This window comes from Phyllobates terribilis, unplaced genomic scaffold (assembly GCF_046119375.1).
Source record: "Phyllobates terribilis strain yellow unplaced genomic scaffold, ASM4611937v1 Scaffold_3__8_contigs__length_932513732, whole genome shotgun sequence".
In the NCBI taxonomy this organism is placed as follows: domain Eukaryota; kingdom Metazoa; phylum Chordata; class Amphibia; order Anura; family Dendrobatidae; genus Phyllobates; species Phyllobates terribilis.
In genome coordinates, this window is record NW_027362763.1 from 736,714,816 (window position 1) to 736,858,994 (window position 144,179).

Here is a 144,179-nt window from a genome sequence, read left to right on the forward strand (position 1 = left end):
ACGCAAGTCTTTTGTAACCTAAAACAGGTTTTCCTCCATGATTGTCCAATACTTAACACCATCTGTCTTTCTATCAACTATAACCAGCTTCCCTGTCCCTGCTTAAAAAAACCCATCTCCACAGCATGATGCTTCCACCACTATGTTTGATGGAGTGGATGGTGTTTTCAGGGTGCTGTTCAGTGTCAGTTTTCTGCCACAAAAAGCATTTTGTATTTAACCCAAAAAGTTCTACTTTCTTCTCATCTGACCAAAGCCCCTTCTGCCACATGCTAGCTTTGACTCTACATGGCTTTCTGCAAATTGAAAATGGGACTTTTTATGGCTTGCTTTTAAAAACAGCGTTCTTCTTGCCACTCTTCCATAAAGGCCTAATTTGTGGAGTAGACAACCAATAGTTGTCATGTGGACAGATTCGCTCACCTGAGCTGTGGATCTCTGCAGCTCCTCCAGAGTGTCCATAGGCCACATAGCTGCTTGTCTAATTAGTGCTCACCTTGCTTGGGATGTCAGTTTAGGTGGACAACCATGTCTTGGTATGTTTGTAGTTGTGTCATACTTCTTCTATTTTTGGATAATGGATTGAAAAGTGCTCTGCGAGATGTTCAGAGCTTGAGCTATTTTTTTATAATTCAACCCAGCTTTACTCTTCTCTCCAGCTTTATCCCTGACTTGTCTGGTGTGTTCTTTTGTTTTTATAATGCTGTTTGAACCCTAATATTCTCAAACAAACCCCTGAGGCCTTCACAAAACAGCTGTAGTTATACTGAAAATTAATTACACACAGGTGGACTCGATTTACTAATTATGTGACTTCTGGAGACAATTGGTCACTCAGGATTTTATTTAGGGCTATAAGACTGCAAGGGGTACAAATGCACATTCAATTTTCAGATTTATATTTTTAAAATACCTAAAAAAAATTTATAATTTCCTTTACACTCTTTATACTTCACAAAAACTAGATACTTTGTATTAGTATGCCACATAAAATCCCAATAAAATACATTTAAGTTTGTGGGTGTAACATGAAAAAATTTAGAAAAGTTCAAGAGATATGAATACTTTTTCAAGGTACTGTAAATACCAAAAATGCAGATATAAATTTTGGAACACTTATACAATTTGAGAAGCCAGGATCCTAAAAAGTTGTTAAATATGCTGTTGGGTTCCACCGGATACCTTCTGCTTTCTCCTAGCTAAATATGTTGAGGTCACTTGGACACTATTTAGTATTATGCATTTGTTTACATTAAACAGCTCAAAAAGAGTTCAGTACAGTCCTCAGGTGTGTTATATGCATATTTTGTTGGAAATTAGAGGCTTTTCAATCAATCTTTTTTTTCTATTGAATTTCTAATGATTCGCTCATCTCTAGTTGCTATTTGTTATCATTTACCCTGTTGCTGTGGAGATACCACCTGGGAACCTAAGATATTGTATTGCTATGCAAAAGTCAATGTCTTGCAATTATACTATTTGCCGTATATTATATTATGTATGTACATAATAAACATTGCATATACCTCCTGCATAATGCTAGCAATACGCAGTTGCTAGGTAGTGTTATGACTTTTCAATTATGTATGCATTATGTATACATATGTTTGTTAATTCCATTTATGTGGGTACTACAACTGAGCTGAGACAGATATGCTTCATATATGCACAAAATTGCCCAGAGAATACAAAAATTCCTGTTTTCTGCAAGCAGAGGCCATGCATACAAGTAGCCCGGTAGAGGAGAAGAAGCAGTGCAGCACTAAAGGAACACTTGCGTTATAGTTAACTAGTACGTTGGAGTGAGTAGCAATAGCTATTAGGTGTTCAAAGAGGGCCACAGAGATGCATATCAGAAGCCCCAGTTTCAGCTGAAGTTGAAGCAGTTTGTCCCAGGTGAAGGAGACCAGACCACGTTCTGGTATGTGGTGACAGTTTCCACACATAGTGGAGACACTGACACACGTAGACCAATTCAAATGAATGGGTCTGAGCACATGTCAGCATGTTTCCATGGACCATGTGTCCGTGGGCAAAACACGCTGACATGTCCGTTTTTACCCCCTGCACAGTCCTCAAAATATCCCACACTGAAGACATACGGATGACATCCGTGTGACACGTACTGACGCCAGGGAATCAGCGGTACAGTTAGCGCTGTTCCCAAGCGCCGGGTCTTGAACACTTCCCTCATCATTGTCCCCTCTCAGTGCTGCAAACAGCTACAGCAGGGAACAGTGTTGAGAGTAGTAGTCTGGTCCCTCTGTCTACAGCTGTAAAAATAAAACTAATTTAAAAAAATCCTAATACTCACCTGTCCTAAGTGTCCCCCGCTGTAATCCATGTAACCGCTCACCCCAAGGAACCGGGGAGAATGATGCACTGAAGCGAGATGGCCCTGAAGCTGCTCACTGAGTGACAGGATACTGCTTGCTGAGCACAGCGCCGGGGCCCTCTTGCTGGAGCGAGTCATTCTACCCAGCTCCTCGGCATGAGTGGTCAGATGGGTTACAGTGGAAGACACTTAGGACAGGTGAGTATAAGGATTTTTTTATTTTATTCTTATTTTTACAGTTGGAGATAGCGGGAGCAGACTACTACTCTCAACATTGTCCCCTGCTGGTGCTGATCGCAGTTGCGGCAGGGGACAATGCTGAGGGCAGCGTTCAGCACCCGGCGCTTGGGAACAGCGCTAACTGTACAGCTGATCCCCAAGCGCCGTTACGTGTGATCCTGATGCGGCACACGGGTGCCACACAGGTGCACACGGACACATAGACATGGATATCTCCGGTACTGGTTTTTCCCGTACTGGATATATCCAGACATGTGAAACCGATCTAATTGTGAGTATCACTATTACTAAGAGAGATGGTGAAGATTATTAAAGCAAAGGTGAGCAGAAAAGGCTTATTCCCTTTAGGACAGAGATGTTGATACCAAATAGAATAAATATTAGCCACCATTGAAGAGAGAAGATAATTTAGGAGAGACGGAAATCTCATTGTATCATACTTTACGTAGAGTGCACAACATTTCTATGAAAGAGACTGGCAGTTCTGAAACACAAAGAAAATAATTTTACACAAACTAAGGTCAAGTTCATTTGCAATGTCCATCTGTTGCTTTACAAAGGTCCTCTTGGAATCTGCAATAACTAAATGTATTGACTAACTTTTTTTTACTGTATACCTTTTTTGCTATTTACTGATTAGCTTTAGAAATTTTCGTAACTTCCCTTAGAAATGAATGTAGAGAGCTGTGCATTAATGGCCCCCTCTTCTCTGACAGCATCTATATTCTGTGAATGTGCCATAAATGTAGAACATAGGAATACCCTTTTAAACACAAAAGGAGTAATATATTAAGACTGAAATACAATCTGTCAGTCTTTTATCGAAACCCACTGGAGTTATAGGCACCAAATTAAAATTTATGTAATCTAGGAGCAGTTTTAGATTTCCAATATAATTTCTGTTATAGATTATGTTTAAACTTTTGTGCCATAGTAAAGTACGACTCTCAATTTAAGCTCTTAGAAAAGTGATGAGAAAAGGTTTTTCAATCCAGCAAAGCAAATTAAAAGCAAAAATTCTTTATTGTGACTTCACTAAAATTGTAGCATGGGTATAAAAACTTACTGACACATTTCGAGTATGGCTTAATCCAAAAGGTTTTTCAATCCAAAAGATTTTTCAATCCAGCAAAACAAATTAAAAGCAAAAATTCTTTATTATGACTTCATTAAAATAGTAGCATGGGCATAAAAAATATCTGACGTGTTTTGAGTCTGCCTTACTCTACGAGTAAGAGTCAGCCAGAGTTGAAACATGTCAGATATTTTTTATGCCCATGCTACTATTTTAATAAAGTCCCAATAAAGAATTTTTTACTTTTAATTTGCTTTGCTGGATTGAAAACCCATTTTTCATCACTAACCATCACTAACAAAGCTGCTAAATACCTTACAAGCTTAATCCATGCACAGTGGAGTGGTTTGCCCAGGAACCAGATTGAACAACATTAGTGATTAGTGTGCACTAAAATGCTTGGGTACTTTGTTGCTCAAGTCGAGCAAATTGGAATGCTTGAGTGCTTCATCCGAGCAACGAGCCCAATGTAAGTCTATGGGAAACTAGAGCAATTTTCCAGTGCCCCCTCCTGCCCCCGGCGGTCTGCAGAGGACCTAAAAATTGCCCAAATCGATGGGAACAGTGCTCAAATGACATGGGAACAGCATGTGGAAGATTCCTGGAAGCATCTCTGACTCCCACCCACGTCACTGCTGTCAACAATGTTGTCAGAGTATTACGCCACTTTTACGGACTTACAATAATACATACAAAAACTAAACCAAAATGGATTTTCCTGGGAAAAATGTTAAGGAACATCCTTTCCAGTGTAATGACTTGTATATAAGGCAAAACAAATAGCCAAAAACAAAAATGCTACTCCACACCTTGGACTATGTTCACACGTAGCATTTTTGATGCATTTTTGCACTTTTGCATTGCTTTCAACGGTGAAAAATACATTCACCGGTAAATGTCATTTTAACATTTTACTGCTTTATCTGGCCATGTGGTGTGTGAGACTTGATCAGACACATCTTGTTTCATTTATGATGGAGGGACTCTGAAAGTCACAAAGCCTATTTTTATAGGGCCATCAGGCGGCCCTTGCTATTCTTAAAGGGCCAGCAGCCGGCCCTCACTATTGTTAGAGAGCCACCAGCCGGCTATGCTTTGTTGTTCCCATTATTAACGAGTGGGTCTTCTATACTGTTATTGCGTTTGCAGTGACTGCAAGGGCTGACAAAAATTTGGACGCACCCCAATACCCCTTTGAAGAGACATAGAGGAGGGCCTCAGTAAATCAATGTTCCCATTATAAAGGAGTGGGACTCCTATAGAGGCTATAGAGGTTAATGCCCATCTGTGACTGCAAGGGCTGCCAAAATTTGGGAACAACCCCAATAACAATTTAAAGACACATAGAGGAGGGCCTCAGTAATGACATGTTCCCATTAGAAAGAAGCGGGTCTGCTATACAGTTATAGGGTATGCAGTGAGTCCAACGGCTGCCAAAATTTGGGAAAAAATCCAATAACAATTTAAATTTAGAAAGGAGCGGGTCTCCCATACTGTTCTTGCGTATGCAGTGATTGCAATGGTTTCCAAAAATTTGAAGGCACTCCAATGCCCTTTGCAGGAGATGTAGAGGAGGGCCTCCTGAAAACAATGTTCCCATTATTACGAAATGGGCTTCCCATACTGTTTACCTATGCAGTGAATGCAATGGCTGCCAAAAATTTGGAGGCACTCTAATGCTCCTTGCAAGAGACGTAGAGGAGGGCCTCCTGAAAAAAATGTTCCCATTATTAGGAAGTGGATTTCCCATACTGTTTACCTATGCATTGAATGCAACGGCTTCCAAAAATTTGTTGGCACTCCAATGCCCCTTGCAAGAGACTTAGAGGAGCTGATATGGTAGATATGGTGGTGAATGATATGGTGGTGGAGGATGAGGAGAAGGAGGAGGACACGAGCAAATAGACAAAATCAGGACACATATACCCATGTCTGGGTGTGAAAAGGTGCATGGGAATACACATCCCAAAAAAAGACACTGGATTTGATTTTATGTTACACTGCTATCAGTGGTGTTGAGAAGTCTGGCCCAATCCAGCCCTTGTTCATTTTTATAAGAGTCAGCCTGTCAGCATTTTCAGTTGACAGGTGGATGCAACTATCAGTTATAATTTCCATGGCGGCAATAAAAACCCGCTCTGACAAAATGCTAGCGGCAGGGCAGGCCAAGACCTCCAAGGCATAGAGAGCCAGTTCATGCCACGTGTCCAGCTTGGATACCCCATAATTATAAGGCACAGAGGAATTTCAGAGGACGTTGGTACGGTTGGAAAGATTCTTCTTCAGCATTTTCTCAAACTTTTCCCTCCTTGGGAGAGTACCCCAAGCATCATAGCCTGTGCAATGGGAGGGTCTCAGAAAACTGTCCCAGAACTTTGACAGTGTTCCCCTGCCTCTGCTGGATTGGATTTGTGTCTTTCTTGCCTGTACTCCTTGGTTGTCCAACGAACTGTGACCTCTGCCGCCAGCATTTTCAGAAGGGAATTTTTTAAATAATTCTGCAAAAAGGGACTTCTGGTACTGCCCCATTTTATAAGGCCTGTCCACCACGGGAATAAGAGATAGAAAGTTCTCCTTGTAGCGTGGGTCTAGAAGTGTCACCAATCAGTAATGACTGTCAATCAAAAATTGGACAACGCAAGGGTCACAGGAAAGGCAGCATAACATAAACTCAGCCATGTGTGCCAGACTGCTAATAGGCAAGACTTCCGTGTCCTCACCAAGAGGACGACTGACCTTTCTCTCCTCCTCCTCTTCCTCCTCCTCTCATTCCTCGGGCCATCCACGTTGAACAGACCATCTATAGCACAGGAAACTAGCTCCTGTTCTTCCTCATCCTCTTTCTTATTATCACTCAATCCATGTTGGGACGAGATGAGGCTGGGATGTGTTCTCATCGTGCTCCGCCTGCAATGCATACTATTTAATTGTGAGCAGAGAGAGTTTCAGAAGACAGAGAAGCGGGATGTTGACGCTAATTATGGCGTCATCGCCGCTCACCACCTTCTGGAGTCCTCAAAGTTTTGGAGGATGGTACAAACGTCTGACATCCATGTCCACTCCTGAGGTCTTTATGTGTAGAGTCTGACCTGAATACCGATGGCCGTGTTGATGCTGGTAGTCAATAACTGCCCTCTTCTGCTCACAAATCCTTCCCAACATATGCAATGTAGAGTTCCATTGTGTGGGGACATCGCACACCAGTCAGTGAGCTGGAAGCTGCAAATGCTGCTGAAGCATGGCAAAGGCGGCAGAAGCTGTAGCTGACTTTCTAAAATGGACACACAGGTGATGTACTTTGACAAGCAGATCAGGCAGATTTAGGTAGGTTTTGAGAAACTGCTGAACCACAAGGTTAGGCACATGGGCCAGGCATGATACGTGTGTGAGATTGCCTTGCTTCAGAGCTGCCACCAGGTTCTGGCCATTGTCACACACGAGCATGCCTTGCTGTAGGTTCAGCTGTGTAAGCCACAGATCTGCTTGCTCTTTCAGGGCTGTCCACAACTCTCCAGCATTATGCAGTTTGTCATCTAAGCATATTAGCTTCAGCACAGCCTGTTGCCGCTTAGAGGAGGCAGTGCTGCAGTGCTTCCAGCTTGTGACTGATGTGGTCATTTCGGAGATGGAAGCTGAAGAGGAGTAGGAGGTGCAGGAACTGTGGAATGTGGGGGCAACCCTGATCGACCAAGGGCCCGCAATCCTCGGTGTCGGGAATACGTGTTCCGTCCCAAGGTCCGACTGGGTCCCAGCTTCCACTATGTTAACCCAGTGTGCCATCAGCGAGATGTACCGTCCCTGCCCACAATCACTTGTCCACATGTCCGTGGTTAGGTGGATCTTCCAAGTAACTGCATTGTTGAGGACATGGCTAATGTTCTGGGACACGTGCTTGTGTAATGTGGGGCTGTCACACTGGGAGAAATAGTAGTGGCTGGGGACCGAGAATCAAGGGACGGCAGCTGCCATCAGGTTGAGGAAAGCTTCCATCTCCATGAGCCTAAAAGGCAATATTTTGAGTGCATGCATTATCAAAATGTGAGAATTTAGTGTGGTCTGTGGGGCGTTGGCTGCATATTTGCGCTTGCATTCCAAGGACTCGGGTAGGGACAACTGAACGCTGCGCTGGGACTAGGACATGGATGTGGTTGCTGATGGTGCTGATTGAGAGTGTGCAATGACAGGTGCAGGGCGGGAGGCATCTTCACATGCGCCATGAACAGGAGATTGGCGTGCACATAGAACAGCGGAACAAGCAGTGGTGTCACCCGCAGTTGTACTGGCAACTTCTGTCGTGTTGATGTTCCCGGGGAATGATTGCCTGTTTCAGGGAATGGTTGCCCGCCTTGTGTCTGCAGCCACCACTGAATATATTCAGCTGGATTAGTCCTCAGAAGGACTGCTAGTTCAGATGTATATATATATATATATATATATATATATATATATATATATATATATATATATATATATATGTTGTGGAATACCTATACTAACTATAAACAAGCAAATCTCTCCCTAACTCAGCAGCAGCTCTCCCTACTCTGCCTGTTTCCAGAGTAGACTGTGTCGAGCATAGCGCCACCAGGTCTTATATAGACCCTATGATGCTATGCTGCCAGCCAATCACTGTAATGCCACAACCAACATGGCTACGGCAATACAGTGAGTGGCAAGCAATCCCTGCATGTTCATTGGCTCTCTAAAGAGCGCCAAACATGAGGGCGGGGACTCAAGCTTCCGCTCGAGCAAACCAGAAATACTGATACCGAGCTTGTCGAGCACAGTGATTTTCGGGCGAGTACCGAGTAGTGGTGAGCACGTTCGCTCATCACTAAACAACATACATATATTTGATGAGTGAGTTGTATCCACAAACGTTCTTATATTACTGGTCTTAGAAAAGTGGCAAAGCTGATGCAATATTTAAAAAAAGTTTCCAAAAATATTATGTAAATATGACTTGTGCAAGAAATTGAAACTTTTTACATTGGTTGGTGCATAAGCTTTGATAGATAGATACTATAGGTTCTGCTCACAGATATTTCTGTTAGTATTGGAAAAATCAGCAATTTTTCTTTGAATTGCCTTTGAACAATAATAACATTTCTTTCAAATTAAAAAAAAAAAATTTAAACTTCAGGCTATTATGTTTTTGTAATTTACAAGATGCAACATGTTGCTTCATACATCAATATTCTTAATTAAATGGCTGCTGTTTTTTTTAGAAACTCACACAGCTGTTTATAGTTATACTTGAGTGGAAAAACTTCTTATTTGAATCACTATTATGTTCATGGAGCCATAACAAGTCCAGCTAGAAATGTGCTTAAATTAAAAGCTAACTTTATAGTGTAATCTGCTGTAATTAAAATTAAATGGCTCAGTGTACAACAGGCAAAATCGTCAAGTCTCCTTCGTTTAACAGAAATCAGGCTTTTAAATCTGGGAGATGATGACATGTGATTAATTTACATGGTGAAAAGTACGAATGAATGTAGCGACATTCTTCACTCCATAAACATAATGCACATTACATGCTGCTGACATGATAACATAGAAAAGAACAAGGTCAATTAGCGGCAAATGATTCCAAACAATTTAATCTGAATAGTTTCATTGAGTCTTTTACCTTGTGATTACACAAAGCTGTTAATAGTCTCAAAATAAAGCCAGGCATTTACCATTAAATACATGTACAGGTGGCAATGCATGAATAACACCCGCTGATTATTAATTTCCTGTTTAAATAAGACTCGTCAGCTCTTTTGACATGACTGTTTTACTGAATACTCACTTATAAAATAACAACGCTGGAGTACCTTTTCTTAGAATTATTCATTGCGTTCCTCCATTAACCCTCGTGGAAATGTAATAATGAATTGACAACAGAGCTTTACTATTCACCTTGTCAGTATGGAGTGTCCTTATACACAATGTCCAGTGAGTGATGATTAATAGTGATGAGCGAGCACTAAAATGGTCGGGTACTCGTTGTTCGAGTCAAGCAAATTGGAATACTCGGGTGCTCGACCCGAGCAACGAGCCCAATGTAAGTCTATGGGAAACTCGAGCATTTTTCTGGTGGCTCCCCCGGCGGTCTGCAGAGGGCCTAAAAATTGCCCAAATCGTTGGGAACAGTGCTCAAATGACATGGGAACAGCATGGGAAAGACCCCTGGAAGCATTTCTGACTCCCAGGTCAACGCTGTCAACAATATTGTTAGAGGTATTACACCACTTTTACGGACTCACAATAAAACATACAAAAACAAAACCAAAATGGATTTTTCTGGGAAATATGTTAAGGAACATCCTTTCCAGGGTAGTAACTTGTATGTAAGGCAAAATAAATATACAAAAACAAAAATGCTCCTCCACACCATGGGCTATGTTCACAAGTAGCGTTTTTGATGCGTTTTTGCACTTTTGCATTGCTTTCAACCAAGACAAATGCATTCACCAGGAAATGTCATTTTAACATTTTACAACCTTATCTGGCCATGGGGTGTGTGACACATCATCAGACACATCCTGTTTCATTTATGATGGAGGGACTCTGAAAGTCACAAAGCCTATTTTTATATGGCCATCAGGCGGCCCATACTATTCTTCAAGGGCCAGCAGTCGACACTCGCTATTGTTAGAGAGCCATCAGCCAGTTATGCTTTTTTGTTCCCATTATTAGCGAGTGGGTCTCCTATATTGTTATTGCATATGCAGCGACTGCAAGGTCTGCCAAAAATTTGGACGCAACTCAATACCCCTTTGAAGAGACACATAGAGCTGGGCCACAGTAACGCGTACGACATGTTCCCATTAGAAAAGAGAGGGTCTGCTATTTAGTTATAGGGTATGCAGTGAGTCCAACAACTGCCAAAATTTAGGAAAAACCCCACTAAAAATTTAAAGACACATAGAGTTGGGCCTCAGTAACGACACATTCCCATTAGAAAGGAGAGGGTCTCCCATACTGTTTGCCTATGCAGTGACTGCAATGGCTGCCAAAAATTTGGAGGCACTCCAATGCCCATTGCAAGAGACATACAGGTCGGAGGGCCTCCTGAAAACAAAGTTCCCATTATTAGGAAGTGTGTCTCCCATACTGTTAGCCTATGCAGTGAAGCAACGGCTGCCAAAAATTTAGAGAAACTCCAATGCCACTTGCAAGAGACGTAGAGGTCAGAGAGCCTCCTAAAAACAATTTTCCCATTATTACGAAGTGGGTCTCCCATACTGTTTGCCTATGCATTGAGGCAACGGCTGCCAAAAATTTTGAGGAACTCCAATGCCCCTTGAAAGAGACATAGAGGTTGGAGGGCCTCCTAAAAACAATTTTCCCATTATTATGAAGTGGGTCTCCCATACTGTTTGCCTATGCATTGAGGCAACGGCTGCCAAAAATTTGGAGGAACTCCAATGCCCCTTGCAAGAGACATAGAGGTTGGAGGGCCTCCTGAAAACAATGTTCCCATTATTAGGAAGTGGGTCTCCCATACTGCTAGCCTATGCAGTGAAGCAACGGCTGCCAAAAATTTGGAGGAACTCCAATGTCCCTTGCAAGAGACGTAGATATTTTGCTTTGGTACATATGGTGGTGATATGGTGGTGGAGGATTAGGATGCAGAGAAGGTGGAGGACAAGAGCAAATAGACAAAATCAGGAAGCATATACCCATGTCTGGGTGTGAAGACAGAGGTGCATGGGAATAGAGTTAGACCTTCCCAAAAAAAAGACACTGTATTTGAGTTTATGTTACGCTGCTATCATTCGGTGGTGTTGAGAAGTCTGGCCCAATTCAGCCCTCGTTCATTTTTATAAGAGTTAGCCTGCCAGCATTTTCAGTTGACAATCGGATGTGCCTATAGGTTATAATTGCACAGACGGCACTAAAAACCCGCTCTGACAAAACGCTAGTGGCAGGGCAGGCCAGGACCTCCAAGGCATAGAGAGCCAGTTCATGCCAAGTGTCCAACTTGGATACCCAATAATTATAAGGCACAGAGGAATCACGGAGGACGTTGGTACAGTCGGCAAGGTACTCCCTCAGCATCTTCCGCAACTTTTCCCTCCTTGGGAGAGTACCCCGAGCATCAGGGCTTTTGGGATAGGAAGGTCTGAGAAAACTGTCCCAGAACTTTGACAGTGTTCCTCGACCTCTGCTCGATTGCATTTGTGTCTCTCTCGCCAGTACTCCTTGGTTGTTCAATGAACTGTGACCTCTGCTGCCAGCATTTTCAGATGGGAATTTTTTAATAATTGGGCAACAAGGGCCTTCTCGTAATGCCCCATTTTGTTAGGCCTGTCATGTGCGGGAATAAGAAACAGAACGTTCTCCTTGTAGCGTGGGTCTAGAAGTGTCACCAATCAATAAAGACTGTCACCCAAAATTTGGACAACGCGAGGGTCACGGGAAAGGCAGCGTAACATAAACTCAGCCATGTGTGCCAGACTGCAAAAAGGCAAGACTTCACAAAGAGGACGACTGACCATGCTCTCCTCCTCATCCTCCTCCTCTTCCTCCTCCTCCTCCATGTTCTCAGGCCATCCATTTTAAACATGACAGTTGAGTATGACAGTTGTGCAGGTAGTAACGTCTATAGCGCAGAAAAATAGCTCCTGTTCTTCCTCCTCCTCCTTTTCCTCATTGTCACCCAATCCACGTTGGGATGAGATGAGGCTGGGCTGTGTGGAATCACCCTGTATTGTTCCTTGCTCCATCTCATCTTGCTCCGCCTGCAATGCATCCTCCTTATTTGTGAGCAGAGAGCGTTTCAGAAGATAGAGAAGCGGGATAGTGATGCAAAGTATGGCGTCATAGCTGCTCACTATCTTGGTGAAGTCCTCAAAGTTTTGGAGGATGGTACATATGTCTGACATCCATGTCCATTCCTGAGGTTTTATGTGTGGAGTCTGACCTGAATACCGATGACCTTGTTGATGCTGGTAGTCAACAACTGCCCTCTTCAGCTCACAAATCCCACCCAACATCTGCAATGTAGAGTTCCAATGCATGGGGACATCGCAGATCAGTTGGTGAGCTTGAAGCTGCAAATGCTGCTGAAGCACGGCAAGGGCAGTGGAAGCTGTAGCTGACTTTCTAAAATGGGCACACAGGCGGAGTACTTTGACAAGCAGATCCGACAGATCCGGGTATGTTTTGAGAAACCGCTGAACCATGAGGTTAAATACATGGGCCAGGTACGTGTGTGAGCTCGCCTCTAGTGATGAGCGAGCATGCTCGATACTGCTCGGTGCTCACCCGAGCATCTCACTGCTCGAGATGCTCGGTGCTCGCTGAGTATTTCCAGGGTTGCTAGGCGGGAGCTCGGGTCCCCTCCCTGCATGTTTGTCGCTCTTTAGAGTGGCAATCAACATGCAGGGATTGCCTGCCACTCACTTTAATACTGTAGCCATGTTGGTTGTGGAATTACAGTGATTGTCTGGCCTCACAGCGTCATCAGGTCTATATCAGACCAAGCGCCGCCATGTTCGTCACAGTCACTCCGGAATCAGACAGTGTAGGGAGAGGTGCTGCTGCATCAGGGAGAGATTTGCTTGTGTATTAGGTAGTGTAGGGAGAAAAACCGTACATTACACATATCCATCTTAACAAATAGTCCTTTGAGGACTAACTAATCCATCTGCAGAGATATCAGGCAGGCAGTGTATATAGGCAGGCAGGTAGGGTATATAGCAGACTGCAGTGCATATAGCACAAGAAGCTCCATTCCAATTCTGCCTTCTGCTGCTGTTAGATATTTCTATACAAAGGCCCAGGTCTCAGGGGCCAGGAATACTTTTCTTTGGATCTTAATCCTCATTATTTGCTTAAAAAGCAATCCAGAGAACACGGTTTTTCTGCGCCATTTGCTTGTTGGCACTGCAGAATACAGCCAGGTAAGTTTCCATATTACAGCGCTAGAAATCCAGCTATTTAAAACTGTGTTTTCTCCGTCAAACGGATCACATATACGTTGTCAGAAAATACTGCCATTTCTGGCCTCCATTAAAAATTTCCTTTAGTGTGTCAGTGAAGCAATTAACAGCAGTTTGCTTTTCAAACTACTTACCTACAGGCCAGGTATTAAAAATTCTGTTTTCTCCATCACTCGGATCACATATACGTTGTCAGAAAATACTGCCATTTCTAGCCTCCATTAAAAATTTCTTTCAGTGTGTCAGTGAAGCAATTCACAGCAGTTTGCTGTTCAAACTACTTACCTAGAGGCCAGGTATTTAAAACTCTGTTTTCTCCGTCACACGGATCACATTTAAGTTCGCTCCAAACTCAGTCATTTGTAGTGAGCATGGAAGATACTGTCCTCCATTTAAAATGGGCAAGGCACTTGGCAAGTTACGGGGAACTGGACGAGATGGTAATGGTGCATGCAGAGGCCGAGGACAAGGCCGTGGACAAGCTGAAATTGTGCCACAACAAACACCCACATCTTCTCGTCTGACCTTCCTGTCCCAATTTCTAGGGGACCGCAGCACACCACCATAGAACCCAGAGCAGTGTCAAAAGGTTGTTGGTTGGATAGCGGATAATGCTTCCAGTCACTTAACCACCACCCTGTCTTCCACACGGTCAAGTCTCAGTAGCCATGAGTCTGGACCGCATATTCCTCAACCTGATCCTCCTTCCTCCCACCATGCCCAGTACCCAGAGACAACTGATCCCACACTTGGACACTCTGAAGAGCTGTTCACTTTTACATTTAGAGATTCGGGCCTCTCGCCTGGTCCACTTGAAGCTGGGACACAGGAGATCGCGTGTAGCGATGCCCAAATATTTGAGCAGCCACGGTCATACAAAGGCAACGGTGGGAAAGTGTCACAAAAGATGGGCAATGATGAGATACAATTGCCAGAAAGTCAGGAGGAGAACCAGGGTGCAGAAATGAAAGACGAGGTGGTGGATGATATAGTAACTGACCCAACCTGGCAGGAGGACATGCAGAGCGAGGACAGCAGAACACAGGGGGAGGGAGGCAGTGGCTGCAGACAGAAGGCAGGCAACCGTTCCCCGTAACACCAACACGAAGGAAGTTGCCAGTACAACTGTTAGGTCTTCCCGAGTCTGGTTGTTTTTTAAAGACTCTTCCGGTAACCCCAAAAAGGCCATTTGCACCACCTACCAGGCCAGCATCAGTAGGGGTGGCAAAATGACCAGCCTGACCACCACCAGCATGATCAGGCACATGGCAGCAAAGCACCTGACTTTGTGGGCCGAACCCCAGGGTCCAGGAACAGTGTCTGCAGGTGGCACCATTGCTTCTTCCCCTGTTGTGCATGCAAGCCAATTCCCTGTCCATGGTGCATGCGAAGATGCCTACTGCCCTGCACCTGTCGTTGCGCACTCTCAAGTAGCTGCATCAGGAAGCACGTCCATGTACTTGTCCCAGTGCAGCGTTCAGTTGTCCATACCCCAGTCCTTGGAACACAAGCGCAAATATGCAGCCAACACCCCACAGGCCACACTACTAAATTCTCACATTTCACGACTGCTTGCGCTCGAAATGTTGCCTTTTAGGCTCGTGGAGATGGAAGCATTCCGCAACCTGATGGCCGCGGCCGTCCCTCGGTACTCAGTCCCCAGCTGCCACTATTTCTCCCGGTGTGCCGTCCCCGCATTACACAGGCTCGTGTCCCAAAGCATTAGCCTGCCCTCAACAATGCAGTTACCGGGAAAGTACACCTATCCACAGACAGATGGACAAGTGCTTTTGGGCAGGGACGGTACATCTCGCTGACGGCACACTGGGTTAACATAGCGGAAGCCGGGACCCAGGGACGGAACACGTCCTCCCGATGCCAAGGATTGCAAACCCTAGGTCAATCAGGGTTGCCCCCACAGTCTACAGTTCCTGCACCTCATCCTCCTCAGCCTCCTCCTCCTCTTCAGCCTCTATCTCCGAAATGACCACATCAGTCACAAGCTGGAAGCAGTGCAGCACTGCCTCGGCCAAGCGGCAACAGGCTGTGCTGAAGCTAATATGCTTAGGTGACAAATCGCACAATGCTGAAGAGTTGTGGACAGCTCTGAAAGAGCAGGCAGATCTGTGGCTCACACCGCTGAACCTAAAGCCAGGCATGGTCGTTTCATGCCTGGCCCATGTGCTTAACCTCGTGGTTCAGCGGTTTCTCAAATCATACCCGGAGCTGCTGGATCCGCTTGTTAAAGTACGCCGCCTGTTACCCTTTTAGAAAGTCAGCTACAGCTTCCGCCGCCCTTGCAGTGTTTCAGAAGTGTTTGCAGCTTCCGGTTCACAGACTGGTGTGTGATGTCCCCACGTATTGGAACTCTACACTGCATATGTTGGGAAGGATTTGTGAGCAGAAGAGGGCAGTTGTTGAGTACCAGTATCAACGAGGCCGTCGATATTCAGTTCAGACTCCACACATAAGACCTCAGGAGTGGACATGGATGTCAGACATATGTACCATCCTCTAAAACTTTGAGGACTCAACCAAGATGGTGAGCAGCGATGACGCCATAATTAGAATCAACACCCCCCTTCTCTGTCTTCTGAAATGCTCTCTGCTCACAATCAAAGAGGATGCATTGCAGGTGGAGCACGACGAGATGGAGCAAGGAACCTTACAGGGTGATTACACACAGCCCAGCCTCATCTCATCCCAACGTGGATTGGGTGACAATGAGGAAGAGGAGGAGGAGGAGGAAGGACAGGTGCTAGTTTCATGCACTATAAACGGTACTACCTGCACAGCTGTCATATCGTCTGTTCAGCGTGGATGGCCAGAGGACAGAGAGGAGGAGGAGGAGAGCATGGTCAGTCATCCTCTTGGTGAGGACATGGAAGTCTTGCCTGTTAGTAGTCTGGCACGCATGGCTCAGTTGATGTTACGCGGCCTTTCCCATTAGAGATGAGCGGTGTTCGACTCGAACTGTTCGCCAATCTCAAATTCGAGCTGTTTTGGGCGGTGTTCGAGCCGTTCGACGAACACGAACGATTTGAAAAAAGTACAGCTGTTCGAGGTTATGTTCGATAACTGTTCGTGCATCAAAATCGTAACAGGATTTTTTCACAGTAATGCTGAAAATCAATGTTAATACACAGTTTGAGTGTACAGTGGGCGGGCGGAGGGGCAGGGGATGGATCTCTGCAGAAATAATGAAGATCTACATTTTTTTTTCCCGCATTTACAGTGGGGAGGTGCAGTCTGTCAGCCTATCAGCAGCGCACACACGCAGCAAAGTGCTTTTTTCACACAAGCATGGGCATGTGTCATTGGCTGTGTATGTCACATGTCCTTGAACTTTAAGACCCAGCCATTTTCCACGTCGCCAGCATTTTCTCACTGCTGCAGCTGAGTGTTAGATGGCACCGCTGCTGCTGTGGGTGCTATACTTTCTAACTTTGTGAATTGCAAGCAAATTTGCTCTTAAATAGACAGATAGGTTGGGAGTAGGCACTAGCTGTAATTGCAGCTATTTTGAGGGCTAGGTTACAGCATTTCCTAGGACATTTTGCCAGGCAGGTCTGTTTTAGTGCTGTGCAAGTGTTTTCACAGCATTTGGCTAAATCTAGCTAAGCAAATCCTTTTGGGCTTCGGGCAGTGTGTGTTAGTCAGTGGAGTAGCCTATCTGTGTTGCAAGCTACACCAGCTGTGTATGTAATACAAATTTTTTTCTGCACCTAGCCAAGTAAAACCTTTTGGTCATAGTAGCAGTGTGTGGTACTCATTGTATTAGGCCATCTATACCAAGCTCCACCAGCTTTGAAATTAATAATAATTTTAGCTGCATCTAGCCCGGAAAATAATTTTGGGCATAGCAGCAGTGTGTGGTACTCATTGTATTAGGCCATCTATACCAAGCTCCACCAGCTTTGAAATTAATAATATTTTTTAGCTACATCTAGCCCAGAAAATTATTTTGGGCATAGTAGCAGTGTGTGTTACTCACTGTATTAGGCCATCTATACCAAGCTCCACCAGCTTGAAATTAATAATAATTTTTAGCTGCATCTAGCCCGGAAAATAATTTTGGGCATAGTAGCAGTGTGTGGTACTCATTGTATTAGGCCATCTATACCAAGCTCCACCAGCTTTGAAATTAATAATAATTTTTAGCTGCATCTAGCCCAGAAAATAATTTTGAGCATAGTAGCAGTGTGTGGTACTCATTGTATTAGGCCATCTATACCAAGCTCCGCCAGCTTTGAAATTAATAATAATTTTTAGCTGCATCAAGCCCGGAAAATAAATTTGGGCCTGTAGCAGTGTGTGGTACTCATTCTATTAGGCCATCTATACTAAGCTCCACCAGCTTTGAAATTAATAATAATTTTTATCTGCATCTAGCCAGGAAAATAATTTTGGGCATAGTAGCAGTGTGTGGTACTCATTGTATTAGGCCATCTATACCAAGCTCCACCAGCTTTGAAATTAATAATAATTTTTAGCTGCATCTAGCCCGGAAAATAATTTTGGGCATAGTTGCAGTGTGTGGTACTTATTGTATTAGGCCATCTATACCAAGCTCCACCAGCTTTGAAATTAATATTAATTTTTAGCTGCATCTAGCCCGGTAAATAATTTTGGGCCTGTAGCAGTGTGTGGTACTCATTCTATTAGGCCATCTATGCTAAGCTCCGCCAGCTTTGAAATTAATAATAATTTTTATCTGCATCTAGCCCAGAAAATAATTTTGGGCATAGTAGCAGTGTGTGGTACTCATTGTATTTGGCCATCTACACCAAGCTCCACCAGCATTGAAATTAATAATAATTTTTAGCTGCATCTAGCCCGGAAAATAATTTTGGGCATGGTAGCAGTGTGTGGTACTCTTTGTATTAGGCCATCTAAACCAAGCTCCACCAGCTTTGAAATTAATAATAATTTTTAGCTGCATCTAGCCCGGAAAATAGTTTTGGGCCTGTAGCAGTGTGTGGTTCTCATTCTGTTAGGTCATCTATACTAAGCTCCGCCAGCTTTGAAATTAATAATAATTTTTAGCTGCATCTAGCCCAGAAAATAATTTTGGGCATAGTAGCAGTGTGTGGTACTCATTGTATTAGGCCATCTATACCAAGCTCCACCAGCTTAGAAATTAATAATAATTTTTAGCTGCATCTAGCCCGGAAAATAATTTTTGGCCTGTAGCAGTGTGTGGTACTCATTCTGTTAGGTCATCTATACTAAGCTCCACCAGCTTTGAAATTAATAACAATTTTTATCTGCATCTAGCCCGGAAAATAATTTTGGGCGTAGTAGCAGTGTGTGGTACTCATTGTATTAGGCCATCTATACCAAGCTCCACCAACTTTAAAATTAATAATAATTTTTAGCTGCATCTAGCCCAGAAAATAATTTTGGGCATAGTAGCAGTGTGTGGTACTCATTGTATTAGGCCATCTATACCAAGCTCCACCAGCTTTGAAATTAATAATAATTTTTAGCTGCATCTAGCTCGGAAAATAATTTTGGACATAGTAGCAGTGTGTGGTACCCATTGTATTAGGCCATCTATACCAAGCTCCACCAGCTCTGAAATTAATAATTATTTTTAGCTGAATTTAGCCTGGAAAATTATTTTGGGCCTGTAGCAGTGTGTGGTACTTATTGTATTAGGCCATCTATACCAAGCTCCACCACCTGTGTATGTAATAAAACTGTTTTACTGCTTCTAAGCCAGCCAATCCTTTTGGGCTAGTACCACAGTTTGGCCACTCAGCTCTGCTCGGTTTCAATCCATTGTTTTTTGTGCAAACAAATACAGAGTTGTCAATTAGTTAACCACCAAAATGAGTGGCAAAAGGCGTGCTGCTGGTGGAAAGGGGAATAGGCGTGTTGGAAAGGGAAAAAAAGGTTGTGTCCGTGGGGTAGGTGTTAAAGCAACAGTAACATCTGCAGAAGAAAGACGATCTTCCAGCCAAACTAAGATGTCTACTTCTTTTCGTGGACAATGTGATCCGATCCCTTTCTTATGGCCACGCCCATCGCTATAAATTCCAGATGAAGCACAAACACAGCAGGTGCTTCAACGGATATCAAGTGCTCCTTTAAGTGGGCTCTCCTCCACCTCAACTTCAACATCACAAATACTCCAGTCCTCCGAGGTGTCACCCCAATCGCACTTGCTTCCTCACAGCTCCCAAGTCTCCAGCTGCCCGTCTGAGTATGGGGAAGCACAGATGGTTGAGTCGGCAGAGCTGTTTATTCATACTATAGCCTGGGAATCAGAGGTCGGCTCCAGAGCTTCTGTGAATCCAGAAGAGGAAATGATCTGCACCGATGCCCAGAATCTTTATGAGTCGGATCCAGGACCAGATGAAGAAGGTTGTGAGCATAATGTAGACCCTCGTTCCCAAACTGTAACTCCTGTTGGTGGAGACAATGATGAAGATGATGATGAGACTCAAATACCTGATTGGAGCGACAACTTGAGTTTTTTGTCGGGGCAGGAAGAGGTTGGCTCTGAGTACGACGGGTGTGTGAACACACAGGGTGATGATGATGAGGTTGGAGATCCCACTTACTGTCAACCCACAGTCAGCCAGTCGATGAGGTCAGCAGAGGAGGTGGAGGAGGATGCTAGTGACGACGAGGTTAGGTTGCGCCTTCCTGGACAGAGATGTAGTACTGGAAGCACGTCAACAACTGCATCCTCAAACACAACTCTGCCTCTGACCACAAGTCGTGGTGGCTCTTCAGGTCGGATGGGCTCTAAGCCTTGCATAGCCTGGGCATTTTTTCAGATCGATAAGGATGACCCAACTCGTGTTATCTGTAACATTTGTCACCAAAAGCTAAGTAGAGGCCAAAAAATCCATAGTTTCAGTTCTTCATGCATGAACGCTCACATGGATATGAAGCATAAGTTGCAGTGGGAAGCTCACTGTGCTACAATGAGGCCTAGCGGGCCAGGCCAACCACCGTCTGCCCCATCTTGTGCATCCGTGGCCTCTTCATCCTCTGTGACTGGGGGGACAGCAGTCACACATGTTTTTGGACGCAGACCTGCCACCTCTTTACCCGCAACAGCCAGTGTGATTGGCAGGTCATCATTTCATTTGGAAGTGGAAACACCAGCTGGTGTTGAGCACTCTCCGACATTGAGAGCACCACCTTTGGATCAAGGCAACCTAACTTTTCCGCCTGCATCTTCCTCACAGACCGGCAGTTTGCCGGGGACACCCTTATCAACCCCGTCTAAGCACAACAGCCAGCCCTCGGTCCCTCAGATGTGAACAAGTAAAAGACCATTTCCTCCTAGCCATGGGAAAGCTAAGAGGTTGAATTTCACCATCTGTAAGCTCTTGGCTACAGAAATGCTGCCTTTCCGCCTGTTGGACACAGAGGATTTTCGAGACCTTATGTTCGTCACAGTGCCCCAGTACCAGATGCCCAGTCGGCACTACTTCTCAAAGAAAGGTGTGCCTGCGATCCACCAGCATGTCGCACACAACATCACCTCTTCTTTGAGAAACTCTGTGTGTGACAAGGTGCATTTCACCACAGACACTTGGACGAGTAGGCATGGACAGGGGCGTTACATGTCGCTGACTGGACACTGGGTAACTATGGTGACAGCAGGACAAGGGGCTGCTGTCCAAGTCTTGCCGTCCCCACTAGTTGTGCGTCAATCTTCTTTATCTCGAAGTTCCTCCACTGCTTCTGCCTCCTCAACCTCCTCTCGGTCCTCCACCTGCACCCAAAGCCTTTCTGGTATTGCCACCCGCTTTCTAACTGCGCTGAAGGAATCCTGCACACCTACTTACTATGCTGGCAGCAGGGCTCAACATCATCAGGCGGTTTTTACTTTGAAATGCCTGGGAAATGTGAGTCACACAGCTGCGGAGTTGTGGTTAGCTCTGGAGAACCAGTTTCATGAATGTTTATCCCCACTGGACCTGCAACCAAGGAAGGCCGAGTGCGACAATGCTGCAAACCTGGGTGCGGCCCTTTGCCGGGGCAATGTCACACACGTGCCTTGTATGGCTCACGTGTTGAACCTGGTTGTCCAGCAATTTTTAGCCCACTATCCCGGACTAGATGGCCTTCTGCAGAGGGCACGGTCGCTGTGTGCTCACTTCCGCCGTTCGCATCCCGCAGCTCAGCGACTTACATCTCTACAGAAGTCATTGGGCTTGCCATTTCACCGGCTGAAATGCGATGTGCCGACACGGTGGAATTCAACTCTGCACATGTTGCAGCGACTGTGGCAGCACCGACAAGCCCTTGTGCAATGACGTATAGCCTGGGCCAGCGAGAGCCAGAGGTGGGTCAAATCACGCTGGAGGAGTGGTCTCAGATCCGGGACCTATGCACCCTTCTGCACAGTTTTGAAATGGCGACGAAGATGTTTAGTGCTGACGATGCCATTATCAGCATGACTATTCCGGTGATTTACATGCTGGAGCACATGTTAAACAGAATTCAGAGTCAGGTGGTGGGACAAGAGGAGGTGGAGGAAGTAGAGGAGGAGGAGTTGTATGCTGAAGGGCAAACATCTGCAAGGTCCAGACGGTCGGCAGCACCAAGGCGGCAGGCATGGGAGGGTGGGGGAGAGGAATTAACCAGGGCGCATGGTAGCAGCCAAACTGTTGAGGAAGGTGCAGGAGCCAAGGAAGAAGAGGAGAACGAACTGGCGATGGGCATGGAAGACTCATCAGATGAGGAGACCTTGATCACATTTCTATTGTGCGAGGTTGGAGGGAGAGGGCAGAGGAAGGAAGCATGATTCTTACCTCGCCACCAACACAACAGGGACTTGGTGCTCCTGGATGCGCAAGACACATAAGTGCCTTCTTGCTGCACTACCTGCAACATGACCCTCGGATTGTCAGAATTCGAAATAATCCTGACTTCTGGGTTGCCATACTCTTAGATCCCTGGTACAAAAGTAAATTTGCAGAAATAATTCCTCCCATCGAAAGGGATTCACGCATGCAGGAGTATCAGCAGAGACTGTTGCAGAATCTTACATGTGCTTTTCCACAAAATACCAGTGGTGCACGTAGTGAATCTCACAGTTCTAACTTGCCAACCGTGGGACTGTCGAGTCTTCAGCACTCAAACTGTAACAGAAACACAGTATCTGATGGTAACAGCAATTTTGTGCAATCATTTCACCACTTTTTTAGCCCATCCTTTGCAAGGCCACAGGAGACAAGAAGTCTGACACATAGTCAACGCCTAGAGACGATGGTACAGGAGTATCTCCAAGTGAACATCGAAGCCATGACTGTGTCACTGGACCCTTGCTCATTTTGGGCTTCCAATCTGGAAAAATGGCCTGAGCTCGCCACTCATGCCTTGGAGATCTTGTCATGCCCCGCAGCCAGCGTTCTCTCTGAACGTGTGTTCAGCGCTGCTGGTGGTGTGCTGACAGATAAGCGCACGCGACTGTCCACTGAGAATGTAGACAGACACGTTCATAAAGATGAACAAATCATGGATCCGCAAGGACTTTTCTACCCCTGTGTCATCCAGGGGAGAGTAACAGCTTGAGGATTTGGTAAAATCACCTCACCAACCGTTTTAAGCAACTCTGGGGCAATTGATGCCACTTAAGTGGTGTCTGTGCCACAAATTTTTGGAAAAAATGGAGACTCTTTTTGGAGTCCCCTTGCTGTGTTTTACGTGACGTTGGCATCGTCAATTACAGGTGGGTTGGGTCTTCCCCCCCTCCCCTTTTAACCGTAAGAAACTACATGCACTATGGCTTGGGGTAACACGGATGGTTGAGTCTGAAGAGCTGTTTACTCAGAGGTCTGCTCCAAAGCTTCAGTGTCCGCTAGTCAGCGTAGTAGCCCAGCTGTGAAGCAAGCTGCACCACCAGTGTATCTAATAATAATTTTTAACTGCATCTAGCCTAGGCAGACTGTGGGGACCCCCAACCAAACCCAGACGCTCAGCCCCCCTACCGCCCCCCTTTCATTGACAATACAATCATGTAACTCTTACAACTGGATGGGTGAGGATCAGTCACAGCTTTATTAACTGTTTATACTCATGACATTAGAAAGGTATTTTATTTCTAAAATAATTCAGCTTGTTGCAGCATGCCCTATGTCTCCACACCGGCAAGTTGGCCAACAAGTGTAACTCTCCAATATGCCCTTTCTATTTTCAGGCCACGGAGGATCCTGCGTACTCGTATGCTGGACTCTGACCCCCATCCATCACTCTTAACGCTTGTTCCACTCCGTCCTGGAGTCCTGACAGGAATATGTCCAGTCCAATATCCATTAAGTGAACACCGTCGGGCCGTATGAGGCCAGCTTTATCTCCTTCCAGTTGTCGGTGTCGTATCACTACACCGCCTCTGTCTCTTATAAATTTTGCCATCCAAATATTTATTAGCCGCCTTGTCCGTTCAATGGCCGTGATGTCTCGGGCACCTTGCCATACTGCTCTCGGCACAATCTCTGACCATACTATAGTTATTATTTTTGTGATAAATTCTCTGAAGCGCTCACTGTCTAGTTTCATTATTGCCATTAGTTATGCGCTCATGTGATAACTTATGTCGTTTCCCCCGGCCTGTATAACTAAGATGACCGGGCCTCTTGCCTCTCTCCCTACCTTGATTACCTCCATTAGTACCTGTGGCCATTGCAGGCCTCTAATACCTCTCCAGTTGAAATATGTGTTATGAAACTCAAATTTTCTCCTGCCTGGGCGGACTTTCGCCCTTTTTTCTGCACAATATATATACCAGTGGCCTATCTCCCACACTGTTGACTTAGCGTCACCTGTAAAAGAAACAAACCACGTTAGGATAACAAGTCCGGTCTTATGTATCTCGCCAAACACGTGGATCGCCATCTCCCTATCCTCTGAACTTCCGTTTCTGACAGTCCTGCTCTTGCTGCTTCCGTGTCCGCGCCTATGCGGAATGAGTGTGTCCCATAATCTTTGGGGTGGTTCCCTGCCGATGTTAGGCATTTATTAAATATAGCTTGGAACTGGTATCTTGATAATGACGTTCCATCAATGTGTGATAGGAAGAAATTACTTTGTGATCTGATGGTTAGATATGTTTTTACTACTGTTACCCGACTCAGCATACCGTTTGTGGGTTGTAGAAGTACCCAAGTGCCCCTGCCCGCTGGAACCGTTTTCGATTTGCGTATGCGTAGACGTATTGCATTATTGGCTATGACTACGTCCTGGTGTTTTAAGCCTCCACTGGTGGTAATTTTGGATTGAGGGACTAATTCGCTTATGCATAGCGCCCCGAAGAAGGCGATCGCAAATGCAGTAGACAGTAGTGTTGCTTCGAATTGCGAGTGTCATGTTAATGGTGTTAGGGATATGATGTGAGAAATCAGTTTTAGTGACACGTGACGGGACGTCTACACTCCTGACTTGGCTGACCCCTTTTCCACCCTTTTATGGATTGTCTGATGATGAATCTCTTTGTCACATCTCCCCAATTCAGTAGTTGGAAGTGAAATCCTACTCCGGTCAGCCACTGCTGCGCTGACGCCCCTGATATGCCCCTCATCATTAGCTGGTGGAGAAATTCTATGGTGACTTGTAATCTGGCTTGTTCACATTGGTCAACCCATCTGCCTGCTACTAGTCATGTCCACTCTTCCCATGCCTTACCGTATGCTTGCCACATCGACAGGGCAACTGACGCTCTAATTAATGGCATCAATTATTCACCACTAGATACCATAAGGAGGCTGGGCAACTGTTGCCCGATGGGTGGTCGTTGGAGAGGAGCTCAGTGAAAATCTGCCAATTGAATTGTGATAAAGCGTTAGCAGCAGCGTTAGACCCCTCAGCATCGTGGCTAGCGCGGACCCATGCATTGTGTTTTAGGCACAGGAATGCTAGCCGGCGTAGTAGGCCTAGCACTGGGAGAGACGATGATGCCATATTATTAATGAAGTGCGCTAGGCTGGTGTTTTTTGTTATGAAGCGTATATTTTTGATAGCCAGGCACGCGCCCCATATTTCTATTGCTACGACTATTGGAAACAGTTCCAGGACTGTCTGTTTTTTTGTCAGCACTTGTTCTGCCCAATATGGAGGCCTTAAGCTTGTGCAACATTGGTTATTTAGTATCGCTGCATATCCGCCTGATTCTGCCACCGCGGTGAATAATCTTAGTTGAATGTTGGACTGTTCTGCTGTCATAAATAACGTGTGACCGTTGAATGATTATAAGAAGGTTTTCCACACCTCTAAGTCCGCCTGTAGCTGCCTGCTGATTCTGATTGTATGACTCGGTTTAGATGCCCCTTTTGTTGCGGGCGATAAATGAAGAGAAAAAACCCTTCCGACTGGCATCACCCAGCTCGCAAACACGTGGAGACCTAGTAATACTTGCATCTGATATAGTGTTACTTTCCATACTGCGCAAAAAACCTAGATCAGGTGTAATGTTTTGGTATTTTTTCCCATGGGAGGCGGAACAACCTTGCTGTGGTGTCGTTTTCGATTCCTAAGAACGATATCTTTGTTGTGGGGCCTATTTCTTTGGTTGGGCATAATGGGACTCCAAACCGACGGGAGATGTTTGTGAATTCGTTGAGTAAGGGGCAGCGAAAGTGGATGACCAATCTCCACGGCCCGCGGAGGGGCCAACACAGTCATTGAATCCTTCCTTATTTAGTATAGAGTCTACCAATACTTTGGGCGTAGTAGCCCAGCTGCGAAGCAAGCTGCACCGCCTGTATATCTAATAAGAACTTTTTACTGCATCTAACCCAGCCAATCATTTGATAGTATTGCTAGTAGCAGAGTCGCATGGGCTCTAAACCTTGCATAGCCTGGGCATTTTTTGAGATGTCTAAGGATGACCCAACTCATGTTATCTGTAACATTTGTCACCAAAAGCTAAGTAGAGGCCAAAAAAACAATAGTTTGAGTACTTTATGCTTGAACCGTCACATGGATATGAAGCATAAGTTGCAGTGCGAAGCTCAGTGTGCTACAATGCGGCCTAGCGGGCCGGTCCAACCACCATCTGCCCCACCTGTGTCATCCTGGGGAGACTAAAAGCTTTAGGATTTTGGAAAATCACCTCACCAACCATTTTGGCATCGTCAATTCCAGGTTGGTCGGGTCTCTACCCCCCCCTTTTAACCGTAAGAAAATACATACACTATGGCTTGGGGTAACACAGATGGTTGAATCTGAAGAGCTGTTTACTCATACTATTGCCTGGGAATCAGAGGTCTGCTGAAAGCTTCAGTGTCTGCTAGTCAGCGGAGTAGCCACAGCCTGTAGATCTAATTACAATTTTTTAACTGCATCTAGCCCAGGCAATACTTTGGGCCTAGTAGCAGTGTCTGCTAGTCAGCGGATTATCCCAGCTGTTAAGCAAGCTACACCACCTGTAGTTTGGACACTTAATTTTTTCAAAGGAAATGCTTCGGGCCCCCGGAACACTCAGCGAAGAGCATCGGGGGAGGCATCCCAAGGCACAGGGGCTGGGACTAGCGGTAGGACGACTTGCGGTGGACCGCCAAGCTCGATCCTTATAAAAGCTTTGTAACTGCAGCAGCTTTAGTGGATGCTACTGGAGCTGGAACTCTATTTTTATTATAAAATTATAAAACAATACAAGAAAACACAACTCATGAGTCTTACAAGGACCAGAAACTCAAGCCCACCTGCCCTGCGCTACATTCACAGATACAATACTAGCCCTAACAACCGGCTCCACTGCCACTTCCATACCACAACCATACCCACTGATACTTCTAAAGAAACCTTATTATTATATACACCAAAATTTACTTTTCATAGTATATACATACACAACATGATACCATTAATACCATATATACATATTATTATAATTTTTTTTTTTTTTTAACCCCACTAACCTAACTAAAACACTACACCCACCACCCCTGATCCAACAAGCCACCAAGTTCAAGAAAGTTTTCTCAGCTTGGATCAGACCCCAATGTTTTCCCCAGATGGGGCCTGGGCTTAGTCCGACCAGTACTTATGACACCAAAAGAAAAAGAAAACCAAAAAATAACCCCCCATCCCATCCCTCCCCACCTAACTGGAACCCCTAGTTTCCCCACCTGAAAATTACACATATATAGGCACATAACCATAATGCTCAAGATCAGTGCTTGTAAACCTTATCGTCTATCCCATTTCTCAAAACAAAAAGCTAGGGTGAGAAAAGTTAGCCCACCACCAGGGGAGGCTGGAGTAATACAGGACTAGGGCACCCTAAAGGAGAAACCTCTCCAAAGACGAGAGGCCCTCAGTGCACCCAACCGTTCATACTCTAGGGAGCGTACCTTTACCAGGTGTAATGCAGCAGCTTGCTAGCATTACTGTAACTGGTCCAGGATGTGTTTACCGGACCATGTACCTTCCCCTTTAACTGACTGGTCACATGACTGTGACATCACACAGGTCCTGTGTGCACAGTAAAGCTCTGCACACATGACTGGGACAGCACACAGGACCTATACACACAGCTGACTGATCACATGACTGTGACATCAGCAAGGTCCTGTCAGTATGTGGCTGTCTGTGCACAGCATATATAAACCCTGCTTAATTTGAGACAGGTGTGTTCGGTGTGAGAGGCGTGAGGCCTGTTCCCCATGTGTGTGGGATACCATGATACCGTGATACCGTGAAGCCTGGCAGCCTGAAGGCAAAGACTGGATCCTGTGCGGATGCTAGTGGCCTTGAAAGGCAGCGGCTTTGGAGTGAAGCCTGGTACCTGAAGGGTCGAGCCTGGATCCTGTGTGGATGTCAGTGGCCTTTGAGGGAGAGCCGGCTTGAGTAAGAGTCCTGAAAGGCAGAGCCTGGATCCTGTGTGGATGTCAGTGGCCTTTGAGGGAACAACGGCTGGAGACCCCCACCTGGGAAGCCGCAGAGCCACAGTGGTGGCAGAGTAACGGACTGAGACAGCTAAACCCGGCAAAGGTAATACCCTGTGCTATATGGACATTGTGATATGAACATTGCTATTATTACCTTGCCGCAAGCTGTAACCTGGAGCAAGTGGGCCGGTGTGCCACTTTGCTCATGAATAATGTAGATATGTGTGTCGGCGTGCCACGGAGTTGGACCCGATGAACTGTGTGGACTTGTGGTTTATGCCGAAGTAATAAACTGCATTGTGGTGAAAAACGTAAAGACATTGCACGTGTGCATTGATTGACGCAGCGAAGCGAGTTACCCCCAGTATGATGACTAGCGCTGCCTTACATATGGTGGAGAATGCGGGCAACGGCAGCCCGGTTGCTAGTGGCAACGACAACCCCGGTTGCTAGGGGCAACGGCACAGGACGACGAGTGTGGATAAAGCATCTTGCGGCAACTCGACGGGGTTGCGAAGATTGGCGTCGCACTCAAACCTGGTTTGCTGTGGCTCGGCGGGGCTCACGAAGTATAAAGCATCTTGCGGCAACTCGGCGGGGTTGCGAAGATTCTCATCGCACTCAAATCCGGTTTTGCGGTGGCTTGGTGGGGCCACGAAAATTTTTCCGGGAGAGCGATGAAGTGCTAGTGTGAACAGTGTACCGCGATGGCTGTGAGCAAAGCAGCAGATCTGTCTGGAGCTATTAAGCGGTTGAAGGGCCGGTTGGGACCGGAGCAGGTATTTGGGAAATTGTTACTGGACATGGTGCAGGAACCGCAGGAGCTGTGGGCACCATATGGAATGGCGGCAGTGGACCATTCTATGGACTCTCCGGGGGCGCCAGTGTTGTCCCAGAGTGCCCGGGGAGGTGGTAAGAGATGTTGTGAACTGAGTCCTAAGACTACTGCTGATTTTTTGTGTAAAAATTACCCTGCCGGTGTGGTTGTTAAAAAGGGGGCGGGGTCTAAAAAAGGGGCGGATTTTCACAAGAGTGTGGAGAGTAGAAAACTGAAAATTGTTACTGGTGGTGGGTTGGTGCCTCCTTAAAATGACAATGAGACCGTTGATAACGGGGTAACTCCAGTAGAAGGGGGTGACGTCAAAGTGGGAGGTGACCTGTTAGTCCACAACACCATGGGTAGTGACACAGACCCCGTAGCTGACTGTGACACTATGAAAGTAAAAAGTGAGTTCAGTCAGGAGGGGCTAGACGAGGTGAGAGAGTCCCCATCTCGTAGACGGCGCAAGGGCCACAAAAAGGTTGCTCCTGTAGACTTGGCTGAAAATAAAAATAAAGAGAGGGTAGTACTGTGTGCCTTTGCTTCAAGTGTGGATCCTCCATTAGAGGTAGAAGAGGAGGTGACGTTGCCAGTAGCAACCTCCGGTACGGTACCGAGTCAGAAGGATCTGACAGCCCTGGAAGGGGAAGCGGCCAGTCGTGACCAAGAGCTGGAACCTATCGGCCAGCAGGGTCAGAGTGACGGGCAGCAATTATGTGGAAACCTGGGGAACGTGTCCTCAGTCCAGTTGATCCTGGAGTCTGAACAGCAGAAAATACACCAGCTTGTGAAGGACTTACAGCGAGATCTAAAGGGAAGCAACGAGGAAATTAACCAGTGGAAGGAAATGTTCTACGCAATTAAGGAGGACCGCCGCAAAATCCAGGAAGAGGTTTTGCAGTTGAAGCTTGAGAAGGAGGCGCGGCAGAATGGTGTTTCTGGACGCGAACAAATCCTAGAACGACTGCGCAAACAGCTCAACCAGGAGCTGTGTGACTCCAAGAAGGAGTGTGGTGAACGCAGTAGGGAACTGCAACAGAGTAAGAGAGATTATGAGGATCTCCTCAAGGTGAAGGAAAAACTAGAGGAGGATAAGGCGGGTGCAGAGCAAGTGCGCCAAGCGGTTGAGACCACTCTGCAAGACACCCGTGAGGAGAATGATGGTCTCCGGGGAAAGACCCTAGATCTGGAAGCTCAGGTGAAGGAGCTACAGATGTCCTGTGATGCTCTCCAGAAGGCAGAGACGTACCTTAAAGAAACAGTCAGCAAGATGGAAGCTGAGCGGAAAAAGATGGAGGAGTCCGTCGGAGAAGCCACAGACCAGGGCCAGGAGTTGGCCGCTGGTGAGGGGAGGTGTGAAATAGATACCTCCTCGAGTGATGCGAGCTTGGATGATTCGGTGGAAGTAAGAGCCGAGATCAGGGAGCTCAAGGAGTTGCTACAAACCCAGTGGACGCAAGAGAAGCGTGAGAGACTGGCTATTGAGAGCCGAGTGGGCACATTGGAGACGGAGAGGTCTGAGAGAGCTCTGCTGCTGGAAGAGCAGTTGAAGCAGGAAGAGCTTCAGAGACGGGCCGCTGAGAGGCGAGTAACTGAGCTGGAAGGAGAAGTTTTAGAGCTCAAAGGTCGCCTAGCAAAGTGTCACGTGGTGAACGAGGTCTCCTTGGAGAAGGGAAAAGGCAAACAAGTTGCACTTACTCCCTTAGACCCTGAGAAGGTGGACCTGAGGAGAGCTAAAAGTATGGTGTTGGAAGATAAAGGTGAAGTGGAGGTGGTCAAGACGAAAAGTTGTGAAGTGGTAGCTGTGAGTCAGCTCAGGGGAAGCATCCAGGGTGAAGAAGCTGGAAGTCAGTTGTCCCTGAAACCTGAGCTGGTTGATCGTCTGGAAACCACTGGTGAGACCGAAACGTCTCGGTACAAGTGCCTCGTAGATGTACCCGAGGACTTGAGGGAAGAATGCACCCGTGAATTCGTGCATGAGGAGTTTAAGAAAGCCGTGGGAGCCTGTAAGGTGTATCTGACCTCAGAAGCTAAACAGCTGGTGGTCCTGTCCACGACCGAAGTCACAGTGAAGAGGGTGGCTATCCTAAGTGACATGCACTGGCGATGTGTTCGCACGAAGCGGTTTCTCCGGTTGAAGACGGAACAAATTGTTAGACAACTGGAGCTTAGGAGAAAAGCTCACAGTATGCGTGAAGAGGTCATCCTGGCGCCTCATGTTCTGGTGAGAAAGCTCATTGGGAGAAGCGGTCGAGCCATGCAGATGATGGTCAAGAAGTCTGGTGTGGTGAAAGTAAGCAGTCCACGTGATCAACAGGACTGGATACCAGACGAAGACGGCATGGTGTCCTTCTCCACTGTAGGAACAGAAGAAAGCCTAGAATATATACGCATGCTGATTGAGTACCGAGTGACCTACCTGCAGGAGGTAGAACAATTGAATCTCGCTAGACTGCGAGTAGATAGACAGCATCATCTGAGCAGCAGAAGATGGAAGCTGTCTAGAAATAGTGAGACCCGACAGAGAAAGGGCCCCCTAAATAACAGAACAGCTACAGCTGAAGTTAGGGACCTTTTAGGATGTCCTGAGAGTAGTGGGCGTGGGTTTAGAGGTAGTGAGACCTCCAGTAACTCCGGTTTGAGCAGCCCATACAAACGACACAATAGAGGACGGGACAGTACGGAGTCGAACCGGACCTTAGATATCGGGGCATGTGAGTCGCGCTGCTGTATTGACCGCTGGGAGCGGGGAAGACCTGACAGGGTTTCGATTGACCGCTGGGAGCGGGGGAGACCTGACAAGGTTACAGCTGACCGCTGGGAGCGGTGGAGACCTGACAAAGTTACGACCCGGAAAGGTGACCTGGCGAAGTCAGTGACAGTGACAAATGGTAGGTCCCTAAGGAATGGGCTAGTGTCATTGACTAAGGTCCCAGGGGCTGAGTAGCACAATTGTAAAGTTCATGGTCTCTATGTGAGCTGGGGGTTATAATTAGTGTTGAGCCACCCCCGTAGTGTTCGGGTTCGGTTCGGTTCGTCGAACACCGGGATGTTCGAGGAACTGTTCGTCGAACTGTTCGTCGAACACCTTAGAACACCGTCGAACACCGTTAAAACCAATGGCAGGCAAACAAAAACACATAGAAACACATAGAAAACACCTTCAAAGGTGTCCAAAAGCTGACAAACTGCTCAGAAGACGCTTTCTTTAAAAAAGCCGGCCGGCAATTCAGCAGCGGCATACACCGGTACCCGACAATTTAGACAAGAAGGAATAGAGCCTCACACATAGATTAGATAGATAGAAACATGTCAGTCACATATATATGAAGTACAGTGACAGTGCTGCTTACTGTACTTGTCATTTAGTGTAAAGGATTTATTAAAAAATATAATAGTGTTTTCATGCACTGTCTCTTTAAAAAAGCCGGCCGGCAATTCAGCATCTGTACCCGACAATTTATAACAGACAGAATAGAGCTTCACACATAGATTAGATAGATAGAAACATGTCAGTCACATATATATGAAGTACAGTGATAGTGTTGGTTACTGTACTTGTCATTTAGTATTAAAATAAAGGATTTATTATTAAAAAAAATTGGCGTGGGGTTCCCCTTAATTTTAGTCTCTAGCGGAGGTTAAGCAGACAGCTGGGGCAGATGTTTGAAGCCTGGGAACGGGGTAATACCCACGGAGCTTCCCAGGCTACTAATATCAGCCCCCAGCTGAATACATTGCCTTTACTAGCTATTAAAATGGGGGACCCCCCCCAAAAAAATGACGTGGGGTCCCCCCTAATTTAATAGCTAGCAAAGGCTAGGCAGACAGCTGGGGGCTGATATTAATAGCCCAGGAAGGGAGCCATGAATATTGGCCCCCTCCCAGGCTAGAAACACCAGCCGTCAGCCGCCCCAGAAATGGCGCATTCATAGGATGCGCCAATTCTGGCACTTAGCCTCGCTCTTCCACGCTGCCCTGTAGCGGTGGCAGGGGGTAATAGGGCTGGGGTTGATGTCAGCTTATAATGCCAGCTGACATCAAGCCCAGGTTAGTAATGGAGAGGCGTCTATAAGACACCCCCATTACTAACCCCATAGTCAAAGTTAAAAGAAAACACAAACACCCAGAATAAAGTCCTTTAATTTAAATAAAGACACAATCCTTTATTGTTCTAAATTAAACCATACTTACCATCACGCCCATTCCAGCTGAAGCCAACGATCTCCTGCAATAAAAGAAAAATAATAAAGCAACATCATCCTTACCTTTCCATGGTTCCCACGACAGCTTCAGCTCTGCTACATCGAGATGACAGGCTGGACCGCAGCAGAACGCTGCCATCCAGCCTCTCATCCCGCAGACACTGAGAAGCGCAGGCATGCTTGCGCTCTGCAGTGTCTGGCTGTGACGGCATAAAGATGAGACGAGTTCATGTCCAATGAACTTGGCGCACCTCATGCACGTCACTGACAGCGTGGGAAAATTCTCACGCTGAAGTGCTGAGTGCAGGAGAATTCTCCCACGCTGTCAGTGACGTGCATAAGGTGAGCTCATGTCCAATGAACTCAGCTAACCTCCTGCACGTCACTGACAGCGTGGGAGAATTCTCCTGCACTCAGCGCTTCAGCGTGAGAATTCTCTCACGCTGAAGCGCTGAGTGCAGGAGAATTTTCCCACGCTGTCAGTGACGTGCATAAGGTGAGCTCATGTCCAATGAACTCAGCTCACCTCCTGCACGTCACTGACAGCGTGGGAGAATTCTCCTGCACTCAGCGCTTCAGTGTGAGAATTCTCCCACGCTGAAGCGCTGAGTGCAGGAGAATTTTCCCACGCTGTCAGTGACGTGCATGAGGTGAGCCGAGTTCATTGGACATTAACTCGGCTCATCTGGATGCCCTCACAGAGAGACACTGTGGAGCGCAAGCAAGCCTGCGCTTCTCAGTGTCTGCGGGATGACAGGCTGGATGGCAGCGTTCTGCTGCGGTCCAGCCTGTCATCTCGATGTAGCAGAGCTGAAGCTGTCATGGGAACCATGGAAAGGTAAGGATGATGTTGCTTTATTATTTTTCTTTTATTTCAGGAGATCGTTGGCTTCAGCTGGAATGGGCGTGACGGTAAGTATGGTTTAATTTAGAACAATAAAGAATTGTGTGTTTATTTCAATTAAAGGACTTTTTTCTGGGTGTTGTGTTTTTTTTAAATACTTTACTAGAAATTCATGGTGGTCATGTCTAATATTGGCGTGACCCCATGAATTTTGGGCTTAGGGCCAGCTGATAATGCCAAGCTGGCCCTAACCCCTTTATTACCCAGTGAGCCACCGCATCAGGGCCCTGGATGAGTTGGGTACAGCGCCAGAAGATGGCGCTTCTATGAACGCGCCATTTTCCGGGGTGGCTGCGGACTGCAATTTGCAGCGGGGGTGGCCCAGAAAGCTTGGGCCTCCCTGCACTGCGGATTCCAGCCCCCAGCTGCCTAGTTGTACCTGGCTGGACACAAAAACAGGGCGAAGCCCCACGTCAATTTTCTTTAAATTATTTCATGAAATAATTAAGAAAAAAAGGGCTTCCCTATATTGTTGTGTCCGGCCAGGTACAAATAGGCAGCTGGTGGTTGGGGGCAGCCCGTTCCTGCCTGCTGCACCTGACTGGACACAAATATAGTGTGAAGCCCCTCGTCAATTTTTTTTTTAATTATTTCATCCAGGAGCCTGGATCCTGTGTGGATGTCAGTGGCCTTTGAGGTAACGACGGCTGGAGACCCCCACCTGGGAAGCCGCAGAGCCACAGTGGTGGCAGAGTAACGGACTGAGACAGCTAAACCCGGCAAAGGTAATACCCTGTGCTATATGGACATTGTGATATGAACATTGCTATTATTACCTTGGAGCAAGTGGGCCGGTGTAACCTGGAGCAAGTGGGCCGGTGTGCCACTTGGCTCATGAATAATGTAGATATGTGTGTCGGCGTGCCACGGAGTTGGACCCGATGAACTGTGTGGACTTGTGGTTTATGCCGAAGTAATAAACTGCATTGTGGTGAAAAACGTAAAGACATTGCACGTGTGCATTGATTGACGCAGCGAAGCGAGTTACCCCCAGTATGATGACTAGCGCTGCCTTACACAGGTCACCCAAGATGTTACTACAGACTTCGTCTACTGGGATGATTTTACTGCCCGTCGAAACTAAACATTGTGCATTCCACGTGAAATACCTCACCACTATACTAACTAAAAATGGTGTAGTCTGGTCCCGTCCACCAAGGTGTCTGAATGCCCGATAGGCCCACTCCGCATAGGAGAAACCCGCCAGCCTAGGCAAACTCCTGGAAGCGCCCACCCGGTTGTACACCTCTGTATTAAAGGGGCAATGAAGCAGGAAGTGCTCCATGCTTTCCAGCGTGCTAGCACAACTCTCACGAGGACAGTCCCTGTCATCAGAGTTCCTGTACTTCAGGTTGCCCCTCACGTACAGCTTACCCTGAAAGCAGCGCCAAGTCAAGTCCCAAAACTTCTCGGGGATCCGTTTGGAATTCAATAAATGTAACCCAACCTCCAGATCCCAACTTGGGCAATCTTTGAGGGCCAATGGTTTCCGGAAATGAGTTGACAGAATCCTCTCATCAAGGAGCCTCCTCGTGAGAGTCCTTATCTCCCACATCCCCAGGCCCCACCGGCGTATCACTTTCAAGACCGGGGTAACATAAGCCGGGAGATACCCGTGTGGCGTACGAAGGTCCTTCACACGCCCCCCTGTCTCCCATTCCTGGAAAAAAGGCCGAAACCAACCCCTACAGGAGGATACCCACGGAGGAGCCCTCTCTTTCCAGAGGTTTGCCATGTTTACCTTCAAGAAGGTGTTTACAAGAAACACCACGGGGTTGACCATATTTAACCCCCCTAGTCTCCTCGTACGGTAAGTAACGTCTCGCTTGACTAGGTTCAGTCTATTCCCCCATAATAGTTGGAAGAACAGGCTGTAAACCCGTGTCCAGAGGGACTCTGGTAAGATGCATACGCTGCCCAGGTAGATCAATAAAGGAAGCAGGAAACCTTTGCACAGGCTCACCCTCTCCCTCAGGGTTAAATTCCAACCCTTCCATTGGTCCACTCTTTGAGCGGCACCTTTCAGCCTACTTTCCCAATTTTTTTCTGGGTAATCACCCTGGCCAAAATCAATGCCTAGGACTTTAGCATACTCTTGAGGTTCTCGAAGAGTGTCCGGGAGACTAAAATCCGGGTCTCCTCCCCCCAGCCAGAGACTCGCACACTTGTCTTAGTTGACTTTGGACCCTGATGCCTCAGAGAAACCTTCCACTTCAGCCATCACCCACTCCACCTCCTCTTTTGAGGAGATAAAAATGGAGACGTCATCAGCGTAGGCCACCACCTTCAAAGTGGCTTCCTGCTCGCCCACCCAGTTCATCCCCACCCCCGCCAATGGTCCACAATCCACCCTCCTTACGAAGGGATCAATCGCAAACACATAAAGCAGGGGGCTAAGAGGACATCCCTGGCGGACACCGGAGCCAACTCTGAAGGCCTCTCCAACCCAACCATTCACAAGTGGGAAACTTTCTGCCCTACTATACAAAGTTTTCAGCCAGTCCACAAATCCCCCCGGTAGGCCGTATCTCAGAAGAGTGGACCAGAGGTAGACATGATCAACCCGGTCAAAAGCTTTAGCCTGATCCAAAGACAGCAAAAACCCCTTCCAGAGTCCTGCCCTACCCTGCTCCATGGCCTCTCGGACACCAAGAACAGCACTAAAGGTGCTTCGACCGGGAACACTGCTGTGCTGGGACCCCGAAAGGAGCCCTGGCGCACATACCACCAGCCTGTTGAAAAGCACCTTAGCCAGAATCTTTCTGTCCACATTGAGAAGCGATATGGGCCTCCAGTTCTCAATGCAAGACGGATCCTTACCATTTGATAGAATGATCAAAGCCGACTTCCTCATTGATCTCGGGAGAGCACCCAAGGAAAGGCACTCATTGAAAACCTGAGTCAACAAGGGGACCAAGAGGTCCTTAAAAGTCTTGTAAAACTCGGATGTTAAGCCATCCGGACCTGGCGATTTTTTGAGCCGGAGCCCATCAATGACCAGTCTCACTTCCTCTTCTTTGATCGATACCACCAAAGCGTCAAGTGAGGGGTCTACCCCTGGCTCAGGAATCGTTTCGGCCAGGAAAGCCGACATCCTATCCCGATCTAGTTCCTTCCTTCCCAAGAGATGTGAGTAGAAAAATCTGACGACCTCCAGGATCCCCGATCTGGACCTTATCAGGGAGCCCTTACTGTCCTTCAGACCTACGACCACCTTACTGTTCACTGACATCCTACAGTTCCTGTAGGGGTCGGGTGAGCGGTACTTCCCGAAATCCCTCTCAAAAACTAAGGACGTGTGCCTATCATACTGACATCTCTTCAGCAAGGTTTTCACCCTGGAGATTTCCTCACGGTCACCTCCAGTCGAGACAAGCTGCTCGAGTTTCCTCCTCAGACTCTGGTACAGGCGATCCCTGTTTAGGCTTCTGAGGTTGGAAAGCCGGCGGAAGAACCTCCCTACCCGATGCTTGAATATCTCCCACCACTCTGACTTAGTGTTACATAAGCCCAGTAACGGTACCTGGCATTGAAAAAAGTCCTCAAAAGACCGTCTCACAGCTGCTTCCTCAAGGAGTGACGAATTCAGCTTCCATAAGCCTCTTCCCATCCCGGGGGTCTCTGTGACATTCAAAGAAAACATAATCAGACAGTGGTCAGAGAATTCCACCTCCACCACCGACATCGGTGAGGAGATGGCCTCCTCCTTTAAATAAAACCTATCTATCCTAGACCTACACTGACTACTCCTAAAATAGGTGAATCCCACGTGGCCCTCGGAATTCCGGATGTGGGCATCCACCAGGCGTGCTTCACTCACTATACTATTTAAGGCGACGCTGTCATAAGCCAACCGGTCTCTGGAACCTCCTCTGTCCTGGGGTCTCGAGACATTGTTGAAATCCCCTTCAAAGACCACCTGTCGGCTACAAAACAGAAAAGGTTTAATCTCATAAAGAGACTATTCCGGTCCCACTTGGACTGGGGACCGTAGATATTAATTAGGCGGAGCTCTTGTCCCTTCATGAGCACATCCAGGATCAAGCACCTCCCCATTTCTAACTCAATAACCCGTCGGCATGTTACCTCTGCAGTCTTAAAAAGGACCGCCACCCCGCTATTCGGCTCGGCCGCAAGAGACCAGTGGGACGGCCCATAAGTCCACTCCCTCTTTGCCTTCTGCAACGACGCCAGGTCTGCTAGCCTGGTCTCCTGCAAAAACAAAATATCAGCATCAAGATGGCTGAAAAAATTAAAGGCCGTGAATCTAGCCGCATCAGACTTTATGCTGGCCACATTAATGGTAGCCAGCGTCAACGGGGTGAGTGCCGCCATCATGGGTGATTGGGTTTGACAGCAAACTTTTTCCCACCCCCTTGCCTTCCAGTGTGTTCGCCCTCTGATGACGAATTTAGTCGCTTCAGGCTCACCGTCTGGTCCATCTCCTCTTTACCTTTCTCAGTTTTTCCGTCCTCTTCACCACTTTTTTCCCCAGGTACTCCTTTTTCCCCAGGTACATCTTTCCTATTTACAACCACACTCTCAGACACACTTCCAGCCATCCCTCCTTCGTCCCTATCAGGGGGCCCTGAAGTGACCCCCCCCCCCACCGAGGCCTTCTCTATTGCCCCTGATGCAGGTGGCCGGGCATCCCCCGAAACCCCGTTCTTCTCGCCTTCGGCACTCGGTACCACTCCCGCCCCTTCCCCCTCATCCACCGAAGAGGAGGGAAGGCCACCTAAAGCACTGTATCGATTGGCGAGATATATCAGGGGTAAGGTAGATGGACCTTCCTTGGACACCTGGCCTAGCACGGGCATCTCCAAAGGGTCCCACTCCAGGGGCTGGCCTTGGGGAAACCCTCTTGTTCTCCTCCGGCCCCTGCCACCGACCTTTTTCTTTTTTTTTTGCCACCCTTCCTCTTCCTCACCCACACAGTCACTGGATGAAGATTGAGGACCTGCGGCTTCCTCCTTCTTTCCCTCCCTTACCAGCCGCCTGACTTCCTCCTTCAGCGTGCCCGCCGGGACCTCAGCTGCAGGTGCCCTCGGACCAGGGTCCAGGGGGAAGGACATCACACCCTGTCCCCCCTCCCTGTTCTTCTGGCACTGCTCTTGCCTCCTCTGTTTTGATGGTGCCTAAACCCTGCTCTTCACCGGTCCCTTACCAGCCATACCTCCACTAGTCCCTTCCCCGGAAGAGGCAGTCACCCCCTCCTCCTCCTTATCTGACTCCACCGGGATCAAGGCTGTATTGGCGTAGGCCAGCGGGCAACGACTGAAAGGATGGCCTAAACCATCACACAGGTTACACCGAACCTTGTCACAGGATGCTGCAAGATGTCCCAACCCTCCACACATCGCGCACTTAACCTCCTTACACCCTGCGCTAAAGTGTGAGGCACTGCCACACCTGTGACAAACCTTCGGCTGCCCCTGGTAGAAAATCAGGATTCGGTCTCTTCCCAGGTATGCTGAGGTGGGGATGTGAGAAACAACATGGCCTGAAACCATCAATTTGACCATGAAGGTCCAGGCGCCAGACCAGATGCCGTATTTGTCCATATTCTTTTTGGGGGGCTGGACCACTTCACCATAACGACTAATCCACGTCATTATGTCCACCCCAGAAAGTGACTCGTTTCCTGTAAGTACGGTCACCTTCTTCACACCATTCTGACGGGAGATTGCCTCTGCCACAAACCCCCGCCACTCGGGGCGATCCTGAGTCTGCTCATAATAAGACCAGAAGAGCTCCAGGCCCTCCGGTCTCACAAAGCTGACATCAAAATAGGTGGTGCCGTAGGGATGAATCAGGGCATAGATGTCATTTGCCTGAAAGCCTGCCCCAAGCAGGAGCTCCGCTACCTTCTCTCTGGAAGGACACGCTTCACTGCTCGACCACCTGAGCCGGGCTACATTCCTATGGCCACCACCTCGCCCCGCTGTTGGCAGAGACCATGTCACTCTCTCTGCCCCTTTCTTTTGGAAGGCTGCCATACCCGACACATCCACTACCTTATCCCCTATGGTGATGGTTTTCTCGCCCCTTGCCAGAGCCTCCAGGAGATGCCGCTGTAAAACCACTCCCCCAGGGCCACCCGACAGGGACGAAACTCCACCACCAGCAGCCCCCGCATAACTCAGACCCCGAGTACTGGACCCTGCCACTGCCAGGGGTGCAGTGGAGCCAGCACCATTCACCCCTTTCATTCCAACGCTATTCACCCCAGCCTCCTTCACTCCTGCACCATTTGCACTAACACTTGCATTACCACTAACTGCATTAGTTCTCTCCCTACCATCCACTGGTCCAGAACCCGGCCCGGAGTTTACAACCTCCATAGACCCATCCTCCTCATTCACCACACTCACTCCTGCCAGGACAGGTGGAGCACATTCCATTTCCGTAACATTATTCCCATTATTTGAATTTTTCCCATCCCCCGCATTTCTGTTCATATATAATTTCCCACCAGCATCACTGGGAGGAGCTTTCTGGGCTGACCCCGGGCTTCCACCCTTCACAGCAGCACCTTTACCCGCTCCTCCCTCCGCCATGTCAGACTGCACAAGCACTGCCGCCTTAGCTTCACTGGGGTTCCGCCTTGGGAGGATTGGGGATACGAGCACCACAGGCATCAGCCCGCCAAAGTGCCCGCCCCCTCCCCCTTTGCTCCGCCTCTCAGCTTCACTGGCCGGCACTGAAGCCTGTTTATCCCGTGACACATTCTTTAGCCCATCACCATACAGTTCCCTGCTATTTTCTGTTATTATAACACCACTTTTGAGCTGAGAGGAGCCTAAGCCCCGCCCCTTCAGTGGCGTCCCGCTAAGCCCCGCCCCCTCCGCTCTTTCAACAGACCCGACCTCATTCAACCCCACATGGGACTCAGACAGTGACGGGTACACCTCCACCGGCCCCGCCGGAGCTGCATTCATGTGAACCCGCTGCCCCTCCGCCGCAGCAGCATGACCAGTAAACACCACAGGCTGCGACTTCCGTGGGAGACTCCACCCCCCCACCCCACCCCCCGCCGCTTCGGGGTACAGGGCAGAGAGGGGTATTCTTCTTTACTTAAGCTGTCCGGCACACCTGCCAGTACCGCAGCACTCTGACCCCTGCTGTTGCCCGCAGGGGCCCTAGTCCTGCACCTTCTACTCCCTCCTTTACTCTCCCCACCTGTCATATGCACCGAAGCCACTGACGGGCTTGGGCAATCCTGACCAATGGGGGCAACGCAGGAGGTGGGAGCCACCACCGGCATACAAGGTAAACCAGGAATGCCTACAAATTTGAAACTCACCACCTCCTGCGCCTTCTTCTTGCTCTTTTTCCCCGACTTGCTCTTCCTCTCCTCCTCCAGACCTGGCTTCTCGTCACCAAAATTTAAGTGCTGCAGGCTCACTGGGGACTCCAAATGCCTGATCGCCGTCAGGAGGCCGCCAGATTCACCAGATGATTCTTCTCCTGAGGAATCAGATCCCGTCTTGATTCTCCCTGATTGTTTTCTTTGCTGGTTCACTGGGACTTCCATGCTGCTGTGCACCACGCTTCCTGGACTGCCGGAGGACTCCCCGGAGGTGAGGCTCCGCCCACTTCCCCCCCCCACCCGAGGCACTGGGTGGGGCTCCAGACTGGTCACTGGGCTGGGATTGGGCGCTGGCCTGTGGGGCACCGCACTGGACACTCCCCTCCCCCTCCTCATCCTCTTCCTCCAGGGTTAACCCTCTCCTACCCATGAAACGATCTTCCTCTCTTTGCTTAGAAAAACGTCGGTCATTCCGGAATTTTTCCTGGAAAGGGCCCGCGTTTTTCTCTATGTCCACCAAGAGGGCCTCTGCCTCTAAAATTTTGGCCTTTACAAAGTTTAGCTTCCCTAACGTGACATGACGATTGCCTTTAGAGGCACTGTTATGGCTGGTCCGGGCCTGGCGAAGTTGTTCCTTCAGCTTCACCAAGGATGCCTTTACTTCCTCACGCTTCCGCAGCGTGTCCGTCACTCGGGTAGTGAAGGTAGCCGCTGACTCCCCTGGGGACTGGGAAGCCCATGACACCTCCTCTCTCCTCTCCTGTGACTCACCCAGGGTGCTCCCTTCACTGTAGGGGTGAGATGGCACTTTCTCTCCTGGGGTCGAGGCCACTGCTAGCCTTCCTGATCTCCGGACAGTCCCCTTCGGTGGCTCCATGGTGCGGTCTGACCTCCGCCAGTATCAACCGGGGGGGGGGGGCCACGCCCGGGTCCCCCCGGGAAACCTACCCCTCTCTGGGGAAAGAGGTGTAGGAAACAAGCGTCCTCTGGAACTGGAAACACACCAGAGCTCCACACCACCACTCCTCACGCCGACAGCACAGACCACGCCCCGGAATTACCGTGGGTGTGGCATCAGACTTGCCCTCCAATAGATCCTTGTAAAAGGATTTAAAGTGTACTCATTCAAATTAGAGAGACAATTTAAATTTCAGAGCTTAGACCTGCCTCCACCGCGGGGGGGCTCGACCCACCAGCAGACAGGCACCAGTATTGGGAGAGGGGGGCTGGCCGTCAGGGTCCACCGCACCTCTGGCACAAACCCGGCGACGCGGAGGTCGCACGGGCAGGAACGGACTGGCCGTGTCGGCTTCTCACTTTTTTGGTTTTAGAAGGGCATGACATGCCTATATCTGTGTCTCCCCCTCCTTTTACTCCTCCACCTCTTTCTTTTCACATGACTATATTTACTTGTCACTTTTCCATGTGTTAGTTGTGTCTTCTGAGCAGTTTGTCAGGTTTTGGACACCTTTTGAAGGTGTTTTCTATGTGTTTTTGTTTGCCTGCCATTGGTTTTAACGGTGTTCGACGAACAGTTCGGCGAACGTACCGGTGTTTGACGAACCGAACCGAACCCGAACACTACAGGGGTGGCTCAACGCTATTTCCCTTGACCCTCGCGTTCTCAAAATTTTGGGTGACAGTCATTACTGGTTTGTGACACTTCTAGACCCATGCTGCAAGGAGAGCTTTATATCTCTTATTCCTGAGGCGGACAGGTCTACAAAAATGGGGCTGTACCAGAAGGCCCTTGTAACATAGTAACATAGTAACATAGTTTTTAAGGTTAAAGGAAGACTAAGTCCATCTAGTTCAACCCATAGCCTAACATGTTGATCCAGAGGAAGGCAAAAAAAAACCATGTGGCAAACACTAAGCTCCACATTGAGGAAAAAAATTCCTTCCCGACTCCATACGACAATCAGACTAGTTCCCTGGATCAACGCCCTATCAAGGAATCTAGTATTTATAACCTGTAATATTATACTTTTCAAGAAAGGCATCCATGCCCTTCTTAAATTTTAGTAGTGAATCACTCATTACAACATCATGCGGCAGAGAGTTCCATAGTCTCACTGCTCTTACAGTAAAGAATCCCCGGCTGTGATTATGATTAAACCTTCTTTCCTCCAGACGTAGAAGATGCCCCCTTGTCCCCGTCTCAGGCCTCAGAGTAAAAAGATCAGTAGAATGGTCTTTGTACTGTCCCCTCATATACTTGTACATAGTAATAAGATCACCCCTAAGCCTTCTTTTTTCCACAGTAAATAGCCCCAAGTGTAATAACCTGTCTTGGTATTGCAGACCCCCCAGTCCTCTAATAACCTTGGTCGCTCTTCTCTGCACCCGCTCTAGTTCAGCTATGTCTTTCTTATACACCGGAGACCAGAACTGTACACAGTATTCTAAGTGTGGTCGCACTAGTGACTTGTATAAAGGTAAAATTATGTTCTCCTCATGAGCATCTATGCCACTTTTAATGCATCCCATTATTTTATTTGCCTTTGCAGCAGCTGCCTGACACTGGCCATTAATACACCCAGGTCTTTTTCAGTTACATTTTTGCCCAGTGTTTTACAATTAAGCATATAATTATACATTTTATTTCCTCTGCCCAAGTGCATTACTTTACATTTATCCCCATGAAAGCTCATTTGCCATCAACCCAAGCTTCTAGTTTACATAGATCCTCCTGTAATATAAAATTGTCCTCCTCTGTATTGATTACCCTGCAGAGTTTAGTGTCATCTGCAAATATTGAAATATTACTCTCTATGCCCCCTACAAGGTCATTAATAAATATGTTAAAAAGAAGGGAGCCCAATACTGACCCCTGTGGTACCCCACTGTTAACTGAGACCCAGTCTGAGTGTTTTCCATTAATAACCACCCTTTGTTTCCTGTCACTGAGCCAATTCTTAACCCACATACATATATTTTCCCCTATCCCCATTGTTCTCATTTTATGTATCAACCTTTTGTGTGGAACTGCATCAAAAGCTTTTGAAAAGTCCATATACACAACATCCACTGCATTTCCTTGGTCCAGTCCAGAACTTGCCTCCTCATAAAAACTGATCAGATTAGTTTGACAGGAACGGTCCCTCGTAAACCCATGTTGATATTGGGTCATGAGGTTATTCTTCTTCAGATACTCTAGTATAGCATCTCTTAGGAAATCCTCCAGGATTTTACCCACAGTAGAGGTTAAGCTTACTGGCCTTTAATTTCCAAGTTCAGTTTTTGTCCCCTTTTTGAATATTGGCACCACATTTGCTATACGCCAGTCCTGTGGTACAGACCCTCTTATTATGGAATCTTTAAAGATTAAAAATAATGGTCTATCTATGACGTTACTTAATTCCTGCAGTACTCACGGGTGTATCCTATCCGGGCCCGGGGATTTGTCAACTTAAGTGATTTTTAGACGCCGCCGTACTTCCTGCTGGGTTAAGCAAGTGACATTTAATGGAGAATTTTTGTTATCACTAATCATGTTTTCTGTCATGCGATTTTCTTGTGTAAATACGGTTGAAATAAAATCATTTAGCATATTGGCTTTTTCCTCATCCTCATCCACCATTTCACCCAGACTATTTTTAAGGGGGCCACCACTATCATTTTTTAGTTTTTTATTATTTATGTAGTTAAAGAATATTTTGGGGTTATTTTTACTTTCTCTGGCAATGATTCGCTCTGCCTCAATCTTTGCTGCCTTGATTTGGTTTTTACATAATTTATTTAATTTTCTATATTTATTTAATGCCTCATCACTACCTACTTGCTTTAGTTCTCTAAATGCTTTCTTTTTGTCACTTATTGCGCCCCTTACAGCTCTATTTAGCCATAGTGGTTTCCTCCTATTTCTAGCATGTCTATTCCCAAAGGGTATATATTGTGCACAGGTACTATTCAGGATGTTAATAAATGTCTCCCATTAGCTTTGTGTAGCTTTATGTCTCAGGATATCGTCCCAGTTTATTGCACTAAGATCATCTCTCAACCGTTGGAAATTAGCCTTCCTGAAGTTTAGTGTCCTTGTAACCCCTCTACTACACATCTTATTAAAGGTTACATGAAAATGTATTATTTTGTGATCACTATTACCCAAGTGACCCCCAACTCGTATATTTGATATGCGGTCTGGGCTATTGGTTAATATTAGGTCTAGCAGTGCCCCCCTTCTTGTTGGGTCCTGAACCAGTTGTGAAAGGTAATTGTCTCTCATAGTTGTCAAAAACCTATTACCTTTGCTTGAACTACATGTTTCTGTCCCCCAATGTATTTCAGCGTAGTTGAAGTCTCCCATAATAATGACTTCTCCTTGAGTCGCTGCTTCATCTATTTGCTTTACGAGGATATTCTCCGCTACTTCCATTATTTTTGGAGACTTATAACAAACCCCTATCAGTAATTTATTATTTTTTCCCCCTCCCCTTATCTCCACCCACAGGGACTCTACATTTTCATTAGATTCACATATATCCTCCCGCAAGACAGGTTTTAAGGATGATTTTACATATAAACACCCCCCCCCTCGCTTGTTTGTACGGTCAATTCTGAACAGACTATAGCCCTGTAAATTAACTGCCCAGTCATGGCTCTCGTCCAGCCACATCTCAGATATCCCTACCATGTCATAATTATTTTCCAACAAAATTAATTCTAATTCCTCCATTGTTGCGGAACTATTAAAAAAATTCCCATCTGAAAACTCTGGCGGCAGATGGCACACTTCGTTGGACAACCAAGGAGTACAGGCGAGAGAGACACAACTTCAATCCAGCAGAGGCAGGGGAACACTGTCAAAGTTCTGGGAGAGTTTTCTCAGACCCTCCCATCGCACAGGCCCTGATATGCGGGGTACTCTCACAAGGAGTGCAAAATATGGGAAGATGCTGAGGGAGTACCTTGCCGACCGTACCAACGTCTTCCGTGATTCCGCTGTGCCTTATAATTATTGGGTATCCAAGCTGGATACGTGGAATGAACTGGCTCTCTATGCCTTGGAGGTACTGGCCTGCCCTGCCGTCAGCGTTTTATCAGAGCGGGTTTTTAGTGCCGCTGGTGGAATTATAACTGATAAGCACATCGGCCTGTCAACTGAAAATGCTGACAGGCTGACTCTTATAAAAATGAACAAGGGCTGGATTAGGCCAGACTTCTCAACATCACCGAATGATAGCAGCATAACATAAACTCAAATCAAGTTTCTTTTCTTGGTAGGTGTATTCCCATGCACCATTTCACACCCACAGATGGGTATACGCTTCCTGATTTTGCTCTTGTCCTCCTCCTTCTCCTCATCCTCCACTACCATATCATCAGGATGACCGTGGTCCATGATGCAACACCCACATAATTTTTTTAAAGGGTGTTTATGATGCCCGTAAAAAAAAAATATTTTATACAGTATGTTCATGTATACCCCTCATGGGTAAATGTTTGTCAGCCCATACACTTAGTGCATGGGCATTACTAGTATAGGAGGCCTGCTCCTTTCTAATGGGAACATTTTTTTATGAGGCCCTCCTCCACGTCTCTTCCAAGGGGCATTGAAGTGCCTCCAAATTTTTGGCAGCCCTTGCAATCACTGCATAGGCCAACACTATGGGAGACTTTCTCCTTTCTGATGGGAATTTGTCATTACTGTGGCCCTGCTCTATGTGTCTTTAAATTCTTAGTGGGGTTTTTCCTACAATTGGTAAGCCGTTGGACTCACTGCATACCCTATAACTTTATAGAAGACTCTCTCCTTTCTAATGGGAACATGTCGTACCTTGTTATTGTGGCCCTGCTCTATGTCTCTTTAAATTCTTAGTGGGGTTTTTCCTAAAATTGGTCAGCCATTGGACTCACTGCATACCCTATAACTGTATAGCAGACTCTCTCCTTTCTAAATGGAATTTTGTCGTTACTGTGGCCATGCTCTATGTGTCGTTAAATTCTTAGTGGGGTTTTTTCTAAGATTGGTCAGCTGTTTGACTCACTGCATACCCTATTACTGTATAGCAGAATCTCTCCTTCCTAATGGGAACATGTTGTATTTGTTACTGTGGCCCTGCTCTGTGTGTCTTTAAATTCTTAGTGGGGTTTTTCCTAAAATTGGTCAGCCGTTGGATTCACTGCATACCCTATAACTGTATAGCATACCCTCTCCTTTCTAATAGGAACATGTCGTACCTTGTTACTGTGGCCCTGCTCTGTGTGTCTTTAAATTCTTAGTGGGGTTTTTCCTAAAATTGGTCAGCCGTTGGATTCACTGCATACCCTATAACTGTATAGCATACCCTCTCCTTTCTAATGGGAACATGTTGTATTTGTTACTGTGACCCTGCTCTGTGTGTCTTTAAATTCTTAGTGGGGTTTTTCCTAAAATTGGTCAGCCGTTGGATTCACTGCATACCCTATAACTGTATAGCATACCCTCTCCTTTCTAATAGGAACATGTCGTACCTTGTTACTGTGGCCCTGCTCTGTGTGTCTTTAAATTCTTAGTGAGGTTTTTCCTAAAATTGGTCAGCCTTTGGACTCGCTGCATTCCTTGTAACTGTATAGCAGACTCTCTCCTTTCTAAATGGAATTTGTCGTTACTGTGGCCCTGCTCTTTGTGTCTTTAAATTCTTAGTGGGGTTTTTCCCAAATTTTGGCACCCTTTGCAGTCACAGCATGGGCATTACCACTATAGGAGACCCACTCCTTTATAATGGGTAAATTTTTTTTACTGAGACCCTCCTCTATGTCTCTTCAAAGGGGTATTGGGTTGCGTCAGCCCTTGCAGTAACTGGATATGCAATAACAGTATAGGAGACCCACTTGTTAATAATGGGAACAACAAAGCATAGCCGGCTGATGGCTCTCTAACAATGATAATAAGGGCCGTCTGATGTCCTTATAAAAATAGGCTTTATGACTTTCAGAGTCCCTCCATCATAAATAAAACAGGATGTGACTGATGATGTGCCGAACACCACATTGCCAGATAAGGTTGTAAAATATTAAAATGACATTTCCCGGTGAAAAATGACATAAAAAATGGTGTAAAAAAAAGCAAAACAATAGGATCTTTCTTTAGTATAAAAAACAGCGTCACCAATTTAACCTCAATGAAATCACATTGTTCAGCTCCTGCACCTCCTCCTCCATCTCCGAAATGACCACATCAGTCACAAGCTGACAGCACTGTGTTACGCACACGTCTGGACTGACTGACGTGAGCGTGGTTAGTGATCCCACTGGACCATGAACCGAGGAGTGCCTGGAGGGGCGTGACTAAGTATCCACTCGGTCCGACCAAGGTCGCACGGCGGTTCAGTCGACTCCGTGATCCAGGGAGGAACTGAGCCGAGGGACCAGGTGCCACTCCAGGTCAGACCCCGGTCACAGCTGTTGACCCACACCGGGGAAAGCAGGAACAGGCAGGATAGGCTGGCATACTGACAGGTGGGTACTGGCAGACACGGCTGGTATGCAGACAGGTGGGTACTGGCAGGCATGGCTGGTATGCAGATAGGTGGGTACTGGCAGGCACGGCTGGTATGCAGACAGGTGGGTACTGGCAGGTAGGAACGCAGGCAGGATAGGGACCAGTACTGGGATACAGGAACAGAGCCGCAGGTGCGGCAGACAAGCAAAGCAGACCAAAACCCGCAAGTGCGGTAGACGAGCAGAGCAGAGCAAAACCCGCAGGTGCGGTAGACAAGCAGGGCAGAGCAAAACCCGCAGGTACGGTAGACAAGCAGAACAGAGCAAAACCCGCAAGTGCAGTAGACAAGCAGAGCAGAGCAAAACCCGCAAGTGTGGTAGACATGCAGAGCAGAGCAAAACCTGCAGGGACGGTAGACAAGCAGAGCAGAGCAAAACTGCAGGTGCAGTAGACAAGCAAAGCAGAGCAAAACCCGCAGATGCGGTAGACAAGCAGACCAGAGCAAAACCTGCAGGTGCGGTAGACAATCAGAGCAGAGCAAAACCCGCAGGTGCGGTAGACATTCAGAGCAGAGCAAAACCCGCAGGTGCGGTAGACAAGCAGGGCAGAGCAAAACCCGCAGGTACGGTAGACAAGCAGAACAGAGCAAAACCGGCAAGTGCAGTAGACAAGCAGAGCAGAGCAAAACCCGCAAGTGTGGTAGACATGCAGAGCAGAGCAAAACCTGCAGGGACGGTAGACAAGCAGAGCAGAGCAAAACTGCAGGTGCGGTAGACAAGCAAAGCAGAGCAAAACCCGCAGATGCGGTAGACAAGCAGACCAGAGCAAAACCTGCAGGTTCGGTAGACGAGCAGAGCAGAGCAAAACCCGCAGGTGCGGTAGACAAGCAGGGCAGAGCAAAACCCGCAGGTACGGTAGACAAGCAGAACAGAGCAAAACCCGCAAGTGCAGTAGACAAGCAGAGCAGAGCAAAACCCGCAAGTGTGGTAGACATGCAGAGCAGAGCAAAACCTGCAGGGACGGTAGACAAGCAGAGCAGAGCAAAACTGCAGGTGCGGTAGACAAGCAAAGCAGAGCAAAACCCGCAGATGCGGTAGACAAGCAGACCAGAGCTAAACCTGCAGGTGCGGTAGACAATCAGAGAAGAGCAAAACCCGCAGGTGCGGTAGACATTCAGAGCAGAGCAAAACCCGCAGGTGCGGTGGACAAGCAGGGCAGAGCAAAACCCGCAGGTACGGTAGACAAGCAGAACAGAGCAAAACCGGCAAGTGCAGTAGACAAGCAGAGCAGAGCAAAACCCGCAAGTGTGGTAGACATGCAGAGCAGAGCAAAACCTGCAGGGACGGTAGACAAGCAGAGCAGAGCAAAACTGCAGGTGCGGTAGACAAGCAAAGCAGAGCAAAACCCGCAGATGCGGTAGACAAGCAGACCAGAGCAAAACCTGCAGGTGCGGTAGACAATCAGAGCAGAGCAAAACCCGCAAGTGCGGTAGACGAGCAGAGCAGAGCAAAACCCGCAGGTGCGGTAGACAAGCAGGGCAGAGCAAAACCCGCAGGTACGGTAGACAAGCAGAACAGAGCAAAACCCGCAAGTGCAGTAGACAAGCAGAGCAGAGCAAAACCCCCAAGTGTGGTAGACATGCAGAGCAGAGCAAAACCTGCAGGGACGGTAGACAAGCAGAGCAGAGCAAAACTGCAGGTGCGGTAGACAAGCAAAGCAGAGCAAAACCCGCAGATGCGGTAGACAAGCAGACCAGAGCAAAACCTGCAGGTGCGGTAGACAATCAAAGCAGAGCAAAACCCGCAGGTGCGGTAGACAATCAGAGCAGAGCAAAACCCACAGGTGCAGTAGACAATCAGAGCAGAGCAAAACCCACAGGTGCGGTAGACAAGCAGAGCAGAGCAAAACCCCCAGGTATGGTAGACAAGCAGAGCAGAGCAAAACCCAAAGTTGCAGTAGACAAGCAGAGCAGAGCAAAACCCACAGGTGCAGTAGACAAGCAGAGCAGAGCAAAACCCGCAGGTGCGGTAGACAAGGAGAGCAAAACCCGCAGGTGCGGTAGACAAGCAGAGCAGATACACACAAGGTACTTAGAATGAAGTAGCGAGTAGACACTAAACTCACAAACAGAAGTACAGAGACAACGAGTTGGAGTTAGGTGCAGGTTCAGACACTGCAGGAAAAAGGAATATAAGAACATAGAGACAAACAAGTAACGGGCTAGGACACTGTTCAGACAGGAACTGAACCAGGAACAAGATACAGGAACGAGCCTAGGAACTCAGCCCCCCGGGTGGCAGAAACAGACTAGAAGTCACAGATACAGGCAACGGGCCTGGGTATACAGCCCCCAGGGTGGCGGAACAGACTAGAAATCACAGATACAGGTAACAGGCCTGGGTACTCAGCCCCCACGGTGGCGGAAACAGACAAGATACAGGACAGGACCTGGCAGCTCAGTTGCACAGAACACACTGAAAGAAAGTGTTGCTCAGGCCCCTTTACTGGGTGGAGGGGGTTTAAGTATCCAATGACTCACAGCAATAGGCTGGGGAGGCATTAGGACTGCACACACTGTAACTTTAAGAATCAGGCAGTAACCGCGCCGCCGCCCTAAGCAATCAGACAAGAGACATGCACACAACAGGAACTGGAGCAAAGTGTGCAGCCAGGACTCATAGGTAAGATGGCAGTCTTGCATGGTGGGAGGTGGTAAGCCATGCCAGCACACCGCCAGGGATGTAACACACTGCAGCACTGCCTTGGCTAAGTGGCAACAGGCTGTGCTGAAGATAACATGCTTAATGCTTAATTGATAAACTGCCCAGCACTGCAGAGTTGTTGAAAGCTGTAACACAGCAGCCTGATCTGTGGCTCTCACTGCTGAACATACAGCCAGGCATAGTCATGTGTGACAATGGGCGGGACCTGGTGACGGAGAAATGACAGCCGGAGTTGATGTTGGACGGGCTGCCATTGCTTCTGCAACAAGCTGCATTAGAGGACTTCCTGGGAGAAATGACACAGAGGGTAGATACTGTTTCCCTATATGCCAGTCCTTTCACCGAGCTAAATACAACTCTCAGCAAAAAAAAGCTGTGGACTGACTCCGTATCATCCCTGGCCACAATCACCTGTGCACGTGTTTGTGGTTAGGCGGTCCTTCCCAGTAAGTGCACTGGTGAGGGCACGGGTAATGTTGTGGGACCCGTGCTTGTGGAAGGCGGAGATACCAGGAGAAATAGTGGTGGCTGGGGACTTAGTAAGGACACCCGGCCACCGCCGGCATGAGGTTGTGAAAAGCTTCCACCTCCAGGAGCCTAAAAGGGCGTATTTCAAGTTCAAGCAGCTGCCCAGAAATCTGGCAGTTTAGTGTTGCGGCCTGTGGGTGGGTGGCTGGCTGCATACTTGCGCTTGCATTCCAAGTAACAGAAAACTAAGCAGATAGTGGCCTCTATCATCATCATGGCCTCACCTCGGCACTATGAACAACTCCTGAAGGAGAAGCCAGGGCCCACCGGAGGAGTCTCCGGTTCTCTGGTGGGCCCGTCCAACCCTGCCGAGAAGCAGCATTGGCTAAGAAAAGTGTGGGGGAAGGTTCCCGGACACTCTATGGCTGCCTTTTTAATGTGGATCGGACATGCTTATGCATGTTATTTCTTAAACCGCATTGCAGATCAGGCCATTGTCCAACTCTGTATTCATGAAATTAAATGCGCAAAGAAAGATGTTTGTGTGTCAAAGCACCACTGACAAGTGCGAGTTGATGTTGGACGGGCTGCCATTGCTTCTGCAACAAGCTGCATTAGAGGACTTCCTGGGAGAAATGACACCCACGGTAGATACGGTTTCCCTCTATGCCAGTCCTTTCACCGAGCTAAATACAACTCTCAGCAAAAAAAGCTGTGGACTGGCTACGTACCATCCCTGGCAACATTCACCTGCCCACTAGTGTTGAGCGAGCATGCTCGACAATGCTCGGTACTCGCCCGAGCATCTCACCACTCGGGATGTTCAGCGACCACCGAGCATTTCCGGGTTACTTGGGCGGGAAGTCGGGTCTCCGCCCTGCATGTTTGGCACTCTTTACAGAGCCAATGAACATGCAGGTATTCCCAAACAGTCACTGTAATGCCGCAGCTATGTTGGTTGTGCGCATTACAGTGATTTGCTGGCCGCACAGCATCACCTCGAGTGTTTAAAACTGGGCGCCGCCATTTTGGACACAGTGGCTCCGGATCACACAGTGTAGAGAAAGTGCTGCTGAGCTAGGGAGAGATTTATACTGCGAAATGGGTGTAAGGTTTCTAAAGCCTGCAAAATAAAACAAACAGTCCTTCTCAGGACTAATATCCATCCCAGATATCAGGCAGGCAGGCTGTATAGGAGACGCAGTGGTTATACCAACAAACACTGCATTACAGTCCTGTGTGCAGCTGCTCAAATTGCTAGACTTAGCCCCAGGTCTCACGGGCCAGGAAAAATCCTTTTTTTTCATCTAAATCCTCTTTTTTTTTTTTTTCCTCAGTGAGACTGTACAAATACCCGTCTTATTAACCTTTTGGTATTCCTCCCCCCCAAAAAAAAAAATTGAGCATGTCTGTGAGTGTCCAGACACAAATATATCTGCTTAAAAGAGTCTGGTTTCGGCAGATTGCTAGAACTGTGGTTTTGCAGCTCCACAGTTCAAATCTCTGTATTATCCACTTTTTTGCCTTTTTTCCATAAAAAAAAACAGTTTGAGTGTCTCGCTGAGTGTTCAGACACAAATATATCTATTTAAAAAAGTCTGGTATACGCCAGGAAATTAGAACTGTTGTTTTCCTCTTCCACGGTTCAAATCAGTGTGTTATCCACCTTTTTGCCTTTTTTACATAGAAAAAAAACATTTTGAGTGTCTCGTTGACGGTTCAGACACAAATATATCTATTTAAAAGATTCTGGTGTAGGCCAGAGAAAAAGAACTGTGGTTTTCCTCTACCACGGATCAAATCTGGGTGTAATCCACCTTTTTGCATACAAAAAAACAGTTAGAGTGTCTCGCTGACTGTTCAGACACAAATATATCTATTTAAAAGATTCTGGTGTAGGCCAGAGAAATAGAACTGTGGTTTTCCTCTTCCACGGTTCAAATCTTGGTGTAATCCACCTTTTTGCATAAAAAAAAACAGTTTGAGTGTCTCACTGACTGTTCAGACACAAATATATCTGTTTAATAGATTCTGGCGTAGGCCAGAGAACTAGAACTGTGGTTTTCCTCTTCCACGGTCCAAATCTGGGTGTAATCCACCTTTTTGAATAAAAAAAAACAGTATGAGTGTCTCGTTGAGTGTTCAGACTCAAATATATCTGTTTAAAAGATTCTGGTGTAGGCCAGAGAAATAGAACTGTGGTTTTCTTCTTCCACGGTTCAAATCTGTGTGTAATCCACCTTTTTGCGTTTTTTGACATTAAAAAAAACAGTTTGAGTGTCTCGCTGACTGTTCAGATACAAATATATCTGTGTCAGGAAAATATTAATATCAGGGACAGATTAACAGAATATTAGCCCTTCTCCCATGCCCTCTGCTGTTGCGTTTGTCCAGAGATGACAATCATACAGTGTCTACTGCAAATTATCTCCACTTGTCAGCACCGAGCTGTCCCCTTCTGCTCAGCACAAAAGCCTCAATTAACACACGCCTGGTAAATAGTTTATGCAAACACGGCCAGCCAAGGAGTGTTATAACTTCGTTAGGAAGCAAGCATCTTGTCTCTGAAAGACGCAGGAGGTAATTAAAATGCAGGCTTGCACTAATTTGCGTGTAACTGTTGAAGCTGCTCCCAAGCCTCAAAGGAAAATTTCTAGACACACTGACTCCGATATGAAATATGAAATCTTGTGAGTTCCATAGGTCCAACAGCAACGAGACCCAAATGGGTAGTGACCAAATCAGCCCAGGAATGTGTAGGTAGTTTTCCAGGGCTGTAACCAAAATCAGGGAGCTGTAGCGCAAAAACACCAGAATAGCAGACTGCAGCTATGTGAAGTGTGATATCAATATAAAGATAAAATCATAAGGGAAAAAATGGCGTAGTTTGCAAGCTTCTGCAATCAACGAGCGATGAGTTATCGCAGAAGTTAGCGTTTTTAATAAAAATGTACAAGCTGGAGACCGGCCCACATGATGTCGCCACAAGGGGCGTGTGGTCAGATCTCCCCTTAGGTATAAAAGAATCAATGGAGAAAACAGGAACACTCATTGCCAGGGGGGAATAAGAATTATGAGCAACGGGTCCTGTTCAATAACAGCATAATCTGGACAGCCCCTCCTCCACCTATATTGAATCGTCTCCACGATCGTGTAGTGTAAGTTGTCTTCTTTTTACCCTGTTTATTTTATGTAACTGCCTATGTATTTTAATGTCCACTTTGTAACATCCTTGTATATATTTTTCCTAAGCACTGCCTCCCTTTTGGATTAAATATAAAATTTAATAGTTCTCTTTCTTTTGTTCTGTAATCGTTCCCTTCCCCGAAGGCATATACGCTACAAAAACGCAGGCGTCCGGCCAGACCTGTATTATATTTCAAACTTGGCCAGTGGTGGCAGATAATCTTAATAATTGGCATATCGTGAAGCTGACAGTGACCGTATGGAGGGCGTTAAACACGGATTCCAGTCTGTGGAACCCAGGGTGTTGCGCCATATGCTCACTGGAGGCTTACCGATGCCTATGTAGAGAGTAGTCTGGATCGTGTGCTCGCGACTCTGGACGAAATACGGACAGCGTGACTACAACGGCGAGATATTGCGTGATCTCCCCGGTGTCGTCCCTCTGTGTGTGTTGGAGTTCCTGACTATATGTGGGTGGAATCCCTGACAAATTGGTGGCAGCGGTGGGATGATTACAGAACATCTGTGGCTGGATTGAGCAATCATTCGTGTCACTGAAAACTTGCACGGTTCTTGAGAGAATTCTGTGCAGAGTTTTAAGAAATCAGACTCAGTGTTTTAATATTTTCTATCTGGGACATTACTATACGTGTAGCAGTTGCATCCCCTTCCTTTCTCTTGTTTTTCTATCCTATCTTTAATTTGGTAATAATGGCTACACGTGGAGAGCCCTGGAATCACCAGCAGACAAAGACCACTATCACTGCCCTCTGTGAGCTGAGGCAGATTGACCCCACCGGCAAAAACAAGGTCCAAATGATTGCTGAACTGTTGCAAGGGGCTGCAAAGCCTGTCCAACAGCAGAGCCCTGATGATGGGGCGGCAAGCCAAGGCCCGGATGGCGCTGCTGCAGGGGTCCCACCTGTGATTGCCAGCCATACCCGTAACCAGGGTAGTGTGGACCCCCACCTGCAGATGGCCTTGGAGCAGCTCGCCGCAGATGATCGTGATGGACGACTGCAGCTGATCCTGAAATTCCAGGAGCGAGCAGAGCAATGGGCCCAAGCTGACCGAGAGTCTGCTGAGCGCCAAGCTGACCGACAACACCAGCTGGAGCTAGCCCAGATTCAGAAGAAGTCATCCTCTACGTAGACCCGTGAGTCCAACAGTGCCAACTGCTTTAAACCCCGTCCTGAGGACTTCCCTGTGATGGAAAAGGATGGGGACTTGGACACATTTCTGCATGGCTTTAAAAAGGCCTGCAGGCAGTTTCAGCTGCCCACGGACCAGTGGGCCAGGTACTTAACTCCAGGGCTCCGAAGAAAAGCCTTGGAGGTGTTTGCTTCCCTCCCTCGAGAACAAGATGGAGACTATAAAAAAGTACCAGCTGACTCCGGAGGTTTACCAGAAAAAGTTCAGAGCCCTCCAACGTGGACCACATGACACCTACAGTGATTTGGTGGATGGGCTCAGAACCAACTTTGAGCAGTGAATCTGAGGACTGTCAGTCACCACCTTTGAGAACCTGAAGGATCTGATGGTGAAAGACCAGTTTCTTCATCTTTGCCCAGTGGAAGTGAGACAGTTTGTGCTTCACCGTGAGCCGAGGGAAGCCGCCAAAGTAGCCCAGATCGCGGATACCTATGAGGCCAACCGCACACCAGAGGTGTGGAAGTCAGCCACCGCCAGCTGGGAAGGGGGTAAGTCGATGACCACCCCCAGTGTTCCAGCCAGCCGGCCCTCAGCAGGTCCTGCCCCATCTTTTGGCACCCGGCCCGCATTTGACTCCCATAAGTGCTATACCTGTGACAAGACTGGTCACATCAGCCTCACCTGCCCGCAGAGGCAGAAGAAGATTGCCACACTTAAGGCCCAGGGGCCTGCTGCAGCAGTTCTTTTTGAGTGGGGTGGTTGGACGGGTCTGTGACAATTTGCAATCAGTCACCGTGGGTGATAAAGTCACTATGGGGCTCAAGGATACTGGAGCCGAACGGACCCTCATATGCCCTGAGTTGGTGTCCCCTGAAGATCTTATCCATGGGAAAACCCTGACCGTCACCGGAATTGGGGGTGTTCGCCGTCCTTTGCCCATGGCCCGGGTTTTCCTAGACTGGGGTGCGGGGAGGGGGTTGCGGGAAGTGGGGGTGTCAGAGAACCTCCCGACCAATGTTTTATTGGGGACTGATCTGGGACGGTTGATTGCCCAATATGTTCCTGACAACTCTCCCAGATCTGATATGTCATATAATGCCACTGTCGATGATGTCTGTGATGAGAATGCCAGTGATATGAACACTAATATGATGTATAGTGATGATATGTATTGTGGTAACGGAGTGCTCAGCCACATCTCCCGGCAAGGTGATGTTGCTGAGGACCCCCAAGATGGAGCCAGCATGAGTGCTGAGGGTGATGGGAGCAGGCCCGGGAACCTTGAAGCCAGTGGTCCCGTGCCGCCGCCCAGTGTCACGACGGACTGTGACTTGGCCGGTAGCAGCTGCCCCATGACAGGCACGGCTCCTGAGGTATTGGGGGATGGTGGGGAGGTGGTGCCTCCAGCCTGTCAGGCTGATAAGGGTTTGTTGTCCTCTGGGAAGATGGCCTACATAGCCGCTGTCATCCGGAGTATGAGTACCCAGAATGCACGCGATGCGCTGCCTTCTGGGCCCTCATCCCATGATGGGACAACAGAACTGGCTATGGACCTAGAACAGCCGGTCCCAGACAGTTCCAGCGAGGCGGGGACCCTAAGGTCACTTCTGGCTACCCCCAGCCAGGAGTTCCAGGCAGCTCTGCGCACAGATGTCAGCCTAGAGGCGTTAAAGGACCTCGCGGAGAAGCCCATCTCCGAATACGATAAGGAGAGGGTATTCTGGGAACAGGGGAGGTTGTACCAAGAAATGGTCCCCTGTAACCCCCAACAGGAGTGGATGAGGGAGAGACAACTGGTAGTGCCCTATCAGTTTAGGGAGGAGTTGTTGCGGGTTGCCCATGAGATTCCTCTAGCTGGACACTTGGGGGGCCGCAAAACAAAGGCACGACTGTCGCACCACTTCTATTGGCCCCAATGGGGACAGACATTGCCAACTACTGCCGCTCCTGTATCACGTGCCAAAGAGTGGGGAAGTCGGGGCGTGCCCCCAAGGCTCCCCTGATCCCTTTGCCCGTGATAGATAAGCCCTTCCAGAGGATAGCTGTGGACATCAATGGCCCGCTGGCCATCCCCAGCAGCTCTGGAAAGCAGTTCATCCTTACTGTGGTAGACTATGCTACCCGGTAACCGGAGGCAGTAGCTCTGTCCTCCATTCCAGCCGATAAGGTGGCGGATGCCCTGCTGGCCATTTTTTCACGGCTAGGATTTCCCAGGGAGATGCTCACAGACCTGGGGACTCAGTTCATGTCTTGCCTAATGGAAGCTCTCTGTAAGTAAATGCAGGTGCTACACCTGGTATCAAGTTCGTATCACTCACAGACCAATGGGTTGTGTGAACGATTCAATGGTACCCTTAAGCAGATGCTTAAGATGCTGGTTGAGTCACATGGGCGCGACTGGGAGCGTTACCTCCCACACCTGCTCTTTGCTTACAGAGAGGTACCACAGGCCTTAACGGGGTTCCCCCCTTCGAGCTCCTGTATGGCAGATGAGTCCAGGGACTCCTTGGTCTGGTAAGAGAATCCTGGGAAGGGGAACTGAACACCCCCGAAGTGTCCGCCATAGAGTATGTCATGCGGCTCCGTGACAAAATGCAAGCAATGACGCAGCTGGTGCATGAGAATATGGTGCAGGCCCAGGCCAGCCAGAAGCTATGGTACGACCGGAACGCCCGGAAGCGGGTGTACGAAGTGGGTCAGAAGGTGTGGGTCCTAGTCCCAATGACCCAGAACAAGCTTCAGGCGGCTTGGGAAGGCCCATACCCCACATGCCAGCACCTCAATGACGTGAACTACGTGGTCACCATTGACCATGCCAGAAAGAGCAGAAGGTCTTCCACATCAACATGATGAAAGCTCATCATGACAGGGAGGCCTGTGCCCTTCCTGTATGTAGCATCCCTGAAGAAGGCGAGACCGAAGTCCTGGTGGACTTACTGGCCGCCGCCCGGGATGGAGGGTCTATTAAGGACGCGGAATTCAACCCGCAGCTATCCACGGACCAGAAGTCCCAGCTGCGAGAGGTGTTCTGGCCTTACTTGACCCTCTTCACACGTGTCCCCGGGAGGACGCAGCTTGCTGTCCACCAGGTGGACACAGGAAGTCAACTCCCAGTTCGTCAATCCACTTACCGGGTTTCTCTAGAGGTGCAGAAAGACATGAAGGCGGAGATAGATGAGATGATGGACCTGGGGGTGATCCAAAGGTCAAAAAGTGCGTGGGCCTCACCTGTAGTCCTGGTCCCAAAAAAGGACCGGACCACCAGGTTCTGCGTGGACTACAGGAGGCTAACTGCCATCACAGCTCCTGATGCATACCCGATGCCACGCATCGATGAGATGCTGGATCGCTTAGCCGGGGCCCGGTACTTGAGCATTATGGACCTGAGTCGAGGATACTAGCAGATTCCTCTGTCTCAGAAGGCCCAGAAGAGGTCCGCCTTCATTACACCGTTCGAGTTGTATGAATCCCTTGTCATGCCCTTTGGCATGAGGAATGCACCTGCCACTTTCCAACGATTAGTCAACCAGCTGCTCGAGAGACTGGAGGGGTTCGCCGTTGCGTACCTGGATGACATTGCCGTCTTCAGTCCCACTTGGGAGGAACACCTGGCGCACCTGGAGCAGGTGCTCTGGCGGGTCCAGGGTGCTAGGTTGACTATCAAGCCTGCAAAGTGTCAGGCAGGCATGATGGAGGTGCAGTACCTCGGACACAGAGTGGGTGGCAGAACTCTGAAACTGGAGCTCGGGAAGGTTGATGCCATCAACTCCTGGCCCTCCCCCAAAACTGAGAAGCAGGTGATGTCCTTCTTGGGTACGGCAGGGTACTATAGGAAGTTTTTTCCCAACTATAGTGCCCTTGCTAAGCCTCTGACGGACCTCACAAAAAAGAAGCTGCTGCAGACCGTCGACTGGACAGCTGACTGTGAGCGGTCCTTCACGGTGCTGAAAGCTGCCCTGGCCAGTTCCCCAGTTCTGCAGGCCCCGGACTTCACCTGGCGGTTTGTAGTCCAAACGGCTGTGCTCAGCCAGGTAAATGGGCAGGGGGAAGAGCATCCGGTGATGTTCCTCAGTCGCAAGCTCTTACCCCAGGAAGTGGCATATGCCACTGTGGAGAAGGAGTGCCTCACTATAGTGTGTGCCCTGTGGAAGCTGCAGCTCTATCTATACGGGCGCAACTTCACCATAGTGACTGACCACAACCCCCTCATCTGGCTGCACCGGGTGTCCGGTGACAATGGTAAACTACTGCGGTGGAGCCTGGCTCTACAGCAGTACGATTTTACCATTCAGCACAAGAAGGGTAGTGAACATGGCAATGCCGATGGGCTGTCCCATCAAGGAGAGACCGAGGAGTAAGTCTTAAAGGGGCGATCTGTAAATCACCCCTTACGCCACCTCAAATAGGGGGAAATGTGAGGAAAATATTAATATCAGGGACAGATTAACAGAATATTAGCCCTTCTCCCATGCCCTCTGCTGTAGCGTTTGTCCAGAGATGATAATCATACAGTGTCTACTGCAAATTATCACCACTTGTCAGCACCGAGCTGTCCCCTTCTGCTCAGCACAAAAGCCCCAATTAACACATGCCTGGTAAATAGTTTATGCAAACATGGCCAGCCAAGGAGTGTTATAATTTCGTTAGGAAGCAAGCATCTTGTCTCTGAAAGACGCAGGAGGTAATTAAAACGCAGGCTTGCACTAATTTGCGTATAACTGTTGAAGCTGCTCCCAAGCCTCAAAGGAAAATTTCTAGACACACTGACTCCGATATGAAATATGAAATCTTGTGAGTTCCATAGGTCCGACAGCAACGAGACCCAAATGGGTAGTGACCAAATCAGCCCAGGAATGTGTAGGTAGTTTTCCAGGGCTGTAACCAAAATCAGGGAGCTGTAGCGCAAAAACACCAGAATAGCAGACTGCAGCTATGTGAAGTGTGATATCAATATAAAGATAAAATCATAAGGGAAAAAATGGCGTAGTTTGAAAGCTTCTGCGATCAACGAGCGATGAGTTATCGCAGAAGTTAGTGTTTTTAATAAAAATGTACAGGCTGGAGACCAGCCCACATGATGTCGCCACAAGGGGCGTGTGGTCAGATCTCCCCTTAGGTATAAAAGAATCTATGGAGAAGACAGGAGCACTCATTGCCAGAGAGGAATAAGAATTATAATCCACAGGTCCTGTTCAATAACAGCATAATCTGGAGAGCCCCTCCTCCACCTATATTGAATCGTCTCCACGATCATGTAGTGTAAGTTGTATTCTTTATACCCTGTTTATTTTATGTAACTGCCTATGTATTTTAATGTCCACTTTGTAACATCCTTGTATATTTTTTGCCTAAACACTGCCTCCCTTTTGGATTAAATATAAAATGTAATAGTTCTGTTTCTTTTGTTCTGTAATCATTCCCTTCCCCGAAGCCATATACGCTACCAAAACGCAGGCGTCCGGCCAGGCCTGTATTATATTTCAAACTCGGCCGGTGGTGGCAGAGAATCTTAATAATTAGCATATCGTTAAGCTGACAGTGACAGTACGGAGGGCGTTAAACACAGATTCCAGTCTTTGGAACCCAGGGTGTTGCGCCATACGCTCACTGGTCGCTTACCGATACGTACGTAGAGATTAGTCTGGATCGTGTGCTCGCGACTCTGGACGAAATACGGACAGCGTGACTGCAATGGCGAGATATTGCGTGATCTCCCCGGTGTCGTCCCTCTGTGTGTGTTGGAGTTCCTGACTGTGTGTGGGTGGAATCCCTGACAATCTGTTTAAAAGATTCTGGTGTAGGTCAGAGAACTAGAACTGTGGCTTTCCTCTTCCACGGTTCAAATCTGGGTGTAATCCACCTTTTTCCATAAAAAAAAACAGTTTGAGTGTCTCACTGACTGTTCAGACACAAATATATCTGTTTAAAGGATTCTGGTGTAGGCCAGAGAAATAGAACTGTGGTTTTCCTCTTCCACGGTTCAAATCTGTGGGTAATCCACCTTTTTGACTTTTTTGACATTAAAAAAAACAGTTTAAGTGTCTCGCTGACTGTTCAGATACAAATATATCTGTTTAAAAGATTCTGGTGTAGGCCAGAGAACTAGAACTGTGGTTTTCCTCTTCCCCGGTTCAAATCTGGGTGTAATCCACCATTTTTGCAAAAGACAAAACAGTTTGAGTGTCTCACTGACTGTTCAGACACAAATATATCTGTTTAAAAGATTCTGGTGTAGGCCAGAGAAATAGAACTGTGGTTTTCCTCTTCCATGATTAAAATCTGGGTGTAAACCACCTTATTGCATAAAAAATAACAGCTTGAGTATCTCGCTGACTGTTCAGACACAAATATATCTGTTTAAAAGATTCTGGTGTAGGCCAGATAAATAGAACTGTGGTTTTCCTCTTCCACGGTTCTAATCTCCTTTTTATTACCCTTTTGCCATTGATAGTGCGAGTGTAAGCTATTTTACTTCATTTACAATGGGCAAGGCGCGTGGCAAGGGACGTGGAACTGGACGTTCTGGTGATGGTGCATGCAGAGGATGGGGCCGTGGCCAAGGTGAAAATGTGCCACAACCAACAGCCACATCTTCTCGCAACCAGTTCTTGACCGAATTACTAGGGAAGCACACAATAACAACACTATTGCAAACTGATCAGTGTGAACAGGTTATTAATTGGAAAGCAGATAATACTTCCAGTCACCTGGGCACCACCACCTCAGGTCTGTCTTCCACATGGAAAAGTGTTAGTAGCCGTGAGTCTCGACTGCATACTCCTCCTCACCCTGATGCTCCTTCCTCCCACCATGCCGAGTATCGTCAGACAGCAACTGATCCCACAGTTGGACACTCTGAAGAGCTGTTCACTGGTCCATTTCCATATTTGGGCCTCTTGTCTGCTCCGCTTGAAGTGGTGGAAGAGGAGATCTCATGTAGCGATGGCCAAATATTTGAACAGACACGGCCACATGAAGGCGACGCTGGCAATTTGTCACAAGAGGTGAACGATGATGAGACACAATTGCCTCGTAGTGAGGAGAAAGACTGTGGTGCGAAAGTGGAAGAGGAGGAGGTGGTGGATGATCTAGTAACTGACCCAACGTGGCAGAAGGACACGCAGAGCGAGGCCAGCAGCACACAGGGCGAGGGAGGCAGAGTACCCCAACAGGCAGGAAGAAGCAGTGTGGTGGCCGCAGACAGAAGGCGGGCAACCGTTCCCGGTAACACCAACACGGGGGACGTTGCCAGTACAAGCGGTAGGTCTTCCAGAGACTTGGCACTTTTTTAAAGACTCTGCTGATAACCCCAAACAGGCCATTCTGTTCCACCTGCCAGGCCAGCATCAGCAGGAATGAAAAAACTACCAGCCTGTCCACCACTAGCATGATCAGGCACATGTCAGCAAAGCACCCGACGTTGTGGGGCGAACCCCAGGGTCCACGACCAGTGTCAGCAGGTGTCACCACTGCTTCTTCCGCTTTTGTGCATGTAATAGAACCCCCTGTTGTGCGTACAAGGCAATCCCCTGTCCATACTGCATGCAAAGATGCCCCCTCCACTCAGTCTTCACTTGTTATGGCAGTTTCTCAAGAAACAGCATCAAGGTCCATGTCCACGTCCCATCGCAGCGTTCAATTGTCCATATCCCAGACCTTTGAATGAAAGCGCAAATTCGCAGCTAACGCCCCACAGGCCACAGTCCTAAATTCGCTCATTTCACGACTGCTTGCGTTGGAAATGCTGCCTTTTAGGCTGATGGAGACGGAATCCTTCTGCAACCTTATGTCGGTAGCCGTCTCTCGGTACTCGGTCCCCAGCCGACACTATTTTGCCCGGTGTGTCATCCCCGCACTACACAAGCACGTGTCCCAAAACATCTGCCGTGCCCTCAACAGCGCAGTTACTGGGAGAGTCCACCTGACAATGGACACATGGACAAGTGCTTGTGGCCAGGGATGGTACATCTCCCTGACGGCACACTGGGTAAACATAGTGGAAGCCGGGACCCAGTTGGACCTTGGGACGGAACACATCCTCCCCACACCGAGGATTGCGGGCCCTATGTTAGTCAGAGTTGCCCCCACAGTGTACAGCTCCTGCGCATCATTCTCCTCCTCCTCCTCATGTTCAGCCTCCATCTCAGATATCACCACATCAGTTACAAGCTGGAAGCACTGCAGTACTGCCTCAGCCAAGCGGCAACAGGCTGTGCTGAAACTCATAAGCTTAGGTGATAAACCTCACACTGCTTGTGAGTTGTGGACAGCTGTGAAAGAGCAGGCAGATCTGTGGCTGAGACCGCTGAACCTACATCCAGGCATGGCTGTGTGTGACAATGGCGGTATCCTCGTGGCGGCTCTGAGGTGAGGCGAGATGACACACGTACCATGCTTGGCTCATTTGCTTAACCTCGTGGTTCAGCGGTTTCTTAAATCGTACCCTGAGTTGCCAGATCTGCTCGTCAAAGTACGCCGCATGTCAGCTCATTTTCGGAAGCTGGCCACAGGTTCCGCCGCCCTTCCTGTGTTGCAGCAGCGTTTGCAGCTTCCGGCACACCAACTGGTGTGTGATGTCCCCACACGTTGGAACTCTACCCTCCACATGTTACAAAGGATTTGTGAGCAGAAGAGAGCAGTTGTGGAGTACCAGCTGCAACAAGGCCGTTGATATTCAGGTCAGACTCCACACATAAGACCTCAGGAGTGGACCTGGATGTCTGACATATGTACCATCCTGACTAACTTTGAGGAGTCCACCATGATGGTGAGTGGCGATGATGCCATCATTAGCATCAGCATCCCACTTGTCTGTCTTTTGCAATGCCCTCTGCAGAGAATTAAAGAGGAAGCATTGCAGCCAGAGTATGATGAGATGGATCAAGAAGCTGTAGCGGGCGATTACTCAGCCGTGCCTCATCTCATTCCAATGTGCATTGGGGGACAAAGAGGGAGAGGAGGAGGAGGAAGAACAGGAGCTGGTATCATGTGCTGTAGACGGCAGTACCTGTACAACTGTCATACCGTCGGTTCAGCGTGGGTGGCCTGAGGAAAGGGGGAGGAGGAGGAGGAAGAGGGGAGGAGAGCATGGTCATAGTTACATAGTTACATAGTTAAATAGTTTATAAGGCCGAAAAAAGACAAGCGTCCATCCAGTTCAGCCTATTTCTTGTGCACTGCAGCTATTCCGCAGCGTTGATCCAGGGGAAGGCAACAAAAAACCATGAGGTATAGGCCAATTTACATCACTGAGGAAAAATTCACTTCCCGACACCAATCTGGCAGTAAGATTAAATCCCTGGATTAATTAACTAAGCATAAGATGTAATTTTATTGTTCTCAAGAAAGGCGTCCAGGCCTCTCTTGAACTCTTTAACAGTCGTCATCTTGGTGAGGACACGGAAGTCTTGCCCGTTACCAGTCTGGCACGCATGGCTGACTTTATGTTATGCTGCCTTAACCGTGACCCTCGCGTTGTCAAAAAGTTGGGTGACAGTCATTACTGGTTGGTGACACTTTTAGACCCCCGCTACAAGGAGAACTTTCACTCTCTTATTCCTGTAGTGGAGAGGTCTACAAAAATGGGGCAGTACCAGAAGGCCCTTGCTGCAGAACTGTTAAAAAAATTCCCATCTGAACATGCTAGCGGCAGAGGTCACAGTTCGTTGCCCAACCGAGGCATACAGACGAGAGACGCAACTCCAATCGAGCAGAGGCAGGGGAGCACTGTCAATGTTCTGGGACAGTTTTCTGAGACCCACCCAGCTAACAGGCCCTGAGGTGCGGGGTACTCTCACAAGGAGTGGAAAGTTTCAAAACATGGTGAGGGAGTACCTTGCCGACCGTACCAGCATCCTCCGTGATTCCTCTGTGCCTTTTAATTATTGGGTATCCAAGCTGGACACTTGGAATGAACTCGCTCTGTACGCCTTGGAGGTCCTGGCCTGCCCTGCCGCTAACGTGTTATCGGAGCGTGTTTTTAGTTCCGCTGGGGGAATAATAACTGATAAGAGCACTCGCCTGTCAACGGACAATGCTGACAAACTGACCCTTATCAAAATGAACAAGGGCTGGATTGGGCCAAACTTCTCATCCCTCCAAATGACAGCAGAGTAAAATAAAGTCAAATCCACTGTGTTATTTCGGGAGGTGTATTCCAATGCACCACTTCACACCCACACATGGGTATACGCTTCCTCATTTCGTCTGTTTTTTGCTCTTCTCCTTATCCTGAGCCTCCACCACCACTATACCACCAGGGTGACCGTGGTCCGTGTTGCCAGCATTGCAAGTTCCACCGTCCCAATTTTTGGAAGTTTTTGCATGGAAGGCATAGGAAAAGACTATGGGAGACCCACTCCCCAATAATGGGAATAATGTTTTTAATATGGTGTACTTCATGGCTCTTGTAAGGGGCATTGCAAGTTCCGCCGTCCTAATTTTTTGGCAGCTTTTGCTTGGAAGGCATAGGCAAAGACTATGGGAGACCCACTCCCCAATAATGGGAATAATGTTTTTAATATGCTGTACTGCATGGCTCTTGAAAGGGGCATTAAAATCGTCATGTTCAGCTAATGTGACCTCCAGGTCTCTTCCAAGGGGCATTAAAACCGTCTTGTTAAGCTACTGTGACCTCCACGTCTCTTCCAAGGGGCATTAAAACCGTCTTGTTAAACCACTCTGAACTCCACGTCTCTTCCAAGGGGCATTAAAATCGTCTTGTTAAGCTACTGTGACCTCCACGTCTCTTCCAAGGGTCATTGATATTGTCTTTTTATTCCACTGTGACCTCCATGTCTTTTTCAAGGGGCAATAAAACAGTCTTGTTAAGCTACTGTGACCTCCATGTTTCTTCCAAGGGGCATTAAAACCATCTTGTTAAACCACTCTGAACTAGTGTAGAGCCACCCCCGTAGTGTTCGAGTTGGGTTCGGTTCGTCGAACACCCGTGTGTTCGCCGAACTGTTTGTCGAACTGTTCGTCGAACACCTTCGAACACCGTTAAAACCAATGGCAGGCAAACAAAAACACATAAAAACACATAGAAAACACCTTCAAAGGTGTCCAAAAGCTGACAAACTGCTCAGAAGACACAACTAACACATGGAAAAGTGACAAGTACATATAGTCATGCGAAAAGAAAAGAGGTGGAGGAGTAAAAGGAGGGGGAGACACAGATATAGGCATGTCATGCCCTTCTAAAATCCAAAAAGTGAGAAGCCGACACGTTCAGTCCGCTCCTGCCCGTGCCACCTCCGTGTCGCCGGGTTTGTGCCAGAGCCGCGGTGAACCCTGACGGCCAGCCCCCCTCTCCCAATACTGGTGCTTGTCCGCTGGTGGGTCGAGCAAGCCCCCCTGTGGTGGAGGCAGCTCTAAGCTTTTTAATTTAAATTGTCTCTCTAATTTGAATGAATACACTTTAAATCCATTTACAAGGATCTATTGGAGGGCAAGTCTCATGCCAGCAGCCGCGTAATTCCAGCTCCAGTAGCGTCCACTAAAGCTGCTGCAGTTAAAAAGCTTTTATAAGGATCGAGCTCGGCTGTCCACCGCAAGGCATCCTACTGCCAGTCCCAGCCCCTATGCCTTGGGGTGCCTCCTGATGCTCTTCACTGAGTATCCCGTGGTCCCGAAGCATTTCCTTTGAAAAAATTAAGTGTCCAAACTACAGGTGGTGTAGCTTGCTTAACAGCCGGGTTAATCCGCTGACTAGTATTTCCTGGGCTAGATGCAGTTAAAAATTTGTAATTAGATACTCTCGTTGGATGCTGAGAAAGCATTCCATAGAGTCTCCTGGCACGCCATATATGATTCTCTTAAAAAGCTTTGGGTAGGGGTCTAGGGGACCCTTTTATTGCCAAAATCACGGCCCTGTATCACAATACGTCACCTAGGCTGAAGATAAATGGAACTGTAGCACCCTGAGGGCTCGGTTGCTACAAAGGTATTGCACCTCACCCAGAGGTGTGATATCTCATTCTCAGGTAAGGATGGAGTGTGGATCAGGACCCGACACCTGCATGCATTACACCACATTGCCGTGGGGCAGGGCGACCAATATGCCTCTGAGATGGGCACGACAGTCCCTGTCCCTGGCTGGAGTGGGGGGAGGGAACACTGAGGAAGGGGAACCCTGTAGTGCAGGAGCAGGGATGAAGCAGTTCCTGGGTGCATTGAGAAGGGAGTATAAAAGGTGGGCACCATCTTAGTTCAGTGCAGAGAAGTCTGAGCAGAAGTGGCAGGGAGCAGGGGCTCTGCATGAGCTCTGTTCCGGAGGCGGGCCTAGTAACAGAGGCCCAGGCCTGGAAGAGGGAGAAGGCTCCAGGAACGAGGAATGAAAGGATCCCAGGGGTGCGGACAGGCGAGTCGCCACTGCACGCCCGAATCCACATGCGTGGAGGGGTCAGGCCAAAGGGGGAGACCGGTCCCCGAAACTAGTGGAGGCAGGAAACGACCCTCAGCTAGAAACCGGAGGCTGTGACATTTTATGTGGCGCAGCCCCTCGCTACACCCGCTAGGAAGGCACCACATAGGGTCAGGGAAACTGGCGCCAAGTTTACCAAGAGGAGGCCCGAGGCAGCCGGACAGAAGGGTTGGTAAGAAAGGCCAGACAAAGGACACACAAAGGGGGTCCTGTGAAGCGCTCCAAAGTTATCTGGGAGCTGTCTGAGCCCCTCACCTGGTGAGCACAGTACGACGTGGGCAGCCGTTACCTGCAGATGTGGTCTGGATAATAAGAACTGTGAGTAAAGGCCCTGGACTGCATCACTGACTCCGTGTCGTTACTTCTGCTGCCCTGCACCATCACCCCCATCCTCCGCATACATTGCCCTGAGGCTATACTCCTCCCGTGGGGAGTTATGCTACGCTCTGCTGCACCCACAACACCAGCCTCAGCGGTCTGCCCTGGAGCGGCGGTTCACTCTGACCGCAATCCACGGGTGGCGTAGTCGGACATTTAAACATCAAAACCACATAAATAGTTCCGCCACTGGTTTGACCACCCTGAGCCACGGAACCGGGTCGCCGCCACGAAGACTACAACCACCAGCATCCACCAAAAAGGGTCCGGCTCCAGGTGTCCCAAGGCCCAGGGGGTGCATCAGAACATTTTCATCACCTTTCACAATCACCAATGGGACAAGGCAGGGATGTTCTCTGTCCCCAATCTTATACATCCTAGTGACGGAGCACCTGCTCTCATCAATTCGCCATAACCCCAATATTAGGTGGATTGAGGTGGGAGGCACCGAGTACAAGTGCTCTCTATTTGCTGATGATGTCCTAGTATATATCACTCAATCACATATATCCATCCATGCTGTTATGGCTGAAATAGATCACTTTGTTACATGGTCAAATTTTAAAATCAATGCAGCGAAGTCTGAGGCCCTCGATGTCTCCCTCCCCAAATCCATATAGGATTCCATCCAGTCCAACTTTCCCTTTGCCTGGCCCTCACAGGGTATCAAATACTTAGGAATTCCTATTCATAGAGACCTCTCCCATCTATGTTATCTTAATTTTGGGCCCTTTATTGAACAACTCCATACAGACCACGGTTGGCAAGTTAGAACTGTAAGATTCACTACGTGAACCACTGGTGTTTTGTGGAAAAGCACATGTACACTGAGTTCCAAATTATTATGCAAAAAGTGTTTAGGAGTGATAAGGGAAGAATTTGTTTGTTTGTCAGTTAAACTCATTGATGGTGATGTGTGTCAGGGCTCTTTATATAATTGCAGACACCTGTGCTAATTAGTTTGGCAGGTGTGTCCAATGAAAGGCAAGACTACTTTAGAAGGCTGTCTCACATTATTAAGCAGCCTACATTTTCTGCCAAAATGGGAAAGAAAAAGGATGTGTCGGCTGCTGAGAAGCAACAAATTGTGGAGTGTTTAGGTCAAGGCATGACTACAATCAACATTGTGCGATGATCAGGATGAAGTGTCTTGGCAATCAAGAAGTATGTAGCTGATTCACAGTACACACGTGTGCGTGCTGATAAGGGCAAATTGAGGACTCTTTCCTACAGGCAATTACGTCAGGTTAAAAGAGCAGCGGCAAAAAAGCCTTGTCATAGCAGCAGACAAGTTTTTGAAGCTGCTGGTGCCTCCAACGTCCCCCGAACAACAAGATGCAGGGTCCTTCAGAGGTTTGCAGCTGTGCATATGCCATCCTGTCGACCTCCTCTATCCACTTCACACAAGCAGAAACGGCTCCAGTGGGCCAAACATTACATGAAGACTGATTTCAAAACTGTTTTGTTCATGGATGAGTGCCGTGCAGCGCTCGATGGTCCAGATGGATGGAGTGGAGGATGGCTGGTTGATGGACACCCCACGCAAACACGGCTACAGCGCCAACAAGGAGGAGGTGGAGTAATGTTTTGGGCTGGAATCATGGGGAGAGAGATTGTCGGCCCCTTTAGGATCCCTGAAGGCGCTAAAGATGAACTCCATAATGTATGTGGATTTTCTCAAACAGCACTTCCTGCCATGGTTCAAGAAGAAGAACCGTGTATTTCACAGCAAGATCATTTTTTTGCATGATAATGCACCATCTCATGCTGCACATAAAACATCTGCATCTCAGGCTGATATGGGCATAAAAGGGGACAAACTTATGGTGTGACCCCCATGCTCCCCTGACCTCTACCCCATTCAGAACCTCTGGAGCATCATCTAAAGGAGTGTCTATGATGGCGGGAGGCAGTTCACATCTAAGCAACAGCTCTGGGAGGGTATTCTTTCCTCATGCAAAACAATTGAAGCAGAAACCATCCAAAACCTGACAAATTCAATGGACGAGAGAGTTCAGAAGCTCCTTTCGAACAAGGGGTCCTATGTGAAAATGTAACATCACCTAGAATAAAGTTTTGAGTTGAAAACTGTTTGATTTCAGTTTCTAATAACCTGCTAATGCTTATAATTTAAAAAAAGACAATTTTTTTGGTCTTTATATAAATGAAAAGGTTGATCGAAAAGTTTGGGGGATCTAAGGGTGTGGCAACCCAGTAGTCATGATTACTTCGAATTCTGACAATATGAGGGTCATGTTGCAGGTAGTGCAGCAAGAAGGCACTTATGTGTCTTGCGCATCTCGGAGCCCCAAAATTATTTTCCGGGCTAGATGCAGCTAAAAATTATTATTAATTTTTTAATCTGGTGGAGCTTAGTATAGATGGCCTAATAGGATCAGTGCTGCACACTGCTACAAAGCCCAAATTATTTTCCAGTCAAGATACAGATAAACATGATTAGTAATTTTAAATCTGGTGGAGCTTATTATAGATGGCCTAATAGAATCAGTGCTGCACACTGCTACAAAGCCCAAATTATTTTCCAGCCAAGATACAGATAAACATGATTAGTAATTTGAAAGCTTAAAACGGTTGGTAGGGTGATTTTAACCAATCATCAAGCTTTTACTCTCCCCAGGATGACACAGGGGTAGAAAAGTCGTTTCGGATCCATGATTTGTTCATCTTTATGAACGTGAGTCTGTCTACATTATCAGTGGAGAGCCGCGTGCGCTTATCTGTCAGCACACCACCAGCAGCGCTGAACACACGTTCAGACAGAACGCTGGCTGCGGGGCATGACAAGATCTCCAAGGCGTAAGTGGCTAGCTCCGGCCATTTATCCAGATTGGAAGCCCAAAAAGAGCAAGGGTCCAGAGACACAGACATGGCTTCAATGTTTACTTGGAGATACTCCTGTACCATCGTCTCTAGGCGTTGACTATGTGTCAGACTTCTTGTCTCCTGTGGCCTTGCAAAGGATGGGCTAAAAAAGTGGTGAAATGATTCCGCAAAATTGATGTTACAAGCAGATACTGTGGTTCTGTTACGGTTTGAGTGCTGAACACTTGACGGTCCCACGGTTGGCAAGTTGGAACTGTGAGATTCACTACGTGCACCACTGGTGTTTTGTGGAAAAGCACATGTAAGATTCTGCAACAGTCTCTGCTGATACTCCTGCATGCGTGCATCCCTTTCTATGGCAGGAATAATTTCTGCAAATTTACTTTTGTACCGGGGATCTAACAGTGTGGCAACCCAGTAGTCAGGATTATTTCTAATTCTCACAATTCGAGGGTCATGTTGCAGGTAGTGCAGCAAGAAGGCACTCATGTGTGTTGCGCATCCAGGAGCACCAAGTCCCTGTTGTGTTGGTGGCGAGGTAACAATCATGCTTCCTTCCTCTGTCCTCTCCCCCCAACCTCGCACAACAGAAATGTGATCAAGGTCTCCCTCATCTGATGAGTCTTCCATCAGTTCGTCCTCCACTTCTTCCTGGGCTCCTGCACCTTCCTCACTAGTTTGGCTGCTACCATGCGCCCTGGTAAAACCATCTCCCCCACCCTCACATGCCTGCCGCCTTGGTGCTGCCGACCGTCTGGACCTTGCAGATGTTAGCCCTTCCGCATACAACTCCTCCTCCTCTACTTCCTCCACCTCCTCTTGTGCCACCACCTGACTCCGAATTCTGTTTAACATGTGCTCCAGCATGTAAATCACTGGAATAGTCATGCTGATAATGGCATCGTCAGCACAAAACATCTTCGTCGCCATTTCAAAACTGTGCAGAAGGGTGCATAGGTCCCTGATCTGAGACCACTCCTCCAGCGTGATTTGCCCCACCTCTGGATCTCGTTGGCCCAGGCTATACGTCAGAACGTATTGCACCAGGGCTTTTCGGTGCTGCCACAGTCGCTGCAACATGTGCAGAGTTGAATTCCACCGGGTAGGCACATCGCATTTTAGCCGGTGAAGTGGCAGGCCCAACGACTTCTGTAGAGATGTAAGTCGCTGAGCTGCGGGATGCGAACGGCGGAAGTGAGCACACAGCAACCGTGCCCTCTGCAGAAGGCCATCTAGTCTGGGATAGTGGGCTAAAAATTGCTGGACAACCAGGTTCAACACGTGAGCCATACAAGGCACGTGTGTGACATTGCCCCGGCGAAGGGCCGCACCCAGGTTTGCAGCATTGTCGCACATGGCCTTCCCTGGTTTCAGGTCCAGTGGAGACAACCATTCATGAAATTGGTTCTCCAGAGCTGACCACAACTCCTCAGCTGTGTGACTCACATTTCCCAGACATTTCAAAGTAAAAACCGCCTGATGACGTTGAGCTCTACTGCCAGCATAGTAAGGAGGTGTGCAGGATCCCTTCTGCGCAGTTAGAAACCTTGTGGCATGACCAGACAGGCTTTGGGTGCAGGTGGAAGACCGAGAGGAGGTTGAGGAGGCAGAAGCAGTGGAGGAACTTTGACATAAAGAGGATTGACGCACAACTCGTGGGGACGGCAAGACTTGGACAGCAGCCCCTTGTCCTGCTGTCACCATAGTTACCCAGTGCCCAGTCAGCGACATGTAACTCCCCTGTCCATGCCTACTCGTCCAAGTGTCTATGGTGAAATGCACCCTGTCACACACAGAGTTTCTCAAAGAAGCGGTGATGTTGCGTGCGACATGCTGGTGGAGCGCAGGCACACCTTTCTTTGAGAAGTAGTGCCGACTGGGCATCTGGTACTGGGGCACTGCGACGGACATAAGGTCTCGAAAATCCTCTGTGTCCACCAGGCGGAAAGGCAGCATTTCTGTAACCAAGAGCTTGCAGCTGGTGAAATTCAACCTCTTAGCTTTCTCATGGCTAGGAGGAAATGGTCTTTTACTTGTCCACATCTGAGGGACCGAGGGCTGGCTATTGTGCTTAGATGGGGTTGATAAGGGTGTCCCCGGCAAACTGCCGGTCTGTGAGGATGATGCAGGCGGACATGTTAGGTTGCCTTGATCCAAAGGTGGTGCTATCGATGTCGGACAGCGCTCAACACCAGCTGGTGTTACCACCTCCAAAGAAAATGATGACCTGCCAATCACGCTGGCTGTTGCGGGTAAAGAGGTGGCAGGTCTGCGCCCCAAAACAGGTGTGACTGCTGTCCCCCCAGTCACAGAGGATGAAGAGGCCGCGGATGCACAAGATATGGCAGACGGTGGTTTGCCCGGCCGGCTAGGCCGCATTGTAGCACACTGAGCTTCCCACTGCAACTTATGCTTTATGTCCATGTGCCGGTTCATGCATGAAGTACTCAAACTATGTATTTTTTGGCCTCTACTTAGCTTTTGCTGACAAATGTTACAGATAACACGAGTTGGGTCATCTTTATCGATCTGAAAAAATGCCCAGGCTATGCAAGGCTTAGCACCCATGCGACCTGAAGAGCCACCACGACTTGTGGTGAGAGGCAGAGTTGTGTTTGAGGATGCAGTTGTTGACGTGCTTCCAGTACTACGTCTCTGTCCAGGAAGGCGCAACCTGACCTCGTCGTCACTAGTATCTTCCTCCACCTCCTCTGCTGACCTCATCTCTTGGCTGACTGTGGGTTGACAGTAAGTGGGATCTCCAACCTCATCTTCATCACCCTGTGCGTTATCACACCCGTCGTCCTCAGAGCCAACCTGTTCCTGCCCTGACAAAAAACTAAAGTTGTCGCTCCAATCAGGTATTTGAGTCTCATCATCGTCCTCCTCATTGTCTCCACCAACAGGAGTTACAGTTTGGGAACGAGGGTCTACATTATGGTCAGAACCTTCTGCGTCTGGTCCTGGATCCGACTCATAAAGATTTTGGGCATCAGTGCAGATCATTTCCTCGTCTGGATTCACAGAAGTGCTGGAGTCGACCTCTGATTCCCAGGCTATAGTATGAGTAAACAGCTCTGCAGACTCAACCATCTGTTCTACCTCATACTCAGACGGGCAGCTGGAGATTTGGGAGCTGTGAGGAAGCAAGTGCGATTGGGGTGACACCTTTGAGGACTGGAGTATTTGTGATGTTGAAGTTGATGTGGAGGAGAGCCCACTTAAAGGAGCACTTGATATCCGTTGAAGCACCCGCTGTTTTTGTGACTCATCTGGAATTTGTAGCGATTGGCGTGGCCATAAGAAAGGGATCTTATCACATTGTCCGCTAAAAGAAGTAGACATTTTAGTTTGGCTGGAAGATGGTCTTTCTTCTGCAGATGTTACTGTTGCTTTAACACCTACCCCACGGACACAACCTTTTTTCCCCTTCCCAACACGTCTATTCCCCTTTCCACCAGCAGCAGGCCTTTTTCCACTCATTTTGGTGGTTAACTAATTCACAACTCTGGAGTTGTTTGCACAAAAAAACAATGGATGGGAACCGAGCAGAGCTGAGTGGCCAAACTGTGGTATTAGGCCAAAACTATTGGGTTAGACGCAGAAAAAAATTATATTCAATTTGCAACCTGATGGAGGTCAGTATAGATGGACTAATAGAATAAGTCCCACACACAGCTAGAAGCCAAAATATTTTTTCAGAGGTAGATGCAGAAAAAAATTGTATTCAGTTTGCAACCTGATGGAGGTCAGTATAGATGGACTAATAGAACAAGTCCTACACACAGCTAGAAGCCCAAATATTTTTTCAGAGGTAGATGCAGAAAAAAAATATATTCAGTTTGCAACCTGATGGAGGTCAGTATAGATGGACTAATAGAGAAAGTCCCACACACTGCTAGAAGGCCAAATATTTTTTCAGAGCTAGATGCAGACAAAAAATTATTTTGAATTTGCAGCGTGATGGAGGTCAGTATAGATGGACTAATAGAACAAGTCCCACACACTGCTAGAAGGACAAATATTTTTTCAGAGCTAGATGCAGATATAAATTATTTTTAATTTGCAACCTGATGGAGGTCAGTATAGATGGACTAATAGAGAAAGTCCCACACACTGCTAGAAGGCCAAATATTTTTTCAGAGCTAGATGCAGAAAAAAATTATATTCAGATTGCAACCTGATGGAGGTCAGTATAGATGGACTAATAGAACAAGTCCCACACACAGCTAGAAAGCCAAATATTTTTTCAGAGGTAGATGCAGATAAAAATTATTTTTAATTTGCAGCCTGATGGAGGTCAGTATAGATGGACTAATAGAGAAAGTCCCACACATTGCTAGAAGGCCAAATATTTTTTCAGAGCTAGATGCAGACAAAAAATTATTTTTAATTTGCAACCTGATGGAGGTCAGTATAGATGGACTAATAGAGAAAGTCCCACACACTGCTAGAAGGCCAAATATTTTTTCAGAGCTAGATGCAGATATAAATTATTTTTAATTTGCAACCTGATGGAGGTCAGTATAGATGGACTAATAGAGAAAGTCCCACACACTGCTAGAAGGCCAAATATTTTTTCAGAGCTAGGTGCAGAAAAAAATTATATTCAGTTTGCAACCTGATGGAGGTCAGTATAGATGGACTATTAGAACAAGTCCCACACACAGCTAGAAGGCCAAATATTTTTTCAGAGGTAGATGCAGATAAAAATTATTTTTAATTTGCAGCCTGATGGTGGTCAGTATAGATGGACTAATAGAGAAAGTCCCACACACTGCTAGAAGGCCAAATATTTTTTCAGAGCTAGATGCAGACAAAAAATTATTTTGAATTTGCAACCTGATGGAGGTCAGTATAGATGGACTAATAGAGAAAGTCCCACACACTGCTAGAAGGCCAAATATTTTTTCAGAGCTAGATGCAGACAAAAAATTATTTTTAATTTGCAACCTGATGGAGGTCAGTATAGATGGACTAATAGAGAAAGTCCCACACACTGCTAGAAGGCCAAACATTTTTTCAGAGCTAGATGCAGATAAAAATTATTTTTAATTTGCAACCTGATGGAGGTCAGTATAGATGGACTAATAGAGAAAGTCCCACACACTGCTAGAAGGCCAAATATTTTTTCAGAGCTATATGCAGAAAAAAATTATATTCAGTTTGCAACCTGATGGAGGTCAGTATAGATGAACTAATAGAACAAGTCCCACACACAGCTAGAAGCCCAAATATTTTTTCAGAGGTAGATGCAGAAGAAAATTATATTCACTTTGCAACCTGATGGAGGTCTGTATAGATGGATTAATAGAACAAGTCCCACACACAGCTAGAAGCCCAAATATTTTTTCAGAGGTAGATGCAGAAAAAAATTATATTCAGTTTGCAACCTGATGAAGGTCTGTATAGATGGATTAATAGAACAAGTCCCACACACAGCTAGAAGCCCAATATTTTTTCAGAGGTAGATGCAGAAAAAAAATATATTCAGTTTGCAACCTGATGGAGGTCAGTATAGATGGACTAATAGAGAAAGTCCCACACACTGCTAGAAGGCCAAATATTTTTTCAGAGCTAGATGCAGACAAAAAATTATTTTTAATTTGCAACCTGATGGAGGTCAGTATAGATGGACTAATAGAGAAAGTCCCACACACTGCTAGAAGGCCAAATATTTTTTCAGAGCTAGATGCAGATATAAATTATTTTTAATTTGCAACCTGATGGAGGTCAGTATAAATGGACTAATAGAGAAAGTCCCACACACTGCTAGAAGGCCAAATATTTTTTCAGAGCTAGATGCAGAAAAGAAATATATTCAGTTTGCAACCTGATGGAGGTCAGTATAGATGGACTAATAGAACAAGTCCCACACACAGCTAGAAGCCCAAATATTTTTTCAGAGGTAGATGCAGAAAAAAATTATATTCAGTTTGCAACCTGATGGAGGTCTGTATAGATGGATTAATAGAACAAGTCCCACACACAGCTAGAAGCCCAATATTTTTTCAGAGGTAGATGCAGAAAAAAAATATATTCAGTTTGCAACCTGATGGAGGTCAGTATAGATGGACTAATAGAGAAAGTCCCACACACTGCTAGAAGGCCAAATATTTTTTCAGAGCTAGATGCAGACAAAAAATTATTTTTAATTTGCAACCTCATGGAGGTCAGTATAGATGGACTAATAGAGAAAGTCCCACACACTGCTAGAAGGCCAAATATTTTTTCAGAGCTAGATGCAGATATAAATTATTTTTAATTTGCAACCTGATGGAGGTCAGTATAAATGGACTAATAGAGAAAGTCCCACACACTGCTAGAAGGCCAAACATTTTTTCAGAGCTAGATGCAGATAAAAATTATTTTTAATTTGCAACCTGATGGAGGTCAGTATAGATGGACTAATAGAGAAAGTCCCACACACTGCTAGAAGGCCAAATATTTTTTCAGAGCTAGATGCAGAAAAAAATTATATTCAGTTTGCAACCTGATGGAGGTCAGTATAGATGGACTAATAGAACAAGTCCCACACACAGCTAGAAGCCCAAATATTTTTTCAGATGTAGATGCAGATAAAAATTATTTTTAATTTGCAACCTGATGGAGGTCAGTATAGATGGACTAATAGAGAAAGTCCCACACACTGCTAGAAGGCCAAATATTTTTTCAGAGCTAGATGCAGACAAAAAATTATTTTGAATTTGCAGCGTGATGGAGGTCAGTATAGATGGACTAATAGAACAAGTCCCACACACTGCTAGAAGGCCAAATATTTTTTCAGAGCTAGATGCAGAAAAAAATTATATTCAATTTGCAACCTGATGGAGGTCAGTATAGATGGACTAATAGAATGATGCTATGCCCAAAAGATTTTACTTCACTAGGTGCAGTAAAAAAATTGGTATTCTATACACAGGTGGTATATCTTGCAACACAGATAGGCTACTCCACTGACTAACACACTCTGCAATAGGCCAAAAAGGATTAGCTTTGCTAGATTCAGCCAAATGCTGTGAAAAAATCTTGCACAGCACTGGCACAGACCTGCCTGGCAAAAACTGATAGGAACTGATGTAACCTAGTCCTGAAAAGGACTGCAATTACAATTAGTCTTTACTCCCACAATCTATCTATTTAAGAGCACAGACCTGCCTGATAAAAGTCGTAGGAAATGCTGTAACCTAGTCCTTAAAAGGGCTGCAATCACAACTATTCCCTACTCCCAAGCTATCTGTAGATATGTGCGAAAATTGGCTTGAAATTAACAAGGTATAGCGCACACAGCAACAGCGGTGCCGTCTAACACGCAGCTGCAGCAGTGAGAAAATGGTGGCGATGGGGAAAATGGATTGGTCTTATAGGGCAAGGACATGTGACATACACTGCCAATGACACATGCCCTTGCTTGTGTGAAAAAAAGCACTTCGCTCCGTGTGTGCGCTGCTGATAGGCTGACAGATTGCACCTCCCCACTGTAAATGCGGGAAAGAGAAAAAAAATGGAGATCTTCATTATTCCTGCAGAGATCCATCCCCTGCCCCTCCCCCCACCCCGCTGTACACTCAAACTGCGTATTAACATTAATTTTCATCATTACTGAGAAAAAATCCAGTTATGATTTTGGTGCACGAACAGTTATCGAACATAACCTCGAACAGCCGAATTTTTCTCAAATCGTTCGTGTTCGCCGAACGGCTCGAACACCGCCCAAAACAGCTCGAATTTGAGATTGGCGAACAGTTCGAGTCGAACAACGCTCATCTCTACTCTGAACTCCACGTCTCTTCCAAGGGGTATTAAAATCATCTTGTTAAGCTACTGTGACCTCCACGTCTCTTCCAAGGGGCATTGATATTGTCTTTTTATTCCACTGTGACCTCCACATCTCTTCCAATGGGAATTAAAACCATCTTGTTAAATCACTCTGAACTCCACGTCTCTTAAAAGGGGCATTAAAATCGTCTTGTTAAGCTACTGTGACCTCCACGTCTCTTCCAAGGGTCATTGATATTGTCTTTTTATTCCACTTTGACCTCCATGTCTCTTCCAAGGAGCTTTAAAACTGTCTTGTTAAGCTACTGTGACCTTCACGTCTCTTCCAAGGGGCATTAAAAATGTCTTGTTAAACCACTCTGAACTCCGTGTCTCTTCCAAGGGGCAGTAAAACCGCCTTGCTAAGCTACTGTAACCTCCACGTCTCTTCCAAGGGGCATTAAAATCATCATGTTAAGCTACTGTGACCTCCACATCTCTTCCAAGGGGCATTGATATTGTCTTTTTATTCCACTGTGACCTCCACATCTCTTCCAAGCGGCATTAAAACCATCTTGTTAAGCTACTGTGACCTCCACGTCTCTTCCAAGGGGCATTAAAACCGTCTTGTTAAACCACTCTGAACTCCGTGTCTCATCCAAGGGGCATTAAAACCGTCTTGTTAAGCTACTGTAACCTCCATGTCTCTTCCAAGGGTCATTAAAATCATCTTGTTAAGCTAATTTGACCTCCACGTCTCTTCCAAGGGGCATTGATATTGTCTTTTTATTCCACTGTGACCTCCACATCTCTTTCAAGGGGCATTAAAACGGTTTTGTTAAGCTACTGTGACCTCCACGTCTCTTCCAAGGGGCATTAAAACTATCTTGTTAAACCACTCTGAACTCCACGTCTCTTCCTAGTGGCATTAAAATAGTCTTGTTAAGCTACTGTGACCTCCACGTCTCTTCCAAGGGTCATTGATATTGTCTTTTTATTCCACTGTGACCTCCACATCTCTTCCAAGGGGCATTAAAACCGTCTTGTTAAGCTTCTGTGACCTTAACGTCTCTTCCAAGGGGCATTAAAACCGTCTTGTTAAACCACTCTGAACTCCACGTCTCTTCCAAGGGGCATTAAAATCGTATTGTTAAGCTACTGTGACCTCCACGTCTCTTCCATGGGTCATTGATATTGTCTTTTTATTCCACTGTGACCTCCATGTCTTTATAAAGGGGCATTAAAACTGGCTTGTTAAGCTACTGTGACCTCCATGTTTCTTCCAAGGGGCATTAAAACCATCTTGTTAAACCACTCTGAACTCCACGTCTCTTCCAAGGGGCATTAAAACAGTCTTGTTAAGCAACTGTGAGATCCACGTCTCTTCCAAAGGGCATTGATATTGTCTTTTTATTCCACTGTGACCTCCACATCTCTTCCAAGGGGCATTAAAACCATTTTGTTAAATCACTCTGAACTCCACGTCTCTTCCAAGGGGCATGAAAATCGTCTTGTTAAGCTACTGTGACCTCCAAGTCTCTTGCAAGGGACATTGATATTGTCTTTTTATTCCACTGTGACCTCCACATCTCTTCCAAGGGGAATTAAAACCGTCTTGTTAAGCTACTGTGACCTCCACGTATCTTCCAACGGGCATTAAAACAGTCTTGTTAAACCACTCTGAAGTGCACGTCTCTTCCAAGGGGCATTAAAATTTTCTTGTTAAGCTACTGTGACCTCCACGTCTCTTCCAAGGGTCATTGATATTGTTTTTTTATTCCACTGTGACCTCCACATCTCTACTAAGGGGCATTAAAACAGTCTTGTTATGCTACTATGACCTCCACATCTCTTCCAAGGGGCATTAAAACCGTATTGTTAAACCACTATGACCTCCACATCTCTTCCAAGGGGCATTAAAACTGTATTGTTAAACCACTCTGAACTCCACGTCTCTTACCAAGAGGCATTAAAATCGTCTTGTTAAGCTACTGTGACCTCCACGTCTCTTCCAAGCGGCATTAAAATCGTCTTGTTAAGCTACTGTGACCTCCACGTCTCTTCCAAGGGTCATTGATATTTTCTTTTTATTCCACTATGACCTCCATGTCTCTTCCAAGGGGCATTAAAACTGTCTTGTTAAGGTACTGTGACCTCCATGTCTCTTCCAAGGGGCATTAAAACCGTCTTGTTAAACCACTCTGAACTCCATGTCTCTTCCAAGGGGCATTAAAAACGTCTTGTTAAGCTACTGTAACCTCCACGTCTCTTCCAAGGGGCATTAAAATCATCTTGTTAAGTTACTGCGACCTCCACGTCTCTTCCAAGGGGCATTGGTATTGTCTTTTTATTCCACTGTGACCTCCACATCTCTTCCAAGGGGTATTAAAACCATCTTGTTAAATCACTCTTAACTCCACGTCTCTTCCAATGGGCATTAAAATTGTCTTGTTAAGCTACTATGACCTCCACGTCTCTTCCAAGGGTCATTGATGTTGTCTTTTTATTCCACTGTGACCTCCATGTCTCTTCCAAGGGGCATTAAAACTGTCTTGTTAAGCTACTGTGACCTCCACGTCTCTTCCAAGGGGCAATAAAACCGTCTTGTTAAACCACTCTGAACTCCATGTCTCTTCCAAGGGGCATTAAAACCGTCTTGTTTAAGCTACTGTAACCTCCACTTCTGTTCCAAGGGACATTAAAATCATCTAGGTAAGCTACTGTGACCTCCACGTCTCTTCCAAGGGGCATTGATATTTTCTCTTTATTCCACTGTGACCTCCACAACTCTTCCAAGGGGCATTAAAACCATCTTGGTAAGCTACTGTGACCTCCACGTCTATACCAAGGGGCAATAAAACCATCTTGTTAAGCAACTGTGACCTCCACGTCTCTTCCAAGGGGCATTAAAATCATCTTGTTAAGCTACTGTGACCTCCACTTCACTTCCAAGGGACATTGATATTGTCTTTTTATTCCACTGTGACCTCCACATCTCTTCCTAGGGGCATTGAAACCATCTTGTTAAGCTACTGTGACCTCCACATCTCTTCCAATGGGCATTAAAACCATCTTGTTAAACCATTCTGAACTCCACTTCTCTTCCAAGGGGCATTAAAATCATCTTGTTAAGCTACTGTGACCTCCAGGTCTCATCCAAGGGTCATTGATATTGTCTTTTTATTCCACTGTGACCTCCATGTCTTTTCCAAGGTGCATTAAAACTGTCTTGTTAAGCTAGTGTGACCTCCACGTTTCTTCCAAGGGGCATAAATACCATCTAGTTAAACCAATCTGAACTCCACATCTCTTCCAAGGGGCATTAAAACCGTCTTGTTAAACCCCTCTGAACTTCACATCTCTTACCAAGGGGCATTAAAACCGTCTTCTTAAGCTACTGTGACCTTCACGTATCTTCCAAGGGGCATTAAAATCGTCTTGTTAAGCTACTGTGACCTCCAAGTCTCTTCCGAGGGTCATTGATTTTGTCTTTTTATTCCACTCTGAACTCCACGTCTCTTCCAAGGGGCATTAAAATAGTCTTGTTTAGCTACTGTGACCTCCACGTCTCTTCCAAGGGGCATTAAAATCGTCTTGTTAAGCTACTGTGACCTCCACGTCTCTTTCAAGGGTCATTGATATTGTCTTTCTATTCCACTGGGACCTCCATCACTCTTGCAAGGGGCATTGATATTGTCTTTTCATTCTACTGGGACCTCCAACTCTTTTCCAAGGGGCATTAAAACCGTCTTGTTAAGCTACTGTGACCTCCACGTCTCTTCCAAGGGGCATTAAACAGTCTTGTTAAACCTCTCTGAACTCCATGTCTCTTCCAAGGGGCATTAAAATAGTCTTGTTAAGCTACTGTGACCTCCACGTCTCTTCCAAGGGGCATTAAAATCACCTTGTTAAGCTACTTTGACCTCTACGTTTCTTCCAAGGGTCATTGGCTGTCTTTTTGTTCCACTGGGACCTCCAAAACTCTTACAAGGTGCATTGATATTGTCTTTTTCTTCCACTGGGACCTCCATGTCTTTTCCAAGGGGCATTAAAAGCGTCTTGTTAAGCTACTGTGACCACCACGTCTCTTCCAAGGGGCATTAAAACCATGTTGTTAAGCTACTGTGACTTCCACTTCTCTCCCAAGGGTCATTAATATTGTCTTTTTATTCCACTTTGACCTCCACGTCTCTTCCAAGGGTCATTGATACTGTCTTTTTATTCCACTGGGTCCTCCATTTCTCTTCCAAGGGGTATTAAAACTGTCTTGTTAAGCTACTGTGACCTCCACGTCTCTTCCAAGGTGCATTAAAACCGTCTTGTTAAACCACTCTGAACTCCTCGTCTCTTCCATGGGGCATTAAAACCATCTTGTTAAGCTACTGTGACCACCATGTCTCTTCCAAGGGGCATTAAAATCATCTTGTTATGCTATTGTGACCTCCACGTCTCTTCAAAGGGGCATTGATATTGTCTTTTTATTCCACTGTGACCTCCACTTCTCTTCCAAGGGGCATTAATATTGTCTTTTTATTCCACTGTGACCTCCACTTCTCTTCCAAGGGTCATTGATATTGTCTTTTTATTCCATTTGGTCCTCCACGTTTCTTCCAAGGGACATTAAAACCGTCATTTTAAACGACTCTGAACTCCACGTCCCTTCCAGGGGCATTAAAAGCACCTTGTTAAGCTACTGTGACCTCCACGTCTCTTCCAAGGGGTATTAAAACCCTCTTGTTAAACAACTCTGAACTCCACAATTCTTCCAAGGGGCATTAAAATTGTCATGTTAAGCTAGTGTGATCTCCACGTCTCTTCCAAGGATCATTAATATTGTCTTTTTATTCCACTGTGACCTCCACGTCTCTTCCAGGGTCATTGATATTGTCTTTTATTCCACTGGGTCCTCCACGTTTCTTCTAAGGGACATTAAAACCGTCATGTTAAACCACTCTGAACTCAACGTCCCTTCCAGTGGCATTAAAACCGTCTTGTTAAGCTACTGTGACCTCCACGTCTCTTCCAAGGGGCAAAAAAAACATCTTCTTAAACCACTCTGAACTCCACGTATCTCCCTAGAGGCAATAAAACCGTCTTGTTAAGCTACTGTGACTTCCACGTCTCTTCCAAGGGGCATTTATAATATCTTGTTAAGCTACTGTGACCTCCACGTCTCTTCCAAGGGGGCATTGATATTGTCTTTTTATTCCACTGTGACCTCCACATCTCTTCCAAGGGGCATTAAAACCGTCTTGTTAAGCTACTGTGACCTCCACGTCTCTTCCAAGGGTCATTAAAACCGTCTTGTTAAACCACTCTGAACTCCACGTCTCTTTCAAGGGGCATTAAAATAGTCTTGTTAAGCTACTGTGACCTCCACGTCTCTTCCAAGGGTCATTGATATTGTCTTTTTATTCCACTTGGACCTCCACCACCCTTCCAAGGGGCATTGATATTGTCTTTTTATTCCACTGGGACCTCCACATCTCTTCCAAGGTGCATTAAAACTGTCTTGCTAAACCACTCTAATCTCTACTTCTCTTACAAGGGGCATTAAAACCATCTTGTTAAGCTACTGTGACCTCCAAGTCTCTTCCAAGGGGCATTAAAACAGTCTTGTTAAACAAATCTGAACTCCACGTCTCTTGCAAGGGGCATTAAAACCATCTTGTTAAGATACTGTGACCTCCACGTCTCTTCCAAGGGGCATTAAAATCGTCTTGCTAAGCAACTGTCACCTCCACATCGCTTCTAAGCGTCATTGATATTGTCTTTTTATTCCACCGGGACCTCCACCACTCTTCCAAGGGGCATTGATATTGTCTTTTTATTCCACTGGGACCTCCATGTCTCTTCCAAGGGGCATTAAAACTTTCTTGTTAAGCTACTGTGACCTCCATATCTCTTCCAAGGGGCATTAAAAACTTCTTGTTAGACCACTCTGAACTCCACGTCTCTTCCAAGGGGCATTAAAATCATCTTGTTAAGCTACTGTGACCTCCACGTCTTTTCCAAGGGGCATTGATATTATCTTTTTATTCCACTGTGACCCCCACATCTCTTCCAAGGGGCATTAAAACCATCTTGTTAAGCTACTGTGACCTCCACGTCTCTTCCAAGGGTCATTGAAACCGTCTTGTTAAACCACTCTGAACTCCACGTCTCTTCCAAGGGGCACTAAAATCATCTTGTTAAGCTACTGTGACCTCCACGTCTCTTCCAAGGGGCATTAAAACCATCTTGTTAAACGACTCTGAACTCCACATATCTTCCAAGGGGCATTAAAATCGTCTTGTTAAGCTACTGTGACCTCCACATCTCTTCTAAGCGTCATTGATATTGTCTTTTTATTCCACTGGGACCTCCACCACTCTTCCAAGGGGCATTGATATTGTCTTTTTATTCCACTGGGACCTCCATGTCTCTTCCAAGGGGCATTAAACTTTCTTGTTAAGCTACTGTGAGCTCCATGTCTCTTCCAAGGGGCATTAAAAACGTCTTGTTAGACGACTCTGAACTCCACGTCTCTTCCAAGGGGCATTAAAACCGTCTTGTTAAACCACTGTGAACTCCACGTCTCTTCCAAGGGGCATTAATATCGTCTTGTTAAGCTACTGTGACCTCCATGTCTCTTCCAAGGGGCATTAAAACCATCTTGTTAAATGACTCTGAACTCCAATATCTTCCAAGGGGCATTAAGATAGTCTTGTTAAGCTACTGTGACCTCCACGTCTCTTCCAAGGGTCATTAAAACCGTCTTGTTAAACCACTCTGAACTCCATGTCTCTTTCAAGGGGCATTAAAATAGTCTTGTTAAGCTACTGTGACCTCCACGTCTCTTCCAAGGGTCATTGATATTGTCTTTTTATTCCACTTGGACCTCCACCACCCTTCCAAGGGGCATTGATATTGTCTTTTTATTCCACTGGGACCTCCACATCTCTTCCAAGGTGCATTAAAACTGTCTTGCTAAACCACTCTAAACTCTACTTCTCTTACAAGGGGCATTAAAAAAATCTTGTTAAGCTACTGTGACCTCCACGTCTCTTACAAGGGGCATTAAAACCATCTTGTTAAGCTACTGTGGCCTCCATATCTCTTCCAAGGGGCATTAAAAACTTCTTGTTAGGCCACTCTAAACTCCACGTCTCTTCCAAGGGGCATTAAAATGATCTTGTTAAGCTACTGTGACCTCCACGTCTTTTCCAAGGGGCATTGATATTGTCTTTTTATTCCACTGTGACCCCCACATCTATTCCAAGGGGCATTAAAACCATCTTGTTAAGCTACCGTGACCTCCACGTCTCTTCCAAGGGTCGTTAAACCACTCTGAACTCCACGGCTCTTACAAGGGGCACTAAAATCATCTTGTTAAGCTACTGTGACCTCCACGTCTCTTCCAAGGGGCATTAAAACCATCTTGTTAAACGACTCTGAACTCCAATATCTTCCAAGGGGCATTAAGATAGTCTTGTTAAGCTACTGTGACCTCCACGTCTCTTCTAAGGGGCATTAAAATCATCTTGATAAACTACTCTGAACTCCACGTCTCTTCCAAGTGGCGTTAAAATCGTCTTGTTAAGCTACTGTGACCTCCACGTCTATTCTAAGCGGCATTAAAATCGTCTTGATAAACTACTCTGAACGCCACATCTCTTCCAAGGTGCATTAAAACCGTCTTGTTAAACCACTCTGTACTCCACATCTCTTCCAAGGGGCATTAAAACAGTCTTGTTAAGCTACTGTGACCTCCACGTCTCTTCCAATGGGCATTAAAATCGTCTTGCTAAGCAACTGTCACCTCCACATCGCTTCTAAGCGTCATTGATATTGTCTTTTTATTCCACTGGGACCTCCACCACTCTTCCAAGGGTCATTGATATTTTCTTTTTATTCCACTGGGACCTCCATGTCTCTTCCAAGGGGCATTAAAACTTTCTTGTTAAGCTACTTGACCTCCATATCTCTTCCAAGGGGCATTAAAAACTTCTTGTTAAACCACTCTGAACTCCACGTCTCTTCCAAGGGGCACTAAAATCATCTTGTTAAGCTACTGTGACCTCCACGTCTCTTCCAAGGGGCATTAAAACCATCTTGTTAAACGACTCTGAACTCCACATATCTTCCAAGGGGCATTAAAATCGTCTTGTTAAGCTACTGTGACCTCCACATCTCTTCTAAGCGTCATTGATATTGTCTTTTTATTCCACTGGGACCTCCACCACTCTTCCAAGGGGCATTGATATTGTCTTTTTATTCCACTGGGACCTCCATGTCTCTTCCAAGGGGCATTAAACTTTCTTGTTAAGCTACTGTGAGCTCCATGTCTCTTCCAAGGGGCATTAAAAACGTCTTGTTAGACGACTCTGAACTCCACGTCTCTTCCAAGGGGCATTAAAACCGTCTTGTTAAACCACTGTGAACTCCACGTCTCTTCCAAGGGGCATTAATATCGTCTTGTTAAGCTACTGTGACCTCCATGTCTCTTCCAAGGGGCATTAAAACCATCTTGTTAAATGACTCTGAACTCCAATATCTTCCAAGGGGCATTAAGATAGTCTTGTTAAGCTACTGTGACCTCCACGTCTCTTCCAAGGGTCATTAAAACCGTCTTGTTAAACCACTCTGAACTCCATGTCTCTTTCAAGGGGCATTAAAATAGTCTTGTTAAGCTACTGTGACCTCCACGTCTCTTCCAAGGGTCATTGATATTGTCTTTTTATTCCACTTGGACCTCCACCACCCTTCCAAGGGGCATTGATATTGTCTTTTTATTCCACTGGGACCTCCACATCTCTTCCAAGGTGCATTAAAACTGTCTTGCTAAACCACTCTAAACTCTACTTCTCTTACAAGGGGCATTAAAACCATCTTGTTAAGCTACTGTGACCTCCACGTCTCTTACAAGGGGCATTAAAACCAGCTTGTTAAGCTACTGTGGCCTCCATATCTCTTCCAAGGGGCATTAAAAACTTCTTGTTAGGCCACTCTAAACTCCACGTCTCTTCCAAGGGGCATTAAAATGATCTTGTTAAGCTACTGTGACCTCCACGTCTTTTCCAAGGGGCATTGATATTGTCTTTTTATTCCACTGTGACCCCCACATCTATTCCAAGGGGCATTAAAACCATCTTGTTAAGCTACCGTGACCTCCACGTCTCTTCCAAGGGTCGTTAAACCACTCTGAACTCCACGTCTCTTACAAGGGGCACTAAAATCATCTTGTTAAGCTACTGTGACCTCCACGTCTCTTCCAAGGGGCATTAAAACCATCTTGTTAAACGACTCTGAACTCCAATATCTTCCAAGGGGCATTAAGATAGTCTTGTTAAGCTACTGTGACCTCCACGTCTCTTCTAAGGGGCATTAAAATCATCTTGATAAACTACTCTGAACTCCACGTCTCTTCCAAGTGGCGTTAAAATCGTCTTGTTAAGCTACTGTGACCTCCACGTCTATTCTAAGCGGCATTAAAATCGTCTTGATAAACTACTCTGAACGCCACATCTCTTCCAAGGTGCATTAAAACCGTCTTGTTAAACCACTCTGTACTCCACATCTCTTCCAAGGGGCATTAAAACAGTCTTGTTAAGCTACTGTGACCTCCACGTCTCTTCCAAGGGGCATTAAAATCGTCTTGCTAAGCAACTGTCACCTCCACATCGCTTCTAAGCATCATTGATATTGTCTTTTTATTCCACTGGGACCTCCACCACTCTTCCAAGGGTCATTGATATTTTCTTTTTATTCCACTGGGACCTCCATGTCTCTTCCAAGGGGCATTAAAACTTTCTTGTTAAGCTACTTGACCTCCATATCTCTTCCAAGGGGCATTAAAAACTTCTTGTTAGACCACTCTGAACTCCATGTCTCTTCCAAGGGGCATTAAAATCATCTTGTTAAGCTACTGTGACCTCCACGTCTTTTCCAAGAGGCATTGATATTGTCTTTTTATTCCACTGTGACCCCCACATCTCTTCCAAGGGGCATTAAAACCATCTTGTTAAGCTACTGTGACCTCCACGTCTCTTCGAAGGGTCATTAAAACCGTCTTGTTAAACCACTCTGAATTCCACGTCTCTTCCAAGGGGCACTAAAATCATCTTGTTAAGCTACTGTGACCTCCACGTCTCTTCCAAGGGGCATTAAAACCATCTTGTTAAACGACTCTGAACTCCACATCTCTTCTAAGCGTCATTGATATTGTCTTTTTATTCCACTGGGTCCTCCAGCACTCTTCCAAGGGGCATTGATATTGTCTTTTTATTCCACTGGGACCTCCATGTCTCTTCCAAGGGGCATTAAAACTTTCTTGTTAAGCTACTGTGAGCTCCACGTCTCTTCCAAGGGGCATTAAAACCGTCTTGTTGAACCACTCTGAACTCCACGTCTCTTCCAACGGGCATTAATATCGTCTTGTTAAGCTACTGTGACCTCCATGTCTCTACCAAGGGGCATTAAAACCATCTTGTTAAACGACTCTGAACTCCAATATCTTCCAAGGGGCATTAAGATAGTCTTGTTAAGCTACTGTGACCTCCACGTCTCTTCTAAGGGGCATTAAAATTGTCTTGATAAAATACTCTGAACTCCACGTCTCTTCCAAGTGGCGTTAAAATCGTCTTGTTAAGCTACTGTGACCTTCACGTCTTTTCCAATGGTCATTAACATTGTCATTTTATTACACTGGGACCTTCCACCACACTTTCAAGGGGCATTGATATTGTCTTTTTATTCCACTGGGTCCTCCACGTCTCTTCCAAAGGGCATTTAAAGCGTCTTGTTAAGCTACTGTGACCTCAACATCTCTTCCAAGGGGCATTAAAACCGTCTTTTTAAACCACTCTGAACTCCATGTCTCTTCCAAGGGGCATTAAAATCGTCTTGTTAGGCTACTGTGACCTCCACGTCTCTTCCAAGGGGCATTGATATTGTCTTTTTGTTACACTGGGACCTCCACGTCTCTTCCAAGGGGCATTAAAAGCATCGTGTTAAACCACTCTGAACTCCACATCTCTTCCAAGGGGCATTAAAACCGTCTTGTTAAGCTATTGTGACCTCCACGTCTCTTCCAAGGGGCATTAAAATCATCTTGTTAAGCTACTGTGACCTCTACCTCTCTTCCAAGGGTCATTGATAGTCTTTTTGTTCCACTGGGACCTCCAAAACTCTTCCAAGGGTCATTGATATTGTCTTTTTATTCCACTTGGACCTCCACCACCCTTCCAAGGGGCATTGATATTGTCTTTTTATTCCACTGGGACCTCCACATCTCTTCCAAGGTTCATTAAAACTGTCTTGCTAAACCACTCTAAACTCTACTTCTCTTACAAGGGGCATTAAAACCATCTTGTTAAGCTACTGTGACCTCCATGTCTCTTCCAAGGGGCATTAAAACAGTCTTGTTAAACAAATCTGAACTCCACGTCTCTTGCAAGGGGCATTAAAACCATCTTGTTAAGCTACTGTGACCTCAACGTCTCTTCCAAGGGGCATTAAAATCGTCTTGCTAAGCAACTGTCACCTCCACATCGCTTCTAAGCGTCATTGATATTGTCTTTTTATTCCAGTGGGACCTCCACCACTTTTCCAAGGGGCATTGATATTCTCTTTTTATTCCACTGGGACCTCCATGTCTCTTCCAAGGGGCATTAAAACTTTCTTGTTAAGCTACTGTGACCTCCACGTCTCTTCCAAGGGGCATTAAAACCGTCTTGTTAAGCTACTGTGACCTCTACGTCACTTCCAAGGGTCATTAATATTGTCTTTTTATTCCACTGTGACCTCCAAGTCTCTTCCAAGGGTCATTTATATTGTCTTTTTATTCCACTGGGACCTCCATTTCTCTTCCAAGGGGCATTAATACTGTCTTGTTAATCTACTGTGACCTCCACGTCTTTTCCAAGGGGCATTAAAACCATGTTGTTTGACCACTCTAAACGCCACGTCTCTTCCAAGGGGCATTAAAACCCTCTTGTTAAACAACTCTGAACTCCACAATTTTTCCAAGGGGCATTAAAATTGTCTTGTTAAGCTAGTGTGATCTCCACGTCTCTTCCAAGGATCATTAATATTGTCTTTTTATTCCACTGTGACCTCCACGTCTCTTCCAGGGGCATTGATATTGTCTTTTTATTCCACTGGGACCACCATGTTTCTTCCAAGGGGCATTAAAACCGTGTTGTTAAACTACTGTGACCTCCACGTCTCTTCCAAGGGACATTGATATTGTCTTTTTATTCCACTGTGACCTCCACATCTCTTCCAAGGGGCATTAAAACCGTCTTGTTAAGCTACTGTGACCTCCACATCTCTTCCAAGGGTCATTAAAACCGTCTTGTTAAACCACTCTGAACTCCACGTCTCTTTCAAGGGGCATTAAAATAGTCTTGTTAAGCTACTGTGACCTCCACGTCTCTTCCAAGGGTCATTGATATTGTCTTTTTATTCCACTTGGACCTCCACCACCCTTCCAAGGGGCATTGATATTGTCTTTTTATTCCACTGGGACCTCCACATCTCTTCCAAGGTTCATTAAAACTGTCTTGCTAAACCACTCTAAACTCTACTTCTCTTACAAGGGGCATTAAAACCATCTTGTTAAGCTACTGTGACCTCCATGTCTCTTCCAAGGGGCATTAAAACAATCTTGTTAAACAAATCTGAACTCCACGTCTCTTGCAAGGGGCATTAAAACCATCTTGTTAAGCTACTGTGACCTCAACGTCTCTTCCAAGGGGCATTAAAATCGTCTTGCTAAGCAACTGTCACCTCCACATCGCTTCTAAGCGTCATTGATATTGTCTTTTTATTCCACTGGGACCTCCACCACTCTTCCAAGGGGCATTGATATTGTCTTTTTATTCCACTGGGACCTCCATGTCTCTTCCAAGGGGCATTAAAACTTTCTTGTTAAGCTACTGTGACCTCCATATCTCTTCCAAGGGGCATTAAAAACTTCTTGTTAGACCACTCTGAACTCCACGTCTCTTCCAAGGGGCATTAAAATGATCTTGTTAAGCTACTGTGACCTCCACGTCTTTTCCAATGGGCATTGATATTGTCTTTTTATTCCACTGTGACCCCCACATCTATTCCAAGGGGCATTAAAACCATCTTGTTAAGCTACTGTGACCTCCACGTCTCTTCCAAGGGTCGTTAAACCACTCTGAACTCCACGTCTCTTCCAAGGGGCATTAAAATGAGCTTGTTAAGCTACTGTGAGCTCCACGTCTTTTCCAAGGGGCATTGATATTGTCTTTTTATTTCAATGTGACCCCCACATCTATTCCAAGGGGCATTAAAACCATCTTGTTAAGCTACTGTGACCTCCACGTCTTTTCCAAGGGGCATTAAAACCATCTTGTTAAACGACTCTGAACTCCAATATCTTCCAAGGGGCATTAAGATAGTCTTGTTAAGCTACTGTGACCTCCACGTCTCTTCTAAGGGGCATTAAAATCGTCTTGATAAACTACTCTGAACGCCACATCTCTTCCAAGGTGCATTAAAACCGTCTTGTTAAACCACTCTGTACTCCACATATCTTCCAAGGGGCATTAAAACTGTCTTGTTAAGCTACTGTGACCTCCACATCTCTTCCAAGGGGAATTAAAAAAGTCTTGTTAAGGTACTGTGACCTCCACGTCTCTTCCAAGGGTCATTGATATTGTCTTTTTATTCCACTGGGACCTCCACGTTTCTTCCAAGGGGCATTAAAACTGTCATGTTAAACCACTCTGAACTCCACGTCCCTTCCAGGAGCATTAAAACCGTCTTGTTAAGCTACTGTGACCTCCACATCTGTTCCACGGAGCATTAAAACCCTCTTGTTAAACCACTCTGAACTCCACATTTCTTCCAAGGGGCATTAAAATTGTCTTGTTAAGCTAGTGTGATCTCCACGTCTCTTCCAAGGGTCATTAATATTGTCTTTTTATTCCACTGTGACCTCCACGTCTCTTCCAAGGGTCATGAATATTTTCTTTTTATTCCACTGGGACCTCCTTGTCTTTTCCAAGGGGCATTAAAACTGTCTTGTTAAGCTACTGTGACATCCACGTCTCTTCCAAGGGGCATTTACACTACCTTGTTAAGCTACTGTGACCTCCACTTCTCTTCCAAGGGTCATTGTTATTGTCTTTTTATTCCACAGGGACCTCCACCACTCTTCGAAGGGGCATTGATATTGTATTTTTATTCCACTGGGACCTCCACGTCTCTTCCAAGGGGCATTTAAACCGTCTTGTTAAGCTACTGTGACCTCCACGTCTCTTGCAAGGGGCATTAAAACCGTCTTATTAAACCACTCTGAACTCCATGTCTCTTCCAAGGGGCATTAAAATCGTCTTGTTAAGCTACTGTGACCTCCACATCTTTCCAAGGGGCATTGATATTGTCTTATTGTTCCACAGGGACCTCCACGTCTCTTCCAAGGGGCATTAAAACCATCTTGTTAAACCACTCTGAACTCCACGACTCTTCCAATGGGCATTAAAATCGTCTTGTTAAGCTACTGTGGCCTCCACGTCTCTTCCAAGGGTCATTGATGTTGTCTTTTTATTCCACTGTGACCTCCACATCTCTTCCAAGGGGCATTAAACCGTCTTGTTAAGATACTGTGACCTCCACGTCTCTCCCAAGGGGCATTAAAACGGTCTTGTTAAACAACTCTGAACACCATGTATCTTAAAAGGGGCATTAAAACCATCTTGTTAAGCTACTGTAACCTCCACGTCTCTTCCAAGGGGCATGAAAATAGTCTTGTTAAGCTGCTGTGACCTCCACGTTTCTTTCAAGGAGCAATGATATTGTCTTTTTATTCCACTGTGACCTCCACATCTCTTCCAAGAGGCATTAAAACCATCTTGTTAAATCACTCTGAACTCAACGACTCTTCCAAGGGGCATTAAAATCGTCTTCTTAAGCTACTGTGACCTCCACGTCTCTTCCAAGGGTCATTGATATTGTCTTTTTATTCCACTGTGACCTCCAAGTCTCATCCAAGGGACATTAAAACTGTCTTGTTAAGCTACTGTGACCTCCATGTCTCTTCCAAGGGGCATTAAAACTGTCTTGTTAAACCACTCTGAACTCAATGTCTCTTCCAAGGGGCATTAAAACCATCTTGTTAAGCTACTGTAACCTCCACGTCTCTTCCAAGGGGCATTAAAATCATCTTGTTAAGCTACTGTGACCTCCACGTCTCTTCCAAGGGGCATTGATATTGTCTTTTTGTTCCACTGTGACCTCCACATCTCTTCCAAGGGGCATTAAAACCGTCTTGTTAAGCTACTGTGACCTCCACGTCTCTTCCAAGGGGCATTAAATCCGTCTTGTTAAACCACTCTGTAGACCACGTCTCTTCCATGGGGCATTAAAATATTCTTGTTAAGCTACTGTGACCTCCACGTCTCTTCCAAGGGGCATTAAAATCGTCTTTTTAATCTACTGTGACCTCAACGTCTCTTCCAAGGGTCATTGATATTGTCTTTTTATTCCACTGTGACCTCCATGTCTCTTCCAAGGGGCATTAAAATTGTCTTGTTAAGCTACTGTGACCTCCAAGTCTCTCCCAAGGGACATTAAAACCGTCTTGGTAAACCACTCTGAACTCCATGTCTCTTCCAATTGGCATTAAAACCGTCTTATTAAGCTACTGTAACCTCCACGTCTCTTCCAAGGGGCATTAAAACCGTCTTGTTAAGCTACTGTAACCTCCACATCTCTTCCAAGGGGCATTTAAATCATCTTGTTAAGCTACTGTGACCTCCACGTCTCTTCCAAGGGGCACTAATATTGTCTTTTTGTTCCACTGTGACCTCCACATCTCTTCCAAGGGGCATTAAAACCATCTTGTTAAGCTACTGTGACCTCCACGTCTCTTCCAAGGGGCATTGATATTGTCTTTTTATTCCACTGTGACCTCCATGTCTCTCCCAAGGGACATTAAAACCATCTTGTTAAACCACTCTGAACTCCATGTCTCTTCCAATTGGCATTAAAACCGTCTTATTAAGCTACTGTAACCTCCACGTCTCTTCCAAGGGGCATTAAAATCGTCTTGTTAAGCTACTGTGACCTCCACGTCTCTTCCAAGGAGCATTGATATTGTCTTTTCATTCCACTGTGACCTCCACATCTCTTCCAAGGGGCATTAAAACCATCTTGATAAATCACTCTGAACTCCACGACTCTTCCAAGGTCATTAAAATCGTCTAGTTAAGCTACTGTGACCTCCACGTATCTTCCAAAGGTCATTGATATTTTCTTTTTATTCCACTGTGACCTCCATGTATCTTACAAGGGGCATTAAAACTGTCTTGTTAAGCTACTGTGACCTCCATGACTCTTCCAAGGGGCATTAAAAACGTCTTGTTAAACCACTCTGAACTCCATGTCTCTTCCAAGGGGCATTAAAACCGTCTTGTAAAACTACTGTAACCTCCACGTCTTTTTCAAGGGGCATTAAAACCATCTTGTTAAGCTACTGTGACCTCCACGTCTCTTCCAAGGGGCATTAAATACGTCTTGTTAAACCACTTTGTACTCCACGTCTCTTCCAATGGGCATTAAAATCGTCTTTTTAAGCTACTGTGACCTCCACGTCTCTTCCAAGGGTCATTGATATTGTCTTTTTATTCCACTGTGACCTCCACATATCTTCCAAAGGGCATTAAAGCCATCTTGTTAAGCTACTGTGACCTCCACGTCTCTTCCAAGGGGCATTAAAACCGTCTTGTTAAACCATTCTGAACTCCACGTCTCTTCCAAGGGGCATTAAAATCGTCTTTTTAAGCTACTGTGACCTCCACGTTTCTTCCAAGGGGCATTAAAACCGTTTTGTTAAACCACTCTGAACTCCATGTCTCTTCCAAGGGGCATTAAAACGGTCTTGTTAAGCTACTGTAACCTCCACGTCTCTTCCAAGGGGCATTAAAGTCATCTTGTTAAGATACTGTGACCTCCACGTCTCTTCCAAGGGGCATTGATATTGTCTTTTTATTCCACTGTGACCTCCATGTCTCTTCCAAGGGGCATTAAAACTGTCTTGTTAAGCTACTGTTACCTCCACGTCTCTCCCAAGTGGCATTAAAACCGTCTTGTTAAACCACTCTGAACTCCATGTCTCTTCCAAGGGGCATTAAAACTGTCTTGTTAAGCTGATGTAACCTCCACGTCTCATCCAAGGGGCATTAAAATCGTCTTGTTAAGCTACTGTGACCTCCACGTCTCTTCTAAGGGGCATTAAAATCGTCTTGTTAAGCTACTGTGACCTCCACGTCTCTTCCAAGGGTCATTGATTTTTTCTTTTTATTCCACTGTGACCTCCACATCTCTTCCAAAGGGCATTAAAACCTTCTTGTTAAGATACTGTGACCTCCACGTCTCTCCCAATGGGCATTAAAACAGTCTTGTTAAACCACTCCGAACTCTACGTCTCTCCCAAGGGGCATTAAAACGGTCTTGTTAAACAACTCTGAAAACCATGTATCTTCCAAGGGGCATTAAAACCATCTTGTTAAGCTACTGTAACCTCCACGTCTCTTCCAAGGGGCATGAAAATATTCTTGTTAAGCTGCTGTGACCTCCACGTCTCTTTCAAGGAGCATTGATAAAGTCTTTAAATTCCACTTTGACCTCCACATCTCTTCCAAGAGGCATTAAAACCATCTTGTTAAATCACTCTGAACTCAACGACTCTTCCAAGGGGCATTAAAATCGTCTTCTTAAGCTACTGTGACCTCCACGTCTCTTCCAAGGGTCATTGATATTGTCTTTTTATTCCACTGTGACCTCCAAGTCCCTTCCAAGGGGCATTAAAACTGTCTTGTTAAACCACTCTGAACTCAATGTCTCTTCCAAGGGGCATTAAAACCGTCTTGTTAAGCTACTGTAACCCCCACGTCTCTTCCAAGGGGCATTAAAATCATCTTGTTAAGCTACTGTGACCTCCACGTCTCTTCCAAGGGGCATTGATATTGTCTTTTTGCTCCACTGTGACCTCCACATCTCTTCCAAGGGGCATTAAAACCGTCTTGTTAAGCTACTGTGACCTCCACGTCTCTTCCAAGGGGCATTAAATCCGTCTTGTTAAACCACTCTGTAGACCACGTCTCTTCCATGGGGCATTAAATTAGTCTTGTTAAGCTACTGTGACCTCCACGTCTCTTCCAAGGGGCATTAAAATCGTCTTTTTAATCTACTGTGACCTCAATGTCTCGTCCAAGGGTCATTGATATTGTCTTTTTATTCCACTGTGACCTCCATATCTCTTCCAAGGGGCATTAAAACCGTGGTGTTAATCTACTATGACCTCCACGTCTCTTCCAAGGAGCATCAAAACTGTCTTGTTAAACCATTCTGAACTCCACGTCTCTTCCAAGGAGAATTAAAATCATCTTGTTAAGCTACTGTGACCTCGACGTCTCTTCCAAGGGGCATTGATATTGTCTTTTTATTCCACTGTGACCTCCATGTCTCTTCCAAGGGGCATTAAAACTGTCTTGTTAAGCTACTGTGACCTCCAAGTCTCTCCCAAGGGACATTAAAACCGCCTTGCTAAACCACTCTGAACTCCATGTCTCTTCCAATTGGCATTAAAACCGTCTTATTAAGCTACTGTAACCTCCACGTCTCTTCCAAGGGGCATTAAAACCGTCTTGTTAAGCTACTGTAACCTCCACATCTCTTCCAAGGGGCATTAAAATCATCTTGTTAAGCTACTGTGACCTCCACGTCTCTTCCAAGGGGCATTGATATTGTCTTTTTGTTCCACTGTGACCTCCACATCTCTTCCAAGGGGCATTAAAACCGTCTTGTTAAGCTACTGTGACCTCCACGTCTCTTCCAAGGGGTATTAAATCCGTCTTGTTAAACCACTCTGTAGTCCACGTCTCTTCCATGGGGCATTAAAATAGTCTTGTTAAGCTACTGTGACTTCCACGTCTCTTCCAAGGGGCATTAAAATCGTCTTTTTAATCTACTGTGACCTCAACGTCTCTTCCAAGGGTCATTGATATTGACTTTTTATTCCACTGTGACCTCCACATCTCTTCCAAGGGGCTTTAAAACCGTCTTGTTAAGCTCCTGTGACCTCGACGTCTCTTCCAAGGAGCATCAAAACCGTCTTGTTAAACCATTCTGAGCTCCACGTCTCTTCCAAGGAGAATTAAAATCATCTTGTTAAGCTACTGTGACCTCCACGTCTCTTCCAAGGGGCATTAAAATAGTTTTTTTAAGCTACTGTGACCTCAACGTCTCTTCCAAGGGTCATTGATATTGTCTTTTTATTCCTCTGTGACCTCAACATCTCTTCCAAGGGGCATTAAAACCGTCTTGTTAAGCTACTGTGACCTCCACGTCTCTTCCAAGGGGCTTTAAAACCGTCTTGTTAAACCATTCTGAACTCCACATCTCTTCCAAGGGGCATTGAAATCGTCTTTTTAAGCTACTGGGAACTCCACGTCTCTTCCAAGGGTCATTTATATTGTCTTTTTATTCCACTGCGACCTCCATGTCGTTTCCAAGGGGCACTAAAACTGTCTTGTTAAGCTACTGTTACCTCCACGTTTCTTCCAAGGGGCATTAAAACCATCTTGTTAAACCACTCTGAACTCCATGTCTCTTCCAAGGAGCATCAAAACTGTCTTGTTAAGCTACTGTAACCTCCACGTCTCTTCCAAGGGGCATTAAAATCATCTTGTTAAGCTACTGTGACATCCACGTCTCTTCCAAGAGCATTGATATTGTCTTTTTATTCCACTGTGACCTCCATGTCTCTTCCAAGGGGCATTAAAACTGTCTTATTAAGCTACGGTGACCTCCACGTCTCTCCCAAGGGGTATTAAAACCGTCTTGTTAAACCACTTTGAACTCCTTGTCTCTTCCAAGGGGCATTAAAACTGTCTTGTTAAGCTACTGTGACCTTCACGTTTCTCCGAAGGGACATTAAAACCGCCTTGTTAAACCACTCTGAACTCCATGTCTCTTCCAAGGGGCATTAAAAACGTCTTGTTAAGCTACTGTAACCTCCAAGTCTCTTCCAAGGGGCATTAAAATCATCTTTTTAAGCTACTTTGATCTCCACGTCTCTTCCAAGGGGCATTGATATTGTCTTTTTATTCCACTGTGACCTCCACATCTCTTCCAAGGGGCATTAAAACCATCTTATTAAATCACTCTGAACTCCACGTCTCTTCCAAGGGGCATTAAAATCATCTTGTTAAGCTGCTGTGACCTCCACGTCTCTTCCAAAAGGCTTTGATATTGTCTTTTTATTCCACTGTGACCTCCATGTCTCTTCCAAGGGGCATTAAAACTGTCTTGTTAAGCTACTGTGACCTCCACATCTCTCCCAAGGGGCATTAAAACAGTCTTGTTAAACCACTCTGAACTCCATGTCTCTTCCAAGGGGCATTAAAACTGTCTTGTTAAGCTACTGTATCCTCCACGTCTCTTCCAAGTGGCATTAAAATCGCCTTGTTAAGCTACTGTGACCTCCACGTCTCTTCCAAGGGGCATTGATATTGTCTTTTTATTACACTGTGACCTCCACATCTCTTCCAAGGGGCATTAAAACCATCTTATTAAATCACTCTGAACTCCACGTCTCTTCCAAGGGGCATTAAAACCGTCTTGTTAAGCTACTGTGACCTCCACGTCTCTTCCAAGTTGCATTAAAACCGTCTTGTTAAACCACTCTGAACTCCACGTCTCTTCCAAGGGGCATAAAAACCGTCTTGTTAAGCTACTGTAACCTCGACGTCTCTTCCAAGGGGCATTAAAATCATCTTGTTAAGCTACTGTGACCTCTAAGTCTCTTCCAAGGGGCATTGATATTGTCTTTTTATTCCACTGTGACCTCCACATCTCTTCAAAGGGGCATTAAAACTGTCTTGTTAAGCTACTGTGACCTCCACGTCTCTTCCAAGGGGCATTAAATCCGTCTTGTTAAACCACTCTGTACTCCACGTCTCTTCCAAGGGGCATTAAAATCGTCTTGTTAAGCTACTGTGACCTCCACGTCTCTTCCAAGGGGCATTGATATTGTCTTTTTATTCCTCTGTGACCTCCATATCTCTCCCAAGGGGCATTAAAACCATCTTATTAAATCACTCTGAACTCCACGTCTCTTCCAAGGGGCATTAAAATCGTCTTTTTAAACCACTCTGAACTCCATGTCTCTTCCAAGGGGCATTAAAACGGTCTTGTTAAGCTACTGTAACCTCGACGTCTCTTCTAAGGGGCATTAAAATCATCTTGTTAAGCTACTGTGACCTCCACGTCTCTTCCAAGGGGCATTGATATTGTCTTTTTATTCCACTGTGACCTCCACATCTCTTCCAAGGGGCATTAAAACCATCTTATTAAATCACTCTGAACTCCACGTCTCTTCCAAGGGGCATTAAAATCGTCTTGTTAAGCTACTGTGACCCCCACATCTCTTCCAAGGGTCATTGATATTGTCTTTTTATTCCACTGTGACCTCCACATCTCTTCCAAGGGGCATTAAAACTGTCTTGTTAAGCTACTGTCACCTCCACGTCTCTTCCAAGTTGCATAAAAACCGTCTTGTTAAACCACTCTGAACTCCACGTCTCTTCCAAGGGGCATAAAAACCGTCTTGTTAAGCTGCTGTAACATCCACGTCTCTTCCAAAGGGCATTAAAATCATATTGTTAAGCTACTGTGACCTCTACGTCTCTTCCAAGGGGCATTGATATTGTCTTTTTATTCCACTGTGACCTCCACATCTCTTCAAAGGGGCATTAAAACTGTCTTGTTAAGCTACTGTGACCTCCACGTCTCTTCCAAGGGGCATTAAATCAGTCTTGTTAAACCACTCTGTACTCCAAGTCTCTTCCAAGGGGCATTAAAATAGTCTTGTTAAGCTACTGTGACCTCCAAGTCTCTTCCAAGGGGCATTAAAATCGTTTTTTTAAGCTACTGTGACCTCCACGTCTCTTCCAAGGGTCATTGATATTGTCTTTTTATTCCACTGTGACCTCCACATCTCTTCCAAGGGGCATTAAAACCATCTTGTTAAGCTTCTGTGACCTCCACGTCTCTTCCAAGGGGCTTTAAAACCGTCTTGTTAAACCATTCTGAACTCCACATCTCTACCAAGGCGCATTAAAATCGTCTTTTTAAGCTACTGGGAACTCCACGTCAATTCCATGGGTCATTTATATTGTCTTTTTATTCTACTGTGACCTCCATGTCTTTCCCAAGGGGCATTAAAACTGTCTTGTTAAGCTACTGTGACCTCCACGTCTCTTCCAAGGGGCATTAAAACCGTCTTGTTAAGCTACTGTAACCTCTACGTCTCTTCCAAGGGGCATTAAAATCATCTTTTTAAGCTACTGTGACCTCCACGTCTCTTCCAAGAGTCATTGATATTGTCTTTTTATTCCACTGTGACCTCCACATCTCTTCCATGGGGCATTAAAACCGTCTTGTTAAGCTACTATAACTTCCATGTCTCTTCCAAGGGGCATTAAAACCGTCTTGTTAATCCATTCTGAACTCCACGTCTCTGCCAAGTGGCATTAAAATCGTCTTGTTAAGCTACTGTGACCTCCACGTCTCTTCCAAGGGTCATTTACATTGTCTTTTTATTTCACTGTGAACTCCATGTCTTTTCCACGGGGCATTAAAACTGTCTTGTTAAGCTACTGTTACCTCCACGTTTCTTCCAAGGGGCATTAAAACCGTCTTTTTAAACCACTCTGAACTCCATGTCTCTTCCAAGGGGCATTAAAACGGTCTTGTTAAGCTACTGTGACCTCCAAGTCTCTTCCAAGGGGCATTAAAATCGTTTTTTTAAGCTACTGTGACCTCCATGTCTCTTCCAAGGGTCATTGATATTGTCTTTTTATTCCACTGTGACCTCCACATCTCTTCCAAGGGGCATTAAAACTGTCTTGTTAAGCTACTGTGACCTCCACGTCTCTTCCAAGGGGCTTTAAAATCGTCTTGTTAAACAATTCTGAACTCCACATCTCTTCCAAAGCGCATTAAAAGTGTCTTTTTAAGCTACTGGGAACTCCACGTCTCTTCCAAGGGTCATTTATATTGTCTTTTTATTCTACTGTGACCTCCATGTCTCTTCCAAGGGGCATTAAAACCATCTCGTTAAGCTATTGTAACCTCCACGTCTCTTCCAAGGGGCATTAAAGTCATCTTGTTAAGCTACTGTGACCTCCACGTCTCTTCCAAGGGCATTGATATTGTCTTTTTATTCCACTGTGACCTCCATGTCTCTTCCAAGGGGCATTAAAACTGTCTTATTAAGCTACTGTGACCTCCACGTCTCTCCCACGGGGCATTAAAACCATCTTGTTAAACCACTCTGAACTCCATATCTCTTCCAAGGGGCATTAAAACCGTCTTGTTAAGCTACCGCAACCTCCACGTCTCTTCCAAGGGGCATTGATATTGTCTTTTTATTCCACTGTGACCTCCACATCTCTTCCAAGGGGCATTAAAACCGTCTTGTTAAGCTACTGTGACCTCCACGTCTCTTCCAAGGGTCATTTACATTGTCTTTTTATTCCACTGTGATCTCCATGTCTTTTCCAAGGGGCATTAAAACTGTCTTGTTAAGCTACTGTTACCTCCACGTTTCTTCCAAGGAGCATTAAAACCGTCTTTTTAGACCACTCTGAACTCCATGTCTCTTCCAAGGGGCATTAAAACGGTGTTGTTAAGCTACTGTAACCTCGATGTCTCTTCCAAGGGGCATTAAAATCATCTTGTTAAGCTACTGTGACCTCCAAGTCTCTTCCAAGGGGCATTGATATTGTCTTTTTATTCCACTGTGACCTCCACATCTCTTCCAAGGGGCATTAAAACCATCTTATTAAGTCACTCTGAACTCCACGTCTCTTCCAAGGGACATTAAAATCGTCTTGTTAAGTTACTGTGACCCCCACATCTCTTCCAAAGGTCATTGATATTGTCTTTTTATTCCACTGTGACCCCCACATCTCTTCCAAGGGGCATTAAAACCGTCTTGTTAAGCTACTGTGACCTCCACGTCTCTTCCAAGTTGCATTAAAACCGTCTTGTTAAACCACTCTGAACTCCACATGTCTTCCAAGGGGCATAAAAACCATTTTGTTAAGCTACTGTAACCTCCACGTCTCATCCAAGGGGCAATAAAATCATATTGTTAAGCTACTTTGACCTCCACGTCTCTTCCAAGGGGCATTGATATTGTCTTTTTATTCCACTGTGACCTCCACATCTCTTCCAAGGGGCATTAAAACGGTCTTGTTAAGCTACTGTAACCTCGACGTCTCTTCTATGGGGCATTAAAATCATCTTGTTAAGCTACTGTGACCTCCACGTCTCTTCCAAGGGGCATTGATATTGTCTTTTTATTCCACTGTGACCTCCACATCTCTTCCAAGGGGCATTAAAACCATCTTATTAAATCACTCTGAACTCCACGTCTCTTCCAAGGGGCATTAAAATCGTCTTGTTAAGGTACTGTGACCCCCACATCTCTTCCAAGGGTCATTGATATTGTCTTTTTATTCCACTGTGACCTCCATATCTCTTCCAAGGGGCATTAAAACTGTCTTGTTAAGCTACTGTGACTTCCACGTCTCTTCCAAGGGGCATTAAAATCGTCTTTTTAATCTACTGTGACCTCAACGTCTCTTCCAAGGGTCATTGATATTGACTTTTTATTCCACTGTGACCTCCACATCTCTTCCAAGGGGCTTTAAAACCGTCTTAAGCTCCTGTGACCTCGACGTCTCTTCCAAGGAGCATCAAAACCGTCTTGTTAAACCATTCTGAACTCCACGTCTCTTCCAAGGAGAATTAAAATCATCTTGTTAAGCTACTGTGACCTCCACGTCTCTTCCAAGGGGCATTAAAATAGTTTTTTTAAGCTACTGTGACCTCAACGTCTCTTCCAAGGGTCATTGATATTGTCTTTTTATTCCTCTGTGACCTCCACATCTCTTCCAAGGGGCATTAAAACCGTCTTGTTAAGCTACTGTGACCTCCACGTCTCTTCCAAGGGGCTTTAAAACCGTCTTGTTAAACCATTCTGAACTCCACATCTCTTCCAAGGGGCATTGAAATCGTCTTTTTAAGCTACTGGGAACTCCACGTCTCTTCCAAGGGTCATTTATATTGTCTTTTTATTCCACTGCGACCTCCATGTCGTTTCCAAGGGGCACTAAAACTGTCTTGTTAAGCTACTGTTACCTCCACGTTTCTTCCAAGGGGCATTAAAACCATCTTGTTAAACCACTCTGAACTCCATGTCTCTTCCAAGGAGCATCAAAACTGTCTTGTTAAGCTACTGTAACCTCCACGTCTCTTCCAAGGGGCATTAAAATCATCTTGTTAAGCTACTGTGACATCCACGTCTCTTCCAAGAGCATTGATATTGTCTTTTTATTCCACTGTGACCTCCATGTCTCTTCCAAGGGGCATTAAAACTGTCTTATTAAGCTACGGTGACCTCCACGTCTCTCCCAAGGGGTATTAAAACCGTCTTGTTAAACCACTTTGAACTCCTTGTCTCTTCCAAGGGGCATTAAAACTGTCTTGTTAAGCTACTGTGACCTTCACGTTTCTCCGAAGGGACATTAAAACCACCTTCTTAAACCACTCTGAACTCCATGTCTCTTCCAAGGGGCATTAAAAACGTCTTGTTAAGCTACTGTAACCTCCAAGTCTCTTCCAAGGGGCATTAAAATCATCTTTTTAAGCTACTTTGATCTCCACGTCTCTTCCAAGGGGCATTGATATTGTCTTTTTATTCCACTGTGACCTCCACATCTCTTCCAAGGGGCATTAAAACCATCTTATTAAATCACTCTGAACTCCACGTCTCTTCCAAGGGGCATTAAAATCATCTTGTTAAGCTGCTGTGACCTCCACGTCTCTTCCAAAAGGCTTTGATATTGTCTTTTTATTCCACTGTGACCTCCATGTCTCTTCCAAGGGGCATTAAAACTGTCTTGTTAAGCTACTGTGACCTCCACATCTCTCCCAAGGGGCATTAAAACAGTCTTGTTAAACCACTCTGAACTCCATGTCTCTTCCAAGGGGCATTAAAACTGTCTTGTTAAGCTACTGTATCCTCCACGTCTCTTCCAAGTGGCATTAAAATCGCCTTGTTAAGCTACTGTGACCTCCACGTCTCTTCCAAGGGGCATTGATATTGTCTTTTTATTACACTGTGACCTCCACATCTCTTCCAAGGGGCATTAAAACCATCTTATTAAATCACTCTGAACTCCACGTCTCTTCCAAGGGGCATTAAAACCGTCTTGTTAAGCTACTGTGACCTCCACGTCTCTTCCAAGTTGCATTAAAACCGTCTTGTTAAACCACTCTGAACTCCACGTCTCTTCCAAGGGGCATAAAAACCGTCTTGTTAAGCTACTGTAACTTCGACGTCTCTTCCAAGGGGCATTAAAATCATCTTGTTAAGCTACTGTGACCTCTAAGTCTCTTCCAAGGGGCATTGATATTGTCTTTTTATTCCACTGTGACCTCCACATCTCTTCAAAGGGGCATTAAAACTGTCTTGTTAAGCTACTGTGACCTCCACGTCTCTTCCAAGGGGCATTAAATCCGTCTTGTTAAACCACTCTGTACTCCACGTCTCTTCCAAGGGGCATTAAAATCGTCTTGTTAAGCTACTGTGACCTCCACGTCTCTTCCAAGGGGCATTGATATTGTCTTTTTATTCCTCTGTGACCTCCATATCTCTCCCAAGGGGCATTAAAACCATCTTATTAAATCACTCTGAACTCCACGTCTCTTCCAAGGGGCATTAAAATCGTCTTTTTAAACCACTCTGAACTCCATGTCTCTTCCAAGGGGCATTAAAACGGTCTTGTTAAGCTACTGTAACCTCGACGTCTCTTCTAAGGGGCATTAAAATCATCTTGTTAAGCTACTGTGACCTCCACGTCTCTTCCAAGGGGCATTGATATTGTCTTTTTATTCCACTGTGACCTCCACATCTCTTCCAAGGGGCATTAAAACCATCTTATTAAATCACTCTGAACTCCACGTCTCTTCCAAGGGGCATTAAAATCGTCTTGTTAAGCTACTGTGACCCCCACATCTCTTCCAAGGGTCATTGATATTGTCTTTTTATTCCACTGTGACCTCCACATCTCTTCCAAGGGGCATTAAAACTGTCTTGTTAAGCTACTGTCACCTCCACGTCTCTTCCAAGTTGCATAAAAACCGTCTTGTTAAACCACTCTGAACTCCACGTCTCTTCCAAGGGGCATAAAAACCGTCTTGTTAAGCTGCTGTAACCTCCACGTCTCTTCCAAAGGGCATTAAAATCATATTGTTAAGCTACTGTGACCTCTACGTCTCTTCCAAGGGGCATTGATATTGTCTTTTTATTCCACTGTGACCTCCACATCTCTTCAAAGGGGCATTAAAACTGTCTTGTTAAGCTACTGTGACCTCCACGTCTCTTCCAAGGGGCATTAAATCAGTCTTGTTAAACCACTCTGTACTCCAAGTCTCTTCCAAGGGGCATTAAAATAGTCTTGTTAAGCTACTGTGACCTCCAAGTCTCTTCCAAGGGGCATTAAAATCGTTTTTTTAAGCTACTGTGACCTCCACGTCTCTTCCAAGGGTCATTGATATTGTCTTTTTATTCCACTGTGACCTCCACATCTCTTCCAAGGGGCATTAAAACCATCTTGTTAAGCTTCTGTGACCTCCACGTCTCTTCCAAGGGGCTTTAAAACCGTCTTGTTAAACCATTCTGAACTCCACATCTCTACCAAGGCGCATTAAAATCGTCTTTTTAAGCTACTGGGAACTCCACGTCAATTCCATGGGTCATTTATATTGTCTTTTTATTCTACTGTGACCTCCATGTCTTTCCCAAGGGGCATTAAAACTGTCTTGTTAAGCTACTGTGACCTCCACGTCTCTTCCAAGGGGCATTAAAACCGTCTTGTTAAGCTACTGTAACCTCTACGTCTCTTCCAAGGGGCATTAAAATCATCTTTTTAAGCTACTGTGACCTCCACGTCTCTTCCAAGAGTCATTGATATTGTCTTTTTATTCCACTGTGACCTCCACATCTCTTCCATGGGGCATTAAAACCGTCTTGTTAAGCTACTATAACTTCCATGTCTCTTCCAAGGGGCATTAAAACCGTCTTGTTAATCCATTCTGAACTCCACGTCTCTGCCAAGTGGCATTAAAATCGTCTTGTTAAGCTACTGTGACCTCCACGTCTCTTCCAAGGGTCATTTACATTGTCTTTTTATTTCACTGTGACCTCCATGTCTTTTCCACGGGGCATTAAAACTGTCTTGTTAAGCTACTGTTACCTCCACGTTTCTTCCAAGGGGCATTAAAACCGTCTTTTTAAACCACTCTGAACTCCATGTCTCTTCCAAGGGGCATTAAAACGGTCTTGTTAAGCTACTGTAACCTCGACGTCTCTTCTAAGTGGCATTAAAATCATCTTGTTAAGCTACTGTGACCTCCACGTCTCTTCCAAGGGGCATTGATATTGTCTTTTTATTCCACTGTGACCTCCACATCTCTTCCAAGGGGCATTAAAACCATCTTATTAAATCACTCTGAACTCCACGTCTCTTCCAAGGGGCATTAAAATCGTCTTGTTAAGCTACTGTGACCCCCACATCTCTTCCAAGGGTCATTGATATTGTCTTTTTATTCCACTGTGACCTCCACATCTCTTCCAAGGGGCATTAAAACTGTCTTGTTAAGCTACTGTGACCTCCACGTCTCTTCCAAGTTGCATAAAAACCGTCTTGTTAAACCACTCTGAACTCCACGTCTCTTCCAAGGGGCATAAAAACCGTCTTGTTAAGCTGCTGTAACCTCCACGTCTCTTCCAAAGGGCCTTAAAATCATATTGTTAAGCTACTGTGACCTCTACGTCTATTCCAAGGAGCATTGATATTGACTTTTTATTCCACTGTGACCTCCACATCTCTTCAAAGGGGCATTAAAACTGTCTTGTTAAGCTCCTGTGACCTCCACGTCTCTTCCAAGGGGCATTAAATCAGTCTTGTTAAACCACTCTGTACTACACGTCTCTTCCAAGGGGCATTAAAATAGTCTTGTTAAGCTACTGTGACCTCCAAGTCTCTTCCAAGGGGCATTAAAATCGTTTTTTTAAGCTACTGTGACCTCCACGTCTCTTCCAAGGGTCATTGATATTGTCTTTTTATTCCACTGTGACCTCCACATCTCTTCCAAGGGGCATTAAAACTGTCTTGTTAAGCTACTGTGACCTCCACGTCTCTTCCAAGGGGCTTTAAAATCGTCTTGTTAAACAATTCTGAACTCCACATCTCTTCCAAAGCGCATTAAAAGTGTCTTTTTAAGCTACTGGGAACTCCACGTCTCTTCCAAGGGTCATTTATATTGTCTTTTTATTCTACTGTGACCTCCATGTCTCTTCCAAGGGGCATTAAAACCATCTCGTTAAGCTATTGTAACCTCCACGTCTCTTCCAAGGGGCATTAAAGTCATCTTGTTAAGCTACTGTGACCTCCACGTCTCTTCCAAGGGCATTGATATTGTCTTTTTATTCCACTGTGACCTCCATGTCTCTTCCAAGGGGCATTAAAACTGTCTTATTAAGCTACTGTGACCTCCACGTCTCTCCCACGGGGCATTAAAACCATCTTGTTAAACCACTCTGAACTCCATATCTCTTCCAAGGGGCATTAAAACCGTCTTGTTAAGCTACCGCAACCTCCACGTCTCTTCCAAGGGGCATTGATATTGTCTTTTTATTCCACTGTGACCTCCACATCTCTTCCAAGGGGCATTAAAACCGTCTTGTTAAGCTACTATGACCTCCATGTCTCTTCCAAGGGGCATTAAAACCGTCTTGTTAAGCTACTGTGACCTCCACGTCTCTTCCAAGGGTCATTTACATTGTCTTTTTATTCCACTGTGATCTCCATGTCTTTTCCAAGGGGCATTAAAACTGTCTTGTTAAGCTACTGTTACCTCCACGTTTCTTCCAAGGAGCATTAAAACCGTCTTTTTAGACCACTCTGAACTCCATGTCTCTTCCAAGGGGCATTAAAACGGTGTTGTTAAGCTACTGTAACCTCGATGTCTCTTCCAAGGGGCATTAAAATCATCTTGTTAAGCTACTGTGACCTCCAAGTCTCTTCCAAGGGGCATTGATATTGTCTTTTTATTCCACTGTGACCTCCACATCTCTTCCAAGGGGCATTAAAACCATCTTATTAAGTCACTCTGAACTCCACGTCTCTTCCAAGGGACATTAAAATCGTCTTGTTAAGTTACTGTGACCCCCACATCTCTTCCAAAGGTCATTGATATTGTCTTTTTATTCCACTGTGACCCCCACATCTCTTCCAAGGGGCATTAAAACCGTCTTGTTAAGCTACTGTGACCTCCACGTCTCTTCCAAGTTGCATTAAAACCGTCTTGTTAAACCACTCTGAACTCCACATGTCTTCCAAGGGGCATAAAAACCATTTTGTTAAGCTACTGTAACCTCCACGTCTCATCCAAGGGGCAATAAAATCATATTGTTAAGCTACTTTGACCTCCACGTCTCTTCCAAGGGGCATTGATATTGTCTTTTTATTCCACTGTGACCTCCACATCTCTTCCAAGGGGCATTAAAACGGTCTTGTTAAGCTACTGTAACCTCGACGTCTCTTCTATGGGGCATTAAAATCATCTTGTTAAGCTACTGTGACCTCCACGTCTCTTCCAAGGGGCATTGATATTGTCTTTTTATTCCACTGTGACCTCCACATCTCTTCCAAGGGGCATTAAAACCATCTTATTAAATCACTCTGAACTCCACGTCTCTTCCAAGGGGCATTAAAATCGTCTTGTTAAGGTACTGTGACCCCCACATCTCTTCCAAGGGTCATTGATATTGTCTTTTTATTCCACTGTGACCTCCATATCTCTTCCAAGGGGCATTAAAACTGTCTTGTTAAGCTACTGTGACTTCCACGTCTCTTCCAAGGGGCATTAAAATCGTCTTTTTAATCTACTGTGACCTCAACGTCTCTTCCAAGGGTCATTGATATTGACTTTTTATTCCACTGTGACCTCCACATCTCTTCCAAGGGGCTTTAAAACCGTCTTGTTAAGCTCCTGTGACCTCGACGTCTCTTCCAAGGAGCATCAAAACCGTCTTGTTAAACCATTCTGAACTCCACGTCTCTTCCAAGGAGAATTAAAATCATCTTGTTAAGCTACTGTGACCTCCACGTCTCTTCCAAGGGGCATTAAAATAGTTTTTTTAAGCTACTGTGACCTCAACGTCTCTTCCAAGGGTCATTGATATTGTCTTTTTATTCCTCTGTGACCTCCACATCTCTTCCAAGGGGCATTAAAACCGTCTTGTTAAGCTACTGTGACCTCCACGTCTCTTCCAAGGGGCTTTAAAACCGTCTTGTTAAACCATTCTGAACTCCACATCTCTTCCAAGGGGCATTGAAATCGTCTTTTTAAGCTACTGGGAACTCCACGTCTCTTCCAAGGGTCATTTATATTGTCTTTTTATTCCACTGCGACCTCCATGTCGTTTCCAAGGGGCACTAAAACTGTCTTGTTAAGCTACTGTTACCTCCACGTTTCTTCCAAGGGGCATTAAAACCATCTTGTTAAACCACTCTGAACTCCATGTCTCTTCCAAGGAGCATCAAAACTGTCTTGTTAAGCTACTGTAACCTCCACGTCTCTTCCAAGGGGCATTAAAATCATCTTGTTAAGCTACTGTGACATCCACGTCTCTTCCAAGAGCATTGATATTGTCTTTTTATTCCACTGTGACCTCCATGTCTCTTCCAAGGGGCATTAAAACTGTCTTATTAAGCTACGGTGACCTCCACGTCTCTCCCAAGGGGTATTAAAACCGTCTTGTTAAACCACTTTGAACTCCTTGTCTCTTCCAAGGGGCATTAAAACTGTCTTGTTAAGCTACTGTGACCTTCACGTTTCTCCGAAGGGACATTAAAACCGCCTTGTTAAACCACTCTGAACTCCATGTCTCTTCCAAGGGGCATTAAAAACGTCTTGTTAAGCTACTGTAACCTCCAAGTCTCTTCCAAGGGGCATTAAAATCATCTGTTTAAGCTACTTTGATCTCCACGTCTCTTCCAAGGGGCATTGATATTGTCTTTTTATTCCACTGTGACCTCCACATCTCTTCCAAGGGGCATTAAAACCATCTTATTAAATCACTCTGAACTCCACGTCTCTTCCAAGGGGCATTAAAATCATCTTGTTAAGCTGCTGTGACCTCCACGTCTCTTCCAAAAGGCTTTGATATTGTCTTTTTATTCCACTGTGACCTCCATGTCTCTTCCAAGGGGCATTAAAACTGTCTTATTAAGCTACGGTGACCTCCACGTCTCTCCCAAGGGGTATTAAAACCGTCTTGTTAAACCACTTTGAACTCCTTGTCTCTTCCAAGGGGCATTAAAACTGTCTTGTTAAGCTACTGTGACCTTCACGTTTCTCCGAAGGGACATTAAAACCGCCTTCTTAAACCACTCTGAACTCCATGTCTCTTCCAAGGGGCATTAAAAACGTCTTGTTAAGCTACTGTAACCTCCAAGTCTCTTCCAAGGGGCATTAAAATCATCTTTTTAAGCTACTTTGATCTCCACGTCTCTTCCAAGGGGCATTGATATTGTCTTTTTATTCCACTGTGACCTCCACATCTCTTCCAAGGGGCATTAAAACCATCTTATTAAATCACTCTGAACTCCACGTCTCTTCCAAGGGGCATTAAAATCATCTTGTTAAGCTGCTGTGACCTCCACGTCTCTTCCAAAAGGCTTTGATATTGTCTTTTTATTCCACTGTGACCTCCATGTCTCTTCCAAGGGGCATTAAAACTGTCTTGTTAAGCTACTGTGACCTCCACATCTCTCCCAAGGGGCATTAAAACAGTCTTGTTAAACCACTCTGAACTCCATGTCTCTTCCAAGGGGCATTAAAACTGTCTTGTTAAGCTACTGTATCCTCCACGTCTCTTCCAAGTGGCATTAAAATCGCCTTGTTAAGCTACTGTGACCTCCACGTCTCTTCCAAGGGGCATTGATATTGTCTTTTTATTACACTGTGACCTCCACATCTCTTCCAAGGGGCATTAAAACCATCTTATTAAATCACTCTGAACTCCACGTCTCTTCCAAGGGGCATTAAAACCGTCTTGTTAAGCTACTGTGACCTCCACGTCTCTTCCAAGTTGCATTAAAACCGTCTTGTTAAACCACTCTGAACTCCACGTCTCTTCCAAGGGGCATAAAAACCGTCTTGTTAAGCTACTGTAACCTCGACGTCTCTTCCAAGGGGCATTAAAATCATCTTGTTAAGCTACTGTGACCTCTAAGTCTCTTCCAAGGGGCATTGATATTGTCTTTTTATTCCACTGTGACCTCCACATCTCTTCAAAGGGGCATTAAAACTGTCTTGTTAAGCTACTGTGACCTCCACGTCTCTTCCAAGGGGCATTAAATCCGTCTTGTTAAACCACTCTGTACTCCACGTCTCTTCCAAGGGGCATTAAAATCGTCTTGTTAAGCTACTGTGACCTCCACGTCTCTTCCAAGGGGCATTGATATTGTCTTTTTATTCCTCTGTGACCTCCATATCTCTCCCAAGGGGCATTAAAACCATCTTATTAAATCACTCTGAACTCCACGTCTCTTCCAAGGGGCATTAAAATCGTCTTTTTAAACCACTCTGAACTCCATGTCTCTTCCAAGGGGCATTAAAACGGTCTTGTTAAGCTACTGTAACCTCGACGTCTCTTCTAAGGGGCATTAAAATCATCTTGTTAAGCTACTGTGACCTCCACGTCTCTTCCAAGGGGCATTGATATTGTCTTTTTATTCCACTGTGACCTCCACATCTCTTCCAAGGGGCATTAAAACCATCTTATTAAATCATTCTGAACTCCACGTCTCTTCCAAGGGGCATTAAAATCGTCTTGTTAAGCTACTGTGACCCCCACATCTCTTCCAAGGGTCATTGATATTGTCTTTTTATTCCACTGTGACCTCCACATCTCTTCCAAGGGGCATTAAAACTGTCTTGTTAAGCTACTGTCACCTCCACGTCTCTTCCAAGTTGCATAAAAACCGTCTTGTTAAACCACTCTGAACTCCACGTCTCTTCCAAGGGGCATAAAAACCGTCTTGTTAAGCTGCTGTAACCTCCACGTCTCTTCCAAAGGGCATTAAAATCATATTGTTAAGCTACTGTGACCTCTACGTCTCTTCCAAGGGGCATTGATATTGTCTTTTTATTCCACTGTGACCTCCACATCTCTTCAAAGGGGCATTAAAACTGTCTTGTTAAGCTACTGTGACCTCCACGTCTCTTCCAAGGGGCATTAAATCAGTCTTGTTAAACCACTCTGTACTCCAAGTCTCTTCCAAGGGGCATTAAAATAGTCTTGTTAAGCTACTGTGACCTCCAAGTCTCTTCCAAGGGGCATTAAAATCGTTTTTTTAAGCTACTGTGACCTCCACGTCTCTTCCAAGGGTCATTGATATTGTCTTTTTATTCCACTGTGACCTCCACATCTCTTCCAAGGGGCATTAAAACCATCTTGTTAAGCTTCTGTGACCTCCACGTCTCTTCCAAGGGGCTTTAAAACCGTCTTGTTAAACCATTCTGAACTCCACATCTCTACCAAGGCGCATTAAAATCGTCTTTTTAAGCTACTGGGAACTCCACGTCAATTCCATGGGTCATTTATATTGTCTTTTTATTCTACTGTGACCTCCATGTCTTTCCCAAGGGGCATTAAAACTGTCTTGTTAAGCTACTGTGACCTCCACGTCTCTTCCAAGGGGCATTAAAACCGTCTTGTTAAGCTACTGTAACCTCTACGTCTCTTCCAAGGGGCATTAAAATCATCTTTTTAAGCTACTGTGACCTCCACGTCTCTTCCAAGAGTCATTGATATTGTCTTCTTATTCCACTGTGACCTCCACATCTCTTCCATGGGGCATTAAAACCGTCTTGTTAAGCTACTATAACTTCCATGTCTCTTCCAAGGGGCATTAAAACCGTCTTGTTAATCCATTCTGAACTCCACGTCTCTGCCAAGTGGCATTAAAATCGTCTTGTTAAGCTACTGTGACCTCCACGTCTCTTCCAAGGGTCATTTACATTGTCTTTTTATTTCACTGTGACCTCCATGTCTTTTCCACGGGGCATTAAAACTGTCTTGTTAAGCTACTGTTACCTCCACGTTTCTTCCAAGGGGCATTAAAACCGTCTTTTAAACCACTCTGAACTCCATGTCTCTTCCAAGGGGCATTAAAACGGTCTTGTTAAGCTACTGTAACCTCGACGTCTCTTCTAAGTGGCATTAAAATCATCTTGTTAAGCTACTGTGACCTCCACGTCTCTTCCAAGGGGCATTGATATTGTCTTTTTATTCCACTGTGACCTCCACATCTCTTCCAAGGGGCATTAAAACCATCTTATTAAATCACTCTGAACTCCACGTCTCTTCCAAGGGGCATTAAAATCGTCTTGTTAAGCTACTGTGACCCCCACATCTCTTCCAAGGGTCATTGATATTGTCTTTTTATTCCACTGTGACCTCCACATCTCTTCCAAGGGGCATTAAAACTGTCTTGTTAAGCTACTGTGACCTCCACGTCTCTTCCAAGTTGCATAAAAACCGTCTTGTTAAACCACTCTGAACTCCACGTCTCTTCCAAGGGGCATAAAAACCGTCTTGTTAAGCTGCTGTAACCTCCACGTCTCTTCCAAAGGGCCTTAAAATCATATTGTTAAGCTACTGTGACCTCTACGTCTATTCCAAGGAGCATTGATATTGACTTTTTATTCCACTGTGACCTCCACATCTCTTCAAAGGGGCATTAAAACTGTCTTGTTAAGCTCCTGTGACCTCCACGTCTCTTCCAAGGGGCATTAAATCAGTCTTGTTAAACCACTCTGTACTACACGTCTCTTCCAAGGGGCATTAAAATAGTCTTGTTAAGCTACTGTGACCTCCAAGTCTCTTCCAAGGGGCATTAAAATCGTTTTTTTAAGCTACTGTGACCTCCACGTCTCTTCCAAGGGTCATTGATATTGTCTTTTTATTCCACTGTGACCTCCACATCTCTTCCAAGGGGCATTAAAACTGTCTTGTTAAGCTACTGTGACCTCCACGTCTCTTCCAAGGGGCTTTAAAATCGTCTTGTTAAACAATTCTGAACTCCACATCTCTTCCAAAGCGCATTAAAAGTGTCTTTTTAAGCTACTGGGAACTCCACGTCTCTTCCAAGGGTCATTTATATTGTCTTTTTATTCTACTGTGACCTCCATGTCTCTTCCAAGGGGCATTAAAACCATCTCGTTAAGCTATTGTAACCTCCACGTCTCTTCCAAGGGGCATTAAAGTCATCTTGTTAAGCTACTGTGACCTCCACGTCTCTTCCAAGGGCATTGATATTGTCTTTTTATTCCACTGTGACCTAGATGTCTCTTCCAAGGGGCATTAAAACTGTCTTATTAAGCTACTGTGACCTCCACGTCTCTCCCACGGGGCATTAAAACCATCTTGTTAAACCACTCTGAACTCCATATCTCTTCCAAGGGGCATTAAAACCGTCTTGTTAAGCTACCGCAACCTCCACGTCTCTTCCAAGGGGCATTGATATTGTCTTTTTATTCCACTGTGACCTCCACATCTCTTCCAAGGGGCATTAAAACCGTCTTGTTAAGCTACTATGACCTCCATGTCTCTTCCATGGGGCATTAAAACCGTCTTGTTAAGCTACTGTGACCTCCACGTCTCTTCCAAGGGTCATTTACATTGTCTTTTTATTCCACTGTGATCTCCATGTCTTTTCCAAGGGGCATTAAAACTGTCTTGTTAAGCTACTGTTACCTCCACGTTTCTTCCAAGGAGCATTAAAACCGTCTTTTTAGACCACTCTGAACTCCATGTCTCTTCCAAGGGGCATTAAAACGGTGTTGTTAAGCTACTGTAACCTCGATGTCTCTTCCAAGGGGCATTAAAATCATCTTGTTAAGCTACTGTGACCTCCAAGTCTCTTCCAAGGGGCATTGATATTGTCTTTTTATTCCACTGTGACCTCCACATCTCTTCCAAGGGGCATTAAAACCATCTTATTAAGTCACTCTGAACTCCACGTCTCTTCCAAGGGACATTAAAATCGTCTTGTTAAGTTACTGTGACCCCCACATCTCTTCCAAAGGTCATTGATATTGTCTTTTTATTCCACTGTGACCCCCACATCTCTTCCAAGGGGCATTAAAACCGTCTTGTTAAGCTACTGTGACCTCCACGTCTCTTCCAAGTTGCATTAAAACCGTCTTGTTAAACCACTCTGAACTCCACATGTCTTCCAAGGGGCATAAAAACCATTTTGTTAAGCTACTGTAACCTTCACGTCTCATCCAAGGGGCAATAAAATCATATTGTTAAGCTACTTTGACCTCCACGTCTCTTCCAAGGGGCATTGATATTGTCTTTTTATTCCACTGTGACCTCCACATCTCTTCCAAGGGGCATTAAAACGGTCTTGTTAAGCTACTGTAACCTCGACGTCTCTTCTATGGGGCATTAAAATCATCTTGTTAAGCTACTGTGACCTCCACGTCTCTTCCAAGGGGCATTGATATTGTCTTTTTATTCCACTGTGACCTCCACATCTCTTCCAAGGGGCATTAAAACCATCTTATTAAATCACTCTGAACTCCACGTCTCTTCCAAGGGGCATTAAAATCGTCTTGTTAAGGTACTGTGACCCCCACATCTCTTCCAAGGGTCATTGATATTGTCTTTTTATTCCACTGTGACCTCCATATCTCTTCCAAGGGGCATTAAAACTGTCTTGTTAAGCTACTGTGACCTCCACGTCTCTTCCAAGTTGCATAAAAACCGTCTTGTTAAACCACTCTGAACTTCACGTCTCTTCCAAGGGGCATAAAAACCGTCTTGTTAAGCTGCTGTAACCTCCACGTCTCTTCCAAAGGGCCTTAAAATCATATTGTTAAGCTACTGTGACCTCTACGTCTCTTCCAAGGGGCACTGATATTGTCGTTTTATTCCACTGTGAACTCCACATCTCTTCAAAGGGGCATTAAAACTGTCTTGTTAAGCTACTGTGACCTCCACGTCTCTTCCAAGGGGCATTAAATCAGTCTTGTTAAACCACTCTGTACTCCACGTCTCTTCCAAGGGGCATTAAATTAGTCTTGTTAAGCTACTGTGACCTCCAAGTCTCTTCCAAGGGGCATTAAAATCGTTTTTTTAAGCTACTGTGACCTCCACGTCTCTTCCAAGGGTCATTGATATTGTCTTTTTATTCCACTGTGACCTCCACATCTCTTCCAAGGGGCATTAAAACTGTCTTGTTAAGCTACTGTGACCTCCCCATCTCTTCCAAGTGGCTTTAAAATCGTCTTGATAAACAATTCTGAACTCCACATCTCTTTCAAAGCGCATTAAAAGTGTCTTTTTAAGCTACTGGGAACTCCTCGTCTCTTCCAAGGGTCATTTATATTGTCTTTTTATTCTACTGTGACCTCCATGTCTCTTCCAAGGGGCATTAAAACCATCTCGTTAAGCTACTGTAACCTCCACGTCTCTTCCAAGGGGCATTAAAGTCATCTTGTTAAGCTACTGTGACCTCCACGTCTCTTCCAAGGGCATTGATATTGTCTTTTTATTCGACTGTGACCTCCATGTCTCTTCCAAGGGGCATTAAAACTGTCTTATTAAGCTACTGTGACCTCCACGTCTCTCCCACGGGGCATTAAAACCATCTTGTTAAACCACTCTGAACTCCATGTCTCTTCCAAGGGGCATTAAAACCGTCTTGTTAAGCTACTGCAACCTCCACGTCTCTTCCAAGGGGCATTGATATTGTCTTTTTATTCCACTGTGACCTCCACATCTCTTCCAAGGGGCATTAAAACCGTCTTGTTAAGCTACTATGACCTCCATGTCTCTTCCAAGGGGCATTAAAACCGTCTTGTTAAGCTACTGTGACCTCCACGTCTCTTCCAAGGGTCATTTACATTGTCTTTTTATTCCACTGTGATCTCCATGTCTTTTCCAAGGGGCATTAAAACTGTCTTGTTAAGCTACTGTTACCTCCACGTTTCTTCCAAGGATCATTAAAACCGTCTTTTTAGACCACTCTGAACTACATGTCTCTTCCAAGGGGCATTAAAACGGTGTTGTTAAGCTACTGTAACCTCGACGTCTCTTCCAAGGGGCATTAAAATCATCTTGTTAAGCTACTGTGACCTCCACGTCTCTTCCAAGGGGCATTGATATTGTCTTTTTATTCCACTGTGACCTCCACATCTCTTCCAAGGGGCATTAAAACCATCTTATTAAGTCACTCTGAACTCCACGTCTCTTCCAAGGGACATTAAAATCGTCTTGTTAAGTTACTGTGACCCCCACATCTCTTCCAAGGGTCATTGATATTGTCTTTTTATTCCACTGTGACCTCAACATCTCTTCCAAGGGGCATTAAAACCGTCTTGTTAAGCTACTGTGACCTCCACGTCTCTTCCAAGTTGCATTAAAACCGTCTTGTTAAACCACTCTGAACTCCACGTCTCTTCCAAGGGGCATAAAAACCATTTTGTTAAGCTACTGTAACCTCCACTTCTCTTCCAAGGGGCAATAAAATCATATTGTTAAGCTACTGTGACCTCCACGTCTCTTCCAAGGGGCATTGATATTGTCTTTTTATTCCACTGTGACCTCCACATCTCTTCAAAGGGGCATTAAAACCGTCTTGTTAAGCTACTGTGACCTCCGCGTCTCTTCCAAGGGGCATTAAATCCGTCTTGTTAAACCACTCTGTACTCCACGTCTCTTCCAAGGGGCATTAAAATCGCCTTGTTAAGCTACTGTGACCTCCACGTCTCTTCCAAGGGACATTGATATTGTCTTTTTATTCCACTGTGACCTCCACATCTCTTCCAAGGGGCATTAAAACCGTCTTGTTAAGCTACTGTGACCTCCACTTCTCTTCCAAGGGGCATTAAAATAGTGTTGTTAAGCTACTGTGACCTCCAAGTCTCTTCCAAGGGGCATTAAAATCGTTTTTTTAAGCTACTGTGACCTCCACGTCTCTTCCAAGGGTCATTGATATTGTCTTTTTATTCCACTGTGACCTCCACATCTCTTCCAAGGGGCATTAACACCGTCTTGTTAAGCTACTGTGACCTCCACGTCTCTTCCAAGGGGCTTTAAAACCGTCTTGTTAAACCATTCTGAACTCCACATCTCTTCCAAGGCGCATTAAAATCGTCTTTTTAAGCTACTGTGACCACCACGTCTCTTCCAAGGGCATTGATATTGTCTTTTTATTCCACTGTGACCTCCATGTCTCTTCCAAGGGGCATTAAAACTGTCTTATTAAGCTACTGTGACCTCCACGTCTCTCCCACGGGGCATTAAAACCGTCTTGCTAAACCACTCTGAACTCCATGTCTCTTCCAAGGGGCATTAAAACTGTCTTGTTAAGCTACTGTGACCTTCACGTCTCTCCGAAGGGACATTAAAACCGCTTTGTTAAACCACTCTGAACTCCGTGTCTCTTCCAAGGGGCATTAAAACCGTCTTGTTAAGCTACTGTAACCTCCACGTCTCTTCCAAGGGGCATTAAAATCATCTTTTTAAGCTACTGTGACCTCCACGTCTCTTCCAAGGGTCATTGATATTGTCTTTTTATTCCACTGTGACCTCCACATCTCTTCCAAGGGGCATTAAAACTGTCTTGTTAAGCTACTGTGACCTCCACGTCTCTTCCAAGGGGCTTTAAAATCGTCTTGTTAAACAATTCTGAACTCCACATCTCTTCCAAAGCGCATTAAAAGTGTCTTTTTAAGCTACTGGGAACTCCACGTCTCTTCCAAGGGTCATTTATATTGTCTTTTTATTCTACTGTGACCTCCATGTCTCTTCCAAGGGGCATTAAAACCATCTCGTTAAGCTACTGTAACCTCCACGTCTCTTCCAAGGGGCATTAAAGTCATCTTGTTAAGCTACTGTGACCTCCACGTCTCTTCCAAGGGCATTGATATTGTCTTTTTATTCCACTGTGACCTCCATGTCTCTTCCAAGGGGCATTAAAACTGTCTTATTAAGCTACTGTGACCTCCACGTCTCTCCCACGGGGCATTAAAACCATCTTGTTAAACCACTCTGAACTCCATATCTCTTCCAAGGGGCATTAAAACCGTCTTGTTAAGCTACCGCAACCTCCACGTCTCTTCCAAGGGGCATTGATATTGTCTTTTTATTCCACTGTGACCTCCACATCTCTTCCAAGGGGCATTAAAACCGTCTTGTTAAGCTACTATGACCTCCATGTCTCTTCCAAGGGGCATTAAAACCGTCTTGTTAAGCTACTGTGACCTCCACGTCTCTTCCAAGGGTCATTTACATTGTCTTTTTATTCCACTGTGATCTCCATGTCTTTTCCAAGGGGCATTAAAACTGTCTAGTTAAGCTACTGTTACCTCCACGTTTCTTCCAAGGAGCATTAAAACCGTCTTTTTAGACCACTCTGAACTCCATGTCTCTTCCAAGGGGCATTAAAACGGTGTTGTTAAGCTACTGTAACCTCGATGTCTCTTCCAAGGGGCATTAAAATCATCTTGTTAAGCTACTGTGACCTCCAAGTCTCTTCCAAGGAGCATTGATATTGTCTTTTTATTCCACTGTGACCTCCACATCTCTTCCAAGGGGCATTAAAACCATCTTATTAAGTCACTCTGAACTCCACGTCTCTTCCAAGGGACATTAAAATCGTCTTGTTAAGTTACTGTGACCCCCACATCTCTTCCAAAGGTCATTGATATTGTCTTTTTATTCCACTGTGACCCCCACATCTCTTCCAAGGGGCATTAAAACCGTCTTGTTAAGCTACTGTGACCTCCACGTCTCTTCCAAGTTGCATTAAAACCGTCTTGTTAAACCACTCTGAACTCCACATGTCTTCCAAGGGGCATAAAAACCATTTTGTTAAGCTACTGTAACCTCCACGTCTCATCCAAGGGGCAATAAAATCATATTGTTAAGCTACTTTGACCTCCACGTCTCTTCCAAGGGGCATTGATATTGTCTTTTTATTCCACTGTGACCTCCACATCTCTTCCAAGGGGCATTAAAACGGTCTTGTTAAGCTACTGTAACCTCGACGTCTCTTCTATGGGGCATTAAAATCATCTTGTCAAGCTACTGTGACCTCCACGTCTCTTCCAAGGGGCATTGATATTGTCTTTTTATTCCACTGTGACCTCCACATCTCTTCCAAGGGGCATTAAAACCATCTTATTAAATCACTCTGAACTCCACGTCTCTTCCAAGGGGCATTAAAATCGTCTTGTTAAGGTACTGTGACCCCCACATCTCTTCCAAGGGTCATTGATATTGTCTTTTTATTCCACTGTGACCTCCATATCTCTTCCAAGGGGCATTAAAACTGTCTTGTTAAGCTACTGTGACCTCCACGTCTCTTCCAAGTTGCATAAAAACCGTCTTGTTAAACCACTCTGAACTCCACGTCTCTTCCAAGGGGCATAAAAACCGTCTTGTTAAGCTGCTGTAACCTCCACGTCTCTTCCAAAGGGCATTAAAATCATATTGTTAAGCTACTGTGACCTCTACGTCTCTTCCAAGGGGCATTGATATTGTATTTTTATTCTACTGTGACCTCCACATCTCTTCAAAGGGGCATTAAAACTGTCTTGTTAAGCTACTGTGACCTCCACGTCTCTTCCAAGGGGCATTAAATCAGTCTTGTTAAACCACTCTGTACTCCACGTCTCTTCCAAGGGGCATTAAAATAGTCTTGTTAAGCTACTGTGACCTCCAAGTTTCTTCCAAGGGGCATTAAAATCGTTTTTTTAAGCTACTGTGACCTCCACGTCTCTTCCAAGGGTCATTGATATTGTCTTTTTATTCCACTGTGACCTCCACATCTCTTCCAAGGGGCATTAAAACCGACTTGTTAATCTACTGTGACCTCCACGTCTCTTCCAAGGGGCTTTAAAACCGTCTTGTTAAACCATTCTGAACTCCACATCTCTACCAAGGCGCATTAAAATCGTCTTTTTAAGCTACTGGGAACTCCACGTCAATTCCATGGGTCATTTATATTGTCTTTTTATTCTACTGTGACCTCCATGTCTTTCCCAAGGGGAATTAAAACTGTCTTGTTAAGCTACTGTGACCTCCACGTCTCTTCCAAGGGGCATTAAAACCGTCTTGTTAAGCTACTGTAACCTCTACGTCTCTTCCAAGGGGCATTAAAATCATCTTTTTAAGCTACTGTGACCCCCACGTCTCTTCCAAGGGTCATTGATATTGTCTTTTTATTCCACTGTGACCTCCACATCTCTTCCATGGGGCATTAAAACCGTCTTGTTAAGCTACTATGACTTCCATGTCTCTTCCAAGGGGCATTAAAACCGTCTTGTTAATGCATTCTGAACTCCACGTCTCTGCCTAGTGGCATTAAAATCGTCTTGTTAAGCTACTGTGACCTCCACGTCTCTTCCAAGGGTCATTTACATTGTCTTTTTATTTCACTGTGACCTCCATGTCTTTTCCACGGGGCATTAAAACTGTCTTGTTAAGCTACTGTTACCTCCACGTTTCTTCCAAGGGGCATTAAAACCGTCTTTTTAAACCACTCTGAACTCCACGTCTCTTCCAAGGGGCATTAAAATCGTCTTGTTAAGCTACTGTGACCCCCACATCTCTTCCAAGGGTCATTGATATTGTCTTTTTATTCCACTGTGACCTCCACATCTCTTCCAAGGGGCATTAAAACTGTCTTGTTAAGCTACTGTGACCTCCACGTCTCTTCCAAGTTGCATAAAAACCGTCTTGTTAAACCACTCTGAACTCCACGTCTCTTCCAAGGGGCATAAAAACCGTCTTGTTAAGCTGCTGTAACCTCCACGTCTCTTCCAAAGGGCCTTAAAATCATATTGTTAAGCTACTGTGACCTCTACGTCTCTTCCAAGGGGCACTGATATTGTCGTTTTATTCCACTGTGACCTCCACATCTCTTAAAAGGGGCATTAAAACTGTCTTGTTAAGCTACTGTGACCTCTACGTCTCTTCCAAGGGGCATTAAATCAGTCTTTTTAAGCTACTGTGACCTCCAAGTCTCTTCCAAGGGGCATTAAAATCGTTTTTTTAAGCTACTGTGACCTCCACGTCTCTTCCAAGGGTCATTGATATTGTCTTTTTATTCCACTGTGACCTCCACATCTCTTCCAAGGGGCATTAAAACTGTCTTGTTAAGCTACTGTGACCTCCCCATCTCTTCCAAGGGGCTTTAAAATCATCTTGATAAACAATTCTGAACTCCACATCTCTTTCAAAGCGCATTAAAAGTGTCTTTTTAAGCTACTGGGAACTCCTCGTCTCTTCCAAGGGTCATTTATATTGTCTTTTTATTCTACTGTGACCTCCATGTCTCTTCCAAGGGGCATTAAAACCATCTCGTTAAGCTACTGTAACCTCCACGTCTCTTCCAAGGGGCATTAAAGTCATCTTGTTAAGCTACTGTGACCTCCACGTCTCTTCCAAGGGCATTGATATTGTCTTTTTATTCCACTGTGACCTCCATGTCTCTTCCAAGGGGCATTAAAACTGTCTTATTAAGCTACTGTGACCTCCACGTCTCTCCCACGGGGCATTAAAACCATCTTGTTAAACCACTCTGAACTCCATGTCTCTTCCAAGGGGCATTAAAACCGTCTTGTTAAGCTACTGCAACCTCCACGTCTCTTCCAAGGGGCATTGATATTGTCTTTTTATTCCACTGTGACCTCCACATCTCTTCCAAGGGGCATTAAAACCGTCTTGTTAAGCTACTATGACCTCCATGTCTCTTCCAAGGGGCATTAAAACCGTCTTGTTAAGCTACTGTGACCTCCACGTCTCTTCCAAGGGTCATTTACATTGTCTTTTTATTCCACTGTGATCTCCATGTCTTTTCCAAGGGGCATTAAAACTGTCTTGTTAAGCTACTGTTACCTCCACGTTTCTTCCAAGGATCATTAAAACCGTCTTTTTAGACCACTCTGAACTCCATGTCTCTTCCAAGGGGCATTAAAACGGTGTTGTTAAGCTACTGTAACCTCGACGTCTCTTCCAAGGGGCATTAAAATCATCTTGTTAAGCTACTGTGACCTCCACGTCTCTTCCAAGGGGCATTGATATTGTCTTTTTATTCCACTGTGACCTCCACATCTCTTCAAAGGGGCATTAAAACCGTCTTGTTAAGCTACTGTGACCTCCGCGTCTCTTCCAAGGGGCATTAAATCCGTCTTGTTAAACCACTCTGTACTCCACGTCTCTTCCAAGGGGCATTAAAATCGCCTTGTTAAGCTACTGTGACCTCCACGTCTCTTCCAAGGGACATTGATATTGTCTTTTTATTCCACTGTGACCTCCACATCTCTTCCAAGGGGCATTAAAACCGTCTTGTTAAGCTACTGTGACCTCCACGTCTCTTCCAAGGGGCATTAAAATAGTGTTGTTAAGCTACTGTGACCTCCAAGTCTCTTCCAAGGGGCATTAAAATCGTTTTTTTAAGCTAGTGTGACCTCCACGTCTCTTCCAAGGGTCATTGATATTGTCTTTTTATTCCACTGTGACCTCCACATCTCTTCCAAGGGGCATTAACACCGTCTTGTTAAGCTACTGTGACCTCCACGTCTCTTCCAAGGGGCTTTAAAACCGTCTTGTTAAACCATTCTGAACTCCACATCTCTTCCAAGGCGCATTAAAATCGTCTTTTTAAGCTACTGTGACCTCCACGTCTCTTCCAAGGGCATTGATATTGTCTTTTTATTCCACTGTGACCTCCATGTCTCTTCCAAGGGGCATTAAAACTGTCTTATTAAGCTACTGTGACCTCCACGTCTCTCCCACGGGGCATTAAAACCGTCTTGTTAAACCACTCTGAACTCCATGTCTCTTCCAAGGGGCATTAAAACTGTCTTGTTAAGCTACTGTGACCTTCACGTCTCTCCGAAGGGACATTAAAACCGCTTTGTTAAACCACTCTGAACTCCGTGTCTCTTCCAAGGGGCATTAAAACCGTCTTGTTAAGCTACTGTAACCTCCACGTCTCTTCCAAGGGGCATTAAAATCATCTTTTTAAGCTACTGTGACCTCCACATCTCTTCCAAGGGTCATTGATATTGTCTTTTTATTCCACTGTGACCTCTACATCTCTTCCAAGGGGCATTAAAACCGTCTTGTTAAGCTACTATGACCTCCATGTCTCTTCCAAGGGGCATTAAAACCGTCTTGCTAATCCATTCTGAACTCCACGTCTCTTCCAAGTGGCATTAAAATCGTCTTGTTAAGCTACTGTGACCTCCACGTCTCTTCCAATGGTCATTTAAATTGTCTTTTTATTCCACTGTGACCTCCATGTCTTTTCCAAGGGGCATTAAAAATGTCTTGTTAAGCTACTGTTACCTCCACGTTTCTTCCAAGGGTCATTAAAACCGTCTTTTTAAACCACTCTGAACTCCATGTCTCTTCCAAGGGGCATGAAAACGGTCTTGTTAAGCTACTGTAACCTCGTCGTCTCTTCCAAGGGGCATTAAAATCATCTTGTTAAGCTACTCTGACCTCCACGTCTCTTCCAAGGGGCATTGATATTGTCTTTTTATTCCACTGTGACCTCCATGTCTCTTCATAGGGGCATTAAAACTGTCTTGTTAAGCTACTGTGACCTCCACATCTCTCCCAAGGGGCATTAAAACAGTCTTGTTAAACCACTCTGAACTCCATGTCTCTTCCAAGGGGCATTAAAACTGTCTTGTTTAGCTACTGTATCCTCCACGTCTCTTCCAAGTGGCATTAAAATCGTCTTGTTAAGCTATTGTGACCTCCACGTCTCTTCCAAGGGGCATTGATATTGTCTTTTTATTCCACTGTGACCTCCACATCTGTTCCAAGGGGCATTAAAACCTTCTTATTAAATCACACTGAACTCCACGTCTCTTCCAAGGGGCATTAAAATTGTCTTGTTAAGCTACTGTGACCCCCACATCTCTTCCAAGGGTCATTGATATTGTCTTTTTATTCCACTGTGACCTTCACATCTCTTCCAAGGGGCGTTAAAAACGTCTTGTTAAGCTACTGTGACCTCCATGTCTCTTCCAAGGGGTATTAAAACCGTCTTGTTAAACCACTCTGTACTCCACGTCTCTTACAAGGGGCATAAAAACCATCTTGTTAAGCTACTGTAACCTCTACGTCTCTTCCAAGGGGCATTGATATTGTTTGTTTTTTTTTCCACTGTGACCTCCACATCTCTTCGAAGGGGCATTAAAACCGACTTGTTAAACTACTGTGACCTCCACGTCTCTTCCAAGGGGCATTAAAACCGTCTTGTTAAACCACTCTGAACTCCACGTCTCTTCCAAGGGGCATTAAAATCGTCTTGTTAAGCTACTGTGACCTCCACGTCTCTTCCAAGGGTCATTTACATTGTCTTTTTATTCCATTGTGACCTCCATGTCTTTTCCAAGGGGCATTAAAACTGTCTTGTTAAGCTACTGTTACCTCCACGTTTCTTCCAAGGGGCATTAAAACCGTCATGTTAAACCACTCTGAACCCCATGTCTCTTCCAAGGGGCATTAAAACGGTCTTGTTAAGCTTCTGTAACCTCGATGTCTCTTCCAAGGGGCATTAAAATCATCTTGTTAAGCTACTGTGACCTCCCCGTCTCTTCCAAGGGGCATTGATATTGTCTTTTTATTCCACTGTGACCTCCACGTCTCTCCCAAGGGGCATTAAAACCGTCTTGTTAAACCACTCTGAACTGCATGTTTCTTCCAAGGGCATTAAAACTGTCTTGTTAAGCTACTGTAACCTCAACGTCTAATCCAAGGGGCATTAAAATTGTCTTGTTAAGCTACAGTGACCTTCACGTCTCTTCCAAGGGGCATTGATATTGTCTTTTTATTCCACTGTGACCTCCACATCTCTTCCAAGGGGCATTAAAACCATCTTATTAAATCACTCTGAACTCCACGTCTCTTCCAAGAGGCATTAAAATAAGCTTGTTAAGCTACTGTGACCTCCACGTCTCTTCCAAGGGGCATTGATATTGTCTTTTTATTCCACTGTGACCTCCATATCTCTTCCAAGGGGCATTAAAACTGTCTTGTTAAGCTACTGTGACCTCCACGTTTCTTCCAAGGGGCATTAAAACCGTCTTGCTAAACAACTCTGAACTCCATGTCTCTTCCAATGGGCATTAAAACCGTCTTGTTAAGCTACTGTAATCTCCACGTCTCTTCCAAGGGGCATTAAAATCATCTTGTTAAGCTACTGTGACCTCCACGTCTCTTCCAAGGGGCATTGATATTGTCTTTTTATTCCACTGTGACCTCCATATCTCTTCCAAGGGGCATTAAAACTGTCTTGTTAAGCTACTGTGACCTCCACGTTTCTTCCAAGGGGCATTAAAACCGTCTTGCTAAACAACTCTGAACTCCATGTCTCTTCCAATGGGCATTAAAACCGTCTTGTTAAGCTACTGTAATCTCCACGTCTCTTCCAAGGGGCATTAAAATCATCTTGTTAAGCTACTGTGACCTCCACGTCTCTTCCAAGGGGCATTGATATTGTCTTTTTATTCCACTGTGACATCCACATCTCTTCAAAGGGGCATTAAAACCGTCTTGTTAAGCTACTGTGACCTCCACGTCTCTTCCAAGGGTCATTAAAACCGTCTTGTTAAACCACTCTGAACTCTACGTCTCTGCCAAGGGGCATTAAAATAGTCTTGTTAAGCTACTGTGACCTCCATGTCTCTTCCAAGGGTTATTGATATTGTCTTTTTATTCCACTTGGACCTCCACCACTCTTCCAAGGGGCATTGATATTGTATTTTTATTCCACTGGGACCTCCACATCTCTTCCAAGGGGCATTAAAACTGTCTTGATAAACCACTCTGAACTCTACTTCTCTTACAAGGGGCATTAAAACCGTCTTGTTAAGCTACTGTGATCTCCACGTATCTTCCAAGGGGCATTAAAACAGTCTTGTTATACAACTCTGAATTCCACGTCTCTTCCAAGGGGCATTAAAATCGTCTTGTTAAGATACTGTGACCTCCACATCTCTTCTAAGCATCATTGATATTGTCTTTTTATTCCACTGGGACCTACACCACTCTTCCAAGGGGCATTGATATTGTCTTTTTATTCCACTGGGACCTCCATGTCTCTTCCAAGGGGCATTAAAACTTTCTTGTTAAGCTACTGTGACCTCCATGTCTCTTCCAAGGGGCATTAAAAACGTCGTTAGACCACTCTGACCTCCACATCTCTTCCAAGGGGCATTAAAACCGTCTTGTTAAACCACTATGAACTCCACGTCTCTTCCAAGGGGCATTAAAATCGTCTTGTTAAGCTACTGTGACATCCACGTCTCTTCCAAGGGGCATTAAAACCATATTGTTAAACGACTCTGAACTCCACATATCTTCCAAGGGGCATTAAGATAGTCTTGTTAAGCTACTGTGACCTTCACGTCTTTTCCAATGGTCATTAACATTGTCATTTTATTCCACTGGGAACTTCCACCACTCTTCCAAGGGGCATTGATATTGTCTTTATAGTCCACTGGGACCTCCACGTCTCTTCCAAGGGGCATTTAAACCGTCTTGTCAAGCTACTGTGACCTCCACGTCTCTTCCAAGGGGCATTAAAACCGTCTTGTTAAACCACTCTGAACTCCTTGTCTCTTCCAAGAGGCATTAAAATTGTCTTGTTAAGCTACTGTAACCTCCACGTCTCATCCAAGGGGCATTGATATTGTCTTTTTATTCCACTGGGACCTCCACGTCTCTTCCAAGGGGCATTAAAACCATCTTGTTAAACCACTCTGAACTCCACGTCTCTTCCAAAGGGCATTTAGATAGTCTTGTTAAGCTACTGTGACCTACACGTCTCTTCCAAGGGGCATTAAAATCATCTTGTTAAGCTACTGTGACCTCTACGTTTCTTCCAAGGGTCATTGATAGTCTTTTTGCTACCCTGGGACCTCCAAAACTCTTACAAGGGGCATTGATATTGTCTTTTTATTCCACTGGGACCTCCATTTCTCTTCCAAGGGGCATTAAAACTGTCTTGTTAAGCTACTGTGACCTCCACGTCTCTTCCAAGGTGCATTAAAACCGTCTTGTTAAACCACTCTGAATTCCACGTCTCTTCCAAGGGGCATTAAAACTGTCTTGTTAAGCTACTGAGACCACCATGTCTCTTCCAAGGGGCATTAAAATGATCTTGTTAAGCTACTGTGACCTCAACGTCTCTTCCAAGGGGAATTGATATTGTCTTTTGATTCCACTGTGACCTCCACGTCTCTTCCAAGGGGCATTAAAACCGTCTTGTTAAGCTACTGTGACCTCCACGTCTCTTTCAAGGGGCATTGATATTGTGTTTTTATTCCACTGGGACCTCCACGTCTATTCCAAGGGGCATTAAAAACAGTCTAGTTAAACCACTCTGAACTCCACATCTCTTCCAAGGGGCATTAAAACTGTCTTGTTAAGCTACTGTGAGCTCCAAGTCTCTTCCAAGGGGCATTAAAATCGTCTTGTTAAGCTACTGTGACCTCCAAGTCTCTTCCAAGGGGCATTAAAACCATCATGTCAAACCAATCTGAACTCCACGTCCCTTCCAGGGGCATGAAAACTGTCTTGTTAAGCTACTGTGACCTCCACGTCTCTTCCAAGGGGCATAAAAAGTGTCTTGTTAAAACACTCTGAACTCCACGTATCTTCCAAGGGGCATTAAAACCGTCTTGTTAAGCTACTGTGACATCCACGTCTCTTCCAAGGGGCATTTATAACATCTTGCTAAGCTACTGTGACCTCCACGTCTCTTCCAAGGTGCATTGATATTGTCTTTTTATTCCACTGTGACCTCCACCACTCTTCCAAGGGGCATTGATATTGTCTTTTTATTCCACTGTGACCTCCACATCTCTTCCAAGGGGCATTAAAACCGTCTTGTTAAGCTACTGTGACCTCCACGTCTCTTCCAAGGGTCATTGATATTGTCTTTTTATTCCACTTGGACCTCCACCACTCTTCCAAGGGGCATTGAAATTGTCTTTTTATTCCACTGGGACTTCCAGATCTTTTCCAAAGGGCATTAAAACTGTCTTGATAAACCACTCTGAACTATACTTCTCTTACAAGGGGCATTTAAACCGTCTTGTTAAACAACTATGAACTCCACATCTCTTCCAAGGTGCATTAAAATCGTCTTGTTAAGCTACTGTGACCTCCACGTCTCTTCCAAGGGTCATTTAAATTGTCTTTTTATTCCACTGTGACCTCCATGTCTTTTCCAAGGGGCATTAAAAATGTCTTGTTAAGCTACTGTTACCTCCACGTTTCTTCCAAGGGGCATTAAAACCGTCTTTTTAAACCACTCTGAACTCCATGTCTCTTCCAAGGGGCATGAAAACGGTCTTGTTAAGCTACTGTAACCTCGTCGTCTCTTCCAAGGGGCATTAAAATCATCTTGTTAAGCTACTCTGACCTCCACGTCTCTTCCAAGGGGCATTGATATTGTCTTTTTATTCCACTGTGACCTCCATGTCTCTTCATAGGGGCATTAAAACTGTCTTGTTAAGCTACTGTGACCTCCACATCTCTCCCAAGGGGCATTAAAACAGTCTTGTTAAACCACTCTGAACTCCATGTCTCTTCCAAGGGGCATTAAAACTGTCTTGTTTAGCTACTGTATCCTCCACGTCTCTTCCAAGTGGCATTAAAATCGTCTTGTTAAGCTATTGTGACCTCCACGTCTCTTCCAAGGGGCATTGATATTGTCTTTTTATTCCACTGTGACCTCCACATCTGTTCCAAGGGGCATTAAAACCATCTTATTAAATCACACTGAACTCCACGTCTCTTCCAAGGGGCATTAAAATCGTCTTGTTAAGCTACTGTGACCCCCACATCTCTTCCAAGGGTCATTGATATTGTCTTTTTATTCAACTGTGACCTTCACATCTCTTCCAAGGGGCGTTAAAAACGTCTTGTTAAGCTACTGTGACCTCCATGTCTCTTCCAAGGGGTATTAAAACTGTCTTGTTAAACCACTCTGTACTCCACGTCTCTTACAAGGGGCATAAAAACCATCTTGTTAAGCTACTGTAACCTCTACGTCTCTTCCAAGGGGCATTGATATTGTTTGTTTTTTTTTCCACTGTGACCTCCACATCTCTTCGAAGGGGCATTAAAACCGACTTGTTAAACTACTGTGACCTCCACGTCTCTTCCAAGGGGCATCAAAAACCGTCTTGTTAAACCACTCTGAACTCCACGTCTCTTCCAAGGGGCATTAAAATCGTCTTGTTAAGCTACTGTGACCTCCACGTCTCTTCCAAGGGTCATTTACATTGTCTTTTTATTCCATTGTGACCTCCATGTCTTTTCCAAGGGGCATTAAAACTGTCTTGTTAAGCTACTGTTACCTCCACGTTTCTTCCAAGGGGCATTAAAACCGTCTTGTTAAACCACTCTGAACCCCATGTGTCTTCCAAGGGGCATTAAAACGGTCTTGTTAAGCTTCTGTAACCTCGATGTCTCTTCCAAGGGGCATTAAAATCATCTTGTTAAGCTACTGTGACCTCCCCGTCTCTTCCAAGGGGCATTGATATTGTCTTTTTATTCCACTGTGACCTCCACGTCTCTCCCAAGGGGCATTAAAACCGTCTTGTTAAACCACTCTGAACTCCATGTTTCTTCCAAGGGCATTAAAACTGTCTTGTTAAGCTACTGTAACCTCAACGTCTAATCCAAGGGGCATTAAAATTGTCTTGTTAAGCTACAGTGACCTTCACGTCTCTTCCAAGGGGCATTGATATTGTCTTTTTATTCCACTGTGACCTCCACATCTCTTCCAAGGGGCATTAAAACCATCTTATTAAATCACTCTGAACTCCACGTCTCTTCCAAGAGGCATTAAAATCAGCTTGTTAAGCTACTGTGACCTCCACGTCTCTTCCAAGGGGCATTGATATTGTCTTTTTATTCCACTGTGACCTCCATATCTCTTCCAAGGGGCATTAAAACTGTCTTGTTAAGCTACTGTGACCTCCACGTTTCTTCCAAGGGGCATTAAAACCGTCTTGCTAAACGACTCTGAACTCCATGTCTCTTCCAATGGGCATTAAAACCGTCTTGTTAAGCTACTGTAATCTCCACGTCTCTTCCAAGGGGCATTAAAATCATCTTGTTAAGCTACTGTGACCTCCACGTCTCTTCCAAGGGGCATTGATATTGTCTTTTTATTCCACTGTGACATCCACATCTCTTCAAAGGGGCATTAAAACCATCTTGTTAAGCTACTGTGACCTCCACGTCTCTTCCAAGGGTCATTAAAACCGTCTTGTTAAACCACTCTGAACTCTACGTCTCTGCCAAGGGGCATTAAAATAGTCTTGTTAAGCTACTGTGACCTCCATGTCTCTTCCAAGGGTTATTGATATTGTCTTTTTATTCCACTTGGACCTCCACCACTCTTCCAAGGGGCATTGATATTGTATTTTTATTCCACTGGGACCTCCACATCTCTTCCAAGGGGCATTAAAACTCTCTTGATAAACCACTCTGAACTCTATTTCTCTTACAAGGGGCATTAAAACCGTCTTGTTAAGCTACTGTGATCTCCACTTATCTTCCAAGGGGCATTAAAACAGTCTTGTTATACAACTCTGAATTCCACGTCTCTTCCAAGGGGCATTAAAATCGTCTTGTTAAGATACTGTGACCTCCACATCTCTTCTAAGCATCATTGATATTGTCTTTTTATTCCACTGGGACCTACACCACTCTTCCAAGGGGCATTGATATTGTCTTTTTATTCCACTGGGACCTCCATGTCTCTTCCAAGGGGCATTAAAACTTTCTTTTTAAGCTACTGTGACCTCCATGTCTCTTCCAAGGGGCATTAAAAACGTCGTTAGACCACTCTGACCTCCACATCTCTTCCAAGGGGCATTAAAACCGTCTTGTTAAACCACTTTGAACTCCACGTCTCTTCCAAGGGGCATTAAAATCGTCTTGTTAAGCTACTGTGACATCCACGTCTCTTCCAAGGGGCATTAAAACCATATTGTTAAACGACTCTGAACTCCACATATCTTCCGAGGGGCATTAAGATAGTCTTGTTAAGCTACTGTGACCTTCACGTCTTTTCCAATGGTCATTAACATTGTCATTTTATTCCACTGGGAACTTCCACCACTCTTCCAAGGGGCATTGATATTGTCTTTATAGTCCACTGGGACCTCCACGTCTCTTCCAAGGGGCATTTAAACCGTCTTGTTAAGCTACTGTGACCTCCACGTCTCTTCCAAGGGGCATTAAAACCGTCTTGTTAAACCACTCTGAACTCCTTGTCTCTTCCAAGAGGCATTAAAATCGTCTTGTTAAGCTACTGTGACCTCCACGTCTCATCCAAGGGGCATTGATATTGTCTTTTTATTCCACTGGGACCTCCACGTCTCTTCCAAGGGGCATTAAAACCATCTTGTTAAACCACTCTGAACTCCACGTCTCTTCCAAAGGGCATTTAGATAGTCTTGTTAAGCTACTGTGACCTACACGTCTCTTCCAAGGGGCATTAAAATCATCTTGTTAAGCTACTGTGACCTCTACGTTTCTTCCAAGGGTCATTGATAGTCTTTTTGCTACCCTGGGACCTCCAAAACTCTTACAAGGGGCATTGATATTGTCTTTTTATTCCACTGGGACCTCCATTTCTCTTCCAAGGGGCATTAAAACTGTCTTGTTAAGCTACTGTGACCTCCACCTCTCTTCCAAGGTGCATTAAAACCGTCTTGTTAAACCACTCTGAATTCCACGTCTCTTCCAAGGGGCATTAAAACTGTCTTGTTAAGCTACTGAGACCACCATGTCTCTTCCAAGGGGCATTAAAATGATCTTGTTAAGCTACTGTGACCTCAACGTCTCTTCCAAGGGGAATTGATATTGTCTTTTGATTCCACTGTGACCTCCACGTCTCTTCCAAGGGGCATTAAAACCGTCTTGTTAAGCTACTGTGACCTCCACGTCTCTTTCAAGGGGCATTGATATTGTGTTTTTATTCCACTGGGACCTCCACGTCTATTCCAAGGGGCATTAAAAACAGTCTAGTTAAACCACTCTGAACTCCACATCTCTTCCAAACGGCATTAAAACTGTCTTGTTAAGCTACTGTGAGCTCCAAGTCTCTTCCAAGGGGCATTAAAATCGTCTTGTTAAGCTACTGTGACCTCCAAGTCTCTTCCAAGGGGCATTAAAACCATCATGTCAAACAAATCTGAACTCCACGTCCCTTCCAGGGGCATGAAAACTGTCTTGTTAAGCTACTGTGACCTCCACGTCTCTTCCAAGGGGCATAAAAAGTGTCTTGTTAAAACACTCTGAACTCCACGTATCTTCCAAGGGGCATTAAAACCGTCTTGTTAAGCTACTGTGACATCCACGTCTATTCCAAGGGGCATTTATAACATCTTGCTAAGCTACTGTGACCTCCACGTCTCTTCCAAGGTGCATTGATATTGTCTTTTTATTCCACTGTGACCTCCACCACTCTTCCAAGGGGCATTGATATTGTCTTTTTATTCCACTGTGACCTCCACATCTCTTCCAAGGGGAATTAAAACCGTCTTGTTAAGCTACTGTGACCTCCACGTCTCTTCCAAGGGTCATTGATATTGTCTTTTAATTCCACTTGGACCTCCACCACTCTTCCAAGGGGCATTGAAATTGTCTTTTTATTCCACTGGGACTTCCACATCTTTTCCAAAGGGCATTAAAACTGTCTTGATAAACCACTCTGAACTCTACTTCTCTTACAAGGGGCATTAAAACCGTCTTGTTAAACAACTATGAACTCCACATCTCTTCCAAGGTGCATTAAAATCGTCTTGTTAAGCTACTGTGACCTCCACGTCTCTTCCAAGGGGCATTGATATTGTCTTTTTGTTACACTGGGACCTCCACGTCTCTTCCAAGGGGAATTAAAACCATCGTGTTAAACCACTCTGAACTCCACGTCTCTTCCAAGGGGCATTAAAACAGTCTTGTTAAGCTACTGTGACCTCCACGTCTCTTCCAAGGGGCATTAAAATCATCTTGTTAAGCTACTGTGACCTCTACATTTCTTCCAAGGGTCATTGATAGTCTTTTTGTTCCACTGGGACCTCCAAAACACTTACAAGGGGCATTGATATTGTCTTTTTATTCCACTGGGACCTCCATGTCTCTTCCAAGGGGCATTAAAACCGTCTTGTTAAGCTACTGTGACCTCCACGTCTCTTCCAAGGGGCATTAATATTGTCTTTTTATTCCACTGTGACCACCACGTCTCTTCCAAGAGGCATTAAAACCATGTTGTTTGACCACTCTGAACTCCACATCTCTTCCAAGGTGCGTTAAAAACGTCTTGTTAAACCACTCTGAAATCCTCGTCTCTTCCATGGGGCATTAAATCCGTCTTGTTAAGCTACTGTGACCACCATGTCTCTTCCAAGGGGCATTAAAATCATCTTGTTAAGCTACTGTGACCTCCACGTCTCTTCCAAGGGGCATTAAAATAGTCATGTTAAGCTACTGTGACCTCCACATCTCTTCTAAGCGTCATTGATAGTTTTTTTATTCCACTGGGACCTCCAACACTCTTACAAGGGGCATTGATATTGTCTTTTTTTTCCACTGGGACCTCCATTTCTCTTCCAAGGGGCATTACAACTTTCTTGTTAAGTTACTGTGACATCCATGTCTCTACCAAGGGGCATTAAAAACTTTTGTTAGACCACTCTGAACTCCACGTCTCTTCCAAGGGGCATTAAAATCATCTTGTTAATCTACTGTGACCTCCACGTCTCTTCCAAGGGGCATTGATATCGTCTTTTTATTCCACTGTGACCTCCACATCTCTTCCAAGGGGCATTAAAACCGTGTTTTTAAGGTACTGTGACCTCCACGTCTCTTCCAAGGGTCATTAAAACCGACTTGTTAAACCACTCTGAACTCCACGTCTCTTCCGAGGGGCATTAAAATAGTCTTGTTAAGCTACTGTGACCTCCACGTCTCTTCCAAGGGTCATTGATGTTGTCTTTTTATTCCACTTGGACCTCCACCACTCTTCCAAGGGGCATTGAAATTGTCTTTTTATTCCACTGGGACCTCCACATCTTTTCCAAAGGGCATTAAAACCGTCTTGTAAAGCTACTGTGACCTCCACGTCCCTTCCAAGGGGCATTAAAATCGTCTTGTTAAACCACTCTGATCTCCATGTCTCTTCCAAGGTGCATTAAATTTGTCTTGTTAAGCTACTGTGACCGCCACGTCTCTTCCAAGGGGCGTTGATATTGTCTTTTTGTTACACTGGGACCTCCACGTCTCTTCCAAGGGGCATTAAAATCATCTTGTTAAACCACTCTGAACTCCATGTCTCTTCCAAGGTGCATTAAATTTGTCTTGTTAAGCTACTGTGACCGCCACGTCTCTTCCAAGGGGCGTTGATATTGTCTATTTGTTACTCTGGGACCTCCACTTCTCTCCCAAGGGTCATTAATATTGTCTTTTTATTCCACTGTGACCACCACGTCTCTTCCAAGGGTCATTGATATTGTCTTTTTATTCCACTGGGACCTACATTTCTCTTCCAAGGGGCATTAAAACTGTTTTGTTAAGCTACTGTGACCTCCACGTCTCTTCCAAGAGGTATTATAACCATGTTGTTTGACCACTCTGAACTCCACATCTCTTCCAAGGTGCATTAAAAACGTCTTGTTAAACCACTCTGAACTCCTCGTCTCTTCCATGGGGCATTAAAACCATCTTGTTAAGCTACTGTGACCACCATGTCTCTTCCAAGGGGCATTAAAATCATCTTGTTAAGCTACTGTGACCTCCACGTCTCTTCCAAGGGGCATTGATATTGTCTTTTTATTCCACTGTGACCTCCACATCTCTTCCAAGGGGCATTAAAATCGTCTTGTTAAGCTACTGTGGCCTCCACGTCTCTTCCAAGTGTCATTGATATTGTCTTTTTATTCCACTGGGACCTCCACGTTTCTTCTAAGGGGCATTAAAACCATCATGTTAAACCACTCTGAAATCCATGTCCCTTCCAGGGGCATTAAAACAGTCTTGTTAAGCTACTGTGACCTCCACGTCTCTTCCAAGGGGCATAAAAAGCTTCTTGTTAAACCACTCTGAACACCACGTATCTTCCAAGGGGCATTAAAACCGTCTTGTTAAGCTACTGTGACATCCACGTCTCTTCCAAGGGGCATTTATAACATCTTGTTAAGCTACTGTGACCTCCACGTCTCTTCCAAGGGTCATTGATATTGTCTTTTTATTCCACTTGAACCTCCACCACTCTTCCAAGGGGCATTGATATTGTCTTTTTATTCCACTGGGACCTCCACATCTCTTCCAAGGGGCATTAAAACTGTCTTGATAAACCACTCTGAACTCTACTTCTCTTCCAAGGGGCATTAAAACCGTCTTGTTAAGCTACTGTGACCACCACGTCTCTTCCAAGGGGCATTAAAATTGTCTTGTTAAGCTACTGTGACCTCCACATCTCTTCAAAGCGTCATTGATATTGTCTTTTTATTCCACTGGGACCTCCACCACTCTTCCAAGGGGCATTGATGTTGTCTTTTTATTCCACTGGGACCTCCACCTCTCTTCCAAGTTGCATTTAAACCGTCTTGTTAAGCTACTGTGACCTCCACGTCTCTTCCAAGGGGCATTAAAACCATCTTGTTAAACCACTCTGAACTCCATGTCTCTTCCAAGGGGCATTAAAATCGTCTTGTTAAGCTACTGTGACCTCCACGTCTCTTCCAAGGGGCATTGATATTGTCTTTTTGTTACACTGGGACCTCCACGTCTCTTCCAAGGGGCATTAAAACCATCGTGTTAAACCACTCTGAACTCCACGTCTCTTCCAAGGGGCGTTAAAACCGTCTTGTTAAGCTACTATGACCTCCACGTCTCTTCCAAGGGGCATTAAAATTATCTTGTTAAGCTACTGTGACCTCTACGTCTCTTCCAAGGGTCATTGATAGTCTTTTTCTTCCACTGGGACCTCCAAAACTCTTACAAGGAGCATTGATATTTTCTTTTTATTCCACTGGGACCTCCATGTCTCTTCCAAGGAGCACTAAAACCGTCTTGTTAAGCTACTGTCACCTCTACGTCTCTTCCAAGGGGTATTAAAACCATCTTATTAAGCTATTGTGACTTCCACTTTTCTCCCAAGGGTCATTAATATTGTCTTTTTATTCCACTGTGACCTCCACGTCTCTTCCAAGGGTTATTGATATTGTCTTTTTATTCCACTGGGACCTCCATTTCTCTTCCAACGGGCATTAATACTGTCTTGTTAAGCTACTGTGACCTCCACATCTCTTCCAAGGTGCATTAAAACCGTCTTGTTAAATCACTCTGAACTCTCCGTCTCTTCCATGGGGCATTAAAACCGTCTTGTTAAGCTACTGTGACCAACATGTCTCTTCCAAGGGGCATTAAAATTGTCTTGTTAAGCTACTGTGACCTCCACATCTCTTCAAAGCGTCATTGATATTGTCTTTTTATTCCACTGGGACCTCCACCACTCTTCCAAGGGGCATTGATATTGTCTTTTTATTCCACTGGGACCTCCATGTCCCTTCCAAGGGGCATTAAAACTTTCTTGTTAAACTACTGTGACCTCCATGTCTCTTCCAAGGGGCATTAAAACCATCTTGTTAAACGACTCTGAACTCCACATATCTTCCAAGGGGCATTACGTTAGTCTTGTTAAGCTACTGTGACCTCCACGTCTCTTCTAAGGGGCATTAAAATCGTCTTGTTAAACTACTCTGAACTCCACGTCTCTTCCAAGGTGCGTTAAAATTGTCTTGTTAAGCTACTGTGACCTTCACGTCTTTTCCAATGGTCATTAATATTGTCTTTTCATTCCACTGGGACCTCCACCTCTCTTCCAAGTTGCATTTAAACCGTCTTGTTAAGCTACTGTGACCTCCACGTCTCTTCCAAGGGGTATTGATATTGTCTTTCTATTCCACTGTGACCTCCACGTCTTTTCCAAGGGGCATTATAACTGTCTTGTTAAGCAACTGTGACCTCCACGTCTCTTCCAAGGGGCATTTATAACATTTTGTTAAGCTACTGTGGCCTCCACATCTCTTCCAAGGAGCTTTAAAACCATCTTATTAAACCACTCTGAACTCCATGTCTCTTCCAAGGGGCATTAAAATCGTCTTGTTAAGCTACTGTGACCTCCACGTCTTTTCCAAGGGGCATTGATATTGTCTTTTTGTTCCACTTGGACCTCCATTTCTCTTCCAAGGGGCATTAAAACCATCTTGTTAAGCTACTGTGACCTCCACGTCTCTTCCAAGGGGCATTGATATTGTGTTTTTATTCCACTGGGACCTCCACATCTATTCCAAGGGGCATTAAAACAGTCTAGTTAAACCACTCTGAACTCCACATCTCTTTCAAGGGGCATTAAAACTGTCTTGTTGAGCTACTGTGACCTCCACGTCTCTTCCAAGGGGCATTAAAATCATCTTGTTAATCTACTGTGACCTCCACGTCTCTTCCAAGGGGCATTGATATCGTCTTTTTATTCCACTGTGACCTCCACATCTCTTCCAAGGGGCATTAAAACCGTGTTTTTAAGGTACTGTGACCTCCACGTCTCTTCCAAGGGTCATTAAAACCGACTTGTTAAACCACTCTGAACTCCACGTCTCTTCCGAGGGGCATTAAAATAGTCTTGTTAAGCTACTGTGACCTCCACGTCTCTTCCAAGGGTCATTGATGTTGTCTTTTTATTCCACTTGGACCTCCACCACTCTTCCAAGGGGCATTGAAATTGTCTTTTTATTCCACTGGGACCTCCACATCTTTTCCAAAGGGCATTAAAACCGTCTTGTAAAGCTACTGTGACCTCCACGTCCCTTCCAAGGGGCATTAAAATCGTCTTGTTAAACCACTCTGATCTCCATGTCTCTTCCAAGGTGCATTAAATTTGTCTTGTTAAGCTACTGTGACCGCCACGTCTCTTCCAAGGGGCGTTGATATTGTCTTTTTGTTACACTGGGACCTCCACGTCTCTTCCAAGGGGCATTAAAATCATCTTGTTAAACCACTCTGAACTCCATGTCTCTTCCAAGGTGCATTAAATTTGTCTTGTTAAGCTACTGTGACCGCCACGTCTCTTCCAAGGGGCGTTGATATTGTCTTTTTGTTACTCTGGGACCTCCACTTCTCTCCCAAGGGTCATTAATATTGTCTTTTTATTCCACTGTGACCACCACGTCTCTTCCAAGGGTCATTGATATTGTCTTTTTAGTCCACTGGGACCTACATTTCTCTTCCAAGGGGCATTAAAACTGTTTTGTTAAGCTACTGTGACCTCCACGTCTCTTCCAAGAGGTATTATAACCATGTTGTTTGACCACTCTGAACTCCACATCTCTTCCAAGGTGCATTAAAAACGTCTTGTTAAACCACTCTGAACTCCTCGTCTCTTCCATGGGGCATTAAAACCATCTTGTTAAGCTACTGTGACCACCATGTCTCTTCCAAGGGGCATTAAAATCATCTTGTTAAGCTACTGTGACCTCCACGTCTCTTCCAAGGGGCATTGATATTGTCTTTTTATTCCACTGTGACCTCCACATCTCTTCCAAGGGGCATTAAAATCGTCTTGTTAAGCTACTGTGGCCTCCACGTCTCTTCCAAGTGTCATTGATATTGTCTTTTTATTCCACTGGGACCTCCACGTTTCTTCTAAGGGGCATTAAAACCATCATGTTAAACCACTCTGAAATCCATGTCCCTTCCAGGGGCATTAAAACAGTCTTGTTAAGCTACTGTGACCTCCACGTCTCTTCCAAGGGGCATAAAAAGCTTCTTGTTAAACCACTCTGAACACCACGTATCTTCCAAGGGGCATTAAAACCGTCTTTTTAAGCTACTGTGACATCCACGTCTCTTCCAAGGGGCATTTATAACATCTTGTTAAGCTACTGTGACCTCCACGTCTCTTCCAAGGGTCATTGATATTGTCTTTTTATTCCACTTGAACCTCCACCACTCTTCCAAGGGGCATTGATATTGTCTTTTTATTCCACTGGGACCTCCACCTCTCTTCCAAGTTGCATTTAAACCGTCTTGTTAAGCTACTGTGACCTCCACGTCTCTTCCAAGGGGCATTAAAACCATCTTGTTAAACCACTCTGAACTCCATGTCTCTTCCAAGGGGCATTAAAATCGTCTTGTTAAGCTACTGTGACCTCCACGTCTCTTCCAAGGGGCATTGATATTGTCTTTTTGTTACACTGGGACCTCCACGTCTCTTCCAAGGGGCATTAAAACCATCGTGTTAAACCACTCTGAACTCCACGTCTCTTCCAAGGGGCGTTAAAACCGTCTTGTTAAGCTACTATGACCTCCACGTCTCTTCCAAGGGGCATTAAAATTATCTTGTTAAGCTACTGTGACCTCTACGTCTCTTCCAAGGGTCATTGATAGTCTTTTTCTTCCACTGGGACCTCCAAAACTCTTACAAGGAGCATTGATATTTTCTTTTTATTCCACTGGGACCTCCATGTCTCTTCCAAGGAGCACTAAAACCGTCTTGTTAAGCTACTGTCACCTCTACGTCTCTTCCAAGGGGTATTAAAACCATCTTATTAAGCTATTGTGACTTCCACTTTTCTCCCAAGGGTCATTAATATTGTCTTTTTATTCCACTGTGACCTCCACGTCTCTTCCAAGGGTTATTGATATTGTCTTTTTATTCCACTGGGACCTCCATTTCTCTTCCAACGGGCATTAATACTGTCTTGTTAAGCTACTGTGACCTCCACATCTCTTCCAAGGTGCATTAAAACCGTCTTGTTAAATCACTCTGAACTCTCCGTCTCTTCCATGGGGCATTAAAACCGTCTTGTTAAGCTACTGTGACCAACATGTCTCTTCCAAGGGGCATTAAAATTGTCTTGTTAAGCTACTGTGACCTCCACATCTCTTCAAAGCGTCATTGATATTGTCTTTTTATTCCACTGGGGCCTCCACCACTCTTCCAAGGGGCATTGATATTGTCTTTTTATTCCACTGGGACCTCCATGTCCCTTCCAAGGGGCATTAAAACTTTCTTGTTAAACTACTGTGACCTCCATGTCTCTTCCAAGGGGCATTAAAACCATCTTGTTAAACGACTCTGAACTCCACATATCTTCCAAGGGGCATTACGTTAGTCTTGTTAAGCTACTGTGACCTCCACGTCTCTTCTAAGGGGCATTAAAATCGTCTTGTTAAACTACTCTGAACTCCACGTCTCTTCCAAGGTGCGTTAAAATTGTCTTGTTAAGCTACTGTGACCTTCACGTCTTTTCCAATGGTCATTAATATTGTCTTTTCATTCCACTGGGACCTCCACCTCTCTTCCAAGTTGCATTTAAACCGTCTTGTTAAGCTACTGTGACCTCCACGTCTCTTCCAAGGGGTATTGATATTGTCTTTCTATTCCACTGTGACCTCCACGTCTTTTCCAAGGGGCATTATAACTGTCTTGTTAAGCAACTGTGACCTCCACGTCTCTTCCAAGGGGCATTTATAACATTTTGTTAAGCTACTGTGGCCTCCACATCTCTTCCAAGGAGCTTTAAAACCATCTTATTAAACCACTCTGAACTCCATGTCTCTTCCAAGGGGCATTAAAATCGTCTTGTTAAGCTACTGTGACCTCCACGTCTTTTCCAAGGGGCATTGATATTGTCTTTTTGTTCCACTTGGACCTCCATTTCTCTTCCAAGGGGCATTAAAACCATCTTGTTAAGCTACTGTGACCTCCACGTCTCTTCCAAGGGGCATTGATATTGTGTTTTTATTCCACTGGGACCTCCACATCTATTCCAAGGGGCATTAAAACAGTCTAGTTAAACCACTCTGAACTCCACATCTCTTTCAAGGGGCATTAAAACTGTCT